The sequence below is a fragment of the Nomascus leucogenys genome, chromosome 7b, assembly GCF_006542625.1.
Source record: "Nomascus leucogenys isolate Asia chromosome 7b, Asia_NLE_v1, whole genome shotgun sequence".
Classification (NCBI taxonomy): Eukaryota; Metazoa; Chordata; class Mammalia; order Primates; family Hylobatidae; genus Nomascus; species Nomascus leucogenys.
In genome coordinates, this window is record NC_044387.1 from 12,566,888 (window position 1) to 12,678,478 (window position 111,591).

The following is a 111,591-nucleotide window of genomic DNA, read 5'->3' on the forward strand; positions in this document are numbered from 1 at the left end:
TATTAACATTCGGTCTTTTGCTGTTGTTATCACTTCATTTGACAGGTGGGGAAGGAACTTACCTAAAGCAGTCTAATTCCATGCTCTTTTTTTTGTTGTTTTTTGTTTGTTTGTTTGTTTTGAGACGGAGTCTCGCTGTCGCCCAGGCTGGAGTGCAGTGGTGCAATCTCGGCTCACTGCGGGCTCCGCCCCCCAGGGTTCACACCATTCTCCTGCCTCAGCTTCCCGAGTAGCTGGGACTACAGGCGCCCGCCACCTCGCCCGGCTAATTTTTCGTATTTTTAGTAGAGACGGGGTTTCACCGTGTTAGCCAGGATGGTCTCGATCTCCTGACCTCATGATCCGCCCGCCTCAGCCTCCCAAAGTGCTGGGATTACAGGCGTGAGCCACCGTGCCCAGGCATTTTTTTTTTTTTTTTTTTTTTGAGACTGAGTTTCGCTCTTGTTGCCCAGGCTGGAGTACAATGGCATGGTCTCAGCCCACTGCAACCTCCACTTCCCATGTTCAAGCGATCCTCCTGTCTCAGCCTCCCAAGTAGCTGGGATTACAGGTGCCCACCACCACGCCCGGCTAATTTTTGTATTTTTAGTAGAGACGGGGTTTCACTATATTGGCCAGGCTGGTCTCGAACTCCTGACCTCAGGTGATCCACCCGCCTCTATGTCCCAAAGTGCTGAGATTACAAGTGTGAACCACTGCACCTGGCCTTTTTTTGTTGTTATTTGTTTGTGACACAGGATGTCACTCTGTCACCAAGGCTGAAGTACAAATCATGGCTCACTGCAACCTTGAACTCCTGGGCTCAAGTGATCCTCCTGCCTCAGCCTCCCGAGTAGCTGGGACCACAGGTGCGCATCACCGTGCTCGGCTAATTTTTAAAATTTCTGTAGAGATGGGGCCTCACTATATTGCCCAGGCTGGTCTTGAACTCCTGGCCTCAAGTGGTCCTCCTGCCTTGGCCTCCCAAAGTTCTGGGATTACAGGCAACTCCATGCTCTTAATCAACTCTCAAAACTGCCTTTCTCTTAACCTGGCAGGAGGTGGGCAAATTTGTGGCCAGTCTGGGGACTGCCAGGAGGAATGAGATTGGGCCCCAGTTCCTCTCTCCTGATAGGATTAGCTGCCATCTGACCCATCAGGACAGTCCTGTCCAGCTGGTAGAGAGGAAACTCATGCCTCAAAGGAAATAACTCACTCCATGGGAAGTAGATATGGACAGGTGACCCAAGCTCAGTGCCAGAGGCCAAGCATTGGTGAGGGACACAGGTGCCATGTGTGATTTGGGCTGAAAGTCTTGTTGGACCTGCCCACTCTGGCGTCATTTCCTTTTTCTTTCTTTTCTTTTTTTTTTTTTTTTTTTTTTTTTTTTTTTTTTTTTTTTTTTTTTTTGAGATAGAGTCTGGGTCTGTCATCCAGGCTGGAGTGCAGTGGTGCAATCTCGATCTCGGCTCCCTGCAACCTCTGCCTCCCAGATTCAAGTAATTCTCCTGCCTCAGCCTCCCGAGTAGCTGGGATTACAAGCACGTGCCGCCATGCCTGGCTAATTTTTTTTTTTGAGACAGAGTCTTGCTCTTGTTGCCCAGGCTGGAGTGCAATGGCGCAATCTCGGCTCACCGCAACCTCTGCCTCCTGGGTTCAAGTGATTCTCCTGCCTCAGCCTCCCAAGTAGCTGGGATTACAGGCATGCACCACCACGCCTGGCTAATTTTGTGTTTTTAGGAGAGGCAGGGTTTCTCCACGTTGGTCAGGCTGGTCTCAAACTCCCGACTTCAGGTGATCCACCCACCTCGGCCTCCCAAAGTGCTGGGATTACAGGTGTGAGCCACTGCGCCCGGCCTAAGTTTTGTATTTTTAGTAGAGGTGGGGTTTCACCATATCGGCCAGGCTGGTCTTGAACTTCTGATCTCAAGCGACCCACCTGCCTCAGCCTCCCAAAGTGCTAAGATTAAAGGTGTGAGCCACCGCACCTGGCTTGGCATCATTTTCCTTTCAGGGAGCTGAGCTCCTGGAATGAACTGACAGGACTGTAACCTTGGGGCCCACGCAGTGCACCACTAGGCCTTGCAGAGTAGGACTGGCCTCCTGCGGACAGAATGAGTCCTTGGGATTCTCAGACTATTCTGGAAGAGACCTCAAGAGGGAGATGCTGGGCTTCTTAACAATAAATGCATGAGGATGCAGGAGAGATTGGTTAAAAAAGCAACCGCAGCACTGTCGCTAGGGTTGTTCTCCAAGCTGGTTAAGTGGCCCTTGAGTGTGTGTACATGTGTGGACACCGCACGTTCATAGTAATGATTTTCTCTGAGAAATGGATTTGGGTCACAGTGCACTGTTATTTTTTAGTTTATACACTTCTATACTGTTTTAGCTTATAAACAATAAGTGTGTCTTTTTTTTTTTTTTTTTTGAGACTGCATCTCGCTCTGTTGCCCAGACTTGAGTGCAGTGGCACGATCTCGGCTCACTGCAACCTCTGCCTCTGGATTCAAGCGATTCTCCTGCCTCAGCCTCCCGAGTAGCTGGGACTACAGGTGCCCGCCACCATGCCCAGATAATTTTTTGTATTTTTAGTAGAGACGGGGTTTCACTATATTGGCCAGAGTGGTCTCGAACTCCTGACCTCAGGTGATCCACCCACCTCAGCCTCCCAAAGTGCTGGGATTACAGGTGTGAGCCACCACAGCCAGCAGGCCAAAAACTTTTTTTCTTTTTTTGAGACAGGGTCTCACTGTGTCTCCCAGGCTGGAGTGCAGTGGTGCAGTCATAGCTCGCCACAGCCTCAACCTCCCCTGATTCAGGTGATCCTCCCACCTCAGCCTCCCGAGTAGCTGGGACTACAAGCCACCATGCCTGGCTAATTTTTGTAATTTTTTATGGTAGAGACTGGGTTTTTGGTAGAGACTGGGTGTAGCATTTAATTAGATGCTACACCATCTAATTCAAAACAAACAAACAAACAAACAAACAAACATTTTCTACAGATTTCTCACACTGTTGCCCAGGCCGGTCTTGAACTCCTGGCCTCAAGCAGTCCTCCCACCTTGGACTCCCAAAGTGCTGGGATTATAGGCATGAGCCACAGAGCTGACCTGTAACAAGACCGAAGGGAGGCCCATCTCATGCATGAGCATGAAAGCCCAATCGTCATGCTTATGAATGACAAAAGGATCATACAGCGAACATTTACTGAACATTGCCCTTGGTACTCCGCAGGTACTGTCTCATATGACACTCACCACGTCCCTGTCATTTTCCCCATGTGAGAGGTGATCGAACTGAAGCCCAGAGAGGTTGAGAGACATAAGTGGGTCACACAGGTAGCCGGCAGGCTGCTGTGCACGTCGGGGGCATATACAGGCATGCACATGGGCTGTGTATGTGAGCAGGAGAGTATAGAATGGGGCGGCTGTGAGCACAGGTGTTCATAAGTGCATCTACGGCTCTGTTTACATGGTGTGGACGTGGGTGTGCCCAGCATGAGTTTTTTACAGAGTCTTGGCAGGCTCTGATTCCCCAGCCTGGAGCACCCTCTCTCCTTTGGTCCCCCGATTACGCCTATTTATCTTTGAAGACTCAGTGCAGGCGTCACCTGTCCTGTGCGGCCTTCCCTGGCTCCTCTGGCCAAGTTAGTTGCACCGGGTCAGCTGTATCAGCTCTCCCTGGTGCTGTCTCTCCCCTTGCCCTTGCAGGGTGAGCGCAGGGACAGGGCGTGTCCCTTCATGTCTGTGTCACTCAGGTGCCTGGAACAGGCTTGACCAGGATATTAACAGGAATAACAGCTGCTACTCAGACTCAGTGGGCCTGGCCATGCTCAGGGCCTCACTTAATCCCATTTCTTCATCTCATGTCAGGTGAGGAAGTGAATTTCCAGGGAGGATCATTGATTGAAGCAGGCGTGTGGCAGAGCTGGACAGTGAGCCCTGAGTTTGGTGCCAGCCCTGCCACTCCCATACCATGCTCCGTTCAGGACTATTTTATTATTTTTTAAAACTTTATTTTGGAATGGATATCACATGCACGTGGGAAATAGTGCAGACCATATCAAAGCATTTAACACTGAAATGTGTCCCACTACCCCTCTCCCCTGGCCTTCTGGCTCCCTCCCCGAGGAGGCAACCACTGTTCCCAGGGTCTTGTGTGTCCAGAGCCCCTTCACACTGGGTTCCCTCACCCTGGGTGTGTGTGTGCACAAACGTATGTGTGCAAATCCTTCTGGAGAGGTTTAAGCATAAATAAACACAGATGCAGATCTGCACAGGACACAGTTTCCTTTTTTTTTTTTTTTTTGATACAGAGTTTTGCTCTCGTCACCCAGGCTGGAGTTTAATGGCACGATCTAGGCTCACTGCAACCTCTGCTTCCTGGGTTCAAGCGATTTTCGTGCCTCAGCCTCCCAAGTAGCTGGGATTACAGGTGCTACTTGCTACCACGCCTGGCTATTTTTGCATTTTTAGTAGAGACGGGGTTTCACCATATTGGCCAGGCTCGCCTCAAACTCCTGACATCAGGTGATCCCCCGTCTCGGCCTCCCAAAGTGCTGGGATTACAGGTGTGAGCCACCGCGCCTGGCCCACTTCCTTCTAATGCTGGAATGAATGTTCCTGTCAACTTTCAGACACACTTGGCCAGTGCAGTCAGCTGCCCCACCCCTGAGAGGACACAGCCACACGGGAACAGTTGGGATGTGGCTCTGGAGATGCCACAGTCGAGGTCCCAGGGCCAGTGGATGGCCAAGCCAGGTGACCAACTTGAAGAAGCAGGCTCCTCCCACTCCGCCGGCCTGGTTGAGTCTTGGCCTTGAGAAGCCGCAAGGGAGCTCATAGAGGGGGAAACCAACTGGGGCCAGGATGGCCAGAGCTAGGGAGGGGCTGGCCTGGGAGTTCGGGGCAGGGAGCAGCCCGTGCAAGAGCTCAGGGGCTCTGGAAAGAAAGCATGGTTGGCAGCCCCCTGGACGCAGGCGATGCAGGTGGAGCTGCGGGGTGGTGACAGGGCAAGGGCCAGCCAATCACACAGGCATCCAGAAACCCCTCCTGCCCTTTGCAGGGGGATCTAGCCTTCCTGGGCCCTTTGGGAATAAGCTGTTGCCCTGCTTTACTAAGAAACTGAGGCAGCAGTGTGGAAGCGGCTCCACATTGAGGCCCCCTCATGTGGCCTCCACATGAGGCTCATTCAAGTCAGCCTCACCAAGGTACACCCAGACCTCCCCCAATGCCTACCTCAAGCAGGGGGACCCAAGGCACCCGGTCCCCAGGCAGTCTCCAATGAGAAGACCTGGGTCAGCTCAGGAGGCCACCTGGGCTGTGAGACCAACTGAACTGGCCGTCACCTCATTGTGCTGCTGAGTCCCAGGGGACAACTGTGCTACCTCCCTCATCAGGCTTTTCTGGGAATTAAAGGAGCTCGTGAATGAAAATGTTTGTTCCAGGGTCCAGCCCACAGTAAGTGCTCAGCAAAAAAAAGGCTTCGTGACTTTTAGGGAGGCAGCTTGGGTAGGGAGGGGATTTGGGCTCTAGAGTCAGACCTGCTGGGATGTGAGTCACTAAATTATTGCCCTTGGGTGAGTCATGTCCTTCTCTGAGCCTCAGTTTCCTCCTATAACAAGGGGAGAGCAATAAGTACTTCAAGGCGTTGTTGTGGGCATTAAAAGGTTTGCTGTTCATAATGTTTGCTCGTGGCGGAAGCTCCATCAAAGTCAAGTCCCCTTGTAAAGTACTGTGGGACGCTGGGGTGACAGGGGTGACTCACAGTTAAATCCTGGCCCTTTCATGTACCGGAAACCTCCATTAGCCTCCAGCCCTTCAGGATGGCTGCTGGGCTTCCCAGTGGGTTTATGGGGACATCCAGTCCCTTGCCATTTGGTGTGGAGCTGAGGCTGTGGCTATTTCCTGCCTTGAGGGTGACTGACTCAGTGGTCATTCACTTCCAGTCAGTCCATCAATCAACAAACACTCATCCCTCGGAGACAGACACCAGTGCTCTGTACTGGGCACTGGGGACACAGAAGCGATTCAGAGCTGGTCCCTGGCCTCAGGGGGCTCACAGTCTGGGGGAGCCATAAGGAAAAAACATGTCAAGTTCCAAGTACTGTGGGATCCAGAGCAGGCTTCCATCCCCATCTAAGGGATCTGGGAGGGCTTCCTGGAGGTGGCAGATGATGACTGATCTGAGTCCTGAGTCTTAGGGGGTCTGCCGGGGAGGGGGTGGGAGTGGAAAGTGCGTGCAGGGGGACGGCAGTGAGGATGGAAGAGTGCGCTACTGCTCCGTGCAGTGGAAGCCTGGAGCCTAGCAGATCCAAAGGGGTAGAGAAAGGAGACCACGGCAGACAGAGGGGCTTACGTGCCAGAACTCCATCCCAAGGGAACAGGGAGTCAGGGCAGAGATTCATAGAGGGGAGCAACATGGCCGCTCCCAGTTTTAGAAAGCCCCCGCTGTGGGTGCATGGATTGGACAGGAGGGAAAACCCGTCTGGGAATGAGGGAGGAGGCAAGCAGGGCAGGGGTATGGGGTCCAAGAGCAGAAGCGGCCAAGAGAGGGAAGGGGGACCGGCCAGGGCGTGCTGGGGGTAGGGGAAGTCGGGCAGGACCCAGTGGCCAGGTCAAACCCTCCTGGACTGCCAGGTGCCCCTGACCTGCTGGGGGTCTGGGTGGTGCTGGGGCAAGATGTTGAGAGCTCTTTCCTAGCACAATTCTGCCAGCGGATCCACTGTGGAACCACCAGAGGGCCTGGCTTTGTGCCTGGCAGCACATCCTCCCCAACCCCAAAAGAAAGGAAGCTCTGAAAAGTGACCTGTGGGCACCTGCCAACCTAGGAGGGATGGGTCAGGATTCTCACAGGCCATGGAACTGGGGCTTGGCCAAATGGAGCTGGATCTCCTGGGGACCATGAGGGCAGCAACATCCAACTAATACTAAAGCAGCTCCAGACTAGGCGCTGTGGGTCACGCCTGTAATCCCAGCACTTTGGGAGGCCAAGGCAGGTGGATCACGAGGTCAGGAGATCGAGACCATCCTGGCCAACATAGAGAAACCCCATCTCTACTAAAAATACAAAAATTAGCCGGGCGTGGTGGTGCGTGCTTGTAATCCCAGCTACTCGGGAGGCTGAGGCAAGAAAATTGCTTGAACCCAGGAGGCAGAGGTTGCAGTGAGCCGAGATTGTGCCACTGCACTCTTGTGTGGCGACAGAGCGAGACTCCATCTCAAAAAAATTTTTTTAAAATAAATAAATAAATAAAGCAGCTCCAGGCTGGGGGCAGTGGCTCATGCCTGTAATCCCAGCACTTTGGGAGGCCGAGGCGGGCGTATCACGAGGTCAGGAGATCGAGACCATCCTGGCTAACACGGTGAAACACCGTCTCTACTAAAAAATACAAAAAATTAGCCAGGCGTGGTGGCGGGCGCCTATAGTCCCAGCTACTCAGGAGGCTGAGGCAGGAGAATCCCTTGAACCTGGGTGGTGGATGTTGCAGTGAGCCGAGATTGTGCCATTGCATTCCAGACTGGGTGACGGAGTGAGACTCCGTCTCTAAGTAAGTAAGTAAATAAATAAATAAGTCTTCACGAGAGAACAGAGGATTGCTGAGGATAGACTCCAGGGAAGCACATCAGAGGGCTGGGAAGAAAATGAGAATTCCACAAAGGGGACTAAAGAGGAGCTGGGGCGTAGCTGAAGCAGAAACAGAGGAGAAAGATGGCTGCCAGTGAACCACACCACAGGCGCTCAGGCCCTGCTGCCGCCTCTCCCATTGGACCTGGGCTGGCTCTGCGACTCATTTTTTACTAAAGCGATGGAAGGGATGCTGCAGCACCTCCAAGCCTAACTCTTAAGAAGCTCTTAGGTTCCACTTGGGGCTGTTGAGGCTTCCTTTACTTTTTATTGTTTTTATTTTTTTAGAGATGGGTCTCACTCTGTTGCCCAGACTAGAGTGCGGTGGCAGCAATCACAGTTCACTGCAACCTCCAACTCATGGGCTCAAGCAATCATCCTGCCTCAGCCTCACAAGTAGCTGGGACTCCAGGCACGTGCACCACCATGCCTGGCTTTTGTTTTGAGAAGGAGTCTCACTCTGTTGCCCAGGCTGGAGTACAGTGGTGCAATCTCAGCTCACTGCAACCTCTGCCTCCCAGGTTCAAGCGATTTATCTGCCGCAGCCTCCTGAGTAGCTGGGATTACAGGCCTTCCACCACCCTGGTTATTTTGTATTTTTAGTAGAGATGGGTTTCCTTGTTGACCAGGCTGGTCTCCAACTCCTGACCTCGGTGATCCGCCTGCCTCGGCCTCCCAAAGTGCTGGGATTACAGGTGTGAGCCACCCCACCCGGGCTGCTTGGCTATTGTTTTTTGTTTTTTTTTTTTTAATTTCTTGTAGATACGAGGTTTTGCTGTGTTGCCCAGGCTAGTCTCGAATTAACTCTTGGCCTCAAGTGATCCTCCTGCCTCGGGCTCCTGAAGTGCTGGATTTACGGTCGTGAGCCAGTGCACCTGGCCAGAACTCCTTTTCTAGGGGGAAGTCAACCACCATGTTCTAGGAAGTCAGACTATAGATTGTCCCAAGTCCACTATGCTGTAAGGAGCCCCAGCTAGCCCCATGAAGTAGCCATGTGGAGAAAGAGATGTCCAGGCCGAGCGCGGTGGCTCCCGCCTGTCATCCCAGCACCTTGGGAGGCCGAGGTGGGCGGATTACTTGAGGTCAGGACTTTGAGACCAGCCTGGCTAACATGGTGAAACCCCATTTCTACTAAAAATAATTAGCTGGGCGTGGTGGCGGGCACCTGTAATCCCAGCTACTTGGGAGGCTGAGGCAGGAAATCACTTGAAGCCAGGAGGCAGAGGTTGCAGTGAGCCGAGATCGCACCACTGCACTCCAGCCTGGGCGACAGAGCGGGACTATGTCTCAAAAAAAGACATAAAGAGAGCTGCCAGGTTGAGCCAGGTCAACCCACAGGACCACGAATGACTATGTAAAAAGTGGTATTCTAGGCCATTACCTATGTGGTCATTGGCTACACAGCAATAGATAACTGACAGTTTGTAATTTAACACCTACACAGTCCTCTGGGGTAGACGTTATTGTTCCCATTCATCAGATGAGGAAGTAAAGCCCAGAGAGAGATGTGACTCAGTAAGGCTCACCTAGCCAGCTGGAGGCAGCAGGTAGGGTTTGACCTGGCAGGTTCATCTGAATCCAGTTTGTTTTCTTTCCAGAGCACATGCCTGGCTGCCTGAAGCAGTTGACCAGACTTGCAGCCAAACCACGTGGTTTTGGTCAAATTCCCTGTGGCTGTGGTGACAGGGCCATTTCCCAGGTGGCTCATCTGGGAGGCTGCTGGAGCCCTGGCTTATTCTTTGGTAAAGCAGGCTTCTTCCCACCCCCTGCGCCATTGAGACATGATTCACACATAGTAAAAATGAACAAATCGTAAGTGCAAGGCAGGGCAAATTTTTTTTTTTTTTTAAACAAAGTCTCGCTGTGTTGTCCAGGCTAGAGTGCAATGGCGCGATCTCAGCTCACTACAACCTCCACCTCCCAGGTTCAAGCGATTTTCCTGCCTCAGCCTCCTGAGTAGCTGGGATTACAGGCACGTGCCAGCAAGCCCGGCTAATTAGTTGTATTTTTAGTAGAGACGGGGTTTCGCCATGTTAGCCAGGCTGATCTCAAACTGCTGAGTTCAGGTGATCCACCTGCCTTGGCCTCCCAAAGTGCTGGGATTATGCCTGGCCAGCATGGTGAAATTGTACATCTGTATGTACCCACGTGACCACAACCCAGACCATGATATAGAACATTTCTGGGATCAGAATGCTCCCTTTTGCCCACTGCTGGTCAATGCCCTCAGCTCAGAGGTACCCGCTGTTCTGACCACTATCACCATAATGTTTTGTCTGTTCTTGAACCTCACCTAAATAAAATCGTGCAGCCTTGCACTCTTCTGTGGCTATTGTTGCTCAACATTGTGTCTGAAAGATTCACCGACATTTTTGTGTGTAGCAGTTTCTTTTTTAAATTGCTGTATAGTACTCCAACGTATGAATCAACCACAATTTATGCATTCTGCTACTGACACACAGCTATATTGTTTATTTGCTGCTATGAGTATTATGGTACTCATCCTTTTGTGCACGTAAGCACTCATTTCTCCTGGATGTGTAAGCAGGAGTGGAAATGCTAGGCCATAGGGTAGATGCGTATTTAACTTGATGAGAAGCCGGTCAGTTTCCTGCTGTGGTTGCAACAAAGCACATTTGCACCAGCAGCGCCTGGGAGCTGCCGTTCTCCGTATCCCCACCAGCACTTGGTACTGGCAGACCTTCTCCTCTGAGCTACTCTAATAGTGGGGCAGTGCGATTTCACAGTTTTCCATGAGATGTGGAGCACCTTTCAGAGGTTGGCCTGGTTTTTGCAGATCCCCTAGGCAGCCCTGAGGAGGGATGGGAGGGGGGTTGGTGAAGGGGATGTTCCTGCAACCCAGGTGTGAGACGGGGGAGCCCTGAGTTAGGTTGAGGCTAGAAGGGAGGCAGAGGATGGGATGGAGAGCTGTCCTGGGGGGACGGTGGGATGGTGAGGATGGACGGCAGTGCTGCCAGTGGCAGGCATCCCATCTCCCAGTGGCTAGGAACACTCCTGATCTCCTAAGGCAAGCAGTGCTGAGACAGGGCAGCGTCAAGGCCGGAGGATTTGATGGCACAGGGTCCTGGCTCTTTCTTCTCTGCCATTTTTAGCTATTGATGAGGGAAGATAGCGACAGGGCCAGGAGAGAGGTGTCCTCTCCTTGCGCCACCCTCCCCCTTTTTTTTTTGAGATGGAGTTTCGCTCTTGTCACACAGGCTGGAGTGCAGTGGCACGATCTTGGCTCACTGCAACTTCTGCCTCCTGGGTTCAAGTGATTCTCCTGCCTCAGCCTCCTGAGTAGCTGGGATTACAGGTGCTTAGCACCATGTCTGGCTAATTTTTTGTATTTTTAGCAGAGACGGGGTTTCACCATGTTGGCCAGGCTGGTCTCGAACTCCTGACCTCAGGTGATCCCCCTGCCTTGGCCTCCCAAAGTGCTAGGATAAAGGCATGAGCCACCGCGCCCGGCCTCTTGTGCCTCTTTTTAAGACCAAGGACACCCTTCCCAGATGACTTCCTCCACCCCATTCCCAAGACTTCCCCTCGCATTTCACTGGCTAGAACTGCATCCCTTGTCCATTCCTCAACCAATCCCTGGCAAGGGAATGGGAAACGATCTCTCCCCACTCCACGAGGTCACTCTCCTGTGGCTCTTTGCCTGAACACACCAAGGACGTTTGCTCCTGCTGGTGCCTCCGCGTGGAAGGCCCTTCCTGATTCTTCCATCTGGAAGAGTCATCTTTCAAAGCTGCCTCCAAAGGCAGTCTTCTACCTGCAGGCTGGGTCGGGGTCTCCTCTGGGTTCTCACAGCCTTCCAGGACCCCTACCGGATGTGGCCTGTTTCTGTGGCTCAGAAATGGGACCTCTTCCCAGCCCCATGCAACCATAATCAGCACAGCCAGCCATGGTAAGGACTCCCAGCCCACTGGACCTGGGCCTGGGGCAGCCACAACCCTGCCCTCACCCCTGCCCAGGGCTGGGCATGACCTCTGGGAAAAGCCTCAGGAGAGGACTGGGACTGAAAGAAAAACACCCATTTGATGGAGAAGCAAACTGAGGCTCAGTGAGGGGGGTGACTTGCCCAAGGTCATGGACAGGGCCAGTCTTAGCTCCAGGCCTCTCTCTCAGGCCTGGGCCCTGGGCCCTACTCCAGGGCTCCTCAGACTTTGAAAGTCACGTGAATCACTGGGGCACCCTGTTAAAATGCAGATGCTGGTTCAGTAGGTCGGGGTGGGGCTGGACTTGCTATTTCTCACATGCTTCTGCTGCCACTGGCCTGCAAGCCACACTGGGGGTGTCATAGTCTGTACTAAGGGAGACCTTGGATTTTCAGCCCCACCCTCAGAAGCCTACAGGCCACCTCTTTAGGAAGGGTGGGGTGGGGTAGGGTGTGAGTGGGGAAGCCACTTCAAGAAACCCCAATCTCCATTCCTGTTCTGCCAGCCATCTAGGACACCAGAGCTGCTGGAATGATTTATTAAGTTAAGAGGTTCAGGGAGCAGGAGAGAAACACCTTTTGGGTGGCTCTGGCGGTTCTGCACCCAGCACAGCCTCGAAGGAGGCTGTGGGGCCATGGAGGCCAGCTGCTAGCTCCCTCTGTCCTGAGCCCCATGGTACGGGTCCAAATGGGGCAGGAAGTGTTAGTAGGAGGTAGGGTAGGAAGAGGGTGGCAGGCTCCCGCCTCTCCCCTGCAGAGACACCCCGCCATGGCCGCTGCCTGGGCCTCTGCCAGACCCCTGGGCCAGGGCCATCAGCCCAGAAGCCCAAGCAGAGGGTAGCTGGAGACAGAGGGGGGGACCAGGGTTGGAGGCACACGGCCACCAGGAATTGCTTTTTTTTTTTTTTTAAAGTATAAAGTGTTTTGGAAAAAAACGAAAAAAATCTATATAAAAATCTCTTCACATATAAAATCCTGAAGAAGGTGCAAGGTAAGACCCAGTGCGAGGGGCGCGCTCAGATATGCAGTGTGTGTGTGTGTGTGTCCGTGTGTACGTGTGCACGTGTGTGTGTATGTGTCTGTGTGTGTGTGTGTGTGTGGTGGGTGCAAGTGCACGTGTGGCCCACAGAGGGTGGGGAGAAAGCTTGGCTTTTGACTTCCATCCAGGAGGGAAGGATGGCGGCTGGTCCTCCAGCCTGGAGGGTCTGCAGCTGGGCGGGACCTGAAAGACAAGGTGCGGCAGGGCTGAGGCCTGGGCTGAGGGGCTGTGAGGCCACCCCAAGGCCAAGCAAGGGTGCTGAGTGGGTCCTTCCACCACCTCTCAGCCCCTAAGGTACAGCCAGATCCGCTCTTCCTGGCTCCTTCCCAAGTAGCTCAGCCATAGGGTGGCCTCTCCTGCGTGCCTTAGGAAGTCCATGTGGACTTATCAGAAAGAGGATGCTCCAGGTAGACGTGGCGTTGAAAAAGCAAAAATAAGAACACTTTGGCCAGGTGCAGCGGCTCACGCCTGTAATCTCAGAATTTTGGGAGGCTGAGGCAGGTGTATTGCTTGAGCCCAGGAGTTCGAGACCAGCCTGGGAAATAATGGCGAAACTCCGCCTATACAAAATGTGCAAAAATTGTCTGGGCATGGTGGTGCGGGCCTGTGGTTCCAGCTACTCAGAAGGCTGAGGTGGGAGGATCCCTTGAGCCTAGGAGATTGAGGCTGCAGTGAGCCGTGATTGCACCACTGCACTCCAGCCTGGGTGTCAGAGTAAGACCTTGTCTCAAAACAACCAAAACCAACCAACCAACCAACCACTTTGAGCTCTGCTAAGTCAAGCACGAGTGTAAGACTAACTGGGACAGAGGCCTGGCCTCAGCGTGTGATGTCTGTGTGTGAAGCTCAGTGGAGATTCACTGTTGGGGTCAGGGATGTGCACACTGCATTTGCCTCCAGCCCCAAGAAGGGGGGTGCACTGAGCAGGCTGTGGCTCCGCACTATGCCGCCCAGCTCTGGAGGAACAGGCTTAAGCTGTTGGAGCAGCCTGTGGCCCGGGTCTGACGGGATCTCTGCAACAACCCCGTGTTGCTGGTTTCATCGTCCTTTTTACAGAACCGGAATTGGAGGCCAGAAGAAGGAAGTGGCCTGGCTGGGGTGGTCCAGGGAGTCCCGGGTGTGGGAGAGCCTCAGCCCCTGCCCACCCTGCAGGGCACAAGCCTCGGCACCCACCTCTACTCAGCCAGGCTGTTGCGCATCGACTCCTTCTCCTGGAGGGCGGCCATGGCAAGGCGCAGGTGCTCCTTCAGCTGCTCGATCTCCCGCTCGGACCGTGTCTTGATGTGGCTCAGCTCCACATAGACGTCCTGGTACTTTCCCGAGGTGAAGCGCTTGTCCTGGGGGACAGGAGGCAGGTATGAGGGCATGAAGTCTCCCCCTCCAGCCCTGCCCACCGGGCACATGGGCAGCATCAGCAGCCAGACCTCCCTGCAGCACCCTCGCTTCATCCCTCCAGGTGGCTCCCCAAGACGGCCGTGGGTCCTGGGCTTACCCCTCCCACCTCCCTGGTACCACCCAGGGACACGGGTGTCATTGTCATCCTCATCCTGTTTCAGGGTAGGAGATTTTGCCCAAGACCGCAGGGCGGTGAGTGGCTGGGATGAGAACCAGGTCAGCCTGGCTGGGTGCTCGGGCCCTTCCCGTGAGTTCACGCCACCTGTTCTTCAAGTGCGGTAAACACGGTCTGGCTCACGTGCACTTACAGAGCCACCAACATGTCCACTTCCTGCCCCAAACTGACAGAGCGCACCAGGCAGTGACATAGCAGCCAAGGGTGGGCCAGGCGGGCTGCAGACTCAGACCTGGGCTGAACCCCGACCCACCCAACTCCTAGCAACATGGTTATTCTCACTGGAGTGCAAGCTCCCCACGGCAGAGATTTGGGGCTATTTTGTTCACATCTATCTTCCCAGCACCTAGCACAGTGCCCGGGATATAGTAGGTGCTCAATAATCATCAATAAATTAAATAATGCTAAATAAACAGAAGCCAAGTACGGCCTTGGGGAAGTCACTTCCCCTTTCTTAGTCTCAGTTTCCCTGTCAGTGAATGGGGATGATGACACCTACATGGGAGAAGCACAGGAGAGCCTGAGGAAGGATGAAGCAAGTGGAGGGCTTGGCACAGAGCAGGTGCTCACAGGATGGCATCCCGGTGGCTCCAGGGTCCCCCACAGCCCCCAGCCCAGCGGCAGGACCTACCTTCTGCATCATCTGGAGCTCGTCCCGGAGGCACTGCACCTCCTTTTTCAGGTACTGGAGTTCGTTTTCTTTTACGCGAAGCAGCACCTGGGGATATAGGTGCTGGACTGACCCAGGGCCAGAAGCCAGAGCTACCCTGGCCCACAGTGCCCTGCAGCCTGGGTTCTCTCTGCCTCAGGCCCCCAGAATGCAGCCCCTATCTGCACAAAAACCCTCTACATCCTGGAGGCGGACTCCTCCAGGAAGCCCTCTCCGATTCCCCCGCTTTGCCTTCCCTTACTCTCACCCCTGTCCAGCCCGTGTGAATGGATATCTCAGGTCAACTCTGCTGCAGCCCTCATGCAGCACCAGGCTCTCACCTCGGGAGTGAGATGGATGAAAAGAAGCCCTACATAAACCTGAGCAGTCTGAGCCACTCCACAAGGCACCTCATTAACCCCTCCCCAACCTGAGGGCTAGGTGCTGCTGACTTGACTGAGGAGGAAACAAGTTCAGCCAGGACTGGGGAGGCTTAAAAGCTCAGACTGGAGCCAGACTGCCTGGTTCAAATCCCAGTCCAGCTATAAAAGCTTTGGTAAGGTACTTGACCTTCCTGTGTCTCAGTTTCCTCATCTGTAAATAGGGACAGTCATAGTAGCTAATGTATGGAGCTGTCAGGAAGATTAGATGAGTTAACAGACAAAAAGGGCTTCCAGAAGTTCTAGGTACAGAGTGAGCCTCACCTAAGTGTTTGTTGAAGAAATAAAATATCGGGGCCGGGCGCGGTGGCTCACGCCTGTAATCCCAGCACTTTGGGAGGCCAAGGCAGGTGGATCACGAGGTCAGGAGATTGAGACCATCCTGGCTAACATGGTGAAACCCCGTCTCTACTAAAAATACAAAAAATTAGCCAGGAGTGGTGGCGGGTGCCTGTAGTCCCAGCTACTCAGGAGGCTGAGGCAGGAGAATGGCGTGAACCCGGGAGGCGGAGCTTGCAGTGAGCCGAGATGGTGCCACTGCACTCCAGCCTGGGTGACAGAGTGAGACTCCTCTCAAAAAAAAAAAGAGAAATAAAATATCAGCTGGGCACGGTAGCTCACACCTGTAATCCCAACACTTTGGGAGGCCGAGGTGGGCAGATCACCTGAGGTTGAGAGTTCGAGACCAGCCTGACCAACATGGAAAAACTCTGTCTCTACTAAAAATACAAAATTATCCAGGCGAGGTGGCACATGCCTGTAATCCTAGCTACTTGGGAGGCTGAGGCAGGAGAATCGCTTGAACCAGGGAGGCAGAGGTTGCAGTGAACTGAGATCGTGTCACTACACTCCAGCCTGGGTGACAGAGCGGGACTCTGTCTCAAAAAAAAAAAAAGAAGAAGAGAGAAAGAAAAAGAAAGAAAGAAAATACTACAGTGATCCACACACACACACACACACACACATATTTTCTCACCCCAATATTTCCCAGCAAGGAAGGTGCTGGTGCCATTTTACAGATGAGCTACTGGGACTCAGAAAAGTGGAGTGATTTGCTATGGTACATGGCAGGTAGGTGACACAACGCAGGTGGGAGGGCAGAATTCTGGCTACTGGATGCGTAGTAGGTGTTCTGGCCTAGTCAGGCTGGCCCAGCCACTGGGAGACTTGGCTTTCCTGCCACAGGTGGTACCAAGCCTGTGGTGGGGGTGCCCCATAGCCCTGGGCCCCAAGAACCACTGGGCTGCCTGGTGCTAGTGAGGGTACTCACCTCCAGCTCGCAGGAACTCCGCTCATTGCTGCGCCCGCAGCCGTTGCCCATGCCCTGTGAGGCAATGAAGCCGCGCAGCTGGTCTATCTCCTCTGACAGGCGGCCATGCAGCTCCTGGGAGAGGCACGGTGGTCAGGGGAGGGGTGCTGGGACCCGCCCGTGTCCCCTCAACCTGGGGCCAGGCCCACCTGGTTGTGGCGCAGCAGCTCCTGGCCCTCCTGCTGGCAGCGGCGCAGCGTGTGCTCGCGCTCCTCGGCCTGCCTCGTGAGCGTCCCAATCTCCAGGCACTTCTGCGAGTACTGCTCCGATAACACCTGCAGCTCCCGCTTCAGTGCCTCCACATCTGACCTGCCCCAGAGGAGGAGCAGAGGAGAGCGTAGGTTATCTTGCCCCTGCCAAGCCTGGAGTCCGGTCAGGGTAGATTCAAAGCATCCCAGGACTCTGGGGTTCCCTCTCTAGGTTTGCCTTTAGCCTGCTGTGGGGCTGTGAACCAGTGACAGCCTCTCTGGGCTACAGGTGTTTCCCCTAAGTGAGGGTAGCTTGGAGGAGCCCATCTTTTTTTTTTTTTTTTTTTTAGATAGAGTCTTGCTCTCCCTCTTGTTGCCCAGGCTGGAGTGCAATGGCACAATCTTGGCTCACTGAAATCTCTGCCTCCTGGGTTCAAGCGATTCTCCTGCCTCAGCCTCCCAAGTAGCTAGAATTACAGGCTCCCGCCACCACACTCAGCTAGCTTGTATTTTTAGTAGAGATGCAGTTTCACCATGTTGGCCAGGCTAGTCTCGAACTCCTGATCCCAGCCTCCCAAAGTGCTGGGATTACAGGCATGAGCCACCGTGCCCGGCTGGAGGGGCCCATCTTTAAAGCCCCTGAAGCCTCAACATTCCAAAACTGTGCTCTGGGGCAGGGAAGGCCTAGTGGTCAACAGTGTGACACTGCAGTCCAGCTCTAGGGGAGACTAAAGGGGTGAAGAGGTGGGTGGAGGCCGGGACCAGCCAAGACAACAAGGCACCTGAAGCACTGTCTGTGAGGACTGGCATGGGGTCTGCCTGAGGACCTTCTGCTTCTGTTTCTTGCATCCATGAGACTGGAGCAGGAATCTCAGCTAGGGGCAAACTGATGTGTCCTCTGCCAAGGGGCCTCAGCAAAGTTCCTCAACCCATAACCATCAGGGTGGGCAGTTGGGCCCTGGCATCATCTTACTGGTGCTGCTTCCGGAGGCCATCCGGGCCCTGCTGGAGACTCCGTGTTTTGCTCAGCTCTCGGCTCAGCTCTTCCTGGTAGGCCTTCTTCATGGCTTCAATGGCTGGAAGCAGGGCAGAGAGGCACAAGAGGGACTGGAGGGGGGCCAGCAGCACCAAGTGCCACCAGCTCTGAGACGCCACATGTACTGGTGGAGACAGGACCAAGGAGTGCTATGCAAAGAGCACCGAACCAGAAGTCCAGAGCAGCCCAGGCTGTGTCATAAACTGAGTGGCTTGGGGTAAACTCTCAACCTCTCTGAGCCCATCTATTAAGGGAAGATAATCCTGTTGGATGGACCCTGCTGGGGAGACAGCTCAGTGCCTGACCATTGGTACCTCCTGTTCTAGTGATTTCCAGGTAGGACCCCACCTAGTACACCCACCCTGCAGACTCTGAGGGCTCTCAAACAAGGCCTATCTGCTTTGACCAGCCTAGTGGTCAAGAGCTCAGGCTCCACAATCAGCATATATCGATGTGACTTAACCCCTTGTGCCTCAGATCCCTTATCTGGAAAACAGGGATAGATAACAACAGTACCTTTCCTCCATGGGGTTATTGGAAGGTGTGTGAAGCATTTAGAACAAAGCATGGCTCAGAGTAAATGCCCCAACATTAGCTCCTGCTGGCTTTATTCTCAGATTGTGAGCTCCTAAGGACTGAGACCGAGGTTTTTTTTTTCCCCACTCAGGGCCACCTAAGGTTTCACCCACGATTCTAAAATCCAAAACTTCTGAACATTGAAAGTTTCTCCCTTTTTTTTTTTTTTTGAGACGGAGTCTCACTCTGTCACCCAGGCTGGAGTGCAGTGGCACAATCTCGGTTCACTACAACCTCTGCCACCCACTCTCAAGTGATTCTCCTGCCTCAGCCTCCTGAGTAGCTGGGATTACAGGCACCTGCCACTGTGCATGGTTAATTTTTGTATTCTTAGTAGAGACAGGGTTTCACCATCTTGGCCAGGCTGGTCTTGAACTCCTGACCTCGTGATCCACCCACCTCAGCCTCCCAAAGTGCTGGGATTACAGGTATGAGCCACAGTGCCCGGCCTTTTTTTTTTTTTTTTTTTTTTTTTTTGATGGAGTCTCGCTCTGTCACCCAGGCTGGAGTGCAGTGGTGCAATCTCAGCTCACTGTAGCCTCCGTCTCCTGGGTTCAAGAGATTCTCCTGCCTTAGCCTCCTGAGTAGCTGGGATTGCAGCTGCCCACAATCACACCCAGCTAATTTTTGTATTTTTAGTAGAGATGGGGTTTCACCATGTTGCCCAGGCTAGTCTCGAACTCCTGACCTCAGGTGATCTGCCTGTCTCAGCCTCCCAAAGTGCTGGGATTACAGGCATGAGCCACTGCACTGGGCCTCTGGTAACTCTTTTGGTGGCAATCCCCACCCTGAATGACATGAGGCTATTTATGGTCTTTATTATTCCACTTGTGTGATTTTTATCCATTTCACAGCAGAAACCTTAGTGCCAGATTACAGGGCGAAGTCCAGATTCTGCTGAGGGGGAAGGGGTCTCTAACACATGTGGCTGCAAAGGTGATCTTCCTAAAATGCAGAGCACACTGGCCCCAAGGCTGGGTTCGAGTGCATGAGCACTTGGCACAGCACTGGCAGGTTGTAAGCTTCAGATCATGTGACATTGGCCAGCATTTCTATTGTTCTGCAAACCCCTAGTGATGCCTAGGAATGTGCCAGGCACACAGCAGGTGTGCGGTGGCAGGAGGGGAGGGAATTGTCCAGGATGAAGGGTGCTCCCGTGGGAAACGTGGGGCCCAGTGCCTGGCACACAGCTGGCATGGACAATGCTCACACCTTCCCCTGCTCTCCCCAGGGTATGGTCCATGTGCCCAGGGAGGAGGCACTCCTATGAGGACAGGGGATGCAGCTGATCAGCCTCTCCCCCATGCATGTGTGTAGCATGTGCCTTTAGGCAGACTCTATGGTGGCTGCAGGCCCCTGAGCAGGAGGAGTCACCACCCATGGTAGTGGTGATGTTGGGGGCGGGGAGGGTATCGTTTACTGCCTCAGTTTCCCTTTTTAAGAAGGGCTACAGGCCAGTTCTTGGAGCTTCCAACCCCTGCTGACCCTTTACCCCAAATGTGGCACTGAGACCCCTACATCTTATTTGATAAAGTCCTCCCCAGTTTGGCTAGGAGGAGCCTCAGCACAGAGGCTCACAGCCCAGCCTGCTGTGCCCCACCCAGGGTCCATACCTGAGGCCGTGGCTGCCGTCTCCTCGGCCAGGAGCCACTCCTTCTCCTGCTGCAGCCGCTGCAGCTCCCGCTCGTGGTGCCGCTGCAGCTCCTCCATCACCTGCTGGTGTGAGGACTCCATCTCTGCCAGGCTGCGCTCACATGCCTCCTGTGGGCCGGAGGCCAGGGTGTCACAGGCTGCCCTGTTCCTCTGGACAGCGGCCCTTCCCCAGTCTCCAGAGGAGAAGGCTCAGGGGCAGGTACACCACCTCCTCCTGGGTCCTGGCACCTCCAGTCTGCACCTGCTCCTGCTCCTGCTCCCATCCCCACCCCACAGCTCCTCATTCACAAACCTCACCTTGTCACTCCTGCCTCAAGCCCTCCAGGGACTCCTCATCCTACAGAGTCAAGTCCCTGTTCCTATGGCTGACCTTTATGGTCTCATCCCTGGCCTTTCTCTGCCAAGCAATCTTAGAGTTATGGTTGCAGCACGTTCACACCTCTGAGCTTTAGCTATTCCCACTGCCTAGAATTTTGTGGTTTTTTTTTTTTTTGAGACAGAGTCTTGCTCTGTCACCCAGGCTGGAGTGCAGTGGAGCAATCTCAGCTCACTGCAACCTCCGCCTCTGGGTTCAAGCAATTGTTCTGCCTCAGCCTCCTGAATAGCTGGGACTACAGGTGCCCACCACCACGCCCAGCTAATTTTTGTATTTTTAATAGAGATGGGGGTTTCACCGTGTTAGCCAGGATGGTCTTGAACTTCTGACCTTGTGATCCGCTGGCCTTGGCCTCCCCAAGTGCTGGGATTACAGGCATGAGCCACTGCGCCTGGCCTGGAATGTTTTTTTGGCAACTTTACCTCCCTGGGTAATTTACCGACCTGCAGCCCAGTTTAAATGTCTCTCCTAGCTCTGTCTCTGGGCAGTCTCTCCCCTGCCTCAAAAGGTTCTATCTCTGCCAGACCATAAATTCCCTGAAGACTGAGAAAATCTGATTGGTGCAGTCCCCAGGGTGTAGGCCAGGGCCTGACATGTGGCAGGTGCTCAGTAAATGAGCTGAAACTGATGATGTAATACAAAATAACGCTTAGTAGACAAGATGGGCAAGTATCTCAAAGACTAATAATACCCACTGCTGGGAGTGTCCGCCATGACGGTGTGTGTGTGGGGTGGTCCGGTGGCATCATCACATTTTGCGACCCCACTGGTTGACCTAGTAGGTTCACTCCTAGAAATGATCCCACAGAAAGTCGTATGTATACAGAGACTTTTGGAACAAGGGTATTCCCTACAGCAAGGTTGGTAACAGATGAAAACTGGAAACAATCTAAATCCCTATCAGGGGAACTCTTGAATAAATGATGGGATGGAGCTTGACAATGGGCCACAGGCAGCTGCTAGACAGAGTTTTTGTGTGGATGGTGTGGAAAAAGATCCCAAAATGAGGTGGTGAAAGTTGGCTTCTGAAACTACACGTGGTATGATCTCACTCACGGAAACAAACGTGCAGACCTGTCCGTCCCAGTGAATGGACGTGAAAACACAGAAAAGGTAGGGAGGATATTGTGGGTGGCAGAATGATAGCCCCCCAAAGTCATCCACATCCTACTCCCAGGATCTGTGACTATGTCATGTTACGTGGCAAAGAAGAATTCAGGCTGCAGGGGGAATCAAGGTTGCTAATCAGCTGACCTTAAAATCGGGAGATTATCCCAGATTATCCCTCAAGCCCAGTGTAATCACAAGGGTCCTTAAAAGTGGACGAAGGGGGCAGAAGCGAAGAGTTCAAGGGAGGTGTGACCAGGAAGGGATGGTCAGAATGATGTGGAGGGAGAAGGACTCGACTTCCCCTCTGCAAGCTTTGAAGATGAAGGAAGGGGCTGAGAGCCAAGGGACGCGGGCAGCCACCAGAAGCCAGAGAAGGCAAGGGATACAACGGGTGCCTGCAGAGGAACACAGTCCTGCCCATGCCTCGGCTGCAGCGTGGCAAGACCTGCGTTAGACTTCTCACCTACAGAAGCGTGAGGTAATACATGTGCATTATTTAGGTAGCTGTGGTGACAGGTTACAGCTGCCACCAGAAACTGATAGGCAGGCGGCAGCAGCCACCGACAGGACCCCAGGGTGGCAGCTGGCAGCGGAAGGAGTATGAAGGTGTTGATTTCCTGCCTTTCAGTTTGTTTAAATTATTTTTGAAAATGTAAACATTTCTTTTAATATAATTTTAAAAATGTTTAAGGTCATTAAAAAGGGAAGGGGAAGAAGAGCCAGGGTAGAAACTAAGGCACAGAGGGCCAGATGAGGGACTGTGTCTCCCCCGTGCAAAGGCCACCTCCCCGCCTCTCCAGCAGCCACACCTGGGGATGATTTGATGGAGGAGCAAGGGCCAAGAGCTTCACGTGGCGACAGGGGTGTCTGTCCCCTGGCTTCTGTTCCTGCCCTCTATATGTCTCCTGGCTTAGGACAACAGAACACGGCTTTGGACCTCAGAGGGGGTCTTCATCCTGGCTGCGCCTTGGAGTGAACCTGAACAAACCCCTTGCCCCCTCTGAGCTTCAGTCTTGGCATCTGTAAAGCAGGCCTCACAGGACCAGCCCCCGAGGCTCCCTGGGCACGGGAACCCTGTGCACAGAGGGAGATGGTACGCCAGCACCCACCAGTGGGGAGCCCAGCAATGTGGGGGTGGGCACTGCTCTTCTGAAAAGGGCCAGACCAGGCAGGCAGACCCAGCAGCTCAGGGGTGCAGGGGCTGACATCAGGAGGTGGCACTCAGCTGATGAAGAGGGGCTCCTCGGGGCTCTCTCACCTACCTTCCTGAGTGGCCCAAGGTGTCCTGATCCTGGCTGCCACCTCTGACATGGACATCAAAGTAGATAAAGAAATGCCTCTGTCCCCTACTGCAATAGTGGGGAAGGGTTCTCTTTACCAGACATCCAGTGGGTGAAGCCCCAGACTACCTGAGAGCTGTCCTGCAGCAGCAAGCCCCCAACCCCTGAAGGAAGGGCACCCACTCAGCCTGAGATACCAGCTGGGGAATCCCTCCCAGCTGTCACTCCTCCAGGTCCACCGAGTTTCCAGCCGCCTCCGCCCATGCCTGAGGGTGACACAGATGACTCAGCTCCTCTTCTCTGCTGCCCTCCGCATCTGGGGTCACTCCTCCACCTGCCTGGTCTTCAGCTGTTTCCCAATTATTCCCTTCTCCCCTCCCACCTGCTCCCCGTGCCCATCCTACCCTAACGGGATGAAACATTGACAGACTTTGGTGCACCCAGTGGGGCACCTGGGGACCAGAACGCCTGGACTCCAGACACAGGTCTGCCTATAGCTCAAAGGTCACACCCTTCTGTGGGCCTCAGTTTTGCCACCTGTAAGCTGAGAAGCCAAAGCAGTGCCTTTTAAACGTCATTGTAGTGCCAGAGCCTTTATCTAAAGGAAATCTAAAGCTGGCTCTATGAGTAAAATGGACAAAGGCGGGCCAGTGCAGTGGTCACACCTGTACCCCCAGCACTTTGGGAGGCCAAGATGGGAGAAGCACTTGAGCCCAGGAGTTCAAGACCAGCCCAGGGAACATAGTGAGACCTTGTCTCTACAAAAAATTTTTTTTAATTAGCCAGGCGTGGTGGTGTAGCCTGTGGTTCCTACTCAGGAGGCTGAGGTGGGAAGACTGCTTGAGCCCTAGGGTTTGAGGCTGCAGTGAGCCCCTGCGCCACTGCGCTGTAGACTAGGTGATAGTGAAAGACCTCATCTCTAAAAAAATTAAAATAAAATAAAATGGAGGAAGATGAAGCCGCTCTGATTATAGGTGGGTACGAATGGGTCCCAGCCCCACCCACCCAGAAGGCAGCCCCTGGAGCTTCTTAGAGCAGAGTGCAGGCAGAAGCCCCCAGGCTGGGGGCCTGGGAGGCCCTCCCACCTGCCTCAGCTGGGGTGTTGGGCCCCCAGCTCCCTTCTCTGCCTCAGGGTGGGAGGCTACACGGCACAACACTGGCTCCTCCCCTGCCCCTCCCCAGGACAAGGTAAGCCCCTAGCTCGCTCTCTGCGTCCCACCCCAACTTCCCTGCCTGCTCCTCTATCAGTGGAACCTCCATCCACTACTTGGCCCCAGGACGGTCTCCGGGCTTCCCTGCAGCAGCAGCTCCAGCCTCAGGGCCCCCAAAGGCCCCTCTGCCTTCCGTAGATCTGGTCATCCAGTCCTAAATTCTTCTTCCTCCAGACCCTTGACATTCACCCTCCTTCAGCCATTTCCTAACGCCTTACACTTGGCCCTCTCCCAAGCCCCCTCCACTCCAACATCACTTTCCTGATGTCACTGTCTGACCCCAAACCTCTGAAAGTCTGTGGAATGAGCTTCTAACTCTTTTTTTGTTTTGTTTTTTGTTGCTGTTTTTAGATAGAGTCTCACTGTCACCCAGGCTGCAGTGGCAGGATCTCGGCTCACTGCAACCTCTGCCTCCCGGGTTCAAGCGATTCTCCTGCCTCAGCCATTGGAGTAGCTGGGATTATAGGCGCCCACCACCACGCCCTGCTAATTTTTGTATTTTTTTTTAGTAGAGACAGGGTTTCACCACTCTGGCCACACTGGTCTCGAACATTTGACCTCAAGTGATCTGCCCACCTCACCTCCCGAAGTGCTGAGATACAGGCGTTAGCCACCGTACCAGGCCAGAGCTTCTAACTCTTAGCTCAGCACTGGAGGCCTCCACAATAGGCACCAACCAGCCTTCCTTCTCATGCCCCAGCCAATGCCTTCCTGAGAGCCCCCTCATGACATGACCTCCCCTTGGAAACTTCTAGAAGGCTCCTCCTGCCTAGGGCCTGGATCTCAGCCTTCTTTTCTTTTTTTTTTTTTTTTTTTTGAGGTGGAGGAGTCTTGCTCTGTCGCCAGGCTGGAGTGCCATGGCGCAATCTTGGCTCACTGCAACCTGCGCCTCCTGGGTTCCAGTGATTCCCCTGCCTCAGCCTCCCAAGTAGCTGGGACTACAGGTGCGCACCACCACACCTGGCTATTTTTTGTATTTTATTAGAGACGGAGTTTCACCATGTTGGCCAGGTGAGTCTCGTTCTCCTGACCTCGTGATCCGCCCACTTCGGCCTCCCCAAAGTGCTGAGATTACAGGCGTGAGCCACTGAGCCTGGCCCCTTCTTTTCTACTTTAGATAATGGTGTGATAACTACAGACAGCTGGTTGTCAAATTTTTAGTAATTCTGTGATGTAGTTGTTAAGCACAGCCATTAAAAATTAAATTTATATACTTCCAATTAACTACATTAAAGACAAGGTAATAGATACTCAAATTTATTACTTCCTAAATATTTCACTGTGTTTTATTATGCGTGCTCTTGGGGTCAATCACACCTACTGTATCTGCATGGTGGAAATCCTAGTGAATAGTGTGACATCTCTTCCCAACTCTGTGTCCAGGGACTTTGTGCTGGTAATGCAGCATTCACCACAGTGGGAGTATTTACACTGCAGAATTGGTAAACATTACACATCAGGGCTTGATTTATTGTTTTGTTGATTGTCTAGACTTAAGCAAGTGACAAGAAAATGCTAATAATGCAGATTAAACTTAAAAGTATGTCACATCTATGACCATTACATTGTAAACAGAACAAAAAATTGCAAAAATATTCTTAATAGAATATTCTCAATAGAAAACTACTATCCGATTTAGCAAAGAAGTAGCTGACAACATGGACCAGTAAAGTTTTGACAAATGTCTTCTCATCTTACTCATTACCATAAACAAAAGTGTCAACCAGTATACATGTTAAAACAACCCCCGTTTGTTAATTAGTTGTGGATACAAGAGTATGGAAAAAATCACTGAAAGCATTCTGAGAAAAATCCATTTGCTATACGGAATTCACAATAAAATTATATATTTTTTATTTGTAAATTGTGTACTAAGCATTGTTTTTATTGGTAAAATTTATAATAAACTTATATATGTGTACACACACACGTTTTTTCTAGAGAGTTAGTTTGTCCTAGTTGTGACAATCAAAAGTATTCCCAGACACAGCCAAATGTCCCCAAGGGGGACAAAATGGACCCCGTTGAGAACCGCTGTCCTAGGCGGACGGTGCATTCTCTGAGGGCTACTGGAGGCTCCCCTGTCCTGCAGACCTCCTTGTGTGTTGCCTCGGCCCGGTGGGCCTCAGCAGGATTTCCCTGTGTTCAGGGAGTGACTCTTGGGGCCACTAGCCCCCCACTTCCCCGGGGCAAGGGTCCGAGTGCAGAGTGTCACACGGGGACTCACACACAGGCTCTGCTGTCAGCCGGACCCTCGCTCAAATCCCATGTTTGAGACCTGCAGGCGGGGTGACCTCGGGCAAGTCACATAACCTCTCAGAGCTCAGTGGCCTTGTCTGTAAAACGGGCACAGTGATCACACCCACCAGCTGTGGGGAGAATAAATGAGATGACGCATGTCAAATGCCCCACACAGGTTCTAGCACACACAGGAAGGGCTCCCAAAATCTCAGCTGTTTCCTGATAACATGGCAACCAGAAACCTGCCCCCTCCCTCTGAAAAACAGCCCCCCGGCCTTACCTGTGAGATATAGCCTGGGGGGATGTGGCCATCCTCCTGGGATCTCGGTGCGCTCTGAGGAGCCTCCCCTTGGAGACGCCATGCCTCCAGCTGGGCCCGAAGAGCCTGAACCTACGAGGGAGAAGGGTGGTCAGTGGGGCCTGGAAGCTGGGGCAGGGCTGGTGGAAGGCAGTGAGGAGCCCACAGGCTTCCAGCTCCACACGGATACAAGCCCAGCGTCCCTGGAAGGCTTAGGAATGGCTCAGGGTTTGAGAAGGGCAAGCAGCCCTGGAGTGAGAGGTGGCCAGGAGAGACGCTGGGCTGTTTCCTGGATGGCCAGGTCAATGACCTGGGAGAGCCTTGGCCCAGAGAAGGCTAGACAGGGTTAGGAACAGGAAACTGTGGTCACAGATGTTTACACATCATGTAGGTGACAGAGGAAACATCTTTGAGCCTCAGTTTTCTCGTCAGTAAAACTGCTGAGGTCCACCCTAGGGGTAGAGGCCGCTGTGAGGATTCCATGAGTCAGTGCAGGCAGGGAGGCCACGTGCAGAAGATGCACAATAAACAGTCTCTCCCTTCTTCTTTTTTTTTGAATTTGAGATAAAGTCTGGCTCTACTGCCAGACTGCTGGAGTGCAGTGGCTTGATCTTGGCTCACTGCACCCTCTGCCTCCCAGGCTCCAGCCATCCTCCCACCTCAGCCTCCCAAGTAGCTGGGACTACAGGTACGCACCAGCACGCCCAGCTAAATTTTGTATTTTTTTTTGTAGACATGGGGTTTTGCCATGTCGCACAGACTGGTCTCAAACTCTTGGCTTCAAGGGACGCTCCCACCTTGGCCTCCCAAAGTGTTAGGATTACAGGTGTATGCCACTACGCCTGGCAGGTCTCTCCCTTCTCTTCCCACTTCTCTTCTCTATGGCTGCTAAGGGCAGAACTAGGAAAAAAAAAAAAAAACCAAACCAAACCAAACTACTAAGGTCTATGGAAGAAGATTCTAGTTCACACGAGTGTGGGGTGCACACTCATAGCAGATCAGGGGTGAGCTCCCCATCACTGTAGGAGTGCAAGACAAATGCCAGGGCATGAATGCAGGGACTGGAGGGGCGCTGGGGCAAGGGGCCTCCTAGAGAGCCAACCGTGGTGCCTACCTCCTTCTCCAGTGCCTCGTGGCCATCACTTGGGGGCCCTCGGCGCTCTCCTCGGCTTTGGTTGAGCAGGGCAGTGAGGGGCACCCGCTTATTCTCCCGCAGGGGCAGCTTCTCCAACTCCTGCCACTTCTTCTCGATCTCCTCACTGAGCCGGTTTTGCTGGTCTTCAGTCAAGGGGGCACCCAGACCCCGGCGCGGCCCCTCACCAGCAGGCACCTCTGGGGTCCTGCTGTCTGTGGCCTCAAACCACTTGCGCCGCTCCTCGGAGCGCTGGGCCAGGTCCCGCTCCAGCTCCTCCTGCTTGGCCAGGCGGTCAGGAGTGCGGGCTGGGGTGCGGGCCCGCTGCGGGGAAGCCTGGGTCAGCGGGGAGAGCTCCACGTAGTCCAAGGCCTGACGCTGCCCGTCCGCCTTCCGAGGGCCACCCCGGCTGATGACCTCAGAGCCCGCCCGCTGCTCCCCTGCCTTCAGGGGGCCCTTCTGGGTGCTGTAGCTGTGCAGCGCGTTCTCCTTATTAGAGTCCGAGAGCCTAGGGCACCAGCAGAGCCACGTCAGGTGGGTCCTCACCCCCTCAGTCCCACAGTGAGCACTTTTGGAGTGACACCTGTGTGCCAGGCCCTGCGCCAGGGGCTGGAGACAGACCCCAGGGAAGGAAGCAGCCCGACCTGAGCTTCCTGGTTGACAGACCCTGGGAACATCCCAGCTCCACCTCTTGACAGCCCAGGGACCCACCAGGATGCCTGGCTTCCCTCACCCCCTCTTCTTGTTTTTGTTTTTCAAGGGACAGGGGCTCACTCTGCTGCCCAGGCTGAAGTAGAGTGGTGTGATCATAGTTCACTGCAGTCTTAAACTCCTTAGCTCAAGTGATCCTCCTGCCTCGGCCTCTGGAGTAGCTGGGACTATAGACATGCACCACCACGCCCAGCTAATTTTTTAAATTTTTGATAGAGATGGGGTCTCAATATATTGCCCAGGTTGGTCTCGAACTCCTGGGCTCATGTGATCCTCCCACCTCAGCCTCCCAAAGCTCTGAGATTACAGGCATGAACCACCACACTGGTCCATTTGCCCTCTTTGAGCTTCAGTGACCTCATCTGTAATGTGGGACAGCGACACCTCTCACATGATGGGCGTGAGGACGGGGTGGGCGAATGTGGAAAGCGGGCAGGGGGCTTTTTGCAAATGGTGATCAACGAGTTGATGTAGGAGACCAATGTCCCGGGTTCCCAAGGCTCACAGTGGCAAGGGGGATGCCCACAGTCACTGCTGATGGAGTGAAGGCGGGACCTCGGGGTGCACAGAACACAAGTTGCAGAGACTCTGGACAACTATGGCAATTCTCTTTATCCACAGTCAGAGTCATAGCTGGGTAGGTGGTCACCCTGCCAAAAACTACACTCGCAGTATTCCCACAGCTACTTGTGGCCATGTGACTATAGGCTGCCGAGTGCGTGTGGCAGGTGGCTCCCCTGAAAGGGCAGAAGGGCAGAGCGAGCCCCACCAGGCCAGGACTGCATACCTCGGGGCTGTTCTGAAGGGAGACATGAACATCTATCTCGATTAAGCTACTGTGCCTGGGGTTTCTTTCTTAGAGCAGCTAGGCCTATACGCTAAATAACAGTCCAACTGCACAGTGCTTCAGAGTTCACAAAGTGCTCTGGGCACATCCTCACACATGTACAGACATGACATGCTAACGTGACAGATGGGGACTCTGAAACCTAGATGGGAAAGCCTCTGGCCTAAGGCTGAATAGCCACAGTGTGGCCAGGCTGGGGGACTCGGCCTCTGGGCTCAGGTGATCCTCCCACCTCAGCTGACAGGCATACCCCACCACGGCCGGCTAATTTTTAAATTTTTTGTAGGGACGAGGTCTCACTATATTGCCCAGGCTGGTCTTGAACTCCTGAGCTCAAGTGATCCTCCCGTCTCAGCCTCCCAAAGCGCTAGGATTACAGGTGTGAGCCACTACACCCAGCCCAGCCCCCTTTAATGCCACACTCTGTTTCCGCTGCCCAGCAGCTCCAAGTCCCAGCCCGCCACGGGCATCTGGTGTTGATAGTGTGGGGGGCTCTGCCACTGGGTAACTCAGCCCTCCCACCCCAGTACCCGTGGCAGCCTCCAGAGGGAGTGAGCTCCCCATCCCGGGAGGCGTGGGCACCAAGGCCAAACTACCAAACCACCCCTTCCCAACACAGGCTTAGACACGGCCCCCACGGCACAGGCACAGAGACAGAACAGCCACCTGGCAGGGGCTTTTGACTCACAGGCATCTCCTCCAAAGAGAAAAGGCCCCATCACATTTGAGGCAGATCAAACCTCAAACCCTCAGTGTACTTCTGGATGATACCGAGAATGCTCACTACTCTCTTCGCATGTTGCTGACAGAGAAACGAACGCCCAGAATGTGCAGCCCTCAGGAGCGCCTAGAAACCCACTCAGGGACGCAAGGGTAAGTGCCTCCCTCAAGGCCCCAGTCCAGCTTAGTACGTACTTGGTGACATCTGGGGCTGAAGTTGGACGCACGGTCTTTCTCAGAGCCTCGATCCAGTTCCGCCGGATGCCTGAGGTCATGGCCGACAAGGTATAGACAGCATCCTTGGTCTGCAAGGCCACCGCACGGGTAGGTTGCCACATGGCCAGCCGCATGACTCCCTCCCCACTACGGACCCCAGGGAGGGTGGCCCTTCCTTCCCAGGATGCATCTAACATCTTGAGTCTGGGGTGGGCAGGGGGTACAAAACCTCCCTTCCATTGGCCCGAGAAGACCCCTGCTGGCTCCAGCGTCTCCCCCAGATATGCTAAGTGTTGGCATCACAGCTCTGGCTCTGAAGACAGAGCCTCTGGGTAAATGAGTGAAGGGATCCAGTCTCCATGGTAAGCCATGTTCAACACCAAAATCTCCCCCAGGGGCCTCCAGCCACGCTGCCCACCACCAGCCCCCAAGCTGCACTCAGCCTCACATGGATCTGGAAGCCATAGTTGCGCTGCACCGCGTACTCAGTGACATCTGTGCAGGAACGCAGGTCGATCTCACCATCCAGCTCATCTGCCTGGAGCAAGAGGGCCCACTATGGTCTGCGTGGGCCCTGGTGTGACCCACCCCAGGCCCTTCCGGGGGTTCATCAGTACACCATGGCCTCACCTCCTCAGCAGTGGAGTCTCTGTAATATTTGAGACTTGAATCTGTCAGCACAAACCAATGTTTCTTCCACTGCGAAGTAGAGGTGGTGGTGAGCGAGGGGGAGGGAGGCTGCAAGGAGGATGGAATGAAAGAGCCAGTGTGTGTGATTGTACAGGTGTCCTGTGTGGCTGCCAAACTGACTATTCTGCACACAGGAGGGGCGGGGAGGCAGAACATGCCAATTTGAGACCTGGCCCCTCCATTTCCTCTCTGAGCCTCAGGGGTAGCATCTGTGAAATGGGTTGGCTTCCCCTCCGTAACCACACCCTCCCTTTCCTCCTTGGAGCTCCTTTTAAGATTGCCAAGGCTCCTCAGGCACCCCGGACCCAGTGCAGACAGGGAGGGGTGATGACCTATGTAAGCAAGTCAGGGACTCAGTGGGGCCAGGACGTCACGTCTTTTTCCATATTCCCCCAGATCATCACCATGGTCAGGTACAATGGTCCCCCGGGAAGTAGGACTGGACGGAACCCTGGAGTAGGAGTGAGTGCCAGGCATGATCTGCTGCCTTTTTTTTTTTTTTTTTTTTTTTGAGACGGAGGAGTTTTGCTTGTTGCCCAGGCTGGAGTGCAATGGTGCGATCTCCACTCACTGCAACCTCCCCATCCTGGGTTCAAGTGATTCTCCTGTCTTAGCCTCCCGAGTAGCTGGGATTACAGGCGCCCACCATCATGCCCGGCTAATTTCTTGTATTTTTAGTAGAGACGGGGTTTCATCATGTCAGCCAGGTTGGTCTCGAACTCCTGGCCTCAGGTGATCCACCTGCCTTGGCCTCCCAAAGTGCTGGGATTACAGGTGTGAGCCACCGCGCCTGGCCGCATGGTCTACTTCTTGATCTGTAGGCTGGCTACCCACATCCGCAGCGCGTGAGAGCACACTAACCTGTAAGTTTAGGATTTGTGAGTGGGTGCCTTCCTGCAGTGCCTGTCTCTGCTCCAGCTGGGGTTAGACTGGCAGGACACATAGGAAAGGGGTGGGGGCGCCAGAACAGCCCGATATTATGCCAAGCCCAGCACACCTCTGGGCTTCTGGTCACTCCACTGGAATGCCAGTCGCAGCCCGCCCATTGCCAGGGTCAGTGCATGTCACCCAGTCCCCAGGCCTCCTGGGGTTCCCTCACATTACCAAGCCCTGTCTGTGCTGTTGGTTGTTTCAAGTACTTAGTTTTCTCTCCTCAAGAAGATGGTAAGTTTTCAAGGGGCATGCAACGATGATACCTTCTGCTTCTTTCCACATTGCCTCCCTGAGAAAAAGAGTCTTGTACCCAAGAGTTCCCTTTTTCGCTGTGTGCCTTTAGGCAAGCATCTCCACTTCTCTGAGCTTCAGTCTTCTGAACTGTAAAGTAGGGCTACTAAGAAGTCTGCAGAGCCGGGCGCAGTGGCTCGCGCCTATAATCTCAGCACTTTGGGAGGCTGCAGAGGGTGGATCATCTGAGGTCAGGAGTTCGAGACCAGCCTGACCAACATGGAGAAACTATCTCTACTAAAAATACAAAAAAAAAAAATTAGCTGGGCGTGGTGGCGCATGTCCGTAATCCCAGCTACTTGGGAGGCTGAGGCAGGAGAATCGATTGAACCTGGGAGGCGGAGGTCGCAGTGAGCCGAGATTGTGCCACTGCACTCCAGCCTGGGCAACAAGAGTGAAACTCTGCCTCAAAAAAAAAAAAAAAAACAAAAAGAAGTCCCTACACCTTCTGGTGAGGTGAGCGGTGCCTAACCCTCTCTTGTGTGTATGGCTGTCATGGCCCTTGGCATAGGGATGGACACCAGGTCGTCGGGTTTGTTCTGGGAGGCCAGGCCTCTTAGAAGCATTTTGCTCTCACTAAGTAAACGGAGTTGCTGCTGCAGACCTCAATTGCCTCTCTGTAAAGTAGGACAGGGGCTCTATGCCAAGAGGTTTCTTTAGCTCTTCCAGGCCTAGCCTATGACTGTCTGAGATGGAAGCTGGGTGGAGCTCCATGGGCCTCAGGTGCGCTGAGTTCTGAGCCTGGGTCTGCCCCAGGTGCTCCTACGCCTGGAAGAGACCAACACCCTCATGGGCCTGTCTCCTGTCTGTGCACCAAGGGGTTGGGCTGGCTGAACTCCCAGGGCCCTTCCAGTTCGGACATTCCAGAACCCTGTGATAGAGAATGAGTAATGGCCAGCTCTGGGTGGGGCCTGTAATCCCTCTGCCCTCCGGGGACCCTGGGTGGGGAGGCCAGGAAGGGGTCACTGGCGGGGTGCCGGGCTTTGTGTGAGCCTGGAGAGCAGCCGCCAGGGACGGTGGGCAGGCAGCGGGTAGGGAAGGCTGTGGGCTGGAGGGAATAAAACATGTGGGCCGGAAACACAATGAAATCCCCTCTGGCTCAAAGCCCTCTCTGGCATGCAGGCTGCACGCAGACCAGAGCAGCAGGCGCATGCAGGGCAGGGGTGGGGAGACGCTCCTGCCCAGGCAGTGAGGGCAGGGAGCCAGCCTGGCAGCCGAAAGAACAGAGCTGGGGAAACGGCCACTGTCCCTGCTGGTTCCAAGGACACATATGCCAGAGGAAGGGAAGAGTCTTTAGCTGAGCCCACAGTAAGTGCCAGGAGCTGTGTGGCACCTGTACGTGCTTGATCTCTCTGACCTTGTTATCCACTCTGGAAAGAATTGCCATTACCCATTATGCCCATGTCACAGATGTGGCCACTGAGGCCTAGAGAAGGCTTTGACTCAACCAGTGGGGCTCCAGGTGGGTGAAACCCCAGCACCTGCGCCCTGAGCCCCACCCCCTCAGGCCAGGGTTTAGGAATCTGTGTCTCGGGCCAGACAGCTTCTACGAGCCCTTCCACTCAAGACCCTCGACTCCCAGCCAGGCTCCTACTGAGGTGGCAGGGCCAAGAGACTCTTGACGAGATCAAGGGATAGGGCACTGGGTGTGAGGGGCTAGATGGCCCCTTGCTGCAACCCCTTTTACACACCGCAGACTGCTTCAGGAAGCAGAAGCCTGATGGGCAGCCTCAGCCCCTCCCAGCCCCACCCCCAGGGTTCTCACACCAGCCCCAGCTCCTGGGCTGCCCAGGGGCCCAGCAGCAGCACAAGCCAGCTTCCTCCCCTCCCGCCTCAGTCCTCCTACCTCTCCAGGCTCGTCCAAGATCGACATCCATCCCTTCTTGAAGTTGAGCAGATCGGGCTGTGGGGAGATGAGGAGGGAGGTGAGTCGGATCCAGCAGGAAGCCAATGTGGGCTGGTGAGGGGGGCGTGCTGCACCCACCCTGTCCCCAAGTCCTGTGGGACCGAGCTCCTGGGAAGCCAGCCAAGAGGGCTAAGGCCCTAGGTAACCCCCAAGTCCAAGCAGGCCTCCCAGCCACTGAGGCAGCCCTGGCGCCTTTCCTGATAGTGGCACTCGGAGAGCCGAGAAGTTGGGCTGGGTGGCTGGCACACAAACCCAGATGTCCCAGGGGCCTCTCTCCAGCCAACCCCTCACCCAAGAGTGGGAGAGAGGGGCTGGGAGGACTCTGCCTGTATAGAGACCCCCTGAGAGCTCAGAGGGCAGTCCAGACCAGCAGCACTGCGCAAACTGTCCAGTTCCTCCCTCTGACAAGGACCAAGTGCCCCACGGACCCTCCCATGGGCCTGCCAGTCCTGCCCTTTCCTCGGCTCCAGGAGACTATGGGAGGTGGAGCCAGTCGCAGGCTGGGGTCAGAAACCCTCTGGTCCCCACCTAGATCTCTTTGGGAAGGGTCAGTCCTGGCAAGCCCTACCTTCCGGGTGCCGCCCAGGGGGGCACAGCCTCGGGGTCTGGGGGCTACCAGCTGCAGCATGTCCCATGGAGACCTGTGCCAGGCACCCCCACCCAGGCCTAGATAAAGAAGTTGCTCATCCCGGCATTTTTCTGACCATGCTCATCTAGTGGGTGCCAACCACCAGACCCTCCCTTCCTGCTAGGGAGACCTCTGTCATCTAAGTGCCGGTCCCTCTGCAGTCTCCGCTCCTGCCACCGGTGGGGAGGAGGTGGCCACCTGTTGCCATGGCTCTGAGCCTACTTATCAGCCCCTACATCGAGGCCTCACCAGGCCAAGGTGTCTGGTTGCGTGCAGAGAGCAGGTGGCATGGCTCAGTGGGGTGGGCGGTGACAGTGGCAGCTGGAAACCACAGCCACCTTGCCTGGCCACCTCTCCCGACCCACCCTCCACCCACAGAGCCCCTTCTCAGGTATAGGAAGTGGACCAAGGGGGGCTTGGGGCAGCTGAAGATCCAGAACCCCCCCATAGCCACATTTGGGGGACCCAGTAGGTTGGCATCCCAGCCCCTCCCTGCATACCTGTCTAAGGGAGAGACACAGGCTCTGCTCAGGGCCGAGAACCCCTGGGGCTGCGTTTGTCCCACTGCTCTGTATTCTGCCCACCCCGTCTTCCACCTGAGACGGAGGCTGCCCAGGGTGATCCTAAGCTAAGAATGAAGATTGGTGACCACACCTGGCTTCATTTCCCCTCAGTCTGGGACCCTCCTGTGGCCCCAGGGCCTTGCAGGGGGCTTGACCACAGCAAGGCTCAGGAAAAACTTGCTGAGGAAATATCTACCCCCTGGTCTAAATTTCTGTGCTTTTTGGGCCATCTCCCCAACCCCTACCTAGCCCAGAGGAGCCAGGCTTCCTGCGCCCACAGAGCTGGCACCACTGGGCAGTCCCAGGCGGAAGTCCCTGGGCCAGGGCTGGGAGATCGGGGCGGAATGACAGGCTGTCAGGCTGGAACCTCTAGGGCCGCCTGGGAATTAAAGTCGCTGTGACCTTCCTTAGTCACATCCCCTCTCTGAGTCCTGGCTGCCTGATGTGGCAAATGACGGGGCGGTCCTCCCCTCCCGCAGCTTCCGACAGGACTGAACGTGTCTGTACAAGGAGAAGCCTGGTGATCCTCCAGAGCCCAGTACAGACACATCACATACCATGTCAGGCACGCCATGACACAGTGACCTTGGGGATAGAAGGTCACCAATTTGAGTTTTGTTTTGTTGAGACAGGGCCCTGCTCTGCTGCCCAGACTGGAGTGTGGTGGTGTGATCACGGCTCACTGCTGACTCAACCTCCCGGGCTCAAGCGATCCTTCCACCTCAGCTTCCAAGTAGCTGGGACGACATAGGCACTCCATCATGCTCAGCTAATTTCTTTTTTTGTAGAGATGGGGTCTCCCTATGTTTCCCAGGTTGGTCTCAAACTCCTGAGCTCAAGTGATCCGCCCACCTCGGCCTCCAAAAATGCTGGGATTACAGGTGTGAGCCAATGTGCCCGGCCAACCAGTGTGAGTTTTTAAACTGGCAGGGAAGCCTGTCCCCAGGGTCAAAAGGTCCGATCATCTAAATCTCCCACGATGCCCCTTCATACAGGGCTCTTTAGGCCCAGCTACCTCTTCTTCACCTGCTAGAAGCTCAGTTTCTCCTTCCACCTTTCGGGAGTACTGGCAGGTTCTCACAGCCCCGCCTCCTACCTGGCCAGGGACACAGCCTTTCTACGCACCCTCGGGCTGGCGGGACTCACTCAAAAAGGCTTGGTAACCCAGGCTTGCTTAACAGTTCCAGGGACGGCTCCAGGTGGCTTTTATTTATTTATTTTTGAGACAGAGTCTCTGCTGCCCAGGCTGGAGTGCAATGGCGCCATCTCGGCTTACTGCAACCTCCACCTCCCAGGTTCAAGCGTTTCTCCTGCCTCAGCCTCCCAAATACCTGAGATTACAAGCGCCCGCCACCATGTCCAGCAAATTTTTGTATTTTTAGTAGAGACGCGATTTCACCATGCTGGCCAGGCTGGTCTCGAACTCCTGACCTCAAGGGATCCATCCACCTCAGCCTCCCAAAACGCTGGGATTACAGGCACACATAAGCCACTACACTCAGTCTCCAGGTGGCTGTAAAACAAAGTCCAGCTGCCTCAGGATGGCAGGGAAGCCTCATCACACTCTTCCAGCCTGGCCTCCCCTTGCTGAGGGGCCCGTGTTTATATCACTGCATATTCCTTGCTGATCACAACACACCAGGACTCCAGGCCCTTCATATGTGCCATGTCCTTGGCCTGAAATACTAGGCTTCCTCCTCCTCTGGTGACCAGGCAAGCCCCTACTCAGGCCTTAAGACTCAGCTTAATGGCCACCTCTGAGGTCCCTTCACATTTCATGCCACTCACCGCACCAGCCGCCCCTGTCCTGCCCTCCCACGGCCCCTCTCAGAGGCCTCTGTTGCATCCGTGACTATCTTGAGGCCCTTTACTTATACTTCACAGGCTAGACTAGATGCAACTCACAGTCAGGGGCACACACTGTTTACCTGCCAGGACCCAGCACAGATGGGGGCTCAGGGAGTGTCTGCAGAAATTTTTTTTTTTTAAAGCATCAGGCACTGTTCTAGGCCAGGAAATTAGCTGTGACCAAGAGCTGTGGCCCCTGCCCTGGTGGACTGTAGGAAAGAGACAGTAAACAAGGGACCAAATATAATTTGATGCCCAGCAGGCGAGGGGGAAGGCTGCTCCAGGAGCAAAGCTGCACCCAGGCAAAGGCAAAAGGGGTAGAAGAGAATCCCGACTCCCTGAAGTCCTGGAGCCTCACACACTCACACACTTGTGCCACTTGTTCTATATGGATCCCTGATTCAGGGCACGGGGGCCAGGGGAGGAGGGTGTGAGGCGGGTACAGGAGGAGCACCAGCTGAGAGCGGGCTGAGGTCTGCATGGCAGACAGGATAAACTCAATGAACACTATTAATGGTGATCATAGCCTCCTCTGCTCTAAAATCTTTCATCGCTCCCTATTGCCTCTGACCAAGCCCTAGCAGTGAGGCCCTCCTCCCCAGACCCCTTCCCTATGCTCTTGCTGCTTCTCAAACACGACCACCCGCTTCTGTCCACACTGCTGTCTCCTCGCTAGTCCATCTCCGCCTGACAAAGCCCTATAATCACAGGAGGACACCTCCCTCGGGAAGGCTCCTGCCACCAGCAGGGATGTGCTGTACCTCTTCCAAGCACCCTACACGCTGCTTCCGGCAGCCTTACCCTTGCTCAGCACGTGCTGCCCCCACGACAGGCAACTGTGAAAGAAAGCGGGAACGCACCTGGATACAAATTCTGGCTCAGCCTGGGACTCACTGAGTTACCTGGGGCATGACACTTCACCTCGCCACATCTTGGTTTCCTCATCTGTTTGATTACGATGTTACTACCAACCTTCAAGGATCAAATCTGGTAACGTGAAAGCACCCGGCTGAGGGCTGGGCAGGCACCCGGTGGGCAAGGCAACCGCTCTCCTCCTGGCCCCAGGACACTGACTCAGCTCCTCCCCCCACATCCCTTCTGCTCCTGACAGGGAAGGGGAGGCTGCTGACGACAGGAAGGGCCAGCAGGGAGGTGGCAGGATGTCCAGGAGGAGGCCGAGGAAGTCCAGGCAAGGCGGTCTGGCCATCACACTCACAGGGCAGGGGCTAGGCGTGCCACGCCCCCCAGCAGCCCAGCCCACTCCTCCGCAGGGTCTCCACTCCCCTGAAAGAGGACTACTGGCGCCTGTGCACACACACACCCTGCTTATCCTCCCCCAGGAGGGCCACTGGGCTGTCAGAGCCTCCCTGAAGCACTAGCCAGAAACCAAAAGCAGCCCCACCCCTCCCTTCCCGAACATCACGGTCAGTGGGCCAGAAGGACCGGGAAAGGAGCTACTCCTTCCCTTATACTTGGGGTGACCTCGGGCAACTCACCAGCGCCCCTCCCCAAGCCTCAGTTTATCCGGCTGTGAAGTGGGGAGTCCAGCGAACCCAGCTGTGAGGCTCAATATTCTAACTATGGCACAGGTAATTGATGGGGCTTGGGTACAGCTCACCCCCATGAGAAAGGCAAACCCCTGCCATCGTGCCCCCTACCCAGACTCGCAGGCTTGTCCCAAGGCCCCACGACCGCTGCAAAGTGCAAGCCCAGGAGGACGTGGTATCCCGCTGCTTCAGAGGTCCGGGGACTGGCTCCCGGACTGTGGGTGGGGCGGTCCGGCCACTTCTCGCCCACCCGACCTCGGGCCAGCGGCCACACAGAGGGCCAGCCTGCCCAGGCCCGGGTCAGCGCGACCCATCCGCGCCCAGGAGCGCCCCTCCCCAGCCCAGGCGCACCTCCGCTCCTCCCTGGGGCCCCTGGCCGCCTTGGGGAATCGGGTCTTCGCCTAGGGGGCTGGAGGGGAGGTGGGAAAGGGTCGCCCCGAATCCACCCGTGACTGGTGCCGCAAGTGTGAGGAGGGGGCGCCCGGGACGGGTCGTTCCGTCCCCTCGGGGTCGCCTGGGCTCCCGGGGGCGAGTGGGCGAGGGAAGGCGAGGATGAGCCTGCGGGAAGGGTGAGGCCGGTCTGGCCGAAAGCGCTTCGGAGGTGGCCTCGTCTTCCGGCCCAGCCCTCCTCTCGCCTTCGGGAAATGAGGAGGGGGCTGCCCCGCAGGGGAGAGGCTGGGCTCTGCCTCGGGTCGTCGCCCTCCTCCCGGCCTGGGGCGCAGGCGGCCGACGGGGACACTCACCGTCATGGCGGCGCCCCAGGGCGGCGGGAGCAGGAGGCAGGAAGGTGGACGCGGCTCTCGCGCCGGGCTCCGCGGCGCGGGGACGCCGCCGCCGCCGCCGCCCCTCTCGGCCGCCCGCCGCCGCGCCTCCGGCCCTTCCCTTCCCCGACTCTGCCCCGGCCCCTTCCATCCGCCCATAAAACTTTTTTTTTTTTTTTTCAAACTTCCTGGGAGGACCCGAGCGGGCCAATGGGTGGCGGGGAAGCCGAGACAAACAGCGGCGGGGGCCGCGGCGGGCCAATGGGAGCGCGGGACGGGTCGGGGGCGGGACCTGCCGCGACGGGACGGGGGCGCGAGGGCGGCGGGACGGTGGGGCTGGCGGATGGGGCCGCAGGGAGGGGAGGGCGGTGGCGGCCGGGCGCGGGCCGCGGGCGCGCTGGGAGGAAGGAAGGGCCCAGGGTGCAGGTGACTCCGGCAATGGCGCGGGGGCGGAGGATGCGGGCGGCCGGGCGTGGCACGACTCGCTCAGGCTGCGCTTCCCGACCCGGCCCCGGAGCTATGGGTCCGCTAGGGCTCGGCGCCCTGATTTGGCGGGGAGCGGGGCAAAGCACCCAGTACTAACGACTCAGCGGGTCCCACTCGCCAGGGAGGTCTCATTTTGCTAATGAGAAAACAGAGGCTCAGAGGGGTGAGCCGATTTGCCCGAGGTCACACAGGAGGAGGCGGAATTCCTAGCTAGTAAGCTGGACACAAAATGAATTATTGGATGGCAGGGTCTTTCCCAAATGCCCACTCCTCACAAATGGGTCTTTTTTGGTTTGGGGTTTTTCAGGTGTGGGCGTGCACCCGTTGCTCAGGTTCCCAGAACCCTGGGCCGTTTGTTAGATGCTCTTTTCCTGCAGGTGAGGAGGGACGGTAGTGGAATTGGTTGCTAAATGCAGTAGGAAGTTCGTGTGGCACAGGGATTCCAACCTAGTGTTACCTTAAGCAAGGTACCTCTCGGTGCTCAATTTCACTCTCCGTAAAATGGGGTAATGCTGTTGGTTGCTGGAAGGATTAAGTGTTAATTCAAGTAAGGCACCTAGGACAACCTCTTTATCATTAGCTATCCTTAGGCTAGGAGGCAGGGAAGCTTGGAACAATTGCCATTTCAGTTATTCTACCATCTTGATTTGGGGTTCAAAAATTAATGCTCTTGCCAGGCGCGGTGGTTCATGCCTGTAATCCCAACACTTTGGGAGTCTGAGGTGGGTGGATCATTGAGATCAGGAGTTCAAGAGCAGCCTGGCCAACATGGTGAAACCCCGTCTCTACTAAAAATACAAAAATTAGCCGGGCGTGGTGTCAGGTGCCTGTAATCCAGCTATGTGAAAGGCTGAGGCAGGAGAATCGCTTGAACCCAGGAGGCAGAGGTTACAGTGAGCAGAGATCGTGCCACTGCACTCCACCTTGGGAGACAGAGCGAGACTCCCTCTCAAAAAAAAAAAAAAGTATTGCTTTTATAATTACTGTTCCCATTTTGCAGATAAAGAAATGGAGGCCCAGGGAGCTGAAGTTCTTTCCCAGCATTTGCTGCCGGGAGTCTCCACCATGAGGAATGAGGCCAAGGTTAAGTCCATCTAACTCTAGAAACTGGCCTTCTGGCACCCCAGGCTGAGTTTTCTCACCCTACCCTTGCACCTCACTCAGGCAGTCAGTCCTTGGGAGAGTGAATGAACACGCAGGAGACCTTACCTACCACCAGGGTCCTGGCCCAGTGCCCTGGTCACCTAACAACACCAGCCTCCTCCAGGCTTTTCTGGCCCCTGCAACTTCCCCTGGTACCCTCAACACAGTGACCAGACCACTTCCCTGCTCAGAGTTCTTCCACACATCACCAATGCTGACAGATCAGTGCTACATTCTTGTTCTAGGCAGTCAGGAACCATCACAACCTGGCTCCTGCCTGTCATCCTGGCCTTCCAGATTCACATTTGACAGGCTGGAGAGACACATACTTTGGTCAATTTTGCAAAATACAATAAGTAAATAGAGATACCAACACTGGAGGCCAGGCGCGGTGGCTTAAGCCTGTAATCTCAGCACTTTGGGAGGCCGAGGTGGGTGGATCACCTGAGGTCAGGAGTTCGAGACTAGACTGGCCAACATGGTGAAACCCCGTCTCTGGTAAAAATACAAAAAATTAGCCAGGCGTGGTGGCACATGGCTGTGATCCCAGCTACTTGGGAGGCTGAGGCAGGAGAATCGCTGGAACCTGGGAGGCGGAGGTTGTGGTGAGTGAAGATCACGCCACTGCACTCCAGTCTGGACGACAGAGCGAGACTCCGTCTCAGGAAAAAAAAAAAAAAAAAAAAAGATACACAACACTGGACTACTAGGAATTCCCAGGATAAGACAGGTCCTTCTACCGCCTGACTGTTCTCTGCTGTGCCTGGAACACTTCTCTTCCTGTCTTCTATACCCCAGCGCGCACGCGCACACACACACACACACACACACACACACACACACTCACACACACTGATTCTCTTTCTCCCCTTCCCTCTCCCTCCTTCCCCCTCCCAATGCCTGTTGGCCTGGAAAATTTCTTCCTTCAAGTCTCAGGCCAAAGGAAGCCAAAGTGTCCCCAGCAGACTTAGGAACTGCTGGCCCAGTGCTCCCTACATCTGTACATTTCCCCACTAAAGTGGTGACCACACTGTTCTCATCAGTTATATGTCAGTGTCCTCACCTAGCTGTGCTCCAGTGGCCAGGGCTGGAATGTTTTTTGTCTACATCTTGGAAGCCAGCCTAGGGCCTAGGTCCACAGTACATCCTCCATAAGCACGGGTCGAATGAATGAATGCACCGACGAAGGAACCACAACTCATCCTGGCAGGTCAGAGACGGCACAGCCTCAGGGACCCAGGGGTGAGTTATTAAACTGGCAAAGACCAGAGCTACCAAACTTTGAGGTTATCCAGTCTCAAACCGTTACTCTACCGAGAATAATAAGGTAAGGCTCAGAGAAGGGCACACAAGTTAGGGGCCAAGCCAGAACTCGACGCCAAGCTTTGTGGCTCTTGGCCTTGGGCTAATTTCACTGCTTCAGCCCAAGAGAAGTTTAAATCTGCTCTGTGTAACTGGGAGGCCCTGCTGGCAGTTCCATCCCTAGCTCTTCATTTCCCTTACTCCCACATGAGAGAAGCACTGTAGCTAACCTCACCTTCGTCATCTGTAAAATGGACAGTATGAGTCTAACTGCGCCTAGGAATGTGGATCAAACGCAATTAGGTGGCGCCACGCAGTGAACACAGAGCTGGGCATGTAGTAGGTGCACAATAAGTGCTGGTTAGTATCACCAGCATCGTTACCCCAGAGTGCTTTCCCCGCTTCGCTCCTTCGCTCTACCAAGGACTTACCTGCCCCCTCCTGCCAGATGTGCTGTGTGTTAGTGACCTTTAGTTAGACAAGGTAATTACTGCCCGTGGCTTAAAGGTACCACGCTACTCAGATAACCATGCTTGCCTGCTCACCCTCGGTGCCTTAACCGCAAAGAGCAGCGAAAGGAAATTCTGGGCTCGGCTGGGTGACTCACGCCTGTAATCCCAGCACTTCGGGAGGCCGGGGCGGGCGGATCACTTGAAGTCAGGAGTTGGAAACCAGCCTGACCAACCAACGAGGTGAAACCCCGTCTCTGCTAAAAATACAAAAATTAGCCAGATGTGGTGGCACACACCTGTAATACCACATACTCGGGAGGCTGAGATGGGAGAATCGCTTGAACCTGGGAGGCGGAGGTTGCAGTGAGCCGAGATGGTGCCACTGCACTCCAGTCTGGGGAATAGAACGAGACTCTATCTTAATTAAAAAAAAAAAAAAAAAAAGGCCTGGCGTGGTGGCTCACACCAATAATCCTAGCACTTTGGGAGGTCGAGGTGGGCGGATTACCTGAGGTCGGGAGTTCAAGACCAGCCTGGCCAACATGGTGAAACCCCGTCTGTACTAAAAATACAAAAAATTAGCCGGGTGTAGTGGAGTGCGCCTATAATTCCAGCTACTCTGGAGGCTGAGGCAGGAGAATCACTTGGACCCGGGAGGCAGAGGTTGCAGTGAGTAGAGATGGTGCCACTGCACTCCAGCCTGGGCAATAGAGCGAGACTCTGTCTTAATTTTAAAAAAAAGGAAATTCTGAAGTGGATGGGAAAGTTAGTGTTTCGACAACAGCCCCGCAACCTCCATGCATCCTGATCTCCCTGAGCCGTCTCTGCAGCCCTGTCTCCACAGACTTTTTCCTAATAGACAGATGTGGCAACCGAGGCTCAGTGAGTTTGGCTGCAGCCCTTCTCTCATCTGAGAATGAGGAAAATCTGCTCATTTATACCCCAAGTTGTGCGACCTCAGGCAAGTCAGCTCACCTCCCTGGGCCTCAGTCCCTTCATCTGTAAAATGGGTACACTGTCTCTGAGGTGCCCAGCCTAGTGCTGGACTCAGAGCCAACGGCGGTGAGTAAGAGAGTCAGCCTCTCACCGAGAGAAGAGACCCCATGAGCCAGGCTGTGGCTGCTGGAGATGGCCAGGCCCCTTCTGTCGTGCTGTGAAGGGGGTGGGAGGGAGCAGGTCTCAGCTCCCTGCCCTTGTGGAAAACCCAGCCAGAGGCTTGAGTGTTTCCAGGCCTCTCTGGGCAGGGGATGGGTTACGTAACACCAGATGTTTGTGAAACTGGCTCAGGCCCAGGTCTGAGACACACTTTGCAATCCCAGAGCCACTTATAAGCCCGCCTTCCCTTCCCCCATACCTGGCTCCCCCTTGGCCCAGGGCTGGTGAGAGGCTGCTGATTGGAAGCTTTCAGCTGTGTAGATTATTCCATCACCCCTCACTCCAAAAGCTGAAAGCAGCCCCCAAGCCTGCCCCGGAAGTGGGAAACCCACTCGATTGCTAAGACCGGGATGAGCTTAAGAGCTCTGCTCCAACCTCTCCTGTCATGCGATGGCCCCAGGTGCCTCCTCCTCAGCCCCCACTCTCTCTCCTTTGCTTAACAATCCCCTCCTCCCTCCCATCCCCGTCTCTATCCACCCTCACCCCTCCAGTCCCCACTGGAGCCAGCCTACCCTTCGCCACCTGAGGACCCCCAGAGACAGCAGGAACGGATTGAACAGCGTGGGCCGGTCCCCGGGCATCCGCCATGAGGTCACCAGTCGGCCCTTGAGCGGGCTCCCAGCCTTGCCCTCTGCTGGCCTCTTGTCTGCCTGTCAAACAGGGTCCAGTGTTGGCCCCAGGTCCCTTTGGCAGGATGGGGACATCCCTGGCTTCAGCCTCCCCTGCCCATTCTGTGGTGCCCCCCGCCATGGAGCCCCAGGGTTCCCATCTTTCTCTCCTCCCAGAACTGCCGAGACAAGAGCTAGTTAACTTGTTCACACTACATCGTGTTTGACTGACAAGGCTCCCAGGGCTCAGCACCTTTGAAGGTGTGCACGTCATCACCCGAAAGTCAAACCACGGGCGCCAACTGGAGGGGGTGCAGACCACAGGTATGTTTCTGCCCACATAGTGTTTTCAGAGTATTTCACATTCGGTTAGAGTTTTCACATATAAATACATGTCTCCAGTGTTTCTTGAAATATCGAAAGATGTGGAAACTCTGGGCCCGTCTTCCCTGTGGCAACAGCTATCTGGAACCGAGGAGTCACACAAGTGCCCTCGGTGCCTCCCCTCACCTTCTCACCGTTGTTACCTGCCTGGCCTTCAGGGTGTTAGGTTTGTGACCCCAGCTTCAGCGAAGGGGATGAGTTGTGGACTTCTACAGACACTCCTAGCAGAGCCCCCAAATGCTCCCGCTTTGGAGTCGTCCTCGTTGGGGAAAGCAAGGCCCCCGTGAAGCAGAGGCATTTGTCCAAAGTCACACATAGCAGGTTACTGGGAAGGTAGGAGAGAGCCCGGGGTCCTCGCTCTGGAATCTGCAGACTCTTTGGAAGCGGAACTTGAAGCATCAAAGCACAGGTCCAGGAGGGCTTTGGGGGTAGGGGTGCCCCGACCCTGCTACCACATTCCCCATCACAGTCCTGAACACAGGCATGCAACTATCTCACTAGACTGAACTCTTTGATGGCGCTCTGACTCACCTGTGACCAACACCCGGGTATACAGAAGGTGCTCACTAAGTGTGTGAATGAATGCATGAATGAGGTGGTTATCAGTTCTGAGCAGTCAAGGCTGCCTAGGGGTGGGGGTAGGTTGAGATATTTTCCACGTTGATGGGCCGGGCTTGTTTCATGGAGACTAGAGGGGCACTCCTGCATTGCTGTTTCCGCCTTGTTCACTACTCTGGCTCCAGGATATGAAGAAATAACCCAGAAAGAGGAAGAGCAAAGTTGTCGGAGCCCCTGGGAGGGCTGGCAGCGCCTTTAGCGACCAGCATCCCCTGTCCCCTCCCGTTCCACAGATGGGAAGACTGAACCACTCGAAGTTAAAGCACTGCCGTTCGAAGCCACGCAAGAAACCAGGGCAGGGACGGGGGCAGCATGGGTGTGGGGTGGAGGTGCAGAGAGAGCGCTGGGTGGTTCCTGGGCCCTGGGTTCTAGTCCCAGTCCAGCTAGCCACTGACTGTGTAACCTGCGAAGACTCCCCTGCCTCCATTTCCTCAACTCACAGTGAGGGTTTGGGCAGAATTCCCCCAGCTTTGACTCACAGCAGGGCCCTACTTGGAGGCTCCATGCTGCCCAATGGACGCTCCCTGCCACCCCTGGCTCTTCAGGAGGCAGCAGAGGGAAGAGGAGGACCGGAAAACACAGTCCCAAACAGTCTGTCTCCGCCTCCCCCACCTCCCACTGCCCCACGGCCCTCAACTCTGATCTCACCTCTCTGGAGGCTGAGGGTGACGAGAACAGTCTGTTTGGCAGGTCACGGGGAGGGGCAGGCAGAGCTGTGCTCACCAGCTGCAGCCAGGCCTCAGAGCAGCATCTGTGGGTCCCACCCCCGCACATATCTCTCCCGCCTCCAGGACCCTGGAGACCCTCCAGGCCTGGCTGACTGGGCACATCCTCAGCTCTCTGACTCCTGCTCCTGGAAGCCCTGCTCTTTCAGCCTGGCCTGGCCCTTTCAAACCGGAAGGATCTCTTCCCTCAGAGTCCACTGGGGCCAAACCATCATTTGCCCAGGGAAAGACATTGACCCTTTCAGTCCCAGCAAATGAGAAGCATGGCCTAGGGTTCTGACCCCAGGATCACCCACCTACCCAGGTCCCCAAGCCAGAAGGTGGCTCCTGCAGAGCCCCTCTTAAGGCCCCACCATGCACACAGATGACCCCATGGCAATGCCAACTTTGGTCTGGATGATTCTAGGGCTCTTCTGAGGAACGAAGCCCATCTCCAACCTGCTTCCCCCTCCCTTCCCCACCGTATGTACCCATGCCCATGACCCAACTACCGAGTCTGCCTGCTTCTGGTCAGTCAGGGGGTCTTGGCCTCTGCTTGGTTCTGACTCCTCAGGCTCCTCTGGTTGGAACTGGAGATTAAAAAAAGGACACAGCTTAGCCCAACTTATTCTCCAGGGTGCATGTATCTGTCCACCTCATCCATCCATTCTATCATCTGTCCATGCAACACCCATCTAACGTCCAGCATCAGTAGATCCATGTATCCATCCAGCCATCCAGTGTCTTATCACATGACTCACCCTCTCATGTATCCATCATCCATTGTCTATCACCCATTCATGTATCTACCCTCCATTGATCCATCATGTATCCATTTACCCAATACCTATATATCCCTCTCTCCATCCATCATCCATCTACCCATATCTCCAACATCTGTCCACCATCTATTATCCGACATTCATCCATCCATGCCACATCTATCTATCCATATTCCACCCAATGTTCATCCATCCATCACCTAAGCAACATCCATCATATATCCACCATCACCATATATTCATCACCCAGCTATCCATCCATCATCACCCATCTGTCATCCATCCAAAAGTGTCTATTATTCATTCAACATGCATCATTGATCCATCACCCGTTCACACATTCACCCTCCATTCATCCATTGTCCACCCACTGACCCCTCTGTCCTCCATCTTGCATGCATCCACTGAGCTGTCCCCTCCTTTATGTCAGGCCCTGGGCCATAGCTAGAGTTACAGAGATAAAGCAGGTAGAGGTCCTGCCTCTGTGGAGCTTATGGGGAAATGACAACCCCATTAGATGGATGTTGCATGGACAAATGGAAGCAAAACTGCCAAGCCCAGAAGGGGACCATTACTAGGAGTGACTGTTCAGGGAAGGGCTTCTCAGGACAGGGAGCCTGACCTAAGACTTCAACAATGAACAGGTGGCTGAACAGGGAAGGGAAGAGCATGTGCAAAGGCAGGGATATGTGCTCACAGGCCCTGCAGCCAGCTCAGCACCAATGAGGCAAATCCGGAGTGGAAGGAAGGAAGGGAAGCCAGCCTTGAGTGCCATGCCAAGGATTTTCTTTTTTTTTGAGATGGAGTCTCGCTCTGTCACCCAGGCTGGAGTACAGTGGCGTGATCTTGGCTCACTGCAACCTTCACCTCCTGGGTTCACACCATTCTCCTGTCTTAGCCTCCCAAGTAGCTGGGACTACAGGCGCCCGCCACCACACCCAGCTAATTTTTTGTATTTTTAGTAGAGATGGGGTTCCACCGTGTTAGCCAGGCTGGTGTTGATCTCCTGACCTCGTGATTTGCCCGCCTCAGCCTCCCAAAGTGCTGGGATTACAGGTGTGAGCCACCGCACCCAGCCGTGCCAAGCCAAGGATTTTCATAGAGAGGAGCAGCTGGAGCCCCAGCAGGACCTGGTGGTTCCTCATTTTGTCATCTGTGAAATGCCTTTCAGCACATGGTGCTCCCATCCCTTCCCAGCCACCATCTCCCAGCCTCCTGAGAACCCTGAGCTTCACCATGAAACTGAAGAATCTTTCTAACTTCCTTCTTGACCTGGCCGGCCTGTAGCACCCAGCATGCCCCGGGACACAGCACCGTGTCCTCCTTGAGCTGTCTGTGTGCCTTCCCGACAAGCCTGACAGCAACCTGAGGGCAGGACGAGCTGACTTATCCCTACTTCTCTGATGTCCACGCACTGAGTTGATCAGAGGGTCAACTCATCAAAGCCACAGGGAAATACAGGGGAGAGGATTCTCCAGTCCTCCCATGGGCTCAGGAGCTTTGTGACGTGGTGGTTAAAAGCACAAACTTAGGCCGGGCATGGTGGCTCGCACCTGTAATCCCAGCACTTTGGGAGGCCAAGGTGGACAGATCACCTGAAGTCAGGAGTTCAAGACCAGCCTGACCAACATGGAGAAACCCCATCTCTACTAAAAACACAAAATTAGCCGGGCATGGTGGCACATGCCTGTAATCCCAGCTACTCGGGAGGCTGAGGCAGGAGAATAGCTTGAACCCAGGGGGCGGACATTGCAGTGAGCTGAGATTGTGCGATTGCACTGCAGCCTGGGCAACAAGAGCGAAACTCCGTCTCAAAAAAATAAAAATAAATAAAAATAAAAGCACAAACTTTGGAGTGGATGCTTTGATCTCATTTCTCACAACCTATGCATGTGTGACCCCCAGCAAATGCCTAAGGAGTCTGAGCCTCAGTTTCCCCATCTGTCAAGTGGCAGCTGCCTCCTATCCACTTGAGGCACATATGGCAAGGCCCTGGGCCCAGCACGGGGTGCACCCTGATTCCTGGAAGCCCTGCTCATCCTGGGGGAGGTGGCGTCGGACTTTGCATCTAGGAGATGAGGAGGCTTTGGAGAAACAAGCAGGAACCGCCACGGCACCCCAGTGCTGCCCGTCAGAGAAGTAGTTGGTCCATCTTACAGAGGGAGAGAGGTTGGTGTTCAAAACCACATGCCGTCCTCCCGATGAGCTATTGCCAGTGTGCAGGATTCTGGCCTCCAGGAGCCTCCCTGCCCACCATCTTCAGATGAAGAATGTTCTGGGCTTCAAGGCAGCACCAAAGTATCAGTGAGGCAGGGGAAGGGTGAACACCTACTGTGTGCCCGGCGCTGGGCCAACTTTGCACACGACCCTCATTTAAGCAGCCTGTCTTGGCAGCTAGCTGAACCCAGTGAGCATTGATGCACTCTCTTCTCTGTGTCTGAGAGGAGCTGTAGGGGCCAGAGAGGGTAAGCGAGGCTGTCCTGGACTCAGGAACCCGAGTACCACCAGGGGAAGGGGCATGACCACACTAGCTACAGTCCCAGGTGGGGTCAGGTGTGTGCCACCAGACACAACATAAACCAGATATGGTGGAGCCAGGAGGGGAGCAGGCCCTGGCCAGAGCATCTTGCTTGAGGCCTCAGTGTGGTTTGCACTGAGCAGACCTGGGTTTCGCCCATGCCCCACCAGCAAGTGGCTTTACCCTGCACATGTTTCCTTATCTGTAAATAAATAGTGTATTTCTCACCTGGTTGCTAAGGAGACTAAATGGGAAAAGCACACGTCAAACATTCAGATCAGGGCTTGGCCCATAAACGCTTAAAACTGTGTTGCTCATCATCATTGTTGGGCCAGTTTGGTGATCAGGATGGGTTGTGGTTAGCAGGGAGGCTGAGGTCTGAGCCTGGAGGGGGATGCAGGAGCTTAGGCTACTCAAAGGGGAGGCTTTTCCAAGGAGACTTGGCTGGGTGGGGCTGACTTTCTGGCTACCCTTGGGAGGGTGGAAACCTCCTTACCTGCAGCTCTGGCAAGCTGGGGCCCTCCGCAGCGCTCCTGCTCCCCAGGGGGCCCATCTGCTCCAGGCCTGCCAGAGTTTCGGTCACTGGTCCTCTTGTCACTTTGATCTTTGGCCACTGGGTGGAGGTGCAGGCAGGTCTGGGCAGCTGGACCGGGCTCTGGGACTGCAGTGCAGGGCTCTGTCCATTGACTGGGGTGGCCTCGGCCCAGCCTTCTGGCTGGCTGTGTGACCCCTGCTCAGGGACATCCTTTGTGCCTGGGGGACCCAGCTCTGGCCCTAAAGCCCTGGCCGGGTCATCCCTGTGTCCAGCTGGGTCCTTGCAGGGCAGCCTGGCCTGCAGGAGCTCCAAGAGGCCCTCCCAGTCCAGGCTGGGGAGACGGGCCCAGGCCCCCTCTCCTGGTACCCTGAGAAGGCCAAGCAGATCCCTCCAGTCAAGCTCGGGTCGCCTCTCAGAGCCATGCGGGTATGGACACACTCCCTCTGCCCCCCAGCCCACAGCAGTGGGTGTCCCAGGGTGCCAGGATTGTGAGGACTCTTCGGGGCCTCCCCAGTTCTCAGGGGGGCTCGTGAGTGGGCTTCTCTTCCCTAGTTCTCTGGGGAGCTCATGAGTGGGCTTCTCCTCCCAGGCCTCTGGCTGCCCCCAGCTCTCCCTGTACTCCCTGGGAGTGCCCCCCGATGTTCCCTGCGGGGCTTTGGCTGCCCCCAGGCTGGGCTCTCCACATCCCCACCAGCCCCCAGGGCCCAGGCCTCCCTCCTGGCTCCTCTCCAGGTGTCTATGAAGGCCCTGGGACCCTGGCGGTTCCTCCTGACTCTGCCACGCCCCCAGAGGCTGTTTTGGGCCTGCTTGGCCACTCTCCAGAGGTCTCTGTGTCCGCAGCTCCCTCTCAGGGGTCTTGGCTGATGTCCTGGGGGGTGGCGGGGACATCTGGAGCCGCCGGTCTCCCTCAGGTCTCTTCTCAGGACTCCGAGGATGAGGGGGCTCTGCTTGGCTCCGCCGAGTCAGTTCTGCCTGTTTGGCAGGGAGCTTGGTCACCTGGGAATGAGGTGAGGGGGTGGGTGAGGCTCTCTCTCTGGGGACCTGGCAGCCGGCTCTGCCTTTCTTAGGCCCCCAGAGAATCAAGGCTGTGTCCACACAGCAGCCTGGATCAAAGCAGGCCAAAAAGCACGCAGGGTCCCTGCCCCACTCCTCGGGGGTCAGCTCCTCCCTTTCACCCGCTTTCCTCAGTTCCAGAAAAAGATCTGCAAAGACCTGCTCACCCCTCTCAAAGATACTGATTCCAACTTGGGCTATCAGGTGCCAGAAACTCCACCAGCAATACCCCATTCCACTGAGGTGGGCCTAGCCCTCTGGGTTTGGTTAAAGATACAAATCACCCTGAAAGAGAGGGCTCTTAGAGCCAGATTCTTGCTTCAAGGCTTTCCCTGAAATCTGCTCAAGACAGCAGTATCGGCCAGGCACAGTGGCTCACGCCTGTAATCCCAGCACCCTGGGAGGCCAAGGTGGGCGGATCACTTGAGGTCAGGAGTGACCAGCCTGGCCAACGTGGTGAAACCCTGTCTCTGCTAAAAGTACGAAAATTAGCTGGGTGTGGTGGCACGTGCCTGTAATCCCAGCTATTTGGGAGGCTGAGGTAGGAGAATCTCTTGAACCTGGGAGGCGGGGGTTGCAGTGAGCCAATATTGCCCCACTGCACTCCAGCCTGGGAAACAGAGCAAGACTCCATCTCAAAAAAAAAAAAAAAAAAGACAGCAGACTTAGTAAACGAAGGGGATAGATAGCATGGGACAGGGGCTATCTTCAAAGGATTAATGTGGGGTCTTGCGCATTTTGCCAAGAACTGCTGGCCCTTGGGGAGAGGGGAGAGCTGGATCCCCATGATTGGACTCCAACCCTTTCATAGAGGACCTTCCTGTCCAAGCCACCTGCCTGGCTTCTAGCGGGAGGGAAGAGGCAGTGGCCGCCCCTTGGGGTGCGGGGCCCCAGATAGCTGGCAGTGCTCACCTGCCTGCTGGGGGCAGGGCTGGACTGTCTTCGGAGAAGTTGGCTCTGGCTTTGGCTGGGCTGCTGTGACCGTCCCTCGTCCTGGGCCTGGAAGGCCCCCGCTGCCTCGGACTTCCTATGAGCAAATGCAGCCACTCCTCTGAGGGACTGTCCCACTCCCAGCACCCCAGCCCCTCTGCTCCCACCTCCAACAGGAGGAGATGTGGGACAGCCAGGAACCCACTGCAAGCTGGTTGAAGGGCCCTAAGTGAGGATGACTCTCAGGGCCTCAGTTTCCCCTTCTGAAAAATGGGGATGGTTAACACTGCTCTGTTCTGCCTCATGAGGCTCTTGTGAACATGACGAGAAAAGTGGGGAGTAGAGGCGGTTGGGTGGGGAGGGGGATCTGGCCCTGGCCATGGCCCTCTCCTGTCTCATCCAGTACTTCCTATGACTAACCACCAGCCCACCAGCAGCCCACCAGCCACCCCCAGACAAAGGTTAGACTGGTCTTTGCGGGAATTAAGATTTATTGAGCACCTACTGTGTACCAGGCACTGGGCACACATAATCATAATGACAAAGCATTTATTGAGCGCTTCTTATGTTCCAGGGGTGAAGCACTTACATCATGATCACAGCCCACGAGGTGGGATGACACAGCCAGACTGCTGTGTGCCCCCGTGTTCCATTCTTTCTGCCTTTTCCTGTCCAATTGTAAATTTTGGATTTCTTTTCCTTTTTCCCTCCCATCACTGTTAACCAACCGAATCCCAGCGCTTAGCCTTGAAAACTCCAGGCCATCCTAGCTGTTGGCAAAAGAGCTCTGAGCAAGATCAGAAGAAACATTCTCCCTGACAACTCCAGAGAGGCCAACATGAACTGTCCAAGCAAATGTCTTTTTTTTTTTTTTTTTTTGAGATGGAGTCTCGCTCTGTCACCCAGGCTGGAGTGCAGTGGCGCAATCTCAGCTCATTGTAACTTCCGTCTCCCGGGTTCAAGTGATTCTCTGCCTTAACCTCCCAAGTAGCTGGGATTACAGGCATGAGCCACCACGCCTGGCCCTGGGCAAATGTCATTTCTAAGACACTGGGCTTCAGGCGTTATTGACACATCTGATGAAGATCATCTCTAACTTGTGTAAAAAGTCTAGTTCCAGTTAGTTGTCTCCCTTACTAGCTGGGAGGCATGGCTGTTAATGTTTAACGTAGTATCTCTATTGATAGGTAGAAACAGCAAACAGAACCTGGGCATATCTCTCCCTTCCTCTACCTAAGGGGTCACAACAAAAGACCCAACCGCTCCATGAATGTTTATTTTGGTTGGGTCTCAGTTAGCAAATGGCCGTGTCTTTGGTGGATGAACTGAACCAGGAAGAGAAGCCTGAAAAAGGCCACCCTGTGGTGGACCCAGAATGAGGCAGCAAAAAGGGAAGTATGAGGAAACTCTGCTCAGGCCTCCGTAGGCCCCGCCGTCTGTGGTGGGCCTGTGCCTGAGGAACCATGCTGGAACGACACCTTCAAAAGTATGGGATTGGGCAGGGCGCAGTGGGTCACGCCTGTAATCCCAGAACTTTGGGAGGCTGAGGCAGGCGGATGGCTTGAGCTCAGGAGTTCAAGACCAGCCTGGACAACATAGTGAAACCCAGTCTCTAAAAATACAAAAATTAGCCCAGGTGTGGTGGTTCATGCCTCTAATCCCAGCACTTTGGGAGGCTGAGGTGGGTGGATCTCTTGAGGTCAGGAGTTCAAGACCAGCCTGGTCAACATAGTAAAACCCAATCTCTACTAAAAATGTAAAACTTAGCCAGGCGTGGTGGCATGTGCCTGTAATCCCAGCTACTCAGGAGGTTGAGGCAGGAGGATCGCCTGACCCCAGGAGGTGGAGGTTGCAGTGAGCCGAGATCGTGCCACTGCACACCAGCCTGGGCGACATAGTGAGACCCTGTCTCAAAAAAAAAAAAAAAAATGGGGTTGGGAGGCCAGGTACAGTGTCTTTACACCTGTAATTCCAGCACTTGGGAAGGCTGAGGTCGGAGGATCACTTGAGTCGAGGAGTTTGAGACAGCCCTGGTAACAGAATGAGACCTTGTTCCAGGAAAAAAAAAAAAATTTAAATGAGCCGGGCATGGTGGTACGTGGCTGTAGTCCCAGCTACTTGGGAGGCTGAGGTGGGAGGATCGCTTCAGCCTGGGAGGTTGAGGCTGCAATGAGCCATGATCACACCACTGCATTCCAGCCTGGGCGAAAGAGCAAGACCTTGTCTCAAAAAAAAAGTATGGGGTTGGAGTTTTTTGTTGTTTCATGTCTTTTGCCAATGTCATTAGAATCAGAGCCATAAAGAACAGTAATTTTAGTTGTTAGCAGTTATTGGCAGCTGGTTCAGAGAGGAACCAAAGTTCCCTGGAGGAAGTGTTTCTGAGCTTGAGGGCTCCCTGGGCAGGCTGTTTATAACCTTTCTTTTTTTTTTTTTTTTGAGATGGAGTCTTGCTCTGTCACCCAGGCTGGAGTGCAGTGGTGCAATCTCAGCTCACTGCAACCTCCGCCTCCTGGTTTCAAGCGATTTTCCTGCCTCAGCCTCCTGAGCAGCTGGGATTACAGGTGTCCACCACCATGCCCAGCTAATTTTTATATTTTTAGTAGAGACAGGGTTTCACCATGTTGGCCAGGCTGGTCTCATTTCAAACTCCTGACCTCAGGTGATCCACCTGCCTCGACCTCCCAAAGTCTTGGCATTACAGGCGTGAGCCACCGCACCCAGCCAATTTGTAATCTAATTTGAGGTGAGTACGTTTCCTTACTCTGTGAGAGCTGAAGGCCTTAGAGTGAACTGTCCCCCGAACTGGGGTATAGGAGCCTCAATGAAGCAAGAGCCCAAACACGACCCAGTGGGCTGTTCCTCCCTAATGGGGAGGACGGGGAGGACAATAGTGGAAACACCCGGTGCAGGGAGGCAAGGCACTTGTGTGTTCTCTTCCGGACGGATGCATTTTCCATATGAACTCCAGCTTGCTTGATGAGCATTCCTCCTGAGAACTCGCCTTCCTTTTTTCCCCCCATGTAGAATTGAGAGAAAAGAGCGAGGGACTCAAGAAGATTCTGAAACCCCAACAGAGACCCGGCTTGTCCGATGCTGAAGCAACAGCGTCTCCTCGGGGCCACCTGTTCCCGAAGGTTGGTGTGGCCGCACCAAGCATGACAAAGGAAACATGTTTCCTTCGGAAGCTTAAATGGGCTCTTCGACCTCCAGAGAAAATCAAAGGAGCATAGCCATCAAGTCTAGCAAATCCAGTGAAGGCTGGGTTTTGAATTCAAATGACCACAGAATGCTACATGACTCTAAGAGATGCCAAAGGCATCTAAGGAAAAAAAAATTAAGATCAAGCCAAAACTCCCAATGCTTTGATGTGATAACCTTTTAAGAAAAATTTTCCAGACTTGGACAGAGTAGATGCTCAATAAATACATATCGATGAGGAAATAGGAGAAAATAAAAGCACACTCCTACAGCCACCCGCTCATAAGCTTCAGTCTGTCCCTTACACACACACTACATAGTTTTAAACTTTTCCATATTCAGAGGATGAATGGTTTTCTACTTGGAAAAGGTGCCAGATAAGAGTAAAAAATTTAATTATTCAGTAAAATTATGAAAACTTCCCTAAAAGGTAAATAAGTTATTTCAAAGAGAGTATAATTAAATGTATAGGAGTGATCGTGTAAAAACAAATGGTTAATAAAAGTGTAAACATATTTCTCGTTTCTATTATTAATATAAACACCTTATCTCTCTGAAATTATCCTGGAAAAAAGGAAAGAAAATTAATTAACTTTGGCTTAAAGACCTTAATGTCCCTGCTGAGTTATTAGTTAAGACAAAGTTAGGAAAATTGACATTAGACCAGAAATAGTAATCATAAAAAGGTCAAAGACACTTTGGGAGGCCAAGGTGGGAGCATTGCTCGAGGCCAGGAGTTTGAGACCAACCTGGGCAACAAAGTGAGACTCCATCTCTACAAAACACAGAAAAATTAGCTGGGCATAGTGATACACGCCTGTAGCCCCAGCTATTGAGGAGGCTGAGGTGAGAGAATTGCTTCAGCCTGGCAGTTTGAGGCCGCAGTGAGCCATGATCACGGCACTGTACTCCTGCTGGGTGACAGAGCAAGACCCTGTTTCAAAAAAAAAAGGTCAGGCCAGGCACGGTGGCTCACGCCTGTAATCCCAGCACTTTGGGAGGCCGAGGTGGGCAGATTGCCTGAGCTCAGGAGTTCAAGACCAGCCTGGGCAACAGGGTGAAACCCTGTCGCTACTAAAAATACAAAAAAATTAGCCAGATGTGGCGGCGTGTGCCTGTAGCTGGGAAAGCTACTCAGGAGGCTGAGGCAGGAGAATTGCTTGAACCCGGAAGGCAGAGGTTGCAGTGAGCCAAGATTGCACCACTGCACTCCAGCCTGGGCAACAAAGCGAGACTCCGTCTCCAAACAACAACAAAAAAGTTAAAGACACCGGAGACTTTCAGGGTGAAACTACTCCATGATGTTACAATGGTGGAGACTTGTCATTATACATTTATTCAAGCCTATAGGCTGTACATCACCAAGAGTGAACCCTAAACTTTGGGTGATTTGTCAGTGTAGGTTCATGGATTGTAACAAATGTATCACCCTACTGCCCAGTACAGTGGCTCACCAGCACTTTGAGAGGCCAAGAAAGGAGGATCCCTTGAGGCCAGGAGCTGGAAACAAGCATACCTTTCTAGTACAGGATATTGGTAGTGGGAGAGGCTGTGCAGGGAACTCTGCACTTTCTGCTCAATTTTGCTGTGAACCTAAAACTGCTCTGGGTTTTTGTTTTTAAGGCCAAAGAAAGAATTATACTAATGCTGGAGACCACACGGTTGTCATCTGCATACTAAATGATCAAGCTTACTGGAAAAGGAAATTTGAAGAACAAGAGATAAAGTTTCTTTTTTTTCTTTTTTTGAGATGGAGTTTCACTCTTGTTGCCCAGGCTGGAGTGCAATGACGCAATCTCAGCTCACTGCAAACTCCACCTCCCAAATTCAGGCAATACTGCTGCCTCAGCCTCCTGAGTAGCTGGGACTACAGGCATGTGCCACTATGCCCGGCTAATTTTTTCTTTTTTCTTTTTTTTTTTTTTTTTTGAGATGGAGTCTCGCTCTGTCGCCCAGGCTGGAGTGCAGTGGCACGATCTTGGCTCACTGCAAGCTCTGGTGCTGGGATTACAGGAGGGAGCCACTGCACCCAGCCAAGATTGATAAGGTTTCTCATGCAGATTCAAATCTAGGAGAAAACTTTCCCAAGGAGCAGCAAAGAGGAATTTTAGATACAAAATATTCCATACCCTTTAGGGTGATGGAAATGTTCTAAAGTTAGATTGTGGCAATGGTTGGACAACTTGGTAAATATACTAAAAATTCGTTGAATTATATACACGGAAAGTTTTGAGACTTCCAGACTGCTTTTTGTTGCTGTTGTTCTCTTGACCCTAACTAATGGAATTCTAGCTCTGATTCTTGAAAACTCGAGGGCTGGAACTTCTGGGGAGAAAAACCTCAGCCGGATTAGGAGGAAATGCTCCCCTTCCAGGGGGCCCGTGCTGCTGACCAAGGTGACTCGAAAGACACCTGGACTTCAGGTGTCCCAGGATGTTTGACTGCTAAAAATCCGTAATTCTGTGAGCTTTCTTTCTTAAAATAGGTAGCTCTGGCCATACATTTTTATTTTACTTTATTTTATTTTTTAGATGGAGTCTCGCTCTGTCGCCTAGGCTGGAGTGCAGTGGTATGATCTCGGCTCACTGCAAGCTCCGCCTCCCGGGTTCAAGCAATTCTCCTGCCTCAGCCTCCTGAGTTGCTGGGACTACAGGTGCCCGCCACCATGCCCAGCTAATTTTTTGTATTTTTAGTAGAGACAGGGTTTCACCGTGTTAGCCAGGCTAGTGTCGATCTCCTGACCTCGTGATCCTCCCACCTCGGCCTCCCAAAGTGCTGGGATTACAGGCTTGAGCCACCATGCCCAGGCCCTGGCCATACATTTTAAATTGACATAACTGTTTTCTGAAATGCATAGGGACCCATGAGTTTTCTTTGCCAAGGCAGGAAAAAATCATGGGTACTTTCTTCTCCCTCATTCACGGAAGAAAAAAAAAACCCGTGAGTCTGGATCAAAGGGTTTGAGAGTTCCCTCTCATTTTGGCTGGGCACGGTGGCTCACTCCTGTAATCCTAGCACTTTGCGAGGCCGAGGTGGGTGGATCACTTGAGGTCAGGAGTTCGAGACTAGCCTGGCCAATATGGCGAAACCCCGTCTCTACTAAAAATACAAAAAAATTAGCCGGGCTTGGTGGCGGGCCCCTGTAATCCCAGCTACTCGGGAGGCTGAGGCAGGAGAATCGCTTGAACCCGGAAGGTGGAGGTTGCAGTGAGCCAAGATCGCACCATTGCACTCCAGCCTGGGCAACAAGAGCAAAACTCCGCCTCAAAAAAAAAAAGAAAAAAAAAAAAAGAAAAAATAAAAAGACAGTTCACCCTTATTTGAATGAATATGCTCATATTCCCCTCCATTACAGATGAGGAAACTGAGGCTCAGGTAGGTTAACTCACTATATCAGATCACACGAGTTGACATGTGGCTTTGACCCAGGATTTGGACTCAGCCCTCGTGACTTGCTGTTAACCACTGGGCTGTGCATGACATCACTTGACCACACACACAAAAAATAGAAAACTACTAATATGCAGAAAAAGAGAAACGGAGCAATTTGCCCAAGGTCACACAGCCGGTAAATGGCAAGCCAGGGGGATTTGAACACTTTCTTTTGGCACCCTAACCCTTCACCTGTCCTGCTGCCAAGCCTCCTCCCCAGCCCACCTGGCTGACCCCACCCCCAGGCTCACCTGCGCTCTTGCCCGAAGAGGCGCTCCACCTCTGCGCGGCCAGGGCTGCGGGTGCGGCCCCCGCTGCTGCACTGCGCCTGGGGCCCTGGCTCTCTCTGGGCCAGCCTCCTGGGTGGGGGCAGGTCGGCCAGCACAGTGTACTCCTCCCGCTCCAAGTTGTGCCTGGTCTCCCCGGGAGGCGCTGAGCCCCGGGAGCCCCCGGAGCTGCCCAGCGAAGGTGAGGGTGCTAGGAACGCCAGGTCACTGGGTGGGTGGCGGGGTGGGGAGGAGGCTCGGGGTGCATCCCGGTGCCCGATGCACACTTGGGGGATCAGCACTGGAGAGCCATGCAGAGAGTCAGTGGAGAGGGCCAGGCTCTCCATACTAGTTCCAGGGGGGTCCTGGAAGAAGAGGGATGGCTCAGGAGCCTGGCGTGGTGGGGATGAGAAGGAGGGTGCATCCCGGTGCCCAATGCACACAGGGGTGGGGATGTGGGGGCACTCATGCATTGAGTCCATGGAAGGGACAAGGCTCTCTGTGCTGGCCCTGGGGAGGTCCTGGAATAAGAGGGAAGGCTCTGGGACCTGGCGTGGTGGGGAGGAGGCCCGGGGTGCATCTCGGTACCCAATACACACAGGTGCAGGGAGCTGAAGGGGTTCGTGTTGGGGGGACTGACACTGATGCTCGGCGTCTGAGGTGTCTGGGAGGAAGGGAAAGGGGTCAAATTGGGTGTGGCGGGGGGGCGAGGACGCCCGGGGGGCATCTCGGTGTCCAATGCACACAGCAGGTGGTATATAGGGAGGCTCGTGGTGGGGCGATTCACTCTCAGGGGCGCGGGGCTCTGGGAAGAAGGGGAAGGGGTCGTGCTGCAAATAGCGAGGGGGCGAAGAGGCTCGAGGGGCATCCCGGTGCCCAATGCACACAGCACATGGGGGCTGGGAGGGCTCAGGAGAGGTCAGGGGAGCCCCACAGGCAGCGGGGTACACAGGTGAGGGAGTCCGGGAGGTGCTCTGGTGGCCTGGGTTATGGGAGGAAGAGGTGGCCCGGGATGGCAAGTTGTACTGGGTGGGGCCAAAGGAGGACTGGGGTGGGTCATGCTGGGCTGGCCTGCTGGGAGAGGATGTCTGAGGCCTGTCACCTTGGGTTGGCCGGAGGGCGATGGATGCCCAGGGAACCTCACTTTGCTTGGAGCGAGATGGGGAAGAGGTTCGGGGACCATCACTGTGAGTTGGCCGGAGGGGAAACGAGGCCCAGGGGATGTCTTTGTTAGTACGATGGGGAGATGAATTCCTGGGATTGTTCCACTGAGTGGAGCGGTGGGGAGATGATGGTCTCAGATTCTCCTTTTGGGTGCAGCATTGAGATGAGGAGGTTCCAGGGTTGTCTCGTTGAAAGGAAAAGGACTGTGTGCGGTCCCGCTGTGTGCAAGTGGGTCTGAGGTTATCCCGTTTGGTACAAGAGGTTTTAGGGTTGTCTTGTTGGGTGGAAGATGATCTGGGGATGTTCTGTTGAATACAAGTTCTGGGGTTGTTCTGTTGGGTGGCTCTGATGGGAGAGGAGGCTCTGAGATTGTCCCGCTGGGCACAGGATGTTCTGGGGCTGTCTCGCTGGATGGTTCTGTTGGGAGAGGAGGCCCTGGGATTGTCTCGTCGGGCACAGGATGTTCTGGGGTTCTCTTGTTGGATGGTTCTGTTGGGAGAGGAGGCTCTGGGAATGTCCCGCTGGGCACAGGATGTTCTGGGGCTGTCTCGCTGGATGGTTCTGTTGGGAGAGGAGGCCCTGGGATTGTCTCGTCGGGCACAGGATGTTCTGGGGTTCTCTTGTTGGATGGTTCTGTTGGGAAAGGAGGCTCTGGGAATGTCCCGCTGGGCACAGGATGTTCTGGAGCTGTCTCGTTGAGTGGTTCTGTTGGGAGAGGAGGCCCCGGGATTGTCCCGTCGGGCACAAGATGTTCTGGGGCTGTCTCGTTGGATGGTTCTGTTGGGAGAGGAGGCCCCGGGATTGTCCCGCTGGGCACAGGATATTCTGGGGTTGTCCTGTTGAGTAGCTCTGATGGGAGAGGAGGCCCTGGGATTGTCCCGCTGGGCACAGGATATTCTGGGGTTGTCCTGTTGAGTAGCTCTGATGGGAGAGGAGGCCCTGGAATTGTCTCGTCGGGCACAGGATGTTCTGGGGTTCTCTTGTTGGATGGTTCTGTTGGGAGAGGAGGCTCTGGGAATGTCCCGCTGGGCACAGGATGTTCTGAGGCTGTCTCGTTGATTGGTTCTGTTGGGAGAGGAGGCCCCGGGATTGTCCCGTCGGGCACAGGATGTTCTGGGGCTGTCTCGTTGGATGGTTCTGTTGGGAGAGGAGGCCCCGGGATTGTCCCGCTGGGCACAGGATATTCTGGGGTTGTCCTGTTGAGTAGCTCTGATGGGAGAGGAGGCCCTGGGATTGTCCCGCTGGGCACAGGATATTCTGGGGTTGTCCTGTTGAGTAGCTCTGATGGGAGAGGAGGCCCTGGAATTGTCTCGTCGGGCACAGGATGTTCTGGGGTTCTCTTGTTGGATGGTTCTGTTGGGAGAGGAGGCTCTGGGAATGTCCCGCTGGGCACAGGATGTTCTGAGGCTGTCTCGTTGATTGGTTCTGTTGGGAGAGGAGGCCCCGGGATTGTCCCGTCGGGCACAGGATGTTCTGGGGCTGTCTCGTTGGATGGTTCTGTTGGGAGAGGAGGCCCCGGGATTGTCCCGCTGGGCACAGGATATTCTGGGGTTGTCCTGTTGAGTAGCTCTGATGGGAGAGGAGGCCCCGGGATTGTCCCGCTGGGCACAGGATGTTCTGGGGTTGTCTCGTGTGGCTCTATTGGGAGAGGAGGCTCTGGAGGCTCTGGAATTGTCCCGCTGGGCACAGGATGTTCTGGAATTCTCTCGTTGAGTGGTTCTGTTGGGAGAGGAGGCTTTGGGACCATCCTGCTGGACACAGGGTATCCTGGGGTTTTCCCGCTGGGGAGTACAAGTAGGAAAAGAAGTTTGGGGGTTGTCCTGCTGAGTAGAAGAGGTTCTGGGGTTATCCTGTTGGGTGCTTCGTGAGGGAGAGGAAGCTCTGGGGGTGTTCCACTGTGTAGATGAGGCCCTGGGGGTGTCCTGTTGGGTGGATGAGGCCCTGGAGGTGTCCCTTTGGGTGATTCGGTGGGGAGAGGAGGCTCTGGGGGTTTCACATGTAGAGGCAGCCTGAGCAGTGTCCCTTTGGGCAGGGGAAGCCTGAAACGTGGTGCTTCGAGGTCCGCTGTGTGGTGTCATGGAGGAAGCCTGGGTCAGTGTCGACCGACGCCGCTCCAGGGAGAACCCACTTTCTCCCCGGAGCCTTGCCCAGCGCTGTCCTGCGCTCTGGCCCCCACCGCCGGTGTCTGGAGAGAGAAGAGAGGGGCTCAAGGTAAGGGGAGAGGTCCAGGCAGCTCTCACATTCTACCTTTCTTTGTCCCTTAGGACCAGTGATTAGGGCAGACCCCACACCCTCCTCTTACAGGTCTCACTGTCTGTACCAAGTGACTCCACCTCCCTGACCAAGGCTGATTAGACAGGGCTTGGATGCCTCTCTTGAGCTGAGGTCAAGAATTTGAAATTGAGACCCTGACTCAGTCAAGAGATCGGTTCAAGAACTGGAAGGCCACAGGGTCTGGGGATCCACAGACAAGACAGAGAAGAAGCAAATTTGTGGAGAGAAGTGTTGACAATAGCCTATGTGACCCCAGGGAGGGAGAGGTGGGCCCAGCAGCAGCCACCTGACAGTCTGCCCTTCCCAGTTCTATTTCCTTCAATCAGAATCCAAGGAATTCCCCCCATTTCTTGTTTTTTTTTTTTTTGTTTGTTTTTTGTTTTGTTTTGTTTTTGAGTCAGAGTCTTGCTCTGTCGCCCAGGCTGGAATGCAGTGGCACCATCTCGGCTCATAGCAACCTCCACCTCCCGGGTTCAAGCCACTCTCCACTGCCTCAGCCTCCCGTGTAGCTGGGATTACAGGCATGCGTCACCACGCCCGGCTAATTTTTGTATTTTTAGTAGAGACAGGGTTTCACCATGTTGGCCAGGCTGGTCTCGAACTCCTGACCTCAGGTGATCCACTCACCTCGGCCTCCCAAAGTGCTGGGATTACAGGCATGAGCCACCGTGCCCGGCCTTTTTTTTTTTTTTTTTTTTTTGAGACAGAGTCTCACACTGTCACCCAGGCTGGAGTGCAGTGACGCTATCTCGGCTCACTGCAACCTATGCCTCCTGGGTTCAAATGATTCTCCTGCCTCAGCCTCCCAAGTAGCTGGGATTACAGGTATGCACCACCATGCCCAGCTCATTCTTGTATTTTTAGTAGAGACAGGTTCTAATGAGCCTGTTTCATGTGCGACAGCTCTAGAAAGCCCCTGTTTTTTGTATCCAAATGTTCCTACCCTGAGGCTTCTTCCAGGGCTGCCATGAAGATGGGAAAGGTGCAGGGATGGACAACCTTTTATAAACTGGTAGCTGGGAGTTTGCCAGAAATGCAGAATCTCAGGTCCCAGCCCAGATGCGCTGCTTCTGAATCTGCATTTAACAAAACTGTCTGGTGATTTGTACACCTTATAGTTTCAGAAGCACTGGCCTAAAGGATTAATGTAACTGTCCTCAGTAGTGACCCTCTTTGCAACTCCTAGCCTCATGACAGAGTTGCCATGACCTTGGTGTATCACCCTCCACCCCGCTCAATCCCTCAGTCACCTAGCAGGTGTTGAGCACCCCTATGTACACGTCCCTTGGCTACTGCTTTAGGTGAAGAGTAAAGGGTATAATGGCCTCACCTTAAAGGAGCCACATCTGTGGGTGTGGTGGCTCACACCTGTAATCCCAGCACTTTGGGAGGCCAAGGTGGGAGGATCACTTGAGCTCAGGAGTTCCAGACCAGCCTAGGCAACATGGCGAGACCCTGTCTCTACTACAAGTTTTTTAAAACTTAGCAGGGCCTGGTGGTACGTGCCTGTAGTCCCAGCTACCTAGGAGGCTGAGGCCGGAGGATTGCCTGAGCCCAGGAGGCGGAGGTTGCAGTGAGCCAAGATTGTGCCATTGCCCTTCAGCATGGGCAACGGAGCAAGACATTGTCTTAAAACAACAAACGAAACAAAAAAGTAGCCACAGTCGCCTTCATGCAGATCCCCTCTCTTCATGCCTTCGTAAGATCCCCTGTCCTCTCCCTTTGCAGCCACTGCCCCATCCAGCCTCTCTGGGCTGGTGTTGGTGAAGTCTGAGTTCCCAGCACCTAGCAGAGAATTCAAAATTTGTATGGTTGCCAGGTGCGGTGGCTCACGCCTGTAATGCTAACACTTTAGGAGGCCGAGGCAGGTGGATCATCTGAGGTCAGGAGTTCGAGACCAGCCTGGTCAACATGGTGAAACCGGTCTCTACTAAAAATACAAAAATTAGCTGGATGCGGCCGGGCACGGTGGCTCACGCCTGTAATCCCAGCACTTTGGGAGGCCGAGGTGGGCGGATCACGAGGTCAGGAGATCGACACCAGCCTGGCTGACACGGTGAAACCCCATCTGTACTAAATATACAAAAAAAAAGAAAAAAAAAATTAGCCGGGCGTGGTGGCGGGCGCTTGTAGTGGCAGGAGGCTGAGGCAGGAGAATGGCGTGAACCTGGGGGGCGGAGCTTGCAGTGAGCCGAGATCGCGCCACTGCACTCCAGCCTGGGCAACAGAGCAAGGCTCTGTCTCAAAAAAAAAAAAAAAAAAAATTAGCCGGATGCAGTGGTGCATGCCTGTAATCCCAGCTACTTGGGAGGCTGAGGCTGGAGAATTTCTTGAACCCGGGAGGTGGAGGTTGCAGTGAGCAGAGATGTGGCCACTGCACTCCAGCCTGGGTGACAGAGCGAGACTCTGTTTCAGAAAACAAAAAACAAAAAACAAAAAAATTTGCTGGTGGCTGATGTCCCATGGCCATTCTAAAATACGTTTCATGCCTGGTAGTGGCTCACACCTGTAATTCCAACATTTCAGGAGGCTGAGGCAGGAGGATTGCTTGAGCCCAGGAGTTGGAGACCAGCCTGGGCAACATAGTGAGCCCCTATCTCTACGAAAAATAAAATAAATACATTCCATATTCACCTGTTTCTCTCATCTACACCTACTTCCTACTCCAAGCCACCACTGCTTCTCTCCTGGATGGTTGCAGTAGCCCCCAAGCCTGGGCACTCTGGGGCCAATGTCATCGTTCATCCAGGGAGACTTTTTCTAAAGTCAAAGGTGAGCAGATTGCTGTGCCCCCAGCCTTCAGGGGAAACTGGAAGAGATGGGAAAGCTGTCACAGATTGGAGGAGACGGAGGAGATGAGGAGAGGGACTAGAGGCAATGTGGGATCCTGGAATGGATCCAGGAACAGAAAAAGGGTATTAGTAGAAAAACTGGTGAATCCCTTCAAGTCTGTAGCTTAGTTACTAGTATTGTAGCAGTGGGCCGGGCGCGGTCACTTACGCCTGTAATCCCAGCACTTTGAGAAGCCAAGGCAAGCGGATAAGCGGATCACCTGAGGTCGGGAGTTTGAGACCAGCCTGACCAACATGGGGAAACCCCGTCTCTACTAAAAATACAAAATTAGCCGGGCATGTTGGCGCATGCCTGTAATCCCAGCTACTTGGGAGCCTGAGGCAGGAGAATGGCTTGAACCTGGGAGGCGGAGGTTGCGGTGAGCCGAGACTGCGCCATTGCACTCCAGCCTGGGCAACAAGAGTGAAACTCCTTCTCAAAAAAAAAAAAAAAAAAGGCGGGGGGGGAAATGAGTGGAACAATGAGTGCAGTGTGGGGCCTGAGGTGTGATTAACGCAGTGGAGGGCTGGGTTGTATAAACTGGCAGGTTCAGGGGAGAAATCAAGGCCAGAGATGTGGACTCCGGAGTCATGGTTTTTCCCAGACAGTACCGAAAGCCAAGCAGCTAAGTGTGCAGGGAGAGGACAGAAGGGGCCCAGGACTGGGATCTGGGGCATCCGATATTTAAAAGTGAAGCAGAGGAGGTGGCCTCAGCAAAGGAGAGCGAGGTGGAGTGGCCGGTGAGGAAGGAGGCAGACCAGGAGTGAGGGGTCGGGGAGCCCAGAATGATTCTGTGCAAGACATTTATTTAGCACAAGGCCTGGAACATGAGAAAAGCGGGTCACTGCTGTAATGCTGCTGCTGTTCTCATTGCTGCCTCATCTATTCAGCCATGATTGACTTGTGGGCAGTAAGTAAACATCCACTGAGTGCCTGAGTTAGCGCTGCCCCTCAGTTAAAGATGCCACATCTCCATCCCCTGCTTCTCTGAGCATCTGAAGCCTCAAAACCTCTTCCTCGGGGCTAGCAAATCCCACACAGCACAGCTAGCGCTGGGCGCATCCGCTCCCCAGCCACCTGCTGTCAGCAAAGGGCACACCATCTATGCAGACACCCAGGCCAGGAGCTGTGACCGTGTATCCTCCTGTCCTGAGTACCATCAAGTCTGCCTCCTAAATCTCTCTCCTTCTCTGTCCCCTTCTCACCCCACAAACATGGCCCTTATTTATTTATTTATTTATTTATTTATTTATTTATTTGAGATGGAGTCTTATTCTGTTGCCCAGGCTGGAGTGCAGTGGGGCGATCTCGGCTCACTGCAACCTCCACCTCCCAAGTTCAAGTGATTCTCCTGCCTCAGCATCCCGAGTAGCTGGGACTACAGGCGTGTCACGGATCCCATCAGGCTCAACATGGTGAAACCTGTCTCTACTAAAAATACAAAAAGTTAGCTGGGCGTGGTGGCAGGCACCTGTAATCCCAGCTACTCAGGAGGCTGAGGCAGGAGAATCGCTTAAACCCAGGAGGCAGAAGTTGCAGTGAGCCGAGATGGCGCCACTGCCCTCCAGCCTGGGCGACAGAGCAAGACTCCATTTCAAAAAAAAAAAAAAAAAAAATGCCCCAGTTGTCCCAGTAATGCCTGTCACAGCTCTGTCTCCTCCTGTCCCAGATCCCAATGGGCTCACACATGGCATTCCACGTCCTCGTCCTGTTAGTCTCTTTTAATCAAGAACAGTCCCCTAGCCGCTTTTTGTCCTATGAGGAGCCCAGTCATTTTGCAGAATGTCTTTCAATTCTGGTTTGTCTGATGTTTCACTGGGATTAGGTGTAGGCAATGCATTTTCAGCAGGATGATTTAGACGGGAAGGGATTCTGTGCCCACCCCAGCATCCCCTCCCCCGACCCCATGCATCACATCAGGAGGCATCTGATGTTGGTTTGCCCCACTCTGGGGATGCTGGGCAGCCGCTTGGTGATGGTGGTATCTTTCCGCTCTCCCCAGCCTAAGGGTGCCTTTTCTCTCAGTAATTGATGCAGAATCTGAGGGGTGATACTGAGAGGTGACAGCATGATGGCAGCCCTCACAGCCCTCGCTCGCTCTCGGCGCCTCCTCTGCCTGGGCTCCCACTTTGGCAGCACTTGAGGAGCCCTTCAGCCTGCCGCTGCACTGTGGGAGCCCCTTCCTGGGCTGGCCGAGGCCGGAGCTGGCTCCCTCAGCTTGCAGGGAGGTGTGGAGGGAGAGGCACGAGCGGGAACCCGGGCTGCACGTGGCGCTTGCCGGCCAGCTGGAGTTCCGGGTGGGCGTGGGCTTGGCGGCCCCGCACTCGGAGCGGCCAGCTGGCCCTGCTGGCCCCGGGCAACGGGGTGCTTAGCACCTGGACCAGCGGCTGTGGAGGGTGTGCTGGGTCCCCCAGCACTGCCGGCCCACCGGCGCTGCGCTCAATTTCTCGCGGGGCCTTAGCTGCCTTCCCGCAGGGCAGGGCTTGGGACCTGCAGCCCGCCATGCCTGAGCCTCCCCCCACCTCCGTGGGCTCCTGTGCAGCCTGAGCCTCCCGGACGAGCGCCGCCCCTGCTCCACGGCGCCCAGTCCCATCGACCACCCAAGGGCTGAGGAGTGGGGGTGCATGGTGCGGGACTGGCAGGCAGCTCCACCTGCAGCCCCAGAGCGAGATCCACTGGGTGAAGCCAGCTGGGCTCCTGAGTCTAGAGGGAACTTGGAGAAACTGTATGTCTAGCTAGGGGATTGTAAATACACCAATCAGCACTCTGTCTCTAGCTCAAGGTTTGTAAACACACCAATCAGCACCCTGTGTCTAGCTCAGGGTTTGTGAATGCACCAATAGACACTCTGTTTTGTTTTGTTTTGTTTTGTTTTTTTGAGACAGAGTTTTGCTCTTGTTGCCCAGGCTGGAGTGCAATGGCACGATCTCGGCTCACCGCAACCTCCGCCTCCCTGGTTCAAGCGATTCTCCTGCCTCAGCCCCCCGAGAAGCTGGGATTACAGGCACGCACCACCACGCCCGGCTAATTTTGTATTTTTAGTAGAGATGAGGTTTCTCCATGTTAGTCAGGCTGGTCTCGAACTCCCAACCTCAGGTGATCCGCCCACCTCGGCCTCCCAAAGTGCTGGGATTACAGGCGCAAGCCACTGCGCCCGGCCTGACACTCTGTATCTAGCTACTCTGGTGGGGACTTGGAGACCCTTTGCATCCACACTCTGTACCTAGCTAATCTAGTGGGGCCGTGGAGAACCTTTGTGTCTAGCTCAGGGATTGTAAATGCACCAGTCAGCACCCTGTCAAAACAGACCACTTGGCTCTCCGTAAAATGGACCAATCAGCAGGATGTGGGTGGGGGCCAGATAAGAGAATAAAAGCAAGCTGCTCGAGCCAGCAGTGGCAACCCGCTCCGGTCCCCTTCCACATTGTAGAAGCTTTGTTCTTTTGCTCTTTGCAATAAATCTTGCTGCTGCTCACTTTTTGGGTCCACACTGCCTTTATGAGCTGTGACACTCACTGTGAAGGTCTGCAGCTTAACTCCTGAAGCCACTGAGACCACGAACCCACCAGGAGGAACGAACAACTCCAGACGCACCGCCTTAAGAGCTGTAACACTCACCACGAAGGTCTGCAGCTTCACTCCTGAGCCAGCGAGACCACGAACCCACCAGAAGGAAGAAACTCCAAACACATCTGAACATCAGAAGGAACACTGTACTCCAGACACGCCGCCTTTAAGAACTGTAACACCGTAAGGGTCCGCGGCTTCATTCTTGAAGTCAGTAAGACCAAGAACCCACCAATTCCGGACACAATACTTTGAGACCATGACTATCCTGTTTCCTGACAACTTATTGCCCTAGCGATTTTGCATCCGCCAGTGATTCATGCCTGAACCAGTTATTGCTACAGTGCCCGCAACAGTCTCTTAACTGGTTTCTCATCCTTCAACCCCTCCCTGCTCCAATTCATCCTTTGCACCTTTGACCTAGGGAACTTCCTGAGGCACAGGTTTAATTACATGACTTTCCTCCTCAAAAACCTTCGGTGGCTCCCTACTATTTAGAGAAGAAAGTCCACACTCCTTGGCTAAGGCCAGGCATTGTGGCTCACTCCTGTAATCCCCAGCCAGGAATCTGAGACAAGCCTGACCAACATGGTAAAACCCCGTCTCTACTAAAAATACAAAAATTAGCCAGGCGTGGTGTTGCATGCCTGTAATCCCAGCTACTAGGGAGGCTGGGGCAGGAGAATCGCTTGAACCCAGGAGGTGGAGGTTGCAGTGAGCCAAGATGGCACCACTGCACTCCAGCCTGGGCAACAGTGTGAGACTCTATCTCAAAATAATAATAATAACAATAGGCCAGGCGTGCCTGTAATCACGCCTGTAATCCCGGCACTTTAGGAGGCCAAGATGGGCAGATCACTGAAGGTTGGGAGTTTGAGACCAGCCGGGCCAACATGGTGAAACCCCATGTCTACTAAAAATACAAAAATTAGCTGGGCATGATGGTGGGAGCCTGTAATCTCAGCTACTTGGGAGGCTGGGGCAGAAGAATCGCTTGAACTGGGGAGGCAAAGGTTGCAGTGAGCCGAGATCGTGCCACTGCACTCTAGCGTGGGCAACAGAGCAAGACTCTGTCCAAAACAATAATAACAATAATAATAATAATAATGAAGTGGGTAGCATGACTCATTGTGGCTGCTCCATCATGACATGCAAACTGTTACTATTATTAACAGGCCACCAAAGTCAGCCGTGCCCAGAGTCCCAAATGGCCAGTGAGATGGCTATCTGGGGGCCCCAGGCCATCACCATGGGAACCAACCTGGCAGAAGGACTCACCCTCCTTTTTCTGGCCTGCAGTGTCTCCTCCCACAGGGGACCTGGTGAGGAGAGACGGAGCCCTTTGGGAGCTGTCAGCTCTCGGCGCCTCCCGAGGCCTCCTCGGGATCATCACTGCGAGCTCGTCCCAGCTGGGGGCCTCCTCCTGCCTCTCAACAGTGTCCCAGTCCTGCCAGAGAAGGGGAGGAGAAAGTATGTTTGTGGGAGAAGAAAGGCTGCAGGACATATACTCCCCAAATGAGAGGGGTAGAAGGAAGGGAAGGGAATTGACATTAAAAAGCACTTCCCTGGCCGGGCACGGTGGCTCACGCCTGCAATCCCAGCAGTTTGGGAGGCCGAGGCGGGTGGATCACGAGGTCAGGAGATTGAGACCATGCTGGCAAACACGGTGAAACCCCATCTCTACTAAAAAATACAAAAAATTAGCTGGGCGTGGTGGCGGGCACATGTGGTCCCAGCTACTTGGGAAGCTGAGGCAGGAGAATGGTGTGAACCTGGGAGGTGGAGCTTGCAGTGAGTGGAGATCGCGCCACTGCACTCCAGCCTGGGTGACAGAGCGAAACTCCATCTCAAAAAACAAAAACACAAACAAACAAACAAAATAAAGCACTTCCCTGCCGGGTGCGGTGGCTCACGCCTGTAATCCCAACACTTTGGGAGGCCGAGGCAGGTGGATCACCTGAGGTCAGGAGCTCGAAACCAGCCTGGCCAACATGGTGAAACCCCGTCTCTATTAAAAATACAAAAACTAGCCGGGCATGGTGGTGGGCACCTGTAATCCCAGATACTCGAGAGGCTGAGGCAGGCGAATCGCTTGAACCCGGGAGACAGAGGTTGCAGTGAGCTGAGATCGTGGCACTGCACTCCAGCCCAGGTGACAGAGCAAGACTCCATCTCAAAAATAAATAAAATTAAATAAAAAATAAAAAGCACTTCCTAAACTGTCAAGTTCTGTCCCCGAGAGGTGACAGTGAGTGGTGCCACACCTTCTGTGGTGTAGACTCCGCTCCATGGACTCAGTAAAAAGCACTTCCAGCCTGGGCAACACAGTGAGACCCTGTCTCTACAACATTTTAAAAAATAATAATAATAGCTAGGCATGATTGTGCATGCCTATAGTCCCAGCTACTCAGGAGGCTGAGGTGGGGGGGATCACTTGAGCCCAGGAAGTCAAGGCTATAGTGAGCCATGTTCACGTCATTGCACTCCAGTCTGGGTGACGGAGCAAGACCCTGTCTCAATCAATCAACTTTTTTTTTTTTTCTATTTAAGATGGAGTTTTGCTCTTGTTGCCCAGGCTGGAGTGCAATGGTGCAATCCAAGCTCACTGCAACCTCCCGGGTTCAAGCGATTCTCCTGTCTCAGACTCCCAGGTAGCTGGGATTACAGGTGCCTACCAGCACACCCTGCTAATTTTTGTATTTTTAGTAGAGACGGAGTTTCACCATGTTGGCCAGGCTGGTCTCAAACTTCTGACTTCAGGTGATCCACCCACTTTGGCCTCCCAAAGTGCTGAGATTACAGGCGTGAGCCACCGCACCCAGTCTTCAATCAATCAATTAAATTAAAAGCACGTGCTGTTTGCCTGGCACTGTGCTGGCTCTAGCAGGTGCTAAGTGCTAAGTCGCTGATCTTCAATGGATCTAGGAGGCATGCACGTCCATTGAAGCCAAGAGCTTTGCCCAGAGTCCCAGGGTTCCGCATCTGGGACTGTGTGAGAAACCCCCAGGGGCCAGAGAGAAGTGGGTTCAAATCCTAGCCCCACTACTTCCCAGATGTGTGGCCTCCACTAAGTTGCTCCCCGCTCTGAGCCTCAGCCCCATATGGGGCGATTGAAATCTCCACCTCCGAGGGTGTGGTGAGTCTCCCCTGAACCCACACCCACCAAGCCCTTAGCATGGAGCTGGCCACGTAGCATGCGAGGCTGGGTTGTTTTATTCTGAGTCTTATCACCACCCCCCGTCATTTTCCTTTTGGGGGGCCTCCTGGGACAAGCCTGTCTCTCCTGCTCTGCAGCAGCCCCTCAAAGTGCAAATGCTGGAGGAAAGACTGCTGGCTCTTCTCTCTTCGTGGCTAAATGACCCCCGCAGCCTGCTCCCTTTCCTCTGTCCCTTGGAAATCTATTCCAGGGCTGGCCGTGGGGCTCAGCACTGTGTGGCGAGGGCAGGGCCCTGGGGCTCTGTGCCACTCTTGCTCTAGACACCACAACCAACACCCCAGCCCTCTGGAATCTGAGAGTGTGTGGCAGCCCGAGCCTGCTGGTGATTCACCCAGAGCTCCTGTCGGCTGAAACTCCTTTCCCATCTTTCACAGCCAGACCCCAGCTGCCCTGGGCCAGCCTGTGCAGAAATCCCCACCCTCCAGGGGTTCGCCGGGGTGGCCCAAGCTGCCAGCTAATGGTCCAGAGGACCTCGCCGGATTCCCTGGTGTGAGGCTCAGCCCTGGCCTGGAGGTTTAGGCGGGACCCAGGACAGCAGATGGAGGTGTGAGCCACTCTTGTCCCCCCATCTCCCACTCCTGGCTCACCACAGAGGACGAGTTGCTGGTATCATCAGGGGTGGCAGAGTCAGGGCTGGAGGTGGGGTCACAGCCGGGGTCTTCGTTGCAGCTGCCACACAGGGAAGTGGTCAGGCCCTCCAGATAGGGCACTGCCTCAAGCTCCCGGCTCCCGCTCCTGGGGGCAGCTGTGGGACCCTCTTCCGGGAGCCCTGCTGAGGGGGATGGGCCCCTGGGAGAGGAGACAGACCCAAAAAGTAATGGGGAGTTAGGAGTATCCCCCACCCCACCCAGGCATACGCACTCACTCACACAGGGAGCCTGGGGCCCACACGCTGGTGTGGGAAAGGGAGCCAGTGCTGAGGGCTGCCTCTGTGTCAGGCTTTTTATATGGGTTGCCTCATTGAGCTAAAACAGCATCCCTTTTTTTTCGTAATTTTATTATTTATTTATTTATTTATTTTGAGACAGAGTCTCGCTCTGTCACCCAGGCTGGAGTGCAGTGGCGCCATCTCGGCTCACTGCAATCTCTGCCTCCCGAGTTCATGCCATTCTCCTGCCTCAACCTCCCCAGTAGCTGGGACTACAGGCGCCCGCCACCACGCCCGGCTAATTTTTTGTATTTTTTAGTAGAGACGGGGTTTCACCGTGTTAGCCAGGATGGTCTCGATCTCCTGACCTCGTGATCTGCCCGCCTCGGACTCCCAAAGTGCTGGGATTACAGGCGTGAGCCACCGCGCCCGGCAACAGCATCCCTTTAAAGTAAGTATAATAATTCCCATTTTAGGCCGGGCACAGTGGCTCACACCTGAAATCCTAGCACTTTGGGAGGTTGAGGTGGGCGGATCAACTGAGGTCAGTAGTCCGAGACTAGCCTGTCCAACATGGTGAAATCCCGTCTGTACTAAAAATACAAAAATTAGATGGGCATGGTGGTGGCACATGCCTGTAATCCCAGCTACTCAGGAGGCTGAGGCAAGATAATCGCTGGAAGCCAGGAGGCGGAGGTTGCAGTGAGCCAAGATCGTGCCATTGCACTCCAGCCTGGGTGACAGCGCGAAACTCTATCTCAAAAATAAATAAATAAAAATACAAAAATTAGTTGGGTGTGGTGGCGTATGCCTGGAATCCCAGCTACTTGGGAGGCTGAGGTTGCAGTGAGCCAACATCGTGCCATTGCACTCCAGCCTGGGTGATAGAGCAAGATTCCATCTCAAAATAATAATTATAATAATTCCCATTTCACAGAGGAAGACACTGAGGCTCAGAGAGGTCAAGAAACTGGCCAAGGTCACCGAGATAGGAAAGGGCAGAGCTGTGTTATGAACCAAAACTATTGCCCCAGCCCCAACTTTGAGTCTTAGTCTTAGTCTACTGACCCCAAGTTCAGTAAGTCTAAGAAGACAGACTCATGCTTGGCTAATGAGGATGTGAGAGGCAGCACGGCTCCACGGGCATTGACGGGTTCACCAGCCCAGATGCTGAGGGAGGGAGCTGCAGAGAAGGCTCTGCTTTAAAAGAAGTCACGGGCTCAAGAAGGCTTAGCACTGGCAGTATCCCCAAAGAGTGACCCACAGACTGGCCTACACGATGATAATAAGTGATGGCCATAAAAAAGAGCTCTGTAGTCAAATGGCATACTTCTCTACTTCCCTTACCCAAAAGCCACAACACACACAGGCAAGCTAAAGGCTCTGACAAGTCCTGCAGGAAAGCTATTCAACTTCATTTATCCCAGACTTTCTGAAACATACCTGATAACAAAGTTGTCTTTGTTTTTTTTTTTTTGTTTTTTTTTTTTTTTCAGTTTTGTGTGTGTGTGTGTGTTTTTTTTTTTTTTTGGAGATGGAGTCTCGCTGTGTCACCCAGGCTGGAGTGTAATGGCACAATCTCAACTCACTGCAACCTCTGCCTCCTGGGTTAAAGTTCTCCTGCCTTGGCCTCCCGAGCAGCTGGGAATACAGGCACCTGCCACCATGCCTGGCTAATTTTTGTATATTTAGTAGAGACAGGGTTTCGCCATGTTGGTCAGGCTGGTCTCGACCTCTTGACCTCAAATGATCCACCCACCTTGGCCTCCCAAAGTGCTGGGATTACAGGCATGAGCCACTGCACCCAGCCTGTTTTTTTGTTTGTTTGTTTGTTTGTTTTAATATGCCTACCTGTGAGGAGCACATGAATGATCTCAGCACAATGCTGATTTGATTCAATCCCTCTTATTTTACAGACAGGGAAACTGAGACACAGAAAGACAGAGTAACTTGCTCAAGACCCATCAGGGATGGGGCCGGGCGCGGTGGCTCACGCTTGTAATCCCAGCACTTTGGGAGGCCAAGGCGGGCGGATCACGAGGTCAGGAGATCGAGACCACAGTGAAACCCCGTCTCTACTAAAAATACAAAAAATTAGCCAGGCGTGGTGGCGGGCGCCTGTAGTCCCAGCTACTCGGAGAGGCTGAGGCAGGAGAATGGCGTGAACCCAGGAGGCGGAGCTTGCAGTGAGCCGAGATTGCGCCACTGCACTCCAGCCTGGGCGACAGAGCGAGACTCCGTCTCAAAAAAAAAAAAAAAAAAAAAAAAAAAGACCCATCAGGGATGGATCTGAAGCTGGAACCCAGGATTCTAGACTCTCAGACCATGGCCTCCCAAGGTACCATGACCTTAAAGGGGGACTGCCACTCAGGCCTGAGGGTGGAAGGAACCCCAGAGCCTGGAGCAGTGCACACCCAGGTAGGTGGGTGACAGCAGGTGCCCCTGGGTGCAGGGACTATTTAATCTTTCTAAAGCTGTGCAAAGGGAACCAGGAAATGTGAGTAGGCTGTGGCCATGCCCACTGCAAGGTGGGTGCACAGCAGCCACACACCCTGGGGCAAAGCTGAGCTCGGTCTTGGGAGGTTATGGGGTGGGCAGGGCCCCTGGGAGAGACAGCCAGGAGTGGGGAGGGGAGGCTTAGCCACTCAGGTGCAAACAGGGTGGTGTGATCTGAGTTCTTCCTGTGGGCCCAAGGAGCATGCCCACCACCCACCTGTGCCTAGGTTTGGAGGACTGACCACGTGACCCATGCCAGCAGCCATTAGAGACAGGTGCTGCCTTGGGGAAGGAGTGCAAATGGGAAGGGCAAGGGCATTCCACCCCATGAAGCCCTTCCCGGGCCCTGGGACTCTACCCACCTCTTGGGCCCTTGCCTGAGGCCCGGGTCCACCACAGACTGGCAGCCGGAGGTTGAGGCGCTGAGTGGGTCCTCAGGGGCAGGTGGGCATCGAGGCAGGTCGCAGTAGGGCACCTCAGCACCTGAAGGGCTCCTGAGCTCCTGGGCCAGGGTTGGAGAGAGGAGACAGCTCAGCACCCACGTGGGGGCTCCCCCCCCGCACAGCCCCTCCCGGTGGTGTGGGAGTCTCCAGGCATCTCCTCCTGGGATCTCGCACTTCTCAAGGAGCTGCCCATCAGGCTGGAAGCGCCCCTTGGGACTCAAGCCGAGGGCTGGCTGAGGTACCTGGTGTGTGCCTGCACATGTGCGTGCATACATATGGGCCTTGGAGCAGGTATGTGTGTGGATAAAGGCCTGGTATTGGGGGCACATGTGTGCACATAGGTGGACTGAGCTCTTGCTCATGCGTGTCTACGCAGGTCCCACGGGTACACCGATCCGTATGTTTGCATCAGTGCAAGTTCATGTATACGTGCACGTATGCGTGTGCACCCCAGAACGAGGTGGATAGAAGGATCCACCAGGGTCTTTTTTGGCCAAGAGACAAGGGCAAGGAGGAAGGATTAGGCTGGCTGAGAGAAGGGAGAGGGCTGAGGGAGGAAGAGGCAGTTTGATGGTAGAGGAGATGGGAAAACAAGGTCTTGGAGGACAGAAGAGATTTGCCCCACTAAAGGAGAGGCAGGGGCTCCAGGGCTGGAGGGTCAAGGCCCCAGGAAAAGCGCAGGGGCCTAGAGCCAGCTGCCCACTCCTCTCTCCCTCCGCCCTTGGCAAGGCCACACCTGTGAAGGCTGGTCTGGTGCTGGACTCACCGGGGGGAATGGCTGCTCACCTCCAGGGCCCCCCCCAATTCCTCCCCACCTCTGGAGAGCAGCAGTTCCCTCCCCTGGTGGTGGGAGACAGCGGCCATGGCACCCTGCGCCCCGCCTCCTCTCGGATTACCTGGGCTGCGGGCTCTGGAGGTGGTGGCGGCTGTCGGCTGTCAGCACCCTCATCCCCGGGGGGCTCCGGCTCAGGCCCCCACGCTGCCGCCCTCCCAGGCCCCGACTCCGGGCTGTGGTGGCAGCAGCAGCTGAGGCAGTGGAAACCTTAGAGGCTGGCTACGGGAGCAGGGGCCCCTCATTACTGTTTCATAAGCCGGGGCCCAGCCAAGAACAATGCAGGACATGAAACCGCAGGAACCCGATCCCAGCAGCTCACCTGAGAGCCGGGAGGGGCAGGAGCCTGGGCCTGGGATCCCTGGGGACCCTGGAGCCCAGAGCCCAGGGCCAAGGCAGCAGCCTGGTCGGCACCACAGGGTGGGCACAGGCTCTCCAGGTTCCAAGAAGGCCACTGCTGGGGTCAGGCAGTGCCAAGAAGTGGGGTTGGGATGTCTGCCGTGACATCCAGGCCAGGGGAGGCACGGCGGGATTCAGTTTCGCCCCCTGCCCTGCAGCCAGATTCTGATCAGAGCTCGGCAGCAGGAGGTGTCAGATCCACAGCCAGGCCTGGCGCCTTGGCCACCCAGGGGACGACACAGCAGAAATGAGGAGAGGCTTGCCAGGCATCAGCCAGGGGTCTCTGCCCCGCCAGGCCCAGCAGGAGCCCTAGCCTCATGTGACACTTCATCCTGGCTTTCACCCCAGCCCCCGTCACCACCCCACCACCCACTTGAGTGGGCCCCACGGTCAGTCCCCAGCTCTGATTTCCTGTCTGGCGGGTCAGCACTGGCTCTGGCCTCAGATGGACCTCGGTCCCCATCCTGGCTCCTCCGCTTCCCAGCTGGTGACCTCAGGCCAGACTTCCCCTTTTGGAGCATTGTTTTCACCTCTCGGAAATGGAGGCTGAGAAGCGAGCAAGACCTGGGCCACGTGACTTATCCTCTCTGTGTCTCAGTTATCTCACTACAAAACCGGCAGGAGAGCAGGACCCACCTCCCGGGGGTGTTCTGAGAATTAAATGAGTTAATATTTGTAAAGGGCTTTTTTTTTTTTGAGACAGAGTCTCGCTCTTGTAGCCCAGGTTAGAGTGCAATGGCACAGTCTCGGCTCACTGCAACCTTCGCCTCCTGGGTTCAAGCAATTCTTCTGCCTCAGCCACCCCAGCAGCTGTGATTACAGGTGCCCGACACCACGCCCGGCTAATTTTTCTATTTTTAGTAGAGACAGTGGTTTGCCATGTTGGCCAGGCTGGTCTTGAACTCCTGATGGCAGGTGATCTGCCTGCCTCGGCCAAAGTGCTGGGATTACAGGCGTGAGCCACCACGCCCAGCCAATTTTTTTTTTTTTTTTAAACATACAGATTTTTTTACTCTGTGTTGGAAATCTCTCTTGACCTAAAGCTAGAGGCAAATATGGCCAAGGGTCCAGAATCCTTGGAGGAAAAATGAGCTAAATTTGGTCCCTGGAGACCTGTGGTGACAGAGAGATGGGGAGAGAGTGGGTGGGGCAGACAGAGTCAGCCAGGGGAGACCCGCCCCAACCCCAGCAGCAGCATCTAAAGGTGATGGAAAAAAAACCCACCCATTCCTTCAATGCCTGACCACGAGGCACCATGGAATAGGTCCAGAGTGGCAGAGGAGTGCTCAGGCAGGCAGTTGGAAGAGGCCGGAAGAGGCAGTTGCCATCCTCTGGGGCCCAGGAGGTTTTTGTTTTTGTTTTTGTTTTGAGATGGAGTTTTTCGCTCTTGTCGTCCAGGCTGGAGTGCAGTGGCCAGATCTCGGCTCACTGCAACCTCCGCCTCCCGGATTCAAGCAATTCTCCTGCCTCAGCCTCCCGAGTAGCTGGGATTACAGGCACCCGCCACCACGCCCTGCTAATTTTTGTATTTTTAGTAGAGTCAGGATTTCACCAAGCTAGTCAGGCTGGTCTCAAACTCCTGACCTCAGGTGATCCACCCGCCTCGGCCTCCCAAAGTGCTGGGATTACAGGTGTGAGCCACCACGCCCAGCCCAGTGTCAGTTTTTTACTATCACATCTGGTTCACAGGGAGCTGCTTCCTGCCCAGAGTTGGGTCCCAGGGCCTGGCTCCGAGACACAACAGTCACCCCTCATGCATTTGCCAAAGGTGAGTTTCACAGCCTTGATCATCATCAGAGCAACTGGAAGCTCAAGAAAGTGGAGGATTTGATGTCGTGCCCCTCTCTGATCTTTTTTTTTTTTTTTTTTCAGAGTCTTGCTCTGGCAGTGGCATGATCACAGTGCACTGCAGCCTCGATCTCCGGGGCTCAAATAATCCTCCTGCCTCAGCCTCCCCAGTAGCTGGGACTGCAGGCATGCACCACTATACCCAGTTCATTCTTTGTTTTGTAGAGATGGGATCTCACTTTGTTACCTAGGCTGGTCTTGAACTCCTGGTTTCAAGCCATCCTTCAGCCTCAGCCTCCTAAAGTGCTGTGATCACAGGCGGGAGCCATTGTGCCTGGCCCCCTCTCTTGAAACTATCTCTGGTCTTGGCTCCTGGGGAGGAGGGGCACACTGTGGGGTTTGCCTCCTAGCCTCTGGCCTTCTTGGCTGTCTCTGCTGATTCCCTGGCCTCCACCCAGGCCTATTCTCATCTCATTCCACACTTTCCTCCGCAGACGATAGGCTCATCCGTGAGCAAGACTTTGATCAGTGACAGATCCTGAAGACTCGCAGGCCTCCATCTCCTGTGATGGTCTGGATCTAAGCTCCAGCCCCCCCAATTCACTAACCACCCCCTCACTTCCAGTTTCCTGCCGACACCCCACACCATGCCCCAGACAACTCCAAACAGACCTCCCAACCCAAGTACCCTGCCTGGAGAAATAACAGGAGTCAGCCATGGGTTTCTCCCCTCCCTCACCCCCAAATCCTGTAGAGGTGCCTGCTCAATTAGTTCGGAAATGTGTCCATTTGCCTCCATCTCAAAGCCCCAGTCATCTCTGGCACTGATGAGTACATGCACCTTTTCCTGGCAGGTCACCTGATTCACTCTCACCACCCTGCCCTCCATTCTCTCTGCCCAGCAATCAGAGTGACTGTGAAAAATGCAAATCAGAGCACGTCACTCCCTTATTTGAAATCTTCCGTGGCTTGGCCGGGCGAGGTGGCTCACACCTGTAATCTCAGCACTTTGGGAGACCAAGGAGGGCAGAATGCTTGAGGCCAGGAGTTCAAGACCTGAGCGGCATGGTGAAACCCCATCTCTACTAGAAATACAAAAATTAACTGGGCTTGGTAGCGCATGCCTGTAGTCTCAGCTACTTGGGAGGCTGAGGCAGGAGAATCACTTGAAACTGGGAGGTGGAGGTTGCAATGAGCGGAGATCACGCCTCTGCACTCCAGCCTGGGTGACAGAGCGAGACTCCATCTCAAAAAAAACAAAAACAAAACAGAAAAAAACCTCAGAATCCTAAGTCTTCAACATGTCCACAAAGCCGCACGAGGCCAGTGAGACCAGGCCTCCCCCCATTCTCCATCCTTGTCCTATAGCTCCTCTGTGCCCGCCTCTTGCTGTCCTCTCCAGCCCGATGTGCAGCCTCCTTTCTGCCTCAGGGCCTTTGCATATTCTTTGTTTGTTTTGTTTTGAGAGGATTCTCGCTCTGTCACCCGGGCTGGAGTACAGTGGTGCAATCTTCGCTCACTGCAACCTCTGCCTCCTGGGTTCAAGAGATTATCCTGCCTCAGCCTCCTGAGTACCTGGGATTACAGGCACTCACCACCACACGTGGCTAATTTGTGTATTTTTAATAGAGATGGGGTTTCACCATGTTGGCTAGGGTGGTCTTGAACTCCTGACCTCAGGTGATCCACCCGTCTCAGCCTCCTAAAGTGCTGAGATTACAGGCGTGAACCACTGCACCTGACCTATTTGTTTGTTTTGTTTTTGAGACAAGATCTCATTCTGTTGCCCAGGCTGGAGTGCATTGGCATGCTCATGGCTCACTGCAACCTTGAACTCTTGGGCTCCAGTAATCCTCCCACATCAGCCTTCTGACTAGCTGGGACTACAGGTGTGCACCATCCTGCCTGGCTATTTTTTTTTTTTTTTTGGTAGAAATGGGGTCTCACTGTGCTGCCCAGGCTGGTCTCAAACTCCTGAGTTCAAGTGATCTTCCTGCCTCAGCCTCCCAAAGTGCTGGGATTACAGGCGTGAGCTGCCATGCCAGGCTGGCCTTTGCACATTCTCCTTCCTTCCTCTCCTCTTCCTGCAATTTCACTAACTAATGCTAATGCCTGCACAGCCTTTACCAAGCAGCTGAAATGTCATTTTTTTTGGAGAAACTTTCCCCAATGCCCTATCCTTTACCTTCATGCCACTTACTGTTCCTTTATACATTTGCCACAACCAAGATTAAATAATCATGTGCATTTCGCTTGCTAGACTATAAGCCCCATGAAGACAAGCCAGGGATGTGCCCCATGAAGACAAGCCAGGGATGTGTCCCTCTCTCCTCCTCTCCTCCTCCCTCTCCCCGTCCCCCTCTCTCTTCCCCTCCCCCTCCCTGTTTTCTGTACTGTTCTGTTCTGTTCTGAGACAGAGTCCAACTCTGTCACCCAGGCTGAAATATAGTAATGTGATCACGGCTCACTGCAGCCTCCGCCTCCCAGTCTCAGGTGATCCTCCCACCTCAGCCTCTTGAGTAACTGAGACTATAGCCGCATCCCACTACACCCAGCTAATTTTTAAAATTTTTTGTAGAGATGGGGTTTTGCCATGTTGCCAGGATGGTCTTGAACTCCAAGTGATCCACCCGCCTTGGCCTCCCAAAGTGCTAGGATTACAGGAGTGAGTCACTGTGCCCAGCTGTGCCTTTCTGATTTATCATGATTTCCCCATCATCTAACATAATGCCTGGCACATTTTAAGCACCTATTCAGTATGTATGAATTTGTGAGCTGACCCAAGGTCTCAGGTGGGAAACGGTGGGATTGAGACTAGAACTCAGACCAGCCTGAATCCAGGGCTCTCCTATTCCATGCCTGCCATCCTCCCAACCACTGGGAGAAGGTCATTTGCATGAAAGATGGACTCCCAGGCATCTGTTCCCTGAACCTGAATTTGCAGGTGAGCACAGGAGAGCTATTATTGGAGGTATCAAGACTGGTAGAAGCTGGGCGCGGTGGCTCCCGCCTGTAATCCCAGCACTTTGGGAGTTCGAGGTGGGCAAACAACGAGGTCAGGAAGATCGAGGCCATCCTGGCTAACACGGTGAAACCCTGTCTCTACTAAAAAGACAAAAAATTAGCCGGGCGTGGTGGCAGGTGCCTGTAGTCCCAGCTACTCAGGAGGCTGAGGCAGGAGAATGGCATGAACCTGGGAAGCGGAGCTTGCAGTGAGCCCAGATTGCGCCACTGCACCCCAGCCTGGCAACAGAGCGAGACTCTGTCCCCCCCCCCCTGCCAAAAACAGAGGACCTTCAGACTCCAATAGGAATGACGAAGCCATGGGGGTCAAGGTTGGAAGGGCCCGCGGAGGTTCATGGGTCCCAGGTTTCTCATTGTGTGTGTATCAGGTGCTCTGTGTTTACATGCATGGAGGCTCGGCAGCAGACTACATTAGTCACAAAGTCAGAAAATGACTCTTCTTCACTCCTTCAATAACTTGAAGAAGAAAATCTCGGCCGGGCACAGTGGCTCACGCCTGTAATCCCAGCACTTTGGAAAGCCGAGGCAGGCAGATCACGAGGTCAGGAGTTCGAGACCAGCCTGACCAACATGGTGAAACCCTGTTTCTACTAAAGATACAAAAATTAGCTGGGCATGGTGGTGGGCACCTGTAATCCTAGGTACTCAGGAAGCTGAGGCAGGAGAATCACTTGAACCCAGGGGACGGAGGTTGCAGTGAGCCGAGATTGAGCCACTGAACTCCAGCCTGGCAACAGAGAGAGACTCCATCTCAAATGAAAATAAAAAGAAAGAAAAAAAATGACTCTTCTTCACTCCTTCAATAACTTGAAGAAGAAAATCTTCAGACCAGGTGCAGCATCTCACACCTGTAATCCCTGCAGTTACGGAGGTTGAGGCAGGAGGATCACTTGAGCCCAGGAATTTGAGACCAGCCCTGGCAACATAGTGAGATCCCATCTTTACAAGAAAATTAGCTGGCCGTGGTGGCATGTGCCTGTAGTCTCTGCTACTCAGGAGGCCAAGGCGGGAAGATCATTTGAGCCTGGGAGGTCGAGGCTACAGTGAGCCATGTACTGTAGGTTGGACGACTGCACTCCAGCCTGGGCTACAGAGCAAGACCCTATCTCCAAAAAAAAAAAAAAAAAAAGAGGGAGAAAGAAAATCTCCAGATGATGCTGGTGTATTCTTAACATCTCTCTAACATCTGCTAATCTCCCTTTTTGACAGAGAGACAGCAGGATGCAAGCTCAGAGCCTTCCATAGAAAACACTCTCCAGGCCGGGCGCGGTGGCTCACGCCTGTAATCCCAACACTTTGGGAGGCTGAGGCGGGTGGATCACCTGAGGTCAGGAGTTTAAGACCAGCCTGGCCAATATGGCGAAACCCCGTTTCTACTAAAAATACAAAAATTAGCTGGGCATGGTGGCAGGCACCTGTAATCCCAACTACTTGGGAGGCTCAGGCGGGAGGATCACTTGAACCTAGGAGGCAAAGGTTGCAGTGAGCTGAGATCACACCATTGCCATTGCACTCTAGCCCAGGCGACAGAGTGAGACTCTGTCTCAAAGAAAAGAAAAAGAAAATACTCTCAAGGTATAATGACATTTCTGTTTTGTTTTTTCTTTTTCTACCTTTCTTCTCTTTTTTGTTTTGTTTTGTTTTGTTTTGTTTATTGAGACAGTTTCACTCTGTTGCCCAGGCTGGAGTGCAATGGCGCGATCTCGGCTCACCACAACCTCCGCCTCGCAGGTTCAAGTGATTCTCCTGCCTCAGCCTCCCAAGTAGCTGGGATTACAGGCATGCACCACCATGCCCAGCTAATTTTCACCATGTTGGCCAGGCTGGTTTCTACTTGTGTTGATGACGTGAAGTTTTGTTTCAATAGAAGGGGAAAAAGATGTTGATTTAAAGAATAACAAAGTAAGTAACAGATTAGATGAGGCTATGGTAACAATTGTATCATATAAGCAGGAGGAAAGTGACTGAGGATGGTGAAACATTCACATGGTTCAACCACTTCATTGCAATGTGGGAAAACCGAGGCTCTGGCCAGGAGGAAGGCCAGCATCTGGGTTCAGCTGCGAGTTAGCGGGCACCACAGGCCCAGTCCTTCACCCATGCCCCCATCCCAAACCACCCCAACCACGTGGAAAACTGGCCCACCTGGTATCTTGCTCCGTGGGCCTCCTCAGGGTGGAAGCAGTTTTGATGGTGGTTCTGGGTAAGCATGTTGGCCTCAAAGTGTTCACACGGGGCATCCCCAGGCACCTCCTCCATATTGGGTGAGTCAGGCCAGGACAGTTCCTAGGATCCAATGGCTGACCCTCTAGGTGAGGCCTGGCAAAAATGAGGGGGAGGCAAAGACCAGATGAGTGGCTGGCCACTCACCTGAACCCCAGCCCCAGTTGCCCCAGTTTCCAGACAATGACCAAGGAAATAAGGTTAGTCATCCATTCCTTTGGATGTTCCTGTTCTCCCTCTATTCCTGTTCGTTTATTCACTCAACAAACACTCACTAAGCACCTACTAAGCACCAGGCACTCTGCCAGCACTTGATGTGCGATTTCTAGTCCTTACTGCAGTGTTGCTGAAAGTGCACGCCAAGGACTCTGCATTACACCCTCCTGGGCTGTTCATAAAAATGCAGATACCAGGCTGGGCACAGTGGCTGACGCCTGTAATCCCGGCACTTTGGGAGGCCAAGGTGGGCCAATCACTTGAGGTCAGGAGTTCGAGACCAGCCTGGCCAATATGGTGAAACCCCGTCTCTACTAAAAATACAAAAATCAGCCAGGTGTGATGGCGCGTGCCTGTAATTCCAGCTACTTGGGAGCCTGAGGCAGGAGAATGGCTTGAACCCAGGAGGTGGAGGTTGCAGTGAGCCGAGATCGCACCATTGCACTCCAGCCTGGGAGACAGAGTGAGACTTCATCTCAAAACAAAAAACAAAAAAATGCAGATTCCAGCTGGGCCCAGTGCGGGCGGATCATTTGAGCCGAAGAGTTCAAGACCAGCCTGGGCAACTGGCAAAACCCCGTCTCTACAAAAAATACAAAAATCAGCTGTGCAGGGTGGTGCAGGCCTGTGGTCCCTGCTACTCAGGAGGCTGAAGTTGGGAGGATCACCTGAGTCTGGGAGGTCGAGGCTGCAGTGAGCCGTGACTGTGCCACTGCACTCCAGCTTGGGTAACAGACTAAAGGAAAAAAAAAAAAAAAAAGCAGATTTCAGCTGGGTAAGATGGTGTGCACCTACAGTCCGAGCTACTAGGGAGGCAGATGTGGGAGGATCTCTTGAACCCAGGAGTTTGAGGTGGTAGTGTGCTATAATTGCACCTGTGAATAGTTACAGCACTCCAGCCTAGGCAACATAGCAAGACCCCATCTCAAAAAAAAAAAAAATCTAGATTCCCCTTTCTTTCTCCCAGTTCACCCAGTCAGAATCTCCAAGAAAGTGAGGTCTGGGGCTGTGTGTGTTAAAGAAGTGATTCCAGCCGGGGGCGGTAGCTCATGCCTGTAATCCCAGCACTTTGGTAGGCTGAGATGGGCAGATCACTTGAGGCCAGGAGTTCAAGACCAGCCTGGCCAACATGGTGAAACCTCACCTCTACTAAAAATACAAAAATTAGCCGGGCGTGGTAGCATGCACCTGTAGTCCCAGCCACTCGGGAGGCTGAGGCACGAGAATCGCTTGAACCTGGGAGGCAGAGGTAGCAGTGAGCAGAGAGCACGCCACTTCACTCCAGCCTGAGCAACAGAGCGAGACTCCATCTCAAAATAAACAAATAAATAAAAATGAAAATGAAGTGATTCCTGGCCAGGCACGGTGACTTACGCCTATAATCCCAGCACTTTGGGAGGCGGAGGTGGGCAGATCACCTGAGGTCAGGAGTTCGAGACCAGCCTGGCCAACATAGCCAAACCCTGTCTCTACTAAAAATACAAAATTAGCCAGGTGTGGTGGTATGCACCTGTAGTCCCAGTTACTCGGGAGGCTGAGGCAGGAGAATTGCTTGAACCCAGGAGGCGGAGGTTGCAGCGAGCCGAGATTGCGCCACTGTACTCCAGCCTGGGCGACAAGAGTGAGACTCTGTCTTAAAAAAAAAAAAAAAAAAAAAAGCAATTCCCCAGGTGATTCTAGTACACCCCACAGTTTGAGTGTCCTTGTCTTATAGCTACTCTGCATTGTAGATCAAATTAATGCCAATTTTAGATCAGGCAACTAAGGCTCAGAGAGGTTCCTTTGGTCATTGAAGGTCGCAGTGGCTGATTCAAATCCAGGGCTGTGTGTGTGCCTGCTCTCTCCGAGGTGGAAGTGAGGAGCACTGGATCATACTGCCAACTCGCACAGGTCCCTTGGGAAGCACAGGGAGGGAGGCAAAAAGCTGGCCAGGTATTTTCAGAGCTGAGGACGACGTCTTTGACAAACGTGAACAGCCTAAAGTCACACAGCAAGTTTGTGGCAGAGCTTAGCCAAAAAGAAACCCTAACGTGTTTTTGTTTTGTTTTGTTTTGTTTTTTTGAGACAAAGTCCCTCTCAGTCGCCCAGGCTGGAGTGCCGTGATGTGATCTCGGCTCACTTGGCTCACTGCAACCTCCACCTCCTGGGTGGTTCAAGCAATTCTACCTCAGCCTCCTCCATAGTATCTGGGATCACAGGCACGCACCATCATGCCTGGCTAATTTTTGTATTTTTAGTAGCAACGGGGTTTCGCTATGCTGGCCAGGTGAACTCCTGACCTCAGGTGATCCGCCCCCTTCGGCCTCCCAAAATGCTGGGATTACAGTTGTGAGCCACCGCACCCGGCCCCTAATGTCTTTTTTGGGGAGGTGAGGGCAGGGTCTTGCTCTGTCACCCAGGCTGGAGTGCAGTGGCTCTATCATAGCTCACTGCAACCTCAAGCTCCCAGGCTCAAATGATTCTCCTGCCTCAGTCTCCCCAGTAACTGGGACTATAGGTGTATGCCACCACGCCCAGCTAATTTTTTTATTTTTTATTTTGTAAAAATGGGCTCTTGGCCAGGTGCGGTGACTCACGCCTATAATCCCAGCACTTTGGGAGGCTGAGGCAGGCAGATCACTTGAGGCCAGGAATTCAAGACCAGCCTGGCCAACATGGTGAAACCCTGTCTCTACTAAAACTACAAAAATTAGCTGGGCGTGGTGTCACATGCCTGTAATCCCAGCTACTCGAGAGGCTGGGGCAAGAGAATTGCTTGAACCCAGGAGGTGGAGGTTGCAGTGGAGCTAAGATCGCCCCGCTGCACTCCAGCCTGGGCAACAGTGTGTCTCAAAAGAAAAAAAAAAGGCTCTTGCTGTGTTACCCAGGCTGGTTTTGAACTCCTGACCTCCTGACCTCAATCCTCCTCCTTCAGCCTCTCAAAGTGCTGGGATTACAGGTGTGAAGCATCACACCCTTCTGAAACCCTGGTGTCTTTTTTTTTTTTTTTTTTTTTTGAGACGGAATCTCACTCTGTCACCCAGGCTGGAGTGCAGTGGCATGATCTCGGCTCACTGCAACCTCTGCCTCCCGGATTCAAGACATTCTCCTGCCTCAGCCTCCAAAGTAGCTAGGATTACAGGCACCTGCCACCATGCCTGGCTAATTTTTTTGTATTTTTAGTAGAGACGAGGTTTCACCATATTGGCCAGGCTGGTCTCGAACTCCTGACCTTGTGATCCACCCACCTCGACCTCCCTAAGTGCTGGGATTACAGGTGTGAGCCACCGCGCCTGGCCACCCTGGTGTCTTAACTTGTGCAAGGGTTCTCATTTCTGGGTGCCCCTAGGGCCGCCAACATCCATGCTCTGGAGTGGAGCTGGGTCAGGAGAGTCACTTAAAGATGCCCTCCCCACCCACACAGAGCCCCAGGGGGAGGGTGGAGGGTGGGAGGAACCCAACATCCCAAAACACCTGCAGCTTTTTTTTTGGTGCCCCCAGGTCACCTGCACACATCCATCCTCACCTGCTGTGTTCCAGGGGATCAGGCTTTTGTTGCCAATCTTGGTGGAGAGCTGAGGAATTTCACCTCCTCCTCTGGGACAGCCAGGCCCAAGGCTCCTCCATCATCAGACCTGGAGAAGGGAATGGGGTGGTGGTGACAGCAAGGCACGGTGGGGAGAGGGCCACCCACTGGCCCTTCCGTGGCCCCAGGGTCTCTGATCCTCCCCGGGCGGTTGTTCTCCCGACTCCTGGTGGTGGAAGAGGGGCGCATCGACCCCGCCTGTCCTGGGCGTTTCTCTCCTGGTCCGGCCACATAAAGGAGCGTTGCCTAGCAGGAGAACGCCGCGCATTTTCCTGGGGACGGGTAGCGGGCTCTACTCCACGTGCCCCTCGCTGCTCCCGTTTCATCCCCTACCCACAACCAACAGGCAGAATCCTTCTCTAAAATGCACTTGAGATGTGGGTATAATAATCAAAACCTTAAGCAGCTACACATGCCCCACCCAGAGAATGCACCCGGGACCCTCTCCATCCAGGCATTCAGCCAGTTCCTCCCCGGATCCCTCGACCCCCACCTCTCCCGCAGGCCTCCCCCTACCAGCTCCTCTTTTCTGCGGCCCAGTGCTAACCTTGGCTGGGTTTCCACGCACAGGGGCTGCCGGGGTGGGAGTGCCAGGGTCATGGCCTCTTTATTTTAACAATGAATCAGAGCGACGCTCGGGAGGTGGAAGGCAGGCCACGCCCCTGCCATGCTCGCATAGGCTCTCTCTGGGTGCCTCATTTACATGAAGACTGTGGGACTCTGTGGGACTGGACAAGCCAGAACAAGGGGCGGGGCGGAGGCAGGCGGGGCACGGATACCTCTGAGAGCGAGACTTGCTGCACGTTTAGCCTGGGCCGCCCGCAGCCCTCGTCCGCTGGGGGTCCCCAAGGAGCCCTAGAGAGGGCTGGCACTGGCGGATCTGGCTCCTTCTGACCTCTTTCCCGTTGGTTCATTCTGGCGACAGTCCGCTGGGCTGGCTTTAGCACAGACCTTGGACTAGAGTCTTAACCTCTTTGTCATGACAGTTTTCTTACCGGGGAGGCGGAGGTTGCAGTGAGCCGAGATAGCGCCATTGCACTCCAGCCTGGGCGACAGAGCAAAACTCGTCTAAAAAAGAAAAAAAAAAAAAAAAAATAGCCGGGCGTAGTGGTGTGCGCCTGTATTCTCAGCTACACAGAAGGCTGAGGCAGGAGCATCGCTTGAACCCGGAAGGCAGAGGTTGCAGTGAGCCGAGATCACACACTGCACTCCAGCCTGGGCGACAGAGTGAGACTCCGCCTTAAAAAAAAAAAAAAAAAAAAAAAAAGTTGTTTCTCATCTTTTTTCCTTTTAGTTGGTATTTGCCAATTGTGGCGACTGGGATGGGAAGAGGAGGGCAAAATTCACTGGACAGAGAGGAAGGTTGCAGCAGGAGTCCAGGAGAGATGGATGCAGCGATGAGATAGGGAAGGTGGACTAGATTCAGACACTTGCAGGCAGGTGAGCTTGGCACTAGGGTCACGGAAATCTTAGATTGAGAGTTGTTGCGGATCACCTGGGGGTTGGATTCAGACAGGATTGGCTGAGAACCTACTTGGAGGTGGCTCAAAGGTGAGGAGAGCGAGAAAGCCTGAGAACAGCCTGCAAACCTCTGAAGGTGTCTGGGGGAGGCCGATGCTAGCTCAGAATAAGGCGGGCATTTCTAGCAGTCCTCACAAGGGAGCAGGCAGTGAGCTCTCCAAGCTCAGGAGGAACCAAACCCGGTCACCAGAGCCACCTGCAAGCCAAAGGAAGGTCAATGGCTCAAACCTGGGGACGTCAAGGTCGTCAGCGCCACTGGGACCTTGGAAAGGATGGACGCTGAGGCTTATATGACCCCGGAACACCTGCTCCCACAGTTCCTCACCTCACCCCCTTGGGAGAGCTCAGGCCACCCCAAAATAGATCCTACCAAAAGAAGTTTTATTTTAACGGGCTGAGCCCAGCTTCAGGTAACTATGGCCACAGCTCATCATGTACTAGCACAGGGCCTGACCTCAGTGTGAAAACCGGGGATGGATAAATGCCTGCTGTGACTTTAGCTCCACACAGATGGATCCCCTCATGACAGCCCTTTATATATTTGGCTTCTGTGAAATAATCTGCTGATTATACCCCAACACCCATTCTCTCATTTTTTTTTGAGATGGAGTCTCGCTCAGTTGCCCAGGCTGGAGTGCAGTGGCGCGATCTCGGCTCACTGCAAGCTCCGCCTCCCGGGTTCACGCCATTTTCCTGCCTCAGCCTCCCGAGTAGCTGGGACTACAGGCGACTACTGCCACGCCCGGCTAATTTTTTGTATTTTTATTAGAGACAAGGTTTCACTGTGTTAGCCAACATGGTCTCGATCTCCTGACCTCGTGATCTGCCCGCCTCGGCCCCCCAAAGTGCTGAGATTACAGGCGTGAGCCAACGCACCCGGCCTCATTCTCTCATTTTTGAGATGGAGTCTTGCTGTTGTCACTCAGGCTGGAGTGCAGTGGCGTGATCTTGGCCCACTGCAACCTCCACCCCTTGGGTTCAAGTGATTCTCTTGTCTCAGCCTCCCAAGTAGCTGGGATTACACCACCTGCCGTCACACCTGGCTAATTTTTATATTTTTAGTAGAGACCGGGTTTTGCCACGTTGGCCAGGCTGGTCTCAAACACCTGATCTCAGGTGATTGGCCCACCTCAGCCTCCCAAAGTGCTGGGATTACAGGCATGAACCACTGTGCCTGGCCCCATTCTCTCCTTTCTAACACAATCCCCAATTCTCATCTGGGCACTTGGTTTCCCAGAATAGAAGAGTTCCTGGCGGGGCGGGGTGGCTCATGCCTGTAATCCCAGCACTTTGGGAGGCCACGGCGGGTGGATCACCTGAGGTCAAGAGTTCGAGACCAGCCTGACCAACAAAGTAAAATCCCATCTCTACTAAAAATACAAAAATTAGGCATGGTGGCAGGTGCCTGTAGTCCCAGCTACTGGGGAGGCTGAGGCAGGAGAATTGCTTGAATCCAGGAAGCAGAGGTTGCAGTGGGCCGAGATTGCACCATTGCACTCCAGCCTGGACGATGAACAAAACTACATGTCAAAAAATAAATAAATAGAAGAGTTCCTAGCCTGTCTTGCAGCTAGGAGCTCCCTTGCCTCTGCCTCATGCTTTGCCTCCTGCCTGGCCAACAGGACATGCCAAGTGCCAATTTTTTTTTCTTTTTTTTTTTGAGACGGAGTTTCACTCTTATTGCCAAGGCTGGAGTGCAATGGCACGATCTTGGCTCACCGCAACCTCCACCTCCCAGGTTCAAGCAATTCTCCTGGCTCAGCCTCCCGAGTAGCTGGGATAACAGGCATGCGCCACCACACCCAGCTGATTTTGTATTTTTAGTAGAGACAGGGGTTTCTCCATGTTGGTCAGGCTGGTCTCGAACTCCAGACCTCAGGTGATCCGCCTGCCTCGGCCTCCCAAAGTGCTGAGATTACAGGTGTGAGCCCCCACACCTGGCCCTAAATGTTTTCGAAAGGAGGGGCATGTTCTTCTTCATCCCCTTTTCTTTCCTGCTGGTTGAAATGCAGACATAATGGCTGCAGCTCAAGCAGCCACCTTGTGCCGTGAGGCAGGGGCCAGGTGTTGAAAATGGCACACAGCATAGAACAAGGCATAGAGTTAGAAGCTCAGCATCCCAGCCTCCAACCTTCCCAGCTCCAGTCTAGGAACCTCCCATCTTTGTTAACCTGGGAACTCTTTTACACAAGCCAGTTGTTTTTCAATTTTGTTTTAGAGTATATGCAGCTAAACCTAACTCTTCTTCATAAACCTCTCAAAGGCCCAACTCTGGAGAGCGACAGGAGGAAGGAGCCCAGGTGCCTCCACAGCATGGTGAGGGGCTCCTGGAGAAAAGACAAGTTCTCCAGAGGGTTCTGAATCCACCACCCTGATCCTAGAATTGGTCAAATCACTGTGACTCAACTTCCCTGGTCTGCTGGAAGAAATGAAGGCACACATAGCAAGGAGTGGCTGAGAATTTAATACTGGTAAACACTATAAATTGTAAATGTAAGTTGTAAATGACCTTGTCACTGGAGAGGGGAGAAGGAACTGGAGTCAGACGTCCCAGCAGAAGCAGCAGCGGCAACATGCGGTAGGCACACCTGGAGAGCAACAGGCGCTTTGGGAAGTGGTTCATGCACATGGTCTTATTTTAGTCTCAGGGCAGCCCTAAGAGGTAGGTATCTTGTGTCATCTTACACATGAGGAAACAAACCAGAGAGGTCAGCACAGCAGAAGCTCATGCAGCGACCAAGCAGCAGAGCCTGGATTCAAACCTGAGCCCTCCTGTGTGCAAGAACCCCTGGGACTCAGCTGCTCCTGCTCACAGCAGGCTGAGCACCAGAGCCACCTCGAGGGCCCATAATAGGCACCACTCTGCCCAGGCACGAGGCAGCCAAGTGGCATATGCCACCCAGGGAGGACAACAAAAAGGTGGCATGGAGAGCAGGTGGGCGGAGCTGAGAGGCCAGGCCAAGGCGCTCAGCACAATCCCTGAGGTGCACTCGCCATACCCAGGTGCAGCCCTCAGACTCCCACCAGCCTTCATCAGTGGGTTTTGATGGTGACATGGGAGAGGGCCTGTCCATTCCCAGGTACAGCATAACTGAGCCACAGTCACTAAGCCTGCTCCACTGAAAGGCCTGGCTGTTGCTATGGAGAGAGGACAGCCCTGCAGACCCTGGCTCACTGCTCGCCCCCGCTCCAGGAGCTCCCACATCAGGGCAGGCAGAGCCCGCAGTCCTGTCGCAGATACCCCTCACTGCACTGTCCTGTCATCCTGACTCCATAGTCCATGGGCATCAGCGAGCCCTGGGAATACAGCTCACTCCCCTTTGTGGACCTAGTGTTTAGGACCCAACACAGCTCCTCTAACCAAGGCACAACCTGAAATTCTTTCACTCCTGCCCAGGACTGACAAGCCGGGACAAGGTTTCCATCAACTCATCCATCTGGAAGGAGTGTGAAGACATGGCCCCTTGTGGAGTTCTAGCTGGCACCCGCAGGGTCTACTCTGGGGGGCTACTTTTATGCAAGTCAAGACGCAACTGCTTTTTTAGGTTTTTTTGAGACAGGGTCACACTGTTGCCCAGGCTAGAGTGCAATGGTGTGATCTTGGCTCACTGCAGACCCCGCCTCCAGGGTTCAAGCGATTCTCCAACCTCAGCCTCCCAAGTGGCTGGGATTACATGCATGCGCCACCACACCTGGCTAATTTTTGTATTTTCAGTAGAGACAGGGTTTCACCATGTTGGCCAGGCTGGTCTCGAACTCCTGACCTTAAGTGATCTGCCTGCCTCGGCCTCCCAAAGTGCTGGGATTACAGGTGTGAGCCACCAAGCCTGGCTGCAATTGCCTTAGAAAGAATTAATTAATCAATCCTTCCATGTTGGGCCCCACCTGGGAGCTACTGGAAGCCTGGGGACGCTGCCCCAGTGTGGTGATGGGGAATGACCTGGGACTCAACTGCTTCCACATCTTCAGTATCAGCTGAGGAGACTCCTGGGGCCCAGAACAAGGGACAGGCACAGAGGCTCCTCGGTGAAGGGCATGGGGGGCACTGCTCCCCCACTGGCCTCAGGAGCCTGCTTTTCAGAGCAGGTGGGCTCTATTCTACCAATGGACACACTGATCCTTAAGCCTGGTTAGGATCTTAACACAGGGAGAACTGTGCTTTATTGTAGCCACAGGACAAACTGCTGGAGACAGACCCATGAGCCCTGACCATTTCCACCATCCCAGAAACCTGCCCTTGTGCATGGGATCAAGGACAAACAAATCACAAGCGCACAAATCTCTGATGAGTTCCACAAATCTGATGAGTGCCAGGTGGGGTACGCATTTGGGAAGATGCCCCAACGTGGCTCTGAAGGCTCTTCCTGGGGGAGGCCTGCTCTCAGCTGCCTGCTTCTTCTGGAATTCAAACCCCAGGCAAAGGCAGCTGGCCCCAGGCCAGAGAGGTCCTGGCTTCCCAACCTTGAGCTGTGCAGTCATTACCTAGGTGCAGGCTGGGCTACAGGGACAGCCAAGCTGAGCAAGGACAGGTCCCCGCAGCCTAGGCTGGGGCACCGCTTGGTTCTCGGTCTCACTCCCCGCTGTGCCGCGCTTTGCCTGTCAGACGGCGGCGCTGGGCCTTGCTGGTACGAGTGGCCCTTGGGGGCTTCTTGGAGTCCTGGGCCTGTCGGGGATGTTTCCTCTTGACCTTTTTGCGGCTGTGTGCATGCAGTGATGCTGTGAGGGAGGAGATCCTAGGGGAGGAGAGAAAGCCTCAGTTTAAGATTGCTTTGTGGGGTGACTTACCACCTGGCTTATGGAGGGGATGTCAGGACAGGTTGCAAATGCCAGGACCACCAAGTTCATGCCAGAGTTGGCCTGCTCTACCTCCAGAGTGCCTGCCAGCAACTCAGCTCAGAGAGACAGGCCCTTCACCCAGGCACGAAAGGCACTGGAGGTCGGACACTATCAGGGGTGGGTGGGACAGGATGGGGCAATGAAGAGAGGCAGAGGATCACTGGAGAGGCAAAGCAGAGGGCTGCTCCGGGCCCTACACCTGCTCCACACCACCCCTAAGGGCCAGGTCACTACTGCCAGCCAGGAGGGGTGGGACTGGGGAGGCAGCAGGCCAAGACTCACCGCTGAGAGAGCAGGGGGTCTCTGGACTTCCTGGGCAAGGCTTTGGTTGGTTTCTCCATGGATGACGCCTCCTCCTCAGACCTGTCTCCAGCCCCTTCCTAAAGAGGCACAAGACAATGACTTACATGGAGCAGTAGCTGGGGGGACCTGGGCTGGGCACCTCAAGCCACCATGGCTCTGGCAAGTGGTGGCGCACCCTGCTGCATCACAGGCCTGGGATGGGACTAGAGAAGGCCTCGGATGGAAGAACAGTCTATCTGCCCTAAAGCAAGGATTACACAGGGGAAGGCCTGTTTCCAAACCCTTTCCTGCCCCTAGAAGCTTCCAGTACATACTTAAACATTCAGGAATGAAAATCCTAGCAAAACAGGGACAAGACTTGTCTTTGTATCAGAACTTGCATAATAATGAGCATAAAATGAAAGACCGGTGTGAGATCAGTATGGTTTTGTTTTGTTTTGTTTTTTAAGATGGAGTCTCACTCTGTCACCCAGGCTGGAGTGCAGTGGTGCAATCTTGGCTCACTGCAAACTGCGCCTCCTGAGTTCAAGCAATTCTCCTGCCTCAGCCTCCTGTGTAGCTGGGATTACAGGCATGTGCCTCCTGTAATCCGTGCGATTACAGGCACATGCCACCATGCCTGGCTAAGTCTTTTTTGAGATGGAGTTTCGCTCTTTTTGCCCAGGCTGGAGTGCAATGGCATGATCTTGGCTCACCACAACCTCCGCCTCCCAGGTTCAAGCTATTCTCCTGCCTCAGCCTCCTGAGTAGCTGGGATTACAGGCATGTGCCACCACAACCAGCTAATTTTGTATTTTTAGTAGAGACGGGGTTTCTCCACGTTGGTCAGGCTGGTCTTGAACTCCCGACCTCAGGGGATCCGCCTGCCTCGGCCTCCCAAAGTGCTGGGATTACAGGCATGAGCCACTGTGCCTGGCCCCCTGGCTAATTTTTGTACTTTTAGTAGAGACGGGGTTTCACCATGTTGGCCAGGCTGATCTCAAACTCCTGACCCCAGGTGATACCCCCGCCTTGGCCTCCCAAAATGCTGGGATTACAGGTGTGAGCCACCATGCCCGGCCCTGAGATCAGTATGGATGTGATAGGGGAGTGGCTCCAGGATTTAAGAACACCGTAACCCACATAAGGAAATGTGTTTTATATCATAACTGTGTGCATATACGTCCATAAATTCTTAGGCACACCCAGATACAACTCCAATGGAAACAGCTGTCTCATGAAACAATATTTAACATGACACTTTCGGATATTTTCAATTATATTATTTTTTTTATGCTGGTTGCAACCTACTCATGATTCACAATCAACAGGTTGAAAACCCACTTAGTGCACACAGACGCGCCAGGGTTGCGAATCGCACAAAGGGAACGATCACAACAAACAGCTACCTTTTGTGAAGCACTTACAACAGGGCTGGGCACTGTGCCAAGTGACTCACATGGATTAACCACTGTCACCCTCATACCAATCCCACAAGGCAGGTGCCACCATCAGCAACCCCCAGTTCGCTGATGGAGAAAGGGAAGCAGGCAAGGTGAAGGAGCCTGCCCAAGCTCCTCAGCCGCTCAGCAGTGGGGTTGGCCTCTGCAGCACCCCGGAAGCAGGGAATGAAGGGTCCAAAGGGAAGGAGCCCCGGCAGTGGGGTACCCACGACACGGGCCAGCACTGAGCAACCCCGACAAGCCAGTCTGCCCTCACGCCCCTTCTTCCCAGGGCTGAGACTGGGACCCACCTCAGGCGGGGTCAGCCCGAGCAGCCGGGCCCCCGAGAGGTCCAGGTCACTGATGGTGGTCACGGTGACTGTGTGGTTGGGGTGGTCGTACTGCACCGACTCCGTCTTTGCTGTCACCAACCGGTCCAGCTCATCTGCCTCCTCTGTGGGGGTGGACACAGACCTGGCCTCAGCCAGGGGAACGAGTGACCAGGCTCCAGCCTCCCTCCCGCACTGGAGTGCAATGCCCCCTCTACTCTGTGGACATGGAGCGCATCCACAAGGTCACTGGCTGCAGAGCCTGGTCTGTGGATGAATGTTGTGAATGACCCTGTTTCCTTCATGCTCTAGCTGGTCCCCATGTCAGACAAACCCTCTGTGACAGCTACTGCTGTCCCTCCCCTCCACCCCTAGTCCTTTCCATCCTCAAAAACTGGGCTCTCTGCTCAGGCTTGGTTAACCGTGGGGTTTGGGCCTCCTTCTCCTGGTCTCTGTTCCACTTGCACTTAGAGGTGCTTAGGACCACCCCTGGCCCCAGGGTACCCCCCGAGATCCCTAGAGCCAAGGAGGTCAGCTTCTATCCCTTCCACCCACCAAGGGTATAAACCAGGCCTGTGAGCTGTTCTCCAGGTCAGGCCAAGCATGCCACTTACCCAGCGCCTCTTCTCTCTCTGCCAGCATCTTCAAGTATTCCTGGTGGCGCTGAAACCACACGGGCAGGCAACACAGTGAGTATGGCCTCTTAGTCCAACCTCAGGCTGGGGTATTAATCACCCCCAGGGTGAGGGAGACCATGATCCATACTGCAAGATTAGGAGACTCCATCTTCCATCACTCCCAGACCCGGGCCCACCGAGTCTCCACCTGTATAAACTGTTCCCCAGTCCTGCCCACACACACGCCGCCCCATGCCAGCAGCTGCCTCTATTAGGGAAATCCAAGGCTGCAAGTGCCCTAAGAATCAAAGACCTCCCTCCCACCTTCCCCCTGCACACCTCCTCCCGAAGCTTCCTCTGCTCCTCTTTCAGCCGCTGCTTAATCTCCTCAATGGCTGCCTTCTTCCGCTCGACCTTCCGCTTGTGGAAGCCTGTCAGGTACTCTCTACAGGAAGGAAGCCGGCAGAGACAGGAGAGTCATTATACAAGGAGAGAAGGGCTCGCTCTAGGAGAAAAATGGCTAATGCCGCGCTCGCTATGTGCTGGGCACCATTCCAAAAAATGTATAAGTATTGGCTCATTTAACCTTCACAACAATGGCCAGGCATGGTGGCTCACGCCTGTAATCCCAGTACTTTGGAAGGTCGAGGTGGGCAGATCACTTGAGGCCAGGAGTTCAAGACCAGCCTGGCAAACATGGTGAAACTCTGTGTCTACTAAAAACACAAAAATTAGCTGGGCTTGGTGGCGCATGCCTGTAGTCCCAGCTACTTGGGAGGCTGAGCGGGGAGAATTGCTTGAAGCTGGGAGGCGGAGGTTGCAGTGAGCTGAGATCACGCCACTGCACTCCAGCCTGGACGACACAGACTCCGTCTCAAAAAAAAAAAACAAAAAACAAAAAACCCTCACAACAACCTGTGCAGTGGGTATCAATCTCCATCTTACAGATGGGAACGTTGAGGCACAGAGTCTAGGTTACTTGCCCAAGGTTAGAGAAAGGATACATTTAGGAAAATAAGGGAGATACTGCCTCTTTCCACTCAATACCCTCCAGGGATCTCAGGTTCAGGCAACAGGACCAGGTCAGGGCGGGGGGCACACACAGTACATGAGGTAACCCCTTCCACACCTGCAAACCTCATTACTCTCTCAACAGGGTTTTCAGGGCCACCATCATCCAGACCTTCAGAAACCCTGCACTGGACCAACACCCATGTCCCCAGGACACCAGACCCTAAACTCGCCTGTAGGGCCTGTTGATGCATGCTAGGAGTTTCCTGATGATACCCAGCATTTCCCTCCCTCCCTCGGTCTGATCTCAGCCCCTTCTCATCTCCACAGTGCTAGCTGCTCTGTTCCCATTTTGTCCCACAGTCCAGCACTGGGCTTTTCACTGACCCGCTACCATGTGCTATTTATTTGTCTGGCCGGACGCTGAGGCTCAGAGGTTCCGCTTCCTGATACGGGACCTGGCACAGCAAAGGAGCCCAATAAATGTCTAGAGAGGGAATGAATGAACTTAAGCCACTCTCATTTCATTGGCTCATCATTCACCAACAACGGCTGGGCGCCTGCTGTGTGCCGGACCGATGGACTGGGCTGGGCTGGGCTAGGGTGGTCGAAGCCACTGCTCTGAGACCCGAGCTTCCGGCTGTCTGGCGGCGCAGAGACACTAGGCGAGGTGGGGAGGCCAAGAAAGGAGAAGCGTGGCGGCCGAGAAGGGAAAAGCGGGAACGCGGGCTGGGAGGCCAAGAGGGGTTCTCTAGCCACGCCAGGGGGCGGGACCGGAAGAGCCCTCGGCGGGAGCGTGCTCGGCCCCAGACCTGGCCTTGGCCTCGAAGAACAGCTCGAGAGGAGTCCGGTCCGGCTTTGCCACTCACCGCCTCTTCTCCTCGTCGAAGCTAAGAACGAGCCTGGGCCGCCGGTCGTCACCATCTCGCTTCTTCTTCTTGTTGCGGCCCATAGCAGTGAGGCCGCCGGCTTCCTCTTCCTGGAGACACTTCCGGGTGTAGCGTACTCATCCTCCCGGGCGCACCCTTCAGCGTCGCTCCGCAGTTCCGTCCACCAGGCCCAGCCTTTTAAAGGGACCTCCCAGCTCCTTTTCTTCCCTCTTCCCATGCATGACGCGCTGGTCCCTGATCTCTCCGTGACTCCCAGCTCCAGCCCCTCCCCAGACTCGCTTCAGTGAGAGCGAGGTCCCCTGGACCCCATTGCCTAGGACTGTGCCTGGCACACACTCAATATGGAGTTACTCGTGAATGGCCAAAAACTCCTGTACTAACCCTACTTTGGATTTTTTTTCTTTAATTTATTATTATTACTTTTGAGATGGAGTCCCTCTCTGTCGTCCAGGCTGGAGTGCAGTGGCACGATGTCGGTTAATTGCAACCCCTGCCTCCCAGGTTCAAGCAATTCTCCGCCTCAGCCTCCTTAGTAACTGGGATTACAGGCGTGCGCCACCATACCCCGCTAATTTTTGCATTTTTAGTAGAGACAAGTTTTCACCATGTTGACCAGGCTTCTTGAACTCCTGACCGCAAGTGGTCCTCCCATCTCTGCCTCCCAAAGTGCTGGGATTACAGGCATGAGCCACCATGCCGGCCCCTACTTTAGATTCTGATGTCAACTCGTTGGTAGTCTCCAAGAGGGAGCCAAACTGCCTGGATTTGTATACTGGCACCCCACCTACAGTTGTGTGGTCCAAGACCAGTGGCCTTCGTGGTGCCTCACCCTATTTGTAAAATAAGGGAAAGTATAGTAGCTTCGTAGGGTTGTTGTAGACACCGGTTCTCGAACTTTGGCATACATCAGAATCCCCTAGAGGGCTTGCTAAAATCTGGATCGCTGGGCCCCACCCAGGAGTTTCTGATCGGGTAGAGGTTTCTGAGTGGATTTCCGTTTCTAGCAAGTTCTCAGGTGATGCTAATGCTGCTGGTCCATGGACTAAACTTTGACAGCTGTGATTGTGAGGAAGTGAGTTATGTAAAGTTTGTATAACATAAGGCACGCATACACGTGTTTTCTGCACAAGCCATCCTCCCTTTTTGTGCCTCACTTTGCCCAAAGGTGGAATGAGTGTGTAATAACATCTTCGACTGAGAATGAGGGCATGGTTGTGAAAGACTGCTGTGAAACGACGCCTGAAGGGAATTTTTAGTCACTTGGATTGTATGCCAGCATCTTTCATCCGCTTTTTTTTTTTTTTCTGAGACAGAGTTTCGCTCTTGTCACCCAGGCTGGAGTGCAGTGTTGTGATCTCGGCTCACTGCAGTCTCCGCCTCCCAGGTTCAAGCGATTCTCCTGCCTCAGCCTCCTGAGTAGCTAGGATTACTGGCACCTGCCACTACGGCCAGCTAATCTTTGTATCCTGACTGTGAGTTTTGGAAGGAGGCAGGCAGTAAGTGCAGCACTCCAGAATGCTGAATTCATTCCATACAGCTCCTTTGCTTGGGGAAATCTGTGTGGGATCCTGAGAGGAAGTTACCTTTTTTTTTTGAGATAGAGTTTCACACTTGTTGCCCAGGCTGGAGTGCAATGGCACGATCTCGGCTCACCGCAACCTCCGCCTCCCAGGTTCAAGCGATTCTCCTGCCTCAGCCTCCCTAGTAGCTGGGATTATAGGCATGTGCCACCACGCCCGGCTAATTTTGTATTTTTAATAGAGACGGGGTTTCTCCGTTTTGGTCAGGCTGGTCTCGAACTCCTGACCTCTGGTGATCCGACTGCCTCGGCCTCCCTTAGTGCTGGGATTACAGGAGTGAGCCACCGCGCCCGGCCGGAAGTTACCCTTAAACTGCAGGTCTGGTCTTTCAGTTCTGTGGCCCAGAGCAATGCAGGGGGCTCCCTTAGGGTGCTGGACTGCACCTCTGACCAGCTGCTTCTGCCCCTTAATGGCAGTGCCTTAAAGCCACCCTTGGCACCCTCCTGGGTAGAGGCATCACCCTGGCTGAAGGTGCCCAGAGAGTCACCTTCTGCAGCTAGTCTGTCTCCTCCCAGTCCCAGGCTTCGACCTGCCTGGTTTACCAGGGCTCCACTCCCACCCAGAGTGGTTGGAGATGAAAAGTGAAGGCTCAGGCCGGGCACGGTGGCTCACGCCTGTAATCCCAGCACTTTGGAAGGCTGAGGCAGGCGGATCACGAGGTCAAGAGATCGAGACCATCCTGGCCAACATGGTGAAACCCCGTGTCTACTAAAAATACAAAAATTAGCTGGGTGTGGTGGCACACGCCTGTAGTCCCAGCTACTTGGGAGGCTGAGGCAGAAGAGTCACTTGAACCCGGGAGGGTTGCAGTGATCCGAGATCGTGCCGCTGCACTCCAGCCTGGCGACAGACAGTAGGGCAACATAGTAAGACCCTGTCTCTACAAAAAATTAGAAATTAGCCAGGCGTGGTGACATATAGTCCAGTGACTTGGGAGGCTGAGGTGGGAGGATCACTCAAGCACAGAAGTTTGAGGCTGCATTGAGTTGTGATCATGCCACTGTATTCCAGCCTGGGCGACAGAGTGAGATCCCATCTCTGGAAAAAAAAAAAAAAAAAAAAAAAAAAAACAGGCCAGGCACAATGGCTCATGCCTGTAATCCTAGCATTTTGGGAGGCCGAGGTGGGTGGATCGATTGAAGTTCAGAGTTCCAGACCAGCCTGACCAACATGATGAAACCCCATCTCTACTAAAAATATGACAATTAGCCAGGTGTGGTGGTGCATGCCTGTAATCCCAGCAACTCGAGAGGCTGAAGCAGGAGAATCATTTGAACCCAGGAGACAGAGGTTGCAGTGAGCCGAGATCCCACCACTTCACTCTAGCCTGGTCAAAAGAGCAAAACTCTGTCTCAAAACAAAAAACAAAAACAATAAGAAAAGAAGTGATGATAAACTTAATGAGGAAAAATAGTAACAAGAGCAGCTGACATTTATTTAGCTCTTTACTCTCTTTAGATTATTTATTTTATTATTTATTTATTTATTTATAGAGATGAGGGTCTCACTATGTTGCCCAAGCTGGTCTCAAACTCCTGGGATCAAGCCATCCTCCCCATTCAGCTTCAGGAGTAGCTGGAACCACAGGTGCCCACCACTGTGCCTGGCTTATAATGATCTCTTTTGAGGTACAATCCACATTTTACTGAGGAGGAAACTGAGGCTCAGAGAGGTGCAGTCAGGTCACACAGGCAAGAACAGGTGCTGAGGGTGGGGTGCAGGTGGCCTAAGGACAGAGATTGACTTAACTTATCTGGACCTAGTTTCCTAGGCCCTTGGAACACACTGAGCCTTAAAAGGGGTGAAGGGAACCAACACTCACCAAGCCCCTATTGCGTGCTAGGCACCATGCATTTCTATACATCACCTCAGCTAATCTTTTTTTTTTTTTTTTAAAGGGAAAGCAAGTTTATTAAGAAAGTAAAGGAATAAAGAATGGCTATTCCATAGACAGAGCAGCCCGAGGGCTGCTGGTTGCCCATTTTTATGGTGATTTCTTTTTTTTAAGTTTATTTTTCCGTGATTACAAACACAACTGAATATCAAACGCACAAAGTAAGAATTATACGGGGAAAAAGAATCAGATACGTTCATATATATATATCACCTTTTCAAGGCTATTTCCATCCAGAATAACCTTGGTTTGCCAGGGCCAATAGAAAGAAGTCACAAAATCGGCCAGGCGCGGTGGCTCACGCCTGTAATCCCAGCACTTTGGGAGGCCGAGGCGGGCCGATCACGAGGTCAGGAGATCGAGACCATCCTGGCTAACACGGTGAAGCCCCGTCTCTACTAAAAAAAATACAAAAAATTAGCCGGGCGTGGTGGCGGGCGCCTGTAGTCCCAGCTACTGGGGAGGCTGAGGCAGGAAAATGGCATGAACCCGGGAGGCGGAGCTTACAGTGAGCCGAGATAGTGCCACTGCACTCCGGCCTGGGCAAAAGAGCGAGATTCTGTCTCAAAAAAAAAAAAAGAAAAAAAAAGAAAGAAGTCACAAAATCGCCTTTAGTCAAATTTGCGTGTTTGCTTTCTTCTATAATTCCAATACCTCCACCATCAACGACTTGAGATAGCTGCTAAGGTGTTATATAATCAGTGCCAGTGTCTTCATTCATTCTACAACAAAGGCTGTCACTTCACACTTGGAAGGTTGCACAGAGGCCAGGCAGAGGTGCTCCTCACTTCCCAGACAGGGTGGCGGCTGGGCAGAGGCTGTAATCTTAGCACTTTGGGAGGCCAAGGCAGGCGGCTGGGAGGTGGAGGTTGTAGCGAGCCGGGATCACGCCACTACACTCCAGCCTGGGCAACACTGAGCATTGAGTGAGACTCTGTCTGTAATCCCAGCACTTCGGGAGGCCGAGGCGGGCAGATCACTCGAGGTCAGGAGTTGGAGACCAGCCCGGCAAACACAGCGAAACCCCGTCTCCACCAAAAACACAAAAACCAGCCAGGCGTGGTGGTGTGCGCCTGCAATCCCAGGTACTCGGCAGGCCGAGGTAGGAGAATCATGGGAGCCCAAGTCAGGGAGGCTGCAGTGAGCCGAGATCACGCCGCCGCACTCCAGCCTGGGCAACAGAGGGAGACCGTCTCAAAAAAAGAAAGGAAGGAAGGAAGGAGGGAAGCAAGCAAGCAAGCAAGCTTTTTTTTTTGTTTTTGTTTTTGTTTTTGTTTTTTGAGACGGAGTCTTGCTGTGTCACCCAGGCTGGAATGCAGTGGCGTGATCTCGGTTCACTGCAACCTCCTCTTCCCAGGATCAAGTGATTTTCCTGCCTCAGCCTCCACAGTAGCTGGGACTACAGGCATGCACCACCATGCCCGGCTAATTTTTGTATTTTTAGTAAAGACGGGGTTTCACTTGTTGGCCAGGGTGGTCTCGAACTTCTGACCTCAAATGAACCTCCTGCCTCAGCTTCCCAAAGTGCTGGGATTACAGGTGTGAGCCACCACACCCAGCCAATACTAGTGCAGTCTTTTTTTTTTTTTTTTTTTTGAGATGGAGTCTCGCTCTGTCACCCAGGCTGGAGTGCAATGGCGCAATATTGGCTCGCTGCAACCTCTGCCTCTCCGGCTCAAGCGATTCTCCTGCCTCAGCCTCCCGAGTAGCTGGGATTACAGGCATGTGCCACTGCGCCCGGCTAATTTTTTTTTTTTTTTGAAATGGAGTTTTGCTCTTGTTGCCCAGGTTGAAGTGCAATGGCATGATGTCGGCTCACTGCAACCTCCGCCTCCCAGGTTCACACGATTCTCCTGCCTCCTGCCTCAACCTCCTAAGTAGCTGGGATTACAGACATTCACCACCATGCCTAGCTAATTTTTTGTATTTTTAGTAGAGACGGGGTTTCTCCATGTTGGTCAGGCTGGTCTCGAACTCCCAACCTCAGATGACCCACCAGCCTCGGCCTCCCAAAGTGCTGGGATTACAGATGTGAGCCACCATGCCCGGCCTAATTTTTGTATTTTTAGTAGAGATGGGGTTTCACCATGTTGCCCGCGCTGGTCTCAAACTCCTCACCTTAGGTCATCCACCCACCTCGGCCTCCCAAAGTGCTGGGATTACAGGCGTGAGCCAGCGTGCCTGGCCAACTAGTGCAGTCTTAACAAAGTTTGCCAGATGAGGAAACTGAGGTTCAGAGACGTTGAATAACTGGTCCAAGGGCACACAGCCACAGAGCTGAGGTTTAAACACAGGTCTGTCTGACGCCAAGCCGGGCTTCCTTCCTCCACACCCAGTGGCCTCTCTTACCTGCCCCAGGACTTTTCTCTGCCCGGTTGTGGCTCCAGTCCTAGTGTCTTGTGTCAGCCAGTGTAGGGGAGAATCAATGTGGGTGAACTGAGGACCAGGCAGGGCAGCCTGGGGGACGTGTTCTCCGATGTCCAGCAGAGGGCACTCTATCTACAGCCAGGCTTCTGAAGCTGTTTCTGGGTGGCCACCTGGGAGCCCCAGGAGAGCCTGGAGATTGGCTCATGGGAGTTCTCAGCATGTGTGTTCCATCCTCTTTGACCTCTCATAGAGAGGTATATGCCCCCGGCTCCCACCCAGGTCCCAGGGCACCCACTGAGATGGAAATCATCTACCCAACATGGGTCTCATTTTATGGATGAGGAAACTGAGACTGAGTGTATAAGAGATCTACTCACAGCTGGTGCCAGTTGCCTCAGAAAGTGAGATTTGCCAAGACCCCCCCACCCATGCACCATGCCTCAGGAGACTGTGCCTTGGGGTTATAGGGGGAGCCTAATGATGTTCTGATTCTAACCTTCTGAACTTTGGCTCAGTTCCTGCAGCTGGTTCCCAGGGAGGCAGGGGCCCTGCGAAGATCTGACCGCAGCAGCAAGCAGGAAGGAAAAGGTGCAGGGAAGTGGTCAGTCTGCAGGGCACTCCAGCAGTCCACTCAGGCCCCATCAGTTGTGATGGGTGGGTTTGATGGGGTTGGGTTAAGCATTACCCTCCAGGGTAACGGCCTGGGCTGGTCTTGGAGGAGACGCCGTCTTTGGAAACCAGGAGAGAACAGGCTCGTGGAGACCTCATGTCAGGTTGAGTGAGTCACCCCTACTCCGTACCCCAAGGAGGAGGCTGCGGGAGTCTGGAGGCTGGGCCTCATGTCGGCTGGCTTTTACCTCTTGGTTCTCTGCAGGGGCTGACGTAGCCCCCAACCCCAGCTCTTCCTACCACAGAAACAGGGGCTGGCAATGGGGTGTCAGGGTCATCACCCAAGTCCATTGTTGGGTGGGGGCATCTACCCAGGAATGAGAGCCGGCGGCTTCCAGACTAGTCCTTTGGTTCCCCATACAATCTAGCAAAGTGGGGTGCATGGCCTGAGCCCACAAAGCCAGGATTCCTGGGCAGCCCCGCAGGCTCAGCTGGGCCTGGTACAGATCCGGGAGTCATTTCATCAATCAGAGCCCATTTCTTCCCCTTCAATTGGAGTAATAGCACCTCAAAAGTGGTGCAGGGGCCGGGCACGGTGGCTCACGCTTGTAATCCCAGCACTTTGGGAGGCCGAGGCGGGCGGATCACGAGGTCAGGAGATCGAGACCACGGTGAAACCCCGTCTCTACTAAAAATACAAAAAATTAGCCGGGCGTGGTGGCGGGCGCCTGTAGTCCCAGCTACTCGGAGAGGCTGAGGCAGGAGAATGGCGTGAACCCCGGAGGCAGAGCTTGCAGTGAGCCGAGATGGCGCCACTGCACTCCAGCCTGGGCGACAGAGCGAGACTCCGTCTCAAAAAAAAAAAAAAAAAAAAAGGTGGTGCAGGGATCTGGGTGCAGTGATGCACACCTGTAGTCCCAGCTACTCAGAAGGCTGAGGCAGGACTATTGCCTGAGCCCAGGACTTTGAGGTTGCAGTATGCGATGATCATGCCTGTGAACAACCACTGCACTCCAGCCTGGGCAACATAGCAAGACCCCATCTCTAAAAAAAAAAAAAAAAAAAAGCCGTGCACGAGGTATGGGAAACCACTATCCACTGAGCATTTACCGTATGCTGGGTATTGAACTTGGCTTCTTTCATGCAACACCTCATTTAATCTACACTTGATCTCAGCCAGAAGGCCAAGAAGCGACTGGTCTTTGGACCAACTCTTTGATAGGCTGTTTGCATTATCCCCCTTGTTATAAAGGAATAAGCTGAGGCTCAGGTCAGTTAACATGCACAAGGCCACATAGCTGGCAGCCCGTTATTGTCTGACTCCAAATCTCTTTCTAGCTCATGAAGGCAAATGAGAGGGGTCTCGTATTCTTCCCTCCACCTCCCTGTCTTCTGCCCCATCACCACAAACGAGTTGGTCTGTCCTTGCCGCTTTCCCCCTTGATGTCATTTATGCAACATCCTTTGAGCATCTGCTGTGTGCTAGGGCCCACTAGGCTAAAAGCAGTTTCAGGGCAGGGACTGATTTTTATTCAGTGGTCACTGACCCTCCTGCTGTGTGCCAAACTCTCTGTGCTTCATCTGGGGGACCCAGTGGAAGACATCATTGGAACTGAGGAGGTACCCGTGGACAAAGTGAATGGAAATGAAGGAAGGGGGCAGGCCTGGAGGTGGGGACCCCTCTCACACACACACACGCACACACACACACACGCACACGCACACATGTACACATACACACAAGAGGCTGGTTCAGAGGGAGCAGAGGCAGCTGCCTTTATTGGGGGCCATGGACTGGCTGATTTCAGTCAAAGGCCACACACTTGATCTTGAAGTCACCGTCAGCTGCCATGTAGTTGATGGCCTCCAAGTTGAGGCGGTTGGGGAACTTGAATTCGTATCCATCTGGCAGCTTGATGGTCAGGTCGGCCTGGTCGAAGGTGATGCACACCTGGGGGTAGAGGACAGCAGTGAGCTGGGCCCACAGGCCATGGGCCCTTCCAGAACCCGTTCCTCATGTGGCCCTGACACAGCCCCAGTTTGTGGCTGAGCCTGAGGAGGTGCATTTATAATATTTTTTTCTTTCTTTTTACTCTAATCCCATAACAGATTTTTTTTTTTTTTGAGACGGAGTCTCCTCTGTCACCCAGGCTGGAGTACAATGGTGTAATCTTGGCTCACTGCAACCTCCGCCTCCCAGGTTCAAGTGATTCTCCTGTCTCAGCCTCCCAAGTAGCTGGGACTACAGTTGTGTGCCACCACGCCCAGCTAATTTTTGTATTTTTTCATAGAGATGCGGTTTCACCATGTTGGTCAGGCTGGTCTTGAACTCCTGACCTCAGGTGATCCACCCACTTCGGCCTCCCAAAGTGCCGGGATTACAGGCATGAGCCACCACACTGGCTAATTTTTTTTTTTTTTTTTTTTTTTTTTTTGAGACAGAGTTTTGCTCTTGTTGGCCAGGCTGGAGTGCAGTGGTACAATCTCGGCTCACTGCAACCTCTGCGTCCTGGGTTCAGCCAGTTCTCCTGCCTCAGCCTCCCGAGTAGCTGGGATTACAGGCATGCGCCACCACGCCTGGCTAATTTTTTGTATTTTTAGTAGAGACGGGGTTTCTCCATGTTGGTCAGGCTGGTCTCGAACTCCCGACCTCAGGTGATCCGCCCGCCTTGGCCTCCCAAAGTGCTGGAATTACAGGCATTAGCCACCGAGCCCAGCCTTTTGTTTTTTTCCCCTTCGTTTTATTCTAATCAACCACTGAGGTTCAAAGAGGGGCAGACACTGGCCATCACACAGGAAGGGAGGGAAGGGGAGGGGAAAGAGCAGGCAGGGCCAAGGTCTCTAGTCACTAACCCAGCCCCGCCCCAGCCCACCCAGCCCCTGTCCCTGGTCCTTGGTTCCGGTCTGCAGCCCACCTCTGCGACACTTCCAGGCTGGAAGGGAAAGGCAGCCTCCCGCTGCTCGGATCCCCAGGCCCCGCCATCCTTGCTGTTGCACACGATGGTGTTGGCGTCGCCGTGGGCGTTGAAGCGAGGGTTGAAGTGCAGGCACAGGTTGTTGCTGTCTTTGCCCAGGTTCAGCACGAAGCTGGGGGATAACGGGTGGGCATGAGGCCACCTCGGCCAGCTCCAGCCCCACTGACTGACTAATCTGTCACTCAGTATCCCATGAACGCACCTTGCTGGAAGAACTCATTAACGGAGATAAGAAACCTGGATTCTAGCTCTGGCCCTGCCACCTGCTTACTGTGTGAGCGTGAGCTAGTCCCTGCCCCTCTTCCCCTGTTTGCTCATCTGTACAATGGGGGCTGCACAGGAGGGCTTGCTTGATTCTTGAAGTCATTAGCGTCCTAGCCCTTTTGGTCAAGGTCAGAGACTCCCTCCAGATGGTGACCTCCCGTCCTGTCTGGTACATCTCTGTATTCCCGGTGCCCAGCACAAGTGGGGCACACCAGAAGGAGATGCTTAGTAATTATGGGGCAAATTAACAAATAATAATACTACTACCCCCGGGCACGGTGGCTCACGCCTGTAACCCCAGCACTTTGGGAGGCCAAGGCGGGCAGATCATGAGGTCAGGAGTTTGGGACTAGCCTGGCCAACATGGTGAAACCCCGTCTCTACTAAAAGTACATAAATTAGCTGGGTGTGGTGGTGGGCACCTGTAATCCCAGCTACTCAGGAGGCTGAGGCCGGAGAATCATTTGAACCCGGGAGGCGGAGGTTGTGTTGAGCCGAGATCACGCCATTGCACTCCAGCCTGGGCAACAGGGTGAGACTCCGTCTCAAAAATAAATAAATAAAATAATAAAATAATAAATAAAATAATACATTTGTTGAGTGGTAATAATAGCAATACCTGCCTCTGAGGGTTTGGTTGAAATGAAATTAGTGCATGAGAAGTGTGCGGTTCTTAACAATATCAGCTGATTCTCATCCTCCTCATCGTCACTGCGCCATCCGCATCTCACTTCCTCCACACAACCACCTCCCCCCGTTGTTTTTCTAACAAACTGAGGCTAGGTGAGGTTGGTTGACTGGTCCAAGGCCACCTAACTGCCGAGAAAATAAGGCAGCCGGCTGAGTGAAAGAGAAATGAAGGAAGAAGGACCGGACTGAGCCAGTGAATGAATGACCAGACGCAGGAAGGAGGGACTCAGGGGGAAGGCGGCCGTGACGCCAGCCTCACTCCTCTCCCCGCCCTCCCCAGCGACAGGTCCCGCCCAGGCCGGAAAGGGGTGGGGGCGGGGGAGTCAAGGTATTATAGATGACGAGGCTGCAGCTGGTTTAGTTTAACAGGCTACAGCAGGGAGGGAGCGGGGGAGGGGGCGGCAACGGTGGGGGCGCCCAGACCCTGCGGGGGAAGTGAGTCACCCAGAAAACGCAGCATCGGCGGCTGGCCGTTAACCCGCTCCCGGCCAGGGAGGAGACGTGGGCTGGGCCGGCCACGCCCTCCCTGCTGGACCAAGCCCCTGTCCCTGCCGCCCACCACCCCGACTTCAACTCTCACCTCTTGGCGTCAGGGGCCACCTCGCCTCGCACTCGAAGGCACTCTCCAGGTTTGAGATTCAGGTTGCTGGCGACCAGACCCTGCACAGACAAGCCCCGGCCCAGCCGGGTTAGAGGACAAGGCCTCCACTGCCCGAAGTGTCCGGGGGTGGCTGGGGGTGGGAGTGGGGTTGTTCCCGCCTGGCATCCTCTGACCAAGCCAAGGGGAATCCTGGGGAAAGGATTGGGCTGTGATTTCCAGCCTCTGATTCTCTATGTGGTCCTGGGAAAGTCCCTATTTCCACCGGGGTTGGCTTCAGTCTGTAACGTGAAGGTTCTGGAAGACGGGCTCTAGGAGATTTTGCAGATTGGCTTGGGAATTTTGGACTCAAGAGTGACTTGGGAGATGGAGTGCTCTGTCCCATCACAGATGGAAAGGATCAGGCTGGGGAGGGGCCGACAATTGGCCCACGGTCACATTGAACGGAGGGGTCGGCCCCTCTGCTGGAGAGGAAGTGGCTAGGGGCGACCCCACTATTCTCCTTGAAGCCCCTCTCTGCAAAGAGGCCCAGGGGCTAGCGAGGAGACCCTGAAGAACACGGCCTCTCTGCATTAGGGAGAATAGCCCTGCAGTCGGGCTGTGGCTGGGCTGGCTCAGGGTTAACAAGATTGAGCAAACTGCTGGGCACTGCTGTTCCCTGGCACCCCGAGTGGGTGGGCAAGAGTTAACTGGTTTGAGTGGTTTCTTCGGCCAGAAACTTGAACCCTTTCCCTGGGGCCCGAGGAAGATTCTCACCTCCCTGCCACCCCAACTTCCCAGCTTGGGGGTGGTGGAAGGGAATTTCCCCCGCCCCCCCGCCACCAGCCTGGACACAACCACCCTCCACCCCCGACCTAGAAAGGCCCATCCTGGGCAGCCTGTCTCGGGTCCTGGCGACTTTTCAGCGTTCTCCGGAGCAGAGGGTGACTCTGCCCTGGCCTGGTGATTGGGACAGCTGCAGGGGGGAAGGGACAGGAGGCTCTTTGGGGTGGAGGAGGGGGAAAGGGATAGTGGCCTGGGTGTCCCCCAGTTGGCCACACCCTTCCCACTCTCACTTCTCAGAGAGCTGCAGAATGTCAACCCTGGGCAGAAATAACTGTGCTTTCAGACCCTGAAGGAATCCAGACAATTATCAATGCAGAGAAGGCCTTGAGGGACCATGGCACCCACCCCCATTTTACAGATGTGGCCACTGAGGTCCAGAAAAGAGAAGGCACTGGTTCCAGGCCACACAGCTGGGGCTAGAACCTGCTCCCGATCTGCCCAGCTCTCCTCTGGCCATCAGCTCCTGTCCTGTCCCCTGGACCTTGGGGTGGGGTCCCCACACTCACACAAGCCATGATTGGGGCCAGGAGGATGTTCCCAGGACAGGCGCACCAGCTGTCAGAAGACTCCACCCGAGAGAGATGGGCCCCTGGACGCTCCCACCCTTTTAACTGGACCGGACCGGGTGAGCCCCACCCCCTGAAAGTTCAGCCAATTGCAAGTCAGGACAGGGCTGGGGGCCACCGGGGGCGGAGTCTGTGGAATTTTGAAGCCAGTTCTGGAGCAGAGGTGACCAATCAGAGTGGCGAGCTGCTGGCCCCCCAACCCCGGCCAGAGTCCAAGCTCCACCTCCTAGTCTCCTTCATCTCTCTCCACCTCTCCCCACCCCCACCAAAATTGTGCTGTGGCAGAGATTGGGGGAAGCCAGTGGAAAATAGTTTGATGATGAGCTAGGCCCACGAGTTGGCGGGAAGGGGCCTGTGGCCAGCAGGCTGGGCTCAGGGGGTGCCCAGAGAAGATGGCTGAGGAGGTGTAGGGTCCTTCAGGGAATCAGAGCTGGGGGAGACCAGGCCACTCCCAGGCAGGGACCAGGGCGTGGCTCCTGCTGCGTGCGCGTCTGCAGAGGGCCACTG

The 111,591-nt window shown here is 54.2% G+C and overlaps 3 protein-coding genes and 1 non-coding gene across 8 annotated transcripts; all 4 read right to left on the bottom strand.

The window, feature by feature from the left end:
• Window positions 1-3,061: 3,061 nt before the first annotated feature.
• LOC115836193 lies at window positions 3,062-3,169 on the bottom strand. Its single transcript, XR_004031176.1, has one exon. It is a non-coding gene; the product is annotated as a small nucleolar RNA U13 (small nucleolar RNA).
• A 6,877-nt stretch (window positions 3,170-10,046) lies between these two features.
• TRIOBP (TRIO and F-actin binding protein) lies at window positions 10,047-84,075 on the bottom strand. Of its 3 annotated transcripts, XM_030815592.1 has the most exons (23): window positions 83,930-84,075; window positions 75,661-75,800; window positions 72,522-72,723; window positions 69,996-70,164; window positions 61,555-62,229; window positions 58,866-61,419; window positions 51,967-52,081; window positions 49,963-50,997; window positions 46,679-46,756; window positions 44,365-44,502; window positions 33,908-33,964; window positions 30,778-30,885; window positions 30,596-30,685; window positions 30,127-30,236; window positions 27,636-28,161; window positions 26,504-26,614; window positions 19,966-20,113; window positions 17,714-17,816; window positions 16,702-16,861; window positions 16,514-16,627; window positions 14,786-14,872; window positions 13,758-13,921; window positions 10,055-12,767 (listed from the first exon to the last, which is right to left on the bottom strand). In XM_030815592.1, the coding sequence occupies exons 1-22, from the start codon at window positions 84,041-84,043 to the stop codon at window positions 13,760-13,762; spliced, it is 6,996 nt and encodes a 2,331-aa protein (XP_030671452.1). In that variant the 5' UTR covers window positions 84,044-84,075; the 3' UTR covers window positions 10,055-12,767; window positions 13,758-13,759. The 3 variants fall into 3 exon arrangements, with proteins under 3 accessions (XP_030671450.1, XP_030671452.1, XP_030671451.1); XM_030815590.1 differs by lacking the exons at window positions 44,365-44,502; window positions 46,679-46,756; window positions 49,963-50,997; ... (5 more) ...; window positions 75,661-75,800; window positions 83,930-84,075 and adding an exon at window positions 39,297-39,477 and having other exon boundaries at window positions 10,047-12,767; XM_030815591.1 differs by lacking the exons at window positions 10,055-12,767; window positions 13,758-13,921; window positions 14,786-14,872; ... (12 more) ...; window positions 75,661-75,800; window positions 83,930-84,075 and adding exons at window positions 25,428-26,351; window positions 39,297-39,477.
• Window positions 84,076-91,754: 7,679 nt separating this feature from the next.
• On the bottom strand, window positions 91,755-98,848 carry NOL12 (nucleolar protein 12). Of its 3 annotated transcripts, XR_004030923.1 has the most exons (7): window positions 98,696-98,848; window positions 97,155-97,260; window positions 96,813-96,861; window positions 96,181-96,323; window positions 94,428-94,525; window positions 93,792-94,042; window positions 91,755-91,897 (listed from the first exon to the last, which is right to left on the bottom strand). XR_004030923.1 is itself a non-coding variant. In XM_030815593.1 (6 exons), the coding sequence occupies exons 1-6, from the start codon at window positions 98,776-98,778 to the stop codon at window positions 93,880-93,882; spliced, it is 642 nt and encodes a 213-aa protein (XP_030671453.1). In that variant the 5' UTR covers window positions 98,779-98,848; the 3' UTR covers window positions 91,755-93,879. The 3 variants fall into 3 exon arrangements, 2 of the variants coding, with proteins under 2 accessions (XP_030671453.1, XP_030671454.1); XM_030815593.1 differs by having other exon boundaries at window positions 91,755-94,042; XM_030815594.1 differs by lacking the exon at window positions 98,696-98,848 and adding an exon at window positions 98,060-98,579 and having other exon boundaries at window positions 91,755-94,042.
• An 8,069-nt stretch (window positions 98,849-106,917) lies between these two features.
• LGALS1 (galectin 1) lies at window positions 106,918-111,132 on the bottom strand. The gene is made up of 4 exons (XM_003264603.4): window positions 111,025-111,132; window positions 109,676-109,755; window positions 108,082-108,253; window positions 106,918-107,117 (listed from the first exon to the last, which is right to left on the bottom strand). Exons 1-4 carry the CDS (start codon window positions 111,031-111,033, stop codon window positions 106,971-106,973), a joined length of 408 nt encoding a protein of 135 aa, XP_003264651.2. The 5' UTR covers window positions 111,034-111,132; the 3' UTR covers window positions 106,918-106,970.
• Window positions 111,133-111,591: the final 459 nt, after the last annotated feature.

Coding starts and splice junctions, on each gene's coding strand:
- LGALS1 (XM_003264603.4), bottom strand. Junction 108,254..109,675: donor GTGGCCCCTGACGCCAAGAG/GTGAGAGTTGAA, acceptor GTTATCCCCCAG/CTTCGTGCTGAACCTGGGCA. Junction 107,118..108,081: donor AGCCTGGAAGTGTCGCAGAG/GTGGGCTGCAGA, acceptor CTCTACCCCCAG/GTGTGCATCACCTTCGACCA.
- NOL12 (XM_030815593.1), bottom strand. CDS start 98,778: ATGGGCCGCAACAAGAAGAAGAAGCGAGATGGTGACGACCGGCGGCCC. Junction 97,261..98,695: donor TTCGACGAGGAGAAGAGGCG/GTGAGTGGCAAA, acceptor TCCTTCCTGTAG/AGAGTACCTGACAGGCTTCC. Junction 96,862..97,154: donor AGAGGAAGCTTCGGGAGGAG/GTGTGCAGGGGG, acceptor GTGTGGTTTCAG/CGCCACCAGGAATACTTGAA.
- TRIOBP (XM_030815592.1), bottom strand. CDS start 84,043: ATGGAGGAGGTGCCTGGGGATGCCCCGTGTGAACACTTTGAGGCCAAC. Junction 30,237..30,595: donor ACTATGGCTTCCAGATCCAT/GTGAGGCTGAGT, acceptor GTGGCCTTGCAG/ACCAAGGATGCTGTCTATAC. Junction 13,922..14,785: donor AGCTCCAGATGATGCAGAAG/GTAGGTCCTGCC, acceptor CCTGTCCCCCAG/GACAAGCGCTTCACCTCGGG.